The sequence below is a fragment of the Zingiber officinale genome, chromosome 8A, assembly GCF_018446385.1.
Source record: "Zingiber officinale cultivar Zhangliang chromosome 8A, Zo_v1.1, whole genome shotgun sequence".
Lineage (NCBI taxonomy): Eukaryota > Viridiplantae > Streptophyta > Magnoliopsida > Zingiberales > Zingiberaceae > Zingiber > Zingiber officinale.
This window is the reverse complement of record NC_056000.1, coordinates 84,260,541-84,400,589: the sequence shown is the minus strand read 5'-3', so window position 1 is coordinate 84,400,589 and position 140,049 is coordinate 84,260,541. Positions and strand designations below refer to the sequence as shown.

Here is a 140,049-nt window from a genome sequence, read left to right as displayed (position 1 = left end):
TCTTCTTGCATTGCTAGGGTCTAATCTGGGTCTGGTAGGGCTTCTTCTATAGTTTTGGGTTCAATTTTTGAAATCAGGGTTATTTGGCTCTGGTTCCTATAAGATGACTGATAAGCGAATCTGTCACATCCGCTAATCAAATTGTACAAATGTATTTCCACTGAACCCCTTAATTTCACAATAATGTTGTAGTAACGAGCCCAGAATCGAATCTCTCGAGGAACAAACGGTAGAATGTAATCTTAGGATCGTATTTTATTCCTATTTTTTGGGGTTTTTAATATAAAGATGGGGGTTTAAACTTGAATCTAAATCTAACAAAAGTGAAGCACAACAATAAAGAAATTAATCTAAAGCAAGAGTGAAACCTAACTATGTGTCAATAATCAAATCATAATGCATTGTCACCCTACATTATAATTAAACCATCAACACACTTAAACTAAATATGAAATAACGAAACGCAATTAAATCTGATCTAAAGCAAAATGTAAACCCTAACTTAAAACTCAAACACTAAACAATTAACCAAGCATCAAATAAAACTTAAACTAAGTTTTAACAAGGTAATGAAATACTAAATTACTTGCTAAAATCATAACAAACATCAAATGAATCTGTTCTAAGCTGTAAAAACAATAACAAAACGAAATAAACCCTAACTAATCCAACTCACAACCAATCTCACCAAACTTCACACTTAAGTCGTCACACAAGAGTGCCAAAGTTGAGACCACCCAACTCTGGACCTCAGTGGAGACTCTCTACAGCGTATCAGTTCCAGGATTGCTCAAGAACTCCGACGGACCACCCCCGACGAGCTAGAACAAGCCAAAACCCCAAGAATGGCCGAAATCTGAAAATCTGGTCTCTGGATCTGATGGAAAGCTGTGGAACGCGGATGGACGTCGGATGGAGCTCAGGAACACCGGAAGACCACCTCCAAATGTTTCTGATGAGAATCGGAGCTCAAATTTGGAGGACCACCGCCAAATCTGAGGTGAAACAGGGAGATGCCTCAAGCCAAATTCCACCGGAGAGAACACCCACCAATGGCTCCAGAAGATCGGGATGATGCCGCCGAGAAGCCCTCCACCGAGATTGAAGCTCGGGAGATTGAAAGGAGAAGGAAAGGTGGTCGGAATCCAAAAAAATCACCGCAGGACGAAGCTGCTGTGCGCTGTGGAGTCGAAGAAGAAGAAAGGGAACTATAGCTTCTGTTTTAAATCTGATCCAGATTTGAACGGACGGCTAGGAGCAATTTGGAGCTAAATCAATGGTGAAAGCTTGCCCAAAATCTGATCCGAAGGTACTGATCTTGATCTAGAGTCTGGATCTACCCTCCCTTAGGTCGGATCGGTCAGATCATCACTGGATGGCCCAGATCTGTCGATCTTCAATGAACGGCCCAGATTAATCCGGTTGGATCAATAGCTAGATGAACTCAGATCAGCATCAAAACTTCTGGATCTTCATCAATGGCTCATATCTGCTCCCCATTAGATTGGATCGGCCAAATCTTCAACGGATGGTTCAGATCTCTCCTATTCTTGATAAACGACCCATAATGCTTCAAAGCTTGATGTTCTCGTTTGAACTCCGATTCAAGCCTAATTTTAGTCCAAATAGATCCAAATCCAAGATCCTTTGATGCCTACAAAATAAGAATCAAATATTAGCATCAAATAATATGAAAATAAAATAATTTGTAATTAAGTCTAAAAATACACACAATACACAAAATGTGATGTAACCATGATTTAAACCTATGAAATTAATATCAAACCATTAATATATGAATCAAAATAATACAGTAAAATCATGGTTATCAATAACTTAGTTCTGACTCCTAAAGTTGGATCACCCAAAATTTGGTCAGATGGGTGATTTGTGCTTGTTCTTGTTGGTCTTATACCATTTGAGTTAGTGATTTGTTCTTCAGATTCAATAGGTTCAGGTTGAATTTCGTCATCTTCTCTGTTTATTGAGTTAGCATTTTCTATATTATCATTTTCATTTATTGTGTTGGGTAATTTATTTTCTTCATCAAATATTATATTTGTTGTTTCTTCTACTTTTAGGATATTTTTGTTATACATTCTATATGCCCTACTGGTTGTCGAATACTCTAAAAATATTTTTGGGGTTGTTTTTTATGTAAATTTTCCTAAGTAGTCTTTAGTGTTCAAAATGAAAACCTTACACCCAAATACCTTTAAATAGTTTAAGTTGGGAATTTTATTATAATAAATTTCATAGGGTGTTTTATTTTGAAATTTGTTAATTAAAATCCTATTTTGAATGTAACAGGCTGTATTAACTGCTTCAGCCCAGAATTGATTAGATAGTTTATATTCGTTTAACATGGTCCTAGCAGCTTCTTGTAGGGTTCTGTTTTTACGTTCTACTAGACCATTTTGTTGAAGGGTCCTAGGGCAGGTGTATTCATGTTTGTAGCCATTTATTTCACAAAATTCAGTAAAGTTGTGATTCTCAAATTCTTCCCCATGGTCGCTTCTGATTCTTTTTATTTGAGTGTCTTTTTCATTTTCTATTAATTTGCAAAATATTTTGTCACGCCCCCAAAGGAGTCTCTGCTAGACAAAAATCCGGCAGCATCTCCCCTGTACTGGTGACCATCTGAAGCATCACTACAAGCAAAATACATCAGCCACATGCGGCTGGAATATTTATATACACAACCACGCAGTTATAATAACAGCCCACACGGCTGGAATGAAACAATCACAACCACGCAGTTATATATATAACAGCCTACACGGCTGTACCAAAACACAGCGGAAAAACGAAGGAAAGCCCAATACAACACAATCAACACACTGCTAGCCGGCTAGGCTTTATACCACAACCACAACAACACAAATACAACAACCCCCCGAATACAACAAATACAAATAAAACATATACAAAACCAAAAACGACCTTCGGATGTGACGTAGGACCCGGCAGACAGGATACTCCGAGCGACACTCCAACCATCTACCTGAAAACATAAAGATATACATGCGGTGGTGAGTATAGGTAACTCAGCGGGTAGTAGACAAGATAGTGCATGGTCAATAACAAACATGGAGATCAAAAGTATACAGTCTCAGTAGGAAAACAAAGAACATGATCATACTATCATAACCAATGCATCTGAACATACCTGACGTAGTAACCCGACATAATCATAACTGACATACGAACCGCACAAACCACTACTGACATAATGGTAAATACATACCCAATCTGAAATCGACGCAAGATACCAAGATCAGTAACCTCACTGGATCTGCAACAGACACACCCGTGACACCTGTGCAATATAAATACGACTGCAAATACATGCAAAATAAATGACATGTATGCAGCATGACAACCATATGCAACAATCATATCGCAAACAAATGCAACATACCACAAACACATGCAACTAGTATCTACTAGGCATGTATGCAAATATATCTCCAAAGATGCACCGCGCATCAAAAGTCAATGTGCATGCATGCTCCATGGTCACCCCCGCCACCTCTCTAGACACCACGACCCCTGTATGGCCGAGAGGCTTGGGTCTGTGACAAACCGTACTAGCCTCCAGAACAAACACCGCTATAGGCGGCCGAAGCGGACGGTCAGCTAAGTAGTTATATAACCACCTAGCTAAGGGTCCCTGACCACTCACATCTCTAGCCCTCTGACACTGTACCCTCAAGACTCACTACTCCAGAGTGGTCGAGGCTGACAGAACACTGAGCAGCTGTGTAAGCGCGACAGGACTAGCTCCACCCCAAACTACCACTCTCCATCAGTGGCCGAATGGACGGCTATAAAAGACTGACAACCCTCTCAACTACAAGGGAGACGATAGTCGTCAGTATGACATGAATGATGAACATGATGATATACATATATAATCATGATACGGACACCGTCATCATCCATGCAACTCTAAATCCACCTAAGTGTCCCACAACATGAGTATAATCATCATGATATCTCCATATATCCCACCAAACATATGTATATAACCCCACCTGTATAGTCAACCAAAGATCTCCAATAACCTCAACAGACACACCTACACCACCCCACGTGTACAATCAACATGTATCCTCCAGTAAAAACACATCAAACACGGGTATAAACCACAGACATACAATCACCACAACTCCAATCATCACACCGGACAGAAGTATACCCGACATACGGATGGATAAGCCTCATATGAATACCGCCAATGAAGTAATCCCTACCATACATACTCTACATGTACACAAATACCACAGAGTATAGATAATCCAAAGTGTAGACTGTATAAGAATTAAATAGATCATCACAAGGGTCAAGCATCGGTATCAAGCAGGAAAGCAACAAACGAGCACGATATAAGATAAAGCATCCTAAACCATCTCATAAAACCATGCACTAAGCTCAATAAAATCTACACAGAGGCAAGGAAGAAATACCCGCCTTAATACGTAGATCGTGTCCGGAAATCCCACGTCGAGACGCTCGTCCCGAATCCAAGTCCTGCGATTACATAATATATTTAGCTACTCACATAATCAACAACAAACTAAACTCAAAACCTAATCCTACGTCGATTAAGTAACTCTGTTTAGTTTCTACCCAATGATCCGAACCAAAGTAGATGAGAGGTTCATCCTTAAACTCTACTCTTTCTAAATCCAACCATAATCCACAATCATCACTAATCAAATCTCCTCATGAATTAATCCAATTCAATTCACATAATTCATCATCAATCAAACACTAATCCAAACTCATCATAAATCCTTCTAAATCTACTAATCAATCCAATACAACTTAATTTAAATTCCTACAATCCATCCCTACCAATCCAAACCAATACAGCAATAAAATCACCTTAATTCTTAATCCACAATAATTCATCCCATCCACATCACAAATGATATCAACCCACAATAACCTATCAACTAAATCATTAAACCATGATCAACCGCAAAATCCAACAATCCTCAATCAACTCAATCATTTCCTAGTCTAATTCACATCCCAATTAATTCCTTAATCTAATTCATTACATAATGTAATCAATTTAGAGCACAACTTACCCAATTCCATTGCACTCCACTGTTAGCATGTGATCCGAGCAACCCACTATTGGAAGCCACAGGTGTGATGCTCACTGTTGCCCACATTTCCATCTCCTACTAACCTAACAACCAAATCACATAAATCCATCAATTACCCTATAACAAAATACAAGATCAACTCTTAACCTTACCTTAACTCCATGTCAACAACCCCTTCTCCAATGTTTCACTGCCCGACAACATTTCCTTGCAGTGAACGCCCACTGTTCTAGCAACAACACCTCAAATAGATCCCTACACTGAAACTCTATCTCTGATCAGCTAACCTCCCATATTTAATCCTCATCGGAGCAACACTGATCAGTCGCATAGTTAATCTCAACATCAAAGTATGAAATCAATCCATGTTAATCAATATTGAGCTTGACTTACCCGTATACCATATCCAAGATCTCTCCTAGATGGAATCAGGTTGTCGCTGCGGCAATGAGCTAGGGCAGAGGATAGGGCGACACCGGCACAAACAAAGGAGACAAGAGCACAAAGCATTTCATCAAACACCTGTCATGCATCACCTCAAACACTCCACCTCTTCACCGAGACTTCAATCACCGGAGAGGATCACAGCTTCGATGGAGAAAACAATCCCCAACAGAGTTGAGGTGGCTGGAACCAAAATACAATCTCAGCTTCTTAGAAGACCACCCAAATCAATCCAAGAAGAAGAACACCTACTCGAATCATAACCTAGGTAGATCTCTTACCTTCAAGATCCCGCTAGGGCACAACGCCACCAAAGGAAGAGGAGGAATCAAGGGAAGATTTGGCGCTGAGGCTTACGGGAAATCAAGGAATAACAAGATAGCTCACCCTTGATGCCCTGGCAATAGATCTACTCCGGCGATCGTCGGTGTCGGTTCGTCCCCGTGAAGAACAGAGAGATCAGAGCGAGAAGAAAAGCTTCGGCTGGATTTGAGCTTGAGGGTCGATGACTACAAAGGGAGATCGCCGGAGCTAGAGCCTCACTCTCATCGGCGTCGCTCGTCTGCGAGGGAGATCGGAGAAGGAAGGGAGGTCGGGGAAGGGAGGAGGGGAGGGATCGGCGTCGGGTTTGGGGAAACGGTGCTTGGGAAGGGAATTAAAGGAAAAGAAAATAATTTATAATTATAAACATTTCCTCACCCAAACGGGTATCCCAAACAGGCCTTATCTGTACCCGAAATTGATCCCCTCAAAACCCTTCTTACGAGCTCTGAAAAAATCCCAGAAAATTTCTAAAAATTCCGGAAAAATTCTATAAGGCTATTTCCCAAATAACCCTATCTATTTTAATTTTCCGATATCTTACATATTTTAAATGTTTCAAAGGTTTCATCTTTAGTTTTTAAAAATTTTACCCAAGTATATCTTGAGTAATCATCGATTATTACTAAGCAATATTGGTTTTTGCTTAGTGACTTGGCTCCATGCGAATCAAACAAGTCTAGGTGAAGGAGCTCAAGTATTGACGTTGTTCTATTTAAGTTGGTTAATTTATGGGTTGATTTGGTTTGTTTACCCTATTGACAAGCATTGCAAATTGAATTTTCAACAAATTTTAATTTGGGCAGACCTCTAACTAGACCATTTTGACTTATTTTTTAAATAAGTCTGGTGTGAGTGTGACACAGTCTCCTGTGCCACAACTCAGTTTCCTCTTGTTGTGTCAGGAGACACTTTGTTGAGAATGTTGGTAGGTTAATTGTGTATACATTATTTCTTCTAATGCCCTTAAGTACAATTTTAGGGTTATAAGCATTTTTAATTGTACACCCAGATTTGGTAAAGTTAACTAAGTACCCACTATCACATAATTGGCTAATGCTGAGTAAATTAAATTTAAAGTTTTCAACTAATAAGACTTTTCAAATAATAAAGTCTGAGTTGAGTTCGATGTTACCTCTTCCAATTACCTTAAGTTTACCGTCGTTGCCGAATGCAACTGAGCCTAAATTCTTTAACTTGAGCTTTGTGAACTTCAATCTGTCTCCAGTCATGTGTCTGGAGCAGCCACTATCCAACATCCACTGATCCAATTCCTACACATAAAGTATCTGAATTGGAATCATTTTGATGAAAAGATAGTTCGATTGAAGTTAGCTCCATTAAAGTGAGATGATTGGTTTAATCTAATTGGATTTAAGTAGGTGTTGGTTAAGTTAATTAAATTGGTTAAGGTAAATAAGCTCTTAAAATAATTTTCTAAATAAGTTTTTCTTTAAAAAAAAAGATTTTTTAAAATAAATTTTTAAAAGAATTTTTTAAATATGTTTTTAAAAGATTTTTTAAATAAGTTTTTTAAAAGATTTTTTAAATAAGTTTTATTTAATTAATTAAATTAAATTAAATTAAATTAATTTGATTTGATTTAATTTAATTTGATTTTAATTTAATTTTAATTTGATTTTAATTTAATTTGATTTTAATTTAATTTAATTTAGTTTAGTTTGATTTGATTTAATTTAATTTAATGTAATTTAATTTAATTTGATTTAATTTAATTTGATTTGATTTAATTTAATTTAATTTGATTTGATTTTAATTTAATTTAATTTAGTCTGATTTGATTTAATTTAATTTAATTTAATTTGATTTAATTTAATTTGATTTAATTTAATTTGATTTGAGTTTTGTCTTTTGTAATCTCACCCGATCTAGATTTTTCAATCAGAGGATCCTACAATTTACTGAGATGAATTAAGTTCAATTATAGGGTTTGATTTAATTTTGTGTTAGATTCAGGTTTAGCTTTGAGCTCAGCAAAGAGATATTATTTGGATAAACCTCTGGGCTATGGTGAGTCACTTGGATATCATTAAAGTAACCATGCCTTCAAAGTTTTCCAAATAGTCCTATCCACTGAATTTAGTATAAAATCTTGGTCTAACTGGTTATGATCCATAAAGGGTAGCTTCGGTCAGTTCCACTTAGCCAAATGCACCAGGTCGAAGCCATATCTTCCTAGACATGCATAGACTAAGCTTCCCTAATGTACTATCATCCTATACTTCACCAGTACCGTGAGTCAAGTTAAACTTAACCTTTTTTATTCTAGTCCTAATTACCCTGCTGGGTAGGTTGTGTTAGGTTACCCTGTCGGGTAAGTTCCTTTTGGATGTGCCAGCTATTCTGGAGCCTCCATTATTGATTTTCCTTTAATTATGTTCCTTTAAGATACTTTTTATAACTTTAATTTAACTAATTATTTAAAATAATTTAATTTGATTGTTTGTTTATTAAGATAATTTTAAAATAATTTAAGTAATTATTTATTTAATTTATTTATTTGTTAAGATAATTTTTCTTTTTGCTCCCCCTGGATCATAGCCTCGATAAGGTCTATCAAGGTAATTGACTTGATCCTTGGGGACCCAATATTGACCAAGTCCAACTTGATTGACCAAGTTGGACTTAGGTACCCATGCTTGGACTACATTTTTATTTGATCTATTGACTAAGGTTAGATAAGATCGATATTTCCTTTTGGTCTTAAAACCTAATCCAGATTTGTTGTAAACGACTCTTTATGTTCCAAGAATTAGATCAAGATTCTTGGAGCCTAAAGAAAATCGTTCCAACATTTTCTTCAAATCCTTAACCTGAGTTTTCAGACTGGAGTTTTCTTCCTCAAGCTTTTGGATTTGAGTTGAGTTTCCAGTCTGAACTGGGTTAGGTAAGGATTCAAAGTTGGTCACTTCTTTGAGGGTTGTTACCTCCTTTAGAAGTGAGTTGATCCTAATGTTCGATTTTGCTAATTTTCACATTAAGTAATTTACTAAATTGTGTAAACGCGGGATACTTACAGTGGGGTCAGGCCCTTCGGAAACAGATACAGATCTGTGGCTTCTCTCGGACTCAGCTTCCGATTCGTCCTCGCTTATGGATTCTTGAATGTACTCCCGGGTTGTCATCGCGAGAAAACTCGTCTGTTCGAGTTCTTCGTCGTCGGACTCTTCCGAGGATGACTCGTCCCAGGTCGCCTTCAGAGCCTTCTTTTTCCGTTGCTGCTTCTTTGCGTCCTTTTGATTTGGGAAGTTGGCTTTGATGTGCCCCTTCTGATTGCAGTCGTAGCATGCCACTTCGAATTTTACTTTTGACTTTGGTTGAGCCTCCTTGGATTGAATTGCCTTCTTGAGATCCTTCTTGGTGAAGCCATTCTTTTTCTTGTAGAGTTTCCTTACTAGGTTGACGAGCTCAGTCGCAAGTTCATCTTCTTCATCGTCAGAGTTAGGTTCTTCTTCTGATTCTTGTTCGGTTCTGCGCCATGATCTCGGTTCATGCGTTTTGCTAGTACCTACAACGAGAGTTATACCCTTCTCGACCGGGCGTGCATTAGTCTGCTCATGCAATTCAAATTCAGAAAAAAGTTCATCTAATTTAATGGAAGATAAATCTTTAGAAACCTTGTAGGCATCTACCATGGATGCCCATAAGACATTTCTCGGGAAGGCGTTTAAAGCATACCTCAATATATCGCGGTTCTCCACTTTCTATCCGATCACGTGAAACCCGTTGAGTAGATCTTGAATCCGGGCGTGGAGTTGACTAGCCGTCTCATTTTCTTGCATTTTAATATTATATAATTTATTGAAAAGCAAATCTTGCTTACTCACCTTGGTTTCTGATGTACCCTCATGTAGCTCGATTAGCTTTTCCCATAGCTCCTTTGTACTTGAGAACGGTCATACTCTGTTGAGTTCCTCCTTTGTCAGACCACACTGGAGTATGCAGGTAGCCTTTGCATTTGCTTCTACTTTCTTTATCAGTGTTGCGTCCCAGTCCTCATATAGTAGTTGTTTGCCGGTGCTGTCAGTTGGTAGTTGGAGCCCGGTTTTGACAATCATCCAGACTTCAAAATGAGTCTGGAGATATGCCTCCATCCGGCCCTTCCAGTACCCGAAGTCGTCTCCGGTGAAGAGCGGTGGTCGAGCGGTGCTATAACCTTCTTGAAGTGCCATTTTAAAACCTGCGTACAAAGACAAAGAATTTGTTCCAAGACTGGGTCTTGGATTAGTAGTGCGGGATGTATAAAAAAAAAGACGAACTCGAGTGGTGTTGCACCAACTTCGAGAAAAAAATTTGATTGGAACGAGAAATAGATCGGAATATAGTAATTATACTAATTCCGGTCGACTCCGAAAAACTGAAAATACCAGAACAGATAAGTTAAATTTGGAATCAATGATGTTAAGTTCCGTCTACGATTCCTAATTTAACTTCTAAAGAACACAATAGGTTATTTAAGGAAAGGTTCAATACTTGTACAAAAAATTTTTGAACAGTGGAGCCGGTACGTTTTCCTAGGATTAACCAACACATCCACTCGTCAAGGTAGTGTAATTGGCATCCTCTTAATATCGCCGCGTGAGGATTAGATGCAGTTGTCTGTACGGCTGGATTATCGAGCTACAAATAACGGGGAAGAATATGAGGCTCTAATAGCTGGCCTATAGGTATCTCGGCATGTGGGAGCCACAAGAGTCCTCATTCATTCGGATTCTCAGCTAGCAGCTCAATAGCTATCAGGAACATTCGAGATAAATAACTCCCGATTCAGGTTATATGTCGAAGCTTTCGAGAAACTAAAGTTAAGTTTCTAAGAAGTGATTATACAGAAGATCCCTCGATCAGACAACCAGTATCTTGACAAGCTGACTAAGTTAGCAAGTTCTTTATCTCCAATCGTCATAAATAAGCCGATCGAGCAGGTCTTGGTGGCACACATCACAGGACTATTGGAATGACCTTCCCAAGCGACTAGAGGGCGTCGTTGATAGAGTTCCTCCGATCAAGCATCACATCAACTGATACAAAGGAAGTTAGGTTGTTAAAAAGGAGGGCCTCCTAGTTCACATTAATTAGAGATCATTTATATAAGAGATCTTTTTCAAGGTCGCTGCTTAAGTTCATCGAATCGGATGACATTGAGTACATCCTATAAGTTTATCAAGGCTCCTGCGGCAGTCATCCGGACGCTAGATCATTGGCTCATAAAATCTTATTAGCTAGATATTTCTGGCCCACGTTATAAGACGATGCCACTCGGATGGTGGCCACTTGCCTGTCATTCTAGAAATATCACAACATTCTGCATCAACCTACCAAAGAGATGGAAACATCTACTGTGTCCTGTCTATTCGACGAGTGGGGCATGGATACGTTGAACTATTTCCTTTAGCGACCAAGCAACAAAGATTTCTACTCGTGACAGTATATTATTTCTCAAAATGAGTGGAGGTCGAGCAACTAGCCAAGATAACCGAGCATATGGTTATCAAATTTATATAGCAAAACATATTGTGTCAGTTCAGCATCCCTCGCCGACTTGTCTCGAATAACGGAAGGTGGTTCTCAGGGCGGAAGCTCAATGATTGGTGTGAGGGCTATGGTATCACACATGCTTTCACTTTAGTGGCTTATTTGTAGAATAACGACCAAGCATAAGTCACCAATACAGAAATCATTAGAGGGCTCTGGGCTTGACTCGACCATGCTGGGGGCAGCTAGGTTGATGAACTTCTAAGCGTATTGTGGGCTTGCTTATCGCACCATACGTAGATAGGCGACCGACATAACCCCATTCCATCTGGTGTATGAGAGCGAGGCAGTAGTGTCGGTCAAAGTAGGAACAGAATCTGACTTAGTACAACTCTACGATGAAGGAAACGCTGATCAGAGACTCATAGAGCTCAACTTGGTGGATGAAGAACAAGATAAGGTCATCGTCTGACTCATGGCATATTGGCAGCGCATAAAGCAGAGCTACAATTGGAGGGTAATCCTGAGGTTACTCTAAGTCGACGGTCTAGTATGGAAAAGAGTGAAGTCAGTCGGCGATATCACCAAGCTAGAAGTCCTATGGGGAAGACCATATAAAGTTATTCAGAAGATCCGCTTGAGAGCTTACTATTTACAAGATGAAGATGGGAGAAAGCCTGAGCGGCCATGGAGCACAAGCTATCTCCAACCTTATAGAACTAGGTGAGAGGTGAGTGTTTAAATTCAGATACACTTGTAAAGATGTCTATTTTATAAGTGCAGGGAAATAATGAATGAAAAACTCAAGTGTCCCAAACTCTTGTGTCAATCGGCCAAGATAAAAGTCGAGTGGAGACTATAAACTTTTGTGATTCATCACCAGAAAGTCGAGTGGCAACTATAAAACCTTAAGCCTAAAAGATAACATCCAAGTGACGACTATAAACCCAGGTAAAGCAAATATTAGCAGTCGATCGGTGACTATAAACTCGAGGTTAGAAAGAAAACAACAGCCGAGCGGCGGCTATAAACCCGAGATTTTATGTCAAATAAAGTCGAGCGGCGGTTATAAACTCTAGGTTGACAATTAAATAACAGTCGAGCAAAGATTATAAATCCTGGTTCAACAGTCGAGTGACGACTATAAATTCTTGTGAAATAAAAAATCGAAAAGTTGAGCGGTGACTATAAATCCTGGTAGAGTTAATATCAAGAGTCGAGCGGTGACTGATCCGGCGGTAAAAATGGGGGACCCACAGAGGGGGTCCCGTCCGAGCGGAGCCAGAGATTACCCAGCCAAAGGTTTGGGTTTCCGACGCCAAAGCAGAACCGGAGCCGAGTGGCGCCGAGTGGCCGAGCGGAGGTGTCCGCTCGGCCGGAATCGTGGCGAGGGAATAGTGGTTAGCCGAGCGGCCTATTCGCTCGGCTCGGGATATGATATGTCAGCAAAGGCATGATGATTAGACTGTACGCAAGATGACACTATTAAAGGCCCCACCATCACGTCACGGAAAGGTTGATACAGTAGTGGTATGGCCTTATGGATGCCCTTCTGACAGGCCCACACCTGGGCATGGTCGAAAGCAGGTGATTGCTTCGATTGGTGTGCTCAGGCTCCTTCGAGAGGTCTATATAAGGCCTCCACTTCTTCAACCGAAGGTACGCTAGTCTTCATCCCGCAGCCACTTTCTTCATCTATTCCCTCGCCTGACTTGATCGTCGGAGGGCCGTCGCCGGGACACCCCCCTGGCTCGGTTTTGTTGCAGGTTCGCCGGAGCACTAAAGGATCCAGCAGGGAGCGCCACATCCCCAGCGTTCGTTGACCACTGGTTCGGACAGGATCAATTTGGCGCCGTCTGTGGGAACGTACCTGCATCCGAGCAGAGGCAATGGACCAGGCTGGAAGACTACATACCGTGGTACTCTCACAAGAAGAGTTGGACGCTATAGTCGAGGCGAGGGCAACCAAGATAGTGGCGCAGCAAAAGGAGAAAGCACAAGCTGAGCGAGCGCAACAGCAAACAACCTCGGCTTCAGCAGGCCGGGCGGCGCAAGCAGACCGCCCGGAATATGTTTCAACAGGAGGGTTCCCTCAGGCACTCTTCCGTACTCCCCCAGAAATCGCGCCCGCTCACGGGGAGTAAGGATCTTTATCTGATGAGCCTCCCGCTCGGGATCATAGGAAGGGCAAAGCCCCCCGAGCGAACGCACCGCCCGAGTAGGTTCACCGACAGTTCTCTGAAGCCATACATCGGGATCCGTTACCAAAATACTATAAACCACTGCCGATCGGAGCTTACAATGGGACGACCGACCCCGACGATCATTTGGGGAAGTTCGACAGCATCGCCACCTTGCATCAGTACTCCGATGGCGTAAAGTGCCGGGTATTTCTCACCACTCTATCGGAATCTGCACATAGGTGGTTTCGGAGGTTGCCGGACGGCTCTATCACTAGTTTCCAGGAGTTCCGAACGGCATTTCTTCATCACTTGCCTCCCCTTCATTGCCCCTTTTTTTTTTTTGGTCTGTTAGGTGCTTATCCGTAGAGTCAGTTAAGCTCCACGTGTTCCCCACTAGGCGACCGATCAGGTTAATCAGTTGACTTGTTTTCCTCGAAATCGTTTAGCGCTTGGCTATGCTGTTTGCATTCAGTGAATGCGAAGTATTGGCAAACTGATGGCCGATCGGACTTAATCAATTTAACACTTGCGAACGCTCGTTATTTGGCGTCCTTAGTTTCGTCCAGTAAGCTCACAGTCGCGGGTTCGACTCTCGATCTTTAACGACGGAGCTCGTCGGCGCGGATATTTATAGCCGGTCGGCGCGGCTCTCGATCTTTAATGACGGACTCGTCGGCGCGGATATTTATAGCTGGTCGGCGCGGCTCTCGATCTTTAACGACGGAGCTCGTCGGCGCGGATATTTATAGTCGGTCGGCGCGGCTCTAGATCTTTAATGACGGGCTCGTCGGCGCGGATATTTATAGCCGGTCGGCGCGGCTCTCGATCTTTAACGACGGAGCTCGTCGGCGCGGATATTTATAGCCGGTCGGCGCCGCTCTCGATCTTTAACGACGGAGCTCGTCGGCGCGGATATTTATAGCCGGTCGGCGCGGCTCTCGATCTTTAACGACGGAGCTCGTCGGCGCGGATATTTATAGCCGGTCGGCGCGACTCTCGATCTTTAACGACGGAGCTCGTCGGCGCGGATATTTATAGCCGGTCGGCGCGGCTCTCGATCTTTAACGACGGAGCTCGTCGGCGCGGATATTTATAGCCGGTCGGCGCGGCTCTCGATCTTTAACGACGGAGCTCGTCGGTGCGAATATTTATAGCCGGTCGGCGCGGCTCTCGATCTTTAACGACGGAGCTCGTCGGTGCGAATATTTATAGCCGGTCGGCGCGGCTCTCGATCTTTAACGACGGAGCTCGTCGGCGCGGATATTTATAGCCGGTCGGCGCGGCTCTCGATCTTTAACGACGGAGCTCGTCGGCGCGGATATTTATAGCCGGTCGGCGCGGCTCTCGATCTTTAACGATGGAGCTCGTCGGCGCGGATATTTATAGCCGGTCGGCGCGGCTCTCGATCTTTAACAACGGTGCTCGTCGGCGCGGATATTTATAGCCGGTCGGCGCGGCTCTCGATCTTTAACGACGGAGCCTTGGAGCGGCCTATTCGCTCGGCTCGGGATATGATATGTCAACAAAGGCATGATGATTAGACTGTACGCAAGATGACACTATTAAAGGCCCCACCATCACGTCACGGAAAGGTTGATACAGTAGTGGTATGGCCTTATGGATGCCCTTCTGACAGGCCCACACCTGGGCATGGTCGAAAGCAGGTGATTGCTTCGATTGGTGTGCCCAGGCTCCTTCGAGAGGTCTATATAAGGCCTCCACTTCTTCAACCGAAGGTACGCTAGTCTTCATCTCGCAGTCACTTTCTTCATCTATTCCCTCGCCTGACTTGATCGTCGGAGGGCCGTCGCCGGGACACCCCCCCCCCGGCTCGGTTTTGTTGCAGGTTCGCCGGAGCACTCGAGGATCCAACAGGGAGCGCCACATCCCCAGCGTTCGTTGACCACTGGTTCGGACAGGATCAGTGACTATAAACCCTGGTACAACAGTCGAGCGACGGCTATATGTTGGGACCCTTGGTGGCCGGCTAGAGGGAGGTGAATAGCCCTGCAAAGACAAATGAAAAACCTTCCTCGAGCTTTTATAACTTTAACAAAATTAACACTTGCATAAAAATTAAGACATTAAAAAGAAGAGGCATACGAATTTACTTGGTTACAACCAAGGAGGTTGTTAATCTAAGGAAGTGGAAAGCACACTAATTTCTCCTTCAGGCGGAGAAGCTTCTTTACAGCAGTTGAAGCACTAAAAATATGAAGCTGGACAAAATAAATTATTTACAAGTGTTCTATTTAGGCATTTGGGACTAAGGCTATATTTATAGCCCTAGTCGAGGTGCTTGTAAGGGTTCTAGGCGCCTAGAGGGGAATAAAACTTTATCCCCATCGCAATGGATCGCGTTTGACGTGATGCGGATAAACATCATGGTCTAGGCGCCTAGAAGGGTTTTGGGCACCCAGAGTCCGGTGAGTCCGAGCGCCCGAACCAAGAAAGTCAACATCCTGCTGACTTTTAGTCCCGATCTTCCTCTTCGGTTCCGCTCGCTTCGGTGATCTCAGCCATCCGGAATAGAGCTCACCCGAACCCAATTTCTGTCCTTCGAGCAATCTTCCGCTCCGGCTTCTCGTCCCTGGGAAACGTCGCGCAACTCCTTCTCGTCCGCCTGCATACTCTTCCGTAGCATCTCGTCCCTCAGACACACCGAGCCTGTTAGCTCTCTCCCATGTCATTCTTCTCACTAGCTGCATCTTTCCCTCGACTTCTTATGCTCCTAAGTTCCTGCACACTTAGACACAGGGTTAAAAATCAACAGAACCTAACCTGACTTGGTTGATCATATCAAAACTACCTTAAGATATTAACAATCTCCCCCTTTTTGATGTAATCAAACCCAAGTTAGGATAAACCATAAAAAAATAGCATTTATAATTTTTATAAAAAATTACAAGTACAAAAATTAAGTGCAAAACTTAAAAAAATAAAATAAAATTATACTACCCTCCCCCTAGACTTAATCTTACTACTCCCCTTTTTTATCGCATTTAAAAGTGGGGTACGTTAAACATAGTACTTGGAAGGTCTAAAAAGTCTAAGGGAAAAAACAAAAAATATGAAAAGTTAAGTTTCAAAAAATTTAATTAAAAAAACTTTAGAATGGTTTTAAAAAAATTGTATTTTGATTACTAGTTCATAAAAATTTCAAAAGATTGTTTAGGTTAACCTTTTTTTTTAAAAAAAAAAAACTTAATCAATTTTTTATGATTATACCTTTAAATAAATTTTTCAGCAAAAATTTAAAGCATTAGTTGAATGCTTCATAGTAAGTCAATTAAATATTCAATTCAATAATTGGCTTCCAGACTGTGGTAAGACGTTAGACCTTCTTGGTTATTAGAGCATCAACCACTTCTAGACAAAGTCTCTTAAAGAATTTAAACATTTAACTTTCTTTCTGAAAGCCCTAAGAAAGTAATTAATCTAGATATAATTTTGGAATTTAAAATAAGTTCCTACCTACTGGATTATTCAAGAAATTCTTAGAAATGTATTTTTATGAAAATTTTCTAATTTAACCCTTATGATATTTAAAATACCAGTTTAAATTATTATATCTTCTAATATTTTGATTATTTGAGCATGCACAATTTTTCAAATATTCTATTTCTATTTTCAATTTGTCATTGTCTATTTTTAAATTATCAAACAAATCTAAGGGGCATGCTTTAGCTAATTGCTTTTTCAAGTCTATATTTTCTTTTTCTAATTTTACTAAATCCTTGGAAAGACTCTTAATAATTTAAATGACTTTTAAGGAGATAAGGCATGCACTTGACTTACCTCGCATTCTAATGCTCCCCTTTCATCGTAGCTTTCCTCTGATGATCCTCCCCCTTCATCGATGCTTATCTCTAAGCTAGTTTTACCTTCCTTTTGGTGGTCTGCCATTAGGGCTAGTCTGGCATAGGCTTCGATTTCAGATTCGGAGGACGACGATTCATCCCATATGGCTTTTAGATTATGTTTGGGTCGAGCTGACTTCTTGTTCTTTTTTCTTATTCTTGTTCTTCAATTTTGGGCAATCATCCTTGATGTGCCCTTCTTCGTTGCAGTTGTAGCATCGGACCTTTCTTTTGTTCCAATAATGCTTCTCGACTGCGATTTAAATTTATTAATTTTAATAAATTCATTAAACTTTCTTACTAGTAGTGTCGCTTCATCTTTGTCGATCGACGCTTCGAAGTCAAGATCTTCCTTCTTGTCTTTCAAGGCAAGATTGTTGTTCGACTTTTTGATTTCTTTAGAATATGCACATCGAGTTTCGTGAAGTTAAAAAAGTAGAAAATAAATTCTCTAGTGTACTTACCTCAAAATCCTTAGAGATGTAGTATGCATCTACTAAAGATGATCATTCTGATGTTCTCGGGAAGGCATTAAGCGGATACCGGATTGAATCTCGATTCGTTACCGATTCTCCGAGATTGTTGAGTTGAGTGATGAGTTCTTTGATTCATGCTTGGAGTTGCGCTACCTTTTCTCCATTGTTCATCCGCAGGTTTGTTAGCTCAATTAGGAGGATGTCTCGCCTTGCTAACTTTGCTTCCGAAGTGCCTTCGTGGAGTTTTAGAAACTTCTCCTAGAGCTCTTTGGCAAAGTCGTAGCTACCAATTCAATTGACTTCTTGGGGCGAAAGGACGCTTAGCAGATGGAACTCTGCTTTACCATTCGTTACGAAATCGTCTTGTTCTTTCTTCGTCCATAAGCACTCTTCCTTTCCAACTCCATGTTAGTCCGTAGGGGCTATAAAATCATACTTCATAATTAACAAAATCTCAAAATCCTTTTAAAAAATATCTCCATCCGGCGTTTCCATTATACAAAGTCTCCCGCGAATTTTGGTGGATGAATTATTGCACCAACCATCATCTCGTTGCTTTAGTCGGCGGTTAGTCCTTTTGAGGTGTCTTGGCTCTGATACCACTTGTTGAGACCCTTAGCGGCCAGCTAGAAAGAGGTGAATAGCCTTGCAAAGACAAATGAAAAACCTTCCTCGAGCTATTATAACTTTAACGAAATTAACACTTGCATAAAAGAAAAATTAAGACACTAAAAAAAAGAGGCACACGGATTTACTTGGTTACAATCGGAGAGGTTGTTAATCCAAGGAAGTGGAAAGTGCACTAATTTCTCCTTCAGATGGAGAAACCTCTTGACAACAGTTGAAATACTAAAAATATGAAGCTAGACAAAAGAAATTATTTACAAGCATTCTATTTAAGCTTCTGGGACCAGGGTTGTATTATAGCCTTAGTCGGGGCGTGTGGAAGGGTTCCAGGCGTCTTGAGGGGGATAAAACTTTATCCTCATTATAAAGGATCATGTTTGACGTGATCCAGATAAACATCATGGTACAGGCGCCCTGAAGGGTTCTGGGAGCCGTGACCAAGAAAGTCAACATCCTATTGACTTTCAGTCCCGGTCTTCCACTCCGGTTCCGCTTGCCTTAGTCCGGGTCTTCCGCTCTAGCTTCGCTCGTTTGGGTGATCTCAGTCATCCGGAATAGGGCTCACCCCAGCCCAACTTCCTACCTTCGAGCAATCTTTCGCTCCGGCTTCTCGTCCCTCGGAAACGTCGTGCGTATCCGCCCACGTACTCTTCTACAGCACCTCATCTCTCAGACGCACTGAGCCCGTCGGCTCTCTCCCGTGTCATCCTTCTCGCTAGCTGCGTCTTTCGCTTGACTTCCTGTGCTCCTAAGTTCCTGCACACTTAAACACAGGGTTAAAACCAACATGACCTAACCTGACTTGATTGATCACATCAAAACTACATTGGGGTACTAACACTATAAACCTGAGAGTCGACGACAACAACAGCCAAGCGCAGGCTATAAACTAGGAGTCGACAACAATAGCTAAGTGGCCACTATAAATCTGGGAGTCGACAACAACAATAGCAGAGTGGCGACTTTAAACCTAGGTCAACAAAATATAGTTGAGCGATAGCTCTAAACCTAGGTCAATAAAGTTTAGCCGAGTGGTGACCCTAAATCCGTGTGCAGTCGAGTGACGCCTATAAACTCTAGATCGGTGGAATGTAACATTGAGCAGCAACTATAAACCCTTGATCGATGGAACACAAGGTTGAGCGACAGCTCTAAATATATGCCAATAAGTGATAACCAAGCGGCAACTTTAATTCAGGGTGGAAATGACTTGGAGTATTCACCATATCCGAGTGACTGTTCTGAATCCTACGAGATCCAATCAGCTTGGGAAGTCACCCAAGACACTGTTCGTCCAATCAATCGAACTTACAGCCTCCTTCGACTATATTTGAAGGGAAGGCTTATGATGCAATGGTAAAGGGAGCCTACTAAGTATGAGTCAAAGACGGGAAGAGCAGCTGACATAGAGGTTAAAGTCAAGACGATCAAAGGCACGGAATCGCCAGGTCACCGAAGTTGTCCGAGCGAGCAACAACAAGCCAGGCGAGCCTAAAGGCTTCGTTCAGCCGGGAGGCTTGCCTGGGCAAATCACTCATTCGGCCTGGTCGACTATAGATAGGACATCAGAGGCTCAGCTGTGATGACCCTGCAAAGGCTAGTTCGACTGGACCGCATGACCGGTCACGCGAGGAACCACCTATTGAGCCGAGCGACTGTGGAGAAGAACAGTTGAGATTGATCGGGCGGGGAATCCCGACCGAGCGGCTCCCTCGCTCGGCCAAATAGTGGGGCCCCTTGCTTAGCTCATTCTATCCTTCTGGAAGTTGGTGTTACTTACAACAAGGCATGGTCAACAGGTAAATCATATGACAAAATCTTCCACTGTCATATCAGGAATTTATACACTCTGTTAAGAAATGACATCAGAGACACCTTTCTGACGTGTCTTTTTATAGGATAGTTGGGAAAACGTGCACATGGCTTGAGAAGCATGTACATCTGTTACTGGAGCACTATATAAAGAGGGGTCATACACTGACGAAGGTATACATTATCTGTGCTAGAGCTTTTATTGTTGCTACAATTATTTATTGTCTTTCCACTATTCTAGTAACTGACTTGAGTGTCGGAGGGCCAATGCGGGGACTCCTTCACTAACCCGACACTGACATCTTAATTTTGCTTATCGGAGAGGAGTCTTCGCAAGGTCAACCATTGAATTATATCCTCAATTAACTGTCTCTATTATTTTCGGACAGGATCAAATATATTATTTAATGTAAATCATAAACTTACCGTTAATATAATCACCATATCAAGTTCTTCGTTCTGGTTCCTTGTTGTAGTTCTAGATTTAGATTTTCTTTTGCTTTTTCGTTGGTTGAGCTTTGATAGGAAGAGATCGGCAATCACATTCTCTTCAGTTGAAGCAATCCAAAGAGTTAGTGAGTAGTCATTCTCCTTACAACACGTGATCTTGACTTCTCAATTCAAGAATTTTTTTAACGTGCGATCAAGATTAAAACTATCATAAATGTTAAATGGATTGTTAATTAGTTTTAACTCGAGGTGATTAATAGTTGAGAGCAACTCAAAATTTCTTATTTTTAATAATGATTAAATAGACACTATTTTGGTTTCTCTTATGATAATAAATAAAAAGCCTTGTCATAAGAGAATATTTATAAGGATAAGTATAATTTACATTTAAAAAATTTTAAATTAACAAAAGGAAACTATTTAAGAATATTATTTAATTTGAAATAAAAGTATTTTTAGATAAAAATAGGATACAAGTGTCATTTTAATTTAATTTAATTTTCCAAAATAGAGTGCGCTCTTGTGATAATAACAAAAATAAGAGGTGTTTTTTTATATTTATTTTGACCTTTTAATTTTTATACCAATAAGTTGGCTTTAAAGCAAGGATAATTTATAACATTTCTATTACTATTAAAATGTCTACTTTTATTCTTTAATAAAAAAAGAAAAGAAAAAGTGTGTCGATATTATAAACATTATCCTTAAAGAAATTAAAATAAAAACGACAAGTAGGTAGATCTCCAATTTTTTTAAAGGAAAATTGGCATGCAAACATTGCCTCATCAGTCCCGAGAACTGGTGGTGGTTTGAGACCAACTTTTCGGTCAGATTTTGAATAATTTTTTTTAGGGCTCGTTTTTTCAGGCCACAAAGCACGGCAAAGTGACATGGAATGGACCACGCAACAACTATAATTATAAGTTATTATTATTATTATTATTGAGATATTAATATTATGTCAATTAATTGTAAAGATAACTGATCCGTATAATTTTTTTTCAATAATTAAGGGAAACGTTCTAGCAGATAGTCCAATAATTTAATATTTTTAAATTAATCATCCATTAAAAAAATTTTCAAACTCGAATCTTAGATATTTAAGAAATTGATTATTATTAATAGTATTAGATGAAGAATCTTTGTTCATTCGTTTGTTGAATATATATTTGAGATATAATTTATACACATTTAAAAATAAATTAGAATACTTCCTATTAGAATTAAAATTCTGATTATATGAATTATTCTTCTGAGTACTTTACGCCTATCTCATATCCGCGCTCTTGTTTTTATGTTTTGCTATGTTGGCTTGACACGATTTGACTTGTGTTCAAACTTGTTTTTATGTTTTGCTATATTGGCTTGACACGATTTGACTTGTGTTCAAATGACTTAAGCTTCATAGAAAGTACAGATTTAAACTGGCTCATGGGCTAAGGCTCAAATTGGGCTATGTTAGCTATGTAGATTGGATAGATAGAACGAGTTAGACAGGCTAAATAGATTGCAAAATAAATAAATAAATAAATAATATAAAGTATTATAAAAACTCTATTTTAATAATAATAATAATAAATATTTATTTAATTAAATATATTATTAATTTCATGAATCAAATTTTAAAGAATATTGTCTTTCCATTTCAATTTTAGTTTTAGCCAATTTATTAAACCTAATGACTTTACCTCTTTGTCAATTTCATATCATTACACCAACATGGTAGCACGCACCCATGAGATAAAGTAGGATGATTTCTTGTTTTTATTCCATTTAAATTAAATATATAAAATAAATTATAAAATAGATCATCCTCATTCACATACATAATCTTGATTAGAAAGGATATAACGATCCTAATGAAGGCAAATAGCCAAAATAAACATAAAGAATAATTACCAAAGGACAATGTTGTTACAAATTAGAAGCATACAAATCCAAAAAGAATATGAAAAAAAAAAACATTCCTTAGAAAAAGGGAAACAATTTTTACTAGAAAGAAATACTGCACAACATATCCAGCTATTATTGTACAACAATGACTAGTTTAAAGGTCAAACTAGAGCTTTTTTGCTTCCTTCTTTAGCTTTTTTTTTTTTTTTTTTTGCTTCCTTTGCCTGCATCCTTCCTCCAGGATCTTCCTAGATCATGTTGCAAAAGGAGTTCTAGTGATTGGGGAAGTAGCTGGTTGGGACTGCTGAAATTGAGGGTGGAATTGAATAGCTTGGCAGGGTGGATGTTGATCGGGCAGTGCAAAGGATGGATTGTAAGTTAGTTGATGAGAGCTCCCGTTAGACATATCACAAGGGTTCGATATTTTGCCTGTTGCAAACTGAGCCGTTTTAGTTGAGTTCCTGCTTCAGCACTTCATTTAGGGAGCCAACATGCCTGATCTGAAACTGGTGTCCATTATGCTACATTGTTTTTGTCAGGAGGAAGAAGCACAAACCTAGGGAATTCTACTTTACTGGGAGTAAGTCGATAATAAAGTTCACTAAACAGGAGAAGTAAATAAGTAATTGACAAGGTCGAACTGTTGGTTGGAATAAAACTGTCTGAACCCCAATCTACTAAGAAGCTTGACTCTAGTTAAAGAAACATAAGCCTAAGAATTTCAATTTAGAATTTAGTTTATCAAGAAAGTCCAAATATACCTTGGAAGAAGCCTTATTTGTCTATTTAATCATCTTCCCAGAATACACAATTTTTGCTAAGAACTAAGAATTGGATGGAACAGACCATTTTTTTTTTTAATGCCTACCTGATTCATCAGTGATGCCTTTTAGAAGCGATGCAGCAGACAAGTTCATTATGCTACAAGATGCAAGTCTTAGATCATTTCCTGGTTCGCAGGTTTTGTTCAGTGAATTGCAGACTGTGGCGATTTGAAATGAAATTAAATATATGAGAAAATGCACAAGCCATTAACCATGATAGAATAAGGTATTCATCATTGTTTTTTTTTTTGTCATTTGCCTTCAAACAAGTGTTGTTTGTACCAGATATAACTAAGTTCAAGACAAAACTTATGGTATTCTGGGAGAGTTAGTTGGTCAGATAGCTCATACTATCAAAAGCATAAAATATAAGATCACACACCTGAAACTGTGCCAGTGTAAAGAGAGTTGTAACTTCGATTTGGAGGGTTTGCAACTTTCTCTCAAGTTCAGTTATATAACAAGCCTTTCTTTCCTTCGAGTGAGCGGCAGACTGTCTATTAGCCAAAATTCTACATGCATCAAGTTTTAAACAATGACAAACAAATCCAAATGTAAGACTACCATATCGTTGACAATGTTTGGATCTAACCTTGAGCTTTGGTGTTTGCTAGTACAAGATTTGTTTGCTTCTTAGATATTGAGCACCACTGCACCAAAATTCATGTGTTTGAGAAGTAAAACTGAATAGGGTTTAAGGAATGCATATACTTCAAAAAAATGGATACTTTTTAATGAAATTCCTGTGCTTCATGACTAACTAATATATTTTCTACTGGAAAAAAAACTTGGACATATAGAATTAATAATGAAATCCTAGGCAAGGCATACTTATGTCTCAGATCTGAAGTGAGCTTTGGTGTTTGCTAGTATAAGATTTGTTTGCTTCTTAGATATTGAGCATCATTACACCAAAATTCATGCATTTGAGAAGTAAAACTGATTGGGGTTTAAGGAAATTCATGTGTTTTTCATGGCTAATTAGTTTGTGTTCTACTCGAAAACCAACTTAGAAATTCTGAATTATCAGTGAAATCTCAATCACCATAACTACTTGGCATGTGGTACGAGAAATTAAAGAAACTGACATTTAGAACCAAGAACCGAGCTCCCAAGAAGGCAAAGATGGCAACTTTCTTCTAACAAAAACGAGGTACCTTTTGGCTCGTTGGGGATCGGCGGCCGCAAGCTCCGGGAGTTGCTCGGAGGTCATGACGGCTTTCTTCCCCTCTATAGCCTCGCCGGACACTCCTTCAACGCATGTTTGGGGCTTGCCGCATCATCGACGGCCTCGTCAGGCCGAAGATCGAGGTCGTCGAGGATGCGGAATGCGAGCTCCGATCTGGACCGCAGTACGCCGGTGGTAGGAGCCTGGAGTGGGGCTTGGACGAGGGAACATGGGGCGTGTGGCCCGGCCAGCGGCGAGGATGGAGCAAAATTGGGGTTAGGTTTGGGCGACTGCAGCGGATCTGGCGGCCGTCCGTTGCTTCTCGAATCGTCGCCCTTGCTCGCCTTTTGCTGCGGTGAAGGGAAGAGAAAGGAGAGTGAGAGCAAGCAAGAATCACCGGAGGAGGAGGAGGAGGAGGATATGGCCATATGTTATTATTTATGTATGTTTTATATATTTTTAATTAAGGATAACCTGGAAATATATATATCTATAAATAGCAACTTGTTGAAAAATGAACACTGGAACGGAAACCGCCGCTCTCGGGCCATCATCGAAACGGCGGAGATGAAGGAGCCGCGGCCGCGCAATGAGGGTCGGGGATGGAGCATCACCGTCCGCGCCAAATCCAAGGGCCTGGATCTGCGTCTCAGCGCATCGAACCTTTTCCCCCACTGGAACGGCAGCGGTGGAGGCGGCGAAAGGATCTCCTTCTTCCTCCGCCTCCGCCGCCGATTCTTCCTCCAAGTCGAGTCCCAGAACCAGCGCCCTGCGCGCCGAGTCCCGGCCCTGCCAAATGCCTCCTCGGTGAAGCCGCTCGAGTTGGCGAAGAGGATCTTCCGGCGACCGAGATGGTTTTCCCGGAAGAAAGCGGCTCCCAAACCTGGAGCTTCCTCGGCCATTGCAAAGCAGCACCAGGTACTCAGCTCGACATTGTTTACCAATTTTAGCAGCTTGATCTTCGCTCAAAATGGGTTTTTGTTGACTAAATCTCTTGGTCGACCTACTGATCAAGCAGTGTAGAGCAGCATACGTAGAACCCTAATTACACAGTGATTCAGTTGCAGGATTTAGTTGCAGCAATGGCAGGAATCCTTTCCTTGATGAAGAAGAAGAAGAAGAATCGACTTGGCATTTCGATCCATGCTTTTGCTTCCTTGATCTTGTTAGTTATGCTTTTGCATTTCTTCGGAAGAAAATTTTCTTTTTAATTTTTTTAACGATCTTCTCTACTTTCTAAGTAGATTCGAAGCCAATTTTAGTTTTAAGATATTCATCTCATTTAAAATTTAAATTATAATTCTTTTATTATTCCTCTACTTTATCTTCTAAATACTGAAAAGAATTTTACCAAACAAAATTTTCTCATATTTGTCACAAAGATCAAATGATCGAAATCATATGAACTAAGCCTATTCAATTAGGAGTTACGATAGATCCAAAAAGATCAAACAACTTGAAATGGTTCGAGTAAAATTGATAGATTTTGTTAACTCATACTTGATATCTAGTGAAATCGTCCGACTCGAAACTCCTCTAGGGGTGAAGCTAAATAACGCTTACCAAAGACATTGAAGGGAGCTACAATTGTAAATTATGAATTTGAGGCGTGGAAATAATATCTTGTAATACAAAAGAAGTTTAGGCATATTGTATTGACGCAAGTTTTGTGCATCACCTTCTCCATTTGTCGTGGCACCACCATCGGTGTAGCTTGTCGCTCGTGCAAGTTGACATTGGATGTGCTACTTCTTGGTGGTGCTGTGAGGATTACAATATTAATGCAAGTAATCAAAGCCAGGTCCAAAACATCAGAGGGTTTTTTTTTTATTATTTTCATTATTATTAAATGAGCATTTTATGTAAGTACATCATATAAGTTTTGATGTGATCAATCAGGTTAAGTTAAATGATATTTTAATCCTTATGTCTAAGTGTTCAGGAATTTAGGAACACAATAAGTCGAGCGGAAGATGCTGCAGAGGAGAAGGATGATGCGGGAATCGAGTCAACGGGCTCGGTGCATCTGAGGGATGAGAAGCTGTGAAATAGTACACCAATGGAGTGAGGAGGCACATGATGCTTTCGAGAGACGAGAAGCTGAAACAGAAGACTGCTCAAGGAGAAAGCTATAGTTGGGTTCGGGGTGAGCACAATTCTAGAAGGTCGGAGGATCACCCAAGTGATCGAAGAAGAAGCCAACAACTAGCACATAGTTGACCAATCCAGGAGTCGGGTGCCTGAATCACCAAGGTGTCTGGCAAGCGCCTCATCGTAGTGTTGTTGCTGTGGATTTCCTTTGGGTCCATGTAAGTAATGGTTTGGGCGCCCATACATGATCCAGGGGCTTGGACATAGAAAAAATCGATCTCGAAGTCGTTGCATGAAGATAAAGTTTGTCTCGCTAAGGGTGCTCGAAGATGGTCCAAGCACCTGGAGATTCACATCAACAAACAACTAGTTTCAATCAGTTAGCTATAAATAAAGTCTTGGTCTTCTTCATTTAGAACAACACACTTGTATTTTATTTATGAATTCTATTAATTGTTTTTTGCTTTCAATGGCGGTGATGTGGATAACTGGATATGGCTTAGGGTAGAAGAGGAATTAGGGAAAAGAGGAGGGGTATTATGGTCATTTTACTGTAGCAAACCCTTTTTAGGGCACTGTTCACAAGAATGGAGAGGGGGCTTCGTTCGGGATTTGGAGCTCTCCTTCCTCCCTCCCGCTCATCTCCTTTCCTTCTCCTCAACGTCACCTCCTCCTCTCCTCTTTTTGGATTTTTCCATCGCCTCACACAAGGGGATGCTTCGTGGAGGAGGCCGCCGCCACCGCCAACAGGAAGAGGACCTTCCTCGTCCTCTGCTCCTCGGTGCCGCCGTCGCCGCCGATTGCCACCTTCACTCTTCTCCTTTTCCTCCTCACGACGTCGCCGCCCACGACTCCCCTTCTCTTCCCTGCGACGCAACCACTGACTCGCCGCCTCTCCATTTCCTTTCACCCTCTCGCCGGAGCCGAGCCACCCCTATTCTCGCTCTCGTGCATGCTGCCGTTGAGGCCTATCGTCGTCGGGACAAAACCCTCCCCTTTTTCCCGGTCCTTACGCAGCAGCCCCGCTAGCCGACAGTCATCGGGCACCGCGGCCTTGCTTGCCAGCGCCTCCTTCGACTCGTCACGCCTCCACGCGTTGTAGCCTCTTTAACCAGCAGCCCCCCGCGCGCCAACAGTCCACGTGTCGCCCGTCCTTACGTCGATTTCGTCCCAGCTCCGATTCCATATCGTTGTGTGCCGGTCTTCATGCCGTTATCTCGTTCCAGCTTTGTGTGTTGTGGTGTTTCAGCCTTTGTACCTTGGTTATTGTTGGGTGTCACTGATTTGACCGTATTCCGCTCCTGTTGTTATATCGGTCTGCGTGTCAGTGTCTTATCCTGGCCTGCGCACCGATGTCCTATCCTGATCTATGTGCCAATAGTGTATCCCGGCATGCGTGTCGATCTCATTTCCCGGTTTGTGTGTTGATTTCGTGTCCTGACCTGTGTGCCGGTGTCTTATCCCGACTTGCAGCTCGTCTTCTAACTTCATGCCGCGCCCGGTTCCGCGTCGTCAGATCCAGCTCTTCATCTTGATCGGGAGTCGTCTACTCTTCCGGATCGTGCCAACTCGAGCCGCGTCCCATCCGAGGGCGCCCCCTGGGCCAGGGTACGTTACCGTACTCACCTCTTATTTATTTCATATTTTCATTATTATATTATTGCCGGTTACTCATATATTCGTTGGATCTGCCTCGAGCCTCGGGGTACCAGGGACCGGGGGACCCGGTCGCTGGCTGTAGGGTAGCGTTGACCAGAGGATTTTTTTAAAGACTTGGTCAACACAGAAGCCATCTCAGCACACCCCCCTTCAGGACGTCGCGACTCGGTCAACATTCCATCCACCTCACCCGACGGTCCATCCGATTCAGATTCCGGACAGGATCAGACGGTAAGAGACTACTCTACATACGACGAAAGAAAAATCTTAATAAATTTTATTTGTTATTAACAACCATCCTAATTATAACCAAGTAAAATTCTATTCCTCTCTTATTTTTTTTATATATTATTTATTTTATTTAAACTATCAGTATGACTCTACTAAAAACGGTAGTAAAAAAAATGTTAAATTTCATTATAAAATAATTTACCTTCCACCTACCGACAGCACAGGACTAATAATTTATTCTTACAAAATATCAAAAACAAAGGGGTTCTATATCTCAAAACTTTTCTTTGTTCCAATATGCATAGTAATTTGACTTAAAAATTAATTGCTATTTAATAGTCATTATAATAATATCGAAATAAAAATATTTTTAAATGAAAAATAAGATAAAGTACTTTTGATATTCTTCAGAGAATTGAAATTCCAATTATAAATTAGAAGAAAATATACTATTAAATTAAGTAAAATATTACTATAAAATGAAATACTAACACACATTTAAAATAAAAATATCTATTTAAACTAAGCGAATATAATTACCATATAACTAAATAGTAACACTTCTAAATTAATAAAATGTTTATATATAAAAAGGAATTTGCACAATTGCCGTCCCGGTGGTGGTAGCCCACTTCCACGTCCAACCACCGCATTCTATTTGCTACTTGGATTATATGCAATGGAATCTCACATTGGAATCTCCCCGTCGTCAATTTGGACCGTTCGATTGTCGTTGAAATAGAATCCTTGCCGTCCATCACTACCCCGCTACCGACAAAAGACGTCTCGTCATCACTCCTCTTTCCCCACTATTTTTCTACTACCAACCCTCTTCGATCTCTTCGGAATCCTCCGTCCTCCTATCGCCATGGCCTCACTCACCGCCCCAGGGATCGTCTCCTTCTCCCTTCGCTGCCGTTCCAGGAATCATTGCTTCGGCGAGCAGTGTTCAATCCCGCGGGCGGCGGACGGTTCTGCGTCTGTCGCCGGATGCTCCTCGTGGGGTTTGAAAGCGGCGAACCTGGGGGTTCCCATGCTAGCGACTCGAGCGTCGTCTAACCTTTACTCCTCGGTCGAAGAGGGGAGTAGAGTGCTGGAGGAGGAAGAGGAGCCGGGGAGGCCTTTGAGGGTTGGGATCATCTGTGGTGGGCCGTCGGCGGAGCGTGGCATCTCGTTGAACTCCGCGAGGTCGGTTCTCGATCACATACAGGTTTGTTGGTTTCTCGATCATTGGGAAAAAAATGTTCTTTGTTTGGATACTTTTATTATGTCCGCATTGTGCTATCTGGGGTTGATTTTTTGCAGATGAGAGATTAGATAATAGAATTTTATGTTGCTCAACCATTTACCTAAAATTATTAAATCTAAGTCAATATAAGTTCACTTTTCTAAACTTACGAATTCCTTCATTAGCTCATAACTTTCCATGTGAGACTAATTTAAGGTGTCGCAATCTCCCCAGTAAGGATTGACGACCCCACCAAGATTCTGAGTCTAACTCATTGATCTTATGATCACATTCCTAAACAACGCCAGCTGAGGCCCAATGATGGATTCTATTTCCAATGGCGTAGTCAGGATCATCACTTGCCCTGGGCTAAATCTTAGTTCAATAGCTCCATCACTAACCCTGGACTAAATCTTAGTTCAATTGCTCCATCATTGATGTTCATATAGGACCTATTCCGATATTGACATAAAATAATATTGTCAAAAGTGATTGTTATAAAAAAAATTGGCTGGGCTAAATGGGCTGGAGCCTAGTGCAGCCCTGAAATAATATTGCAAGGAGTGATGGATACATGGAGATTATCTGGGCTGCACTGGGCTAGAGCCCAGTGTAGCCCAGCCTTGGCTACGCCCTTGTCTATTTCCAAACGTCTCATAATGTATAGGAGGATTAGGTGAATTCTGTTACCAAATGAGCATTTATATCATCTGTGGCGCCCAATGGCGGCTTCACCATTTTGTTGACTAGTATTTCCAAACACCTCACTATGCCTAAGATGAGGTCAGCTTTCATATCAATTGTCACAACTATCCAGGTGGAAGAATTGTCTTATTAACTTTTAGACTCAACAACTGGACTTACTTAAGTGAAAGTTAATTATAGGCCACTTATAAACTTATAATCATCCTTCATTAGCTCACAACTTCCAAGATGGGACTAATCTAGAATGTCACACCTCATCACAACCTCGAGGCTAGACATGCTAAAGTGCTGAGTTTTATGAGCATCCATCCCTAGACAGGTCCAAATGATCTCTCCACCTCCACACAAGAAATATTAAACTCTATGGAGGACATAAACAAAGATATGTGCTGATACTATTTGTTTACTAAGAGCTGATATTCTGAGTTTGAGAGTTAATAGACCCTTGTAAAGTAGGGGAAAGGTCTCCTAGAATCAAGTTGCTTAGATAAAATTAAGAAAAACAAAGAAAATAGTAGAGCTGATTAAATCTGTATGTTTGATTTCCATCTGTTAAAACAAGAAGTTACCTATAATATAAATAAGCACATGGATTTACATTTTTCTAGAATGGTTAGTTAATAGACGAGTTGGTTGAGCCATGAGTTTGCAACCAATGTTGGTGATTCTAGCCGTGCAGAAAAATCACTTAAATATGAGCAAAAATTTACTTAATTGCTAAATAAACATGTGTTTGTGCATAGACTATTTTCTTTGCTAATGCTTTGCTAACTGTCTTTTTTCTGTGCCAAAAATATGTATTGTTATTCATATGTGAATATCACATATTAAGTTCTTCAATTTCTTCTTGTGTGACTGACATTGTGTTCCTTCTCTGTATTATGTAACAGGGAGAAGATTTGCATGTCGTCTGCTATTATATCGATTGTAATCTCAATGCATATGCCATTTCACCTGCCCAGGTCAGTTTCCTGCATTATAAGTTTCATGATACTGGAGCCAACTATAATATTAATAACAAATTTTCTGTTCTATATTTTTGTTTGTTTGTAACTTGTGTCTAAATGGGCATTGGTCTAATGACTTTCGACTGATATATAATTGTTTGTTTGGATGGTGTTCACAACTTATCTCAATACATGACAAAAGTTGTGTTTGACTATTGTTTCAAGATTGCTATTATGTGGCGACTGTCATTTTGTTTTTAATATTGTTATGCTTCCTATTGTGGAGTACTGGAGTTTGCCTCTTCTGTGTCTATATATTGTATCAGATCATTAGCATTTATAGTAATCCTTTATCCAATGGGCTTGCAGTTATACTCAAATACTCCTGCAGACTTTGATTTCAAACTAGAGAGGTAAGCTTCCAGAATTCAGCTCAATGAATTGTAGTTCCTTTGTGATGACCTATTATCTGACAAAAAACATTTGCAGCCTTGCACAAGGTTTTCACTCTTTACACGCCTTTGTTGAGCATCTTGCGGTTTCTGTGGATATAGTTTTTCCTGTAATTCATGGACGTTTTGGTGAAGATGGGGGTATTCAGGTTAGTGTTATGGACAATAGTAATTCACACAAAAGACTGTCACATAACAGTATTCAAGATGCCATTAATCTTAGTCTATTCCGTCTGCACTTCCCATGAATATATTGACTATGAAATCATTCAGAACCAACAAATGTTTGATTGTGGAAACACCATAATGTTGTAACTTGCTTGATGCAAATATGTGTGGCTAATGTTCTGAAGCACAGTTTGATTTCACATCATGTGTGCATGTTCAGGAGCTGTTGGAGAAAGCTAATGTTCCATTTGTAGGCACAACTTCTCATGTATGCCGTCAGGCATTTGACAAGGTAAGCCATCTATACTGCTGTTGTGAATATGTATCATGATTGATTGTGATATTCACTCCCATCAACTAGTACCAGTTTTCTTGTCTACTTCTCTTTACTATGAAACCCTATCCATCATACAGATATTTAACATTACTATGCAATAACTGTAATGTTTCTGTTGTCATTGCTTCAAAATCCCTTTCCAATTTCACTAGTTCCCCTTCTCTTTCAGATTTCAATGCTTCTCCTTCTCTTTCCTATTATCTGCTTCCCCTTCTCGCCTTCTAATTGGATTGTGCTGATATTGCTTCCTATCTTACAAAATGTTTCTTTGCTGAAGTTATCAAGCTGTCCTTTCTGCTGCCTCAAGTTTTGGGCCTTTTAGCTTTGGTTTTTTCTTTTGATTCTTCTTTCTATAAACATTTATCATGCTGACAATTGCTGGATGCAGATAAGGTTTTATCATTCTTTCAAGCTCACTGAAGTTTTTCTAACAATATTTCTTATCAATTTCTTTATTGCTTTTGCAAATTATTTTGCAGTACAATGCATCCTTGGAGCTAAGTAGACAAGCATTTGTTACAGTACCCAGTTTTCTTGTTCAGGTTTGGCACCATTTCTGCATCTTTAAAGGCATTCTTTGGTTGAGTGGATGCTTTGGCTATCTAATTTTATCTGAAATTTGTGAACATACATGGAAGGAGTTATTGCCTTTTATTTTATTTTTTTTATGCCTCCAAGTTATGACTTACTCCCAATACTTTCTACCAAGATCTTTTTTCCTTTTATCTCCTTCTGCTCTAATTTTCTTTTATCGACATTTTGCATCTCTTTGCAATTTTATAAATTATGTTTTTTGTTAAGTGTCTATCTCTATTAAGAAAACTTGGGTGGACTTTGAGCAAACAGAAAATGAGGAAGTTAGGGTGCTCCAAACCAGCATAGATTAGATGATAACGTACTGATCATCTATGGAACTAGCATCATGTAAAAAACCGTCAAAGTAGCATTTCATTTCAAATCTGGATAACAAAGGTTGTTGCGGTTGGGACACTCCAGAGCTAGAAAATCTCTTGCTTGCTTCATAGATGTTGTTGCAGCGGATAAACTTGAAGCGACAAATTCCTCAATGCTAACACTAGGATTTACTTGGTATCCACCTCAAGAATAGGTAACTAATCCAAGGATCCACACCGAGCACACTCTCTACTATCAAAAACACTCCTTCTCGGAAACAATCCGGAGGTGGAGAAACCTCTTACAACTCACACAAGTGATACAACTCAAAACAAGAAGTAAATACACAAATATAAATGAAAAACCTTCTTGTTTGATCTCTTATTGCTTGTGAATGTCTCTTGTAAGTTTGGAAGTGCAGCAACACCTCAGCCCTAAGCTTCCAAGAACTGGCAGAGAAGATAGAGTGAAGAGTTAGCTTCGTTTGAACTCATCGTCGCCTTTATATCGACACTTTTAGGGCTTCCAATTGATTGCCACGTCAGATCCAGTTGATCCCAACCGTCCAAACCTCGCAATCTGCTCAATGGTCATATCCCAATCAATTGACCAATTGATTGGGGAGGCTTGGATCGATCAACCAGAGCACCTCTATGCTCTCGCAGATTTCCTCGAAATTGATTGACCAATCGATTCCGGTCGCCTCGCACCTTTGCGAGAAAATCTTCCCCAATCAATCGGTTGATCGATTGGAGTGTCCCAATCGACTGGTTGATCGATTGGAGTGTCCCAATCAATTGGGAAACCCTCTGTGTGTTTTTGTGATAGCCTCCCAATTGATCAACCGATCGATCAGGCTTGGGCCAATTGATCAACTGATCTATTGTCTAGCCCTATTTTGTCAAACACAAGTCTAGGGTTCCACTTCCAACATCCGGTCAACTAAGACCTATTGGAACTCATTGCTTAGCATCTGGTCAACCTTGGCATGTTGAGATTTCGTCACCAAGTGTCCAGTCAATCTTTTGACCCACTTAGACTTCTCTCCTTGTGCAAAGTGTCCAGTCAACCTTGATACACTTGGACTCATCGTCTCGTGCCAAGTGTTTGGTCCTCTATGACCCACTTGGACTTCCAAACACCAGGTGTCTAGTCAGCCTTAATCCACCTGGATTTCCATTGTTAGTCTTCACTCGTCAGGATTTCCCTTCTGCCTAGCTTCACTCACTAGGACTTTTCACCTGGCTTCACTCATCAGGATTTTCCAACTGCCTGGCTTCACTCACTTTCTATCACCTAGCTTTACTCACTAGGATTTTCTCAAACTGCCTGGCTTCACTCACTAGGACTTCCTCACCGGGACTTTACACGTGTCAAGTCAACCCACTTGGATTTTCATCTTCTGCCAACCTTCCCGTTGGACTTGCTCTCGCCTAACTTCCAGTTAGGACTTCCCAGTCAAATATTTGGTTATCCTTGACCTACTTGATTTCTGGTCAAACTTGACCATCAATTTCCATATATTGTCAAACATCAAAACTCAAATATCAAGATTCAAACTTGAGTCAACTCAAGACTCAATCTTAGTTAAACTGGTCAACCTTGACCTTGGGAAATTTCACTAACAATCTCTCCTTTTTTGATGTTTGACAATACGTTTAAATTAGGCTAATCTCATAATTTCAACTTTTTTTTCATGCCAAAGCATGAATGAGGATTTCCTACATTCTCCCCCTTTACATAAGGATTTCACAATCTCCCCCTGTGGACATGGAGAATTTCCTAACTTAAACATTACATTTTCCCCTTTTGGCACACATCAAAAACTCTTCTCCGTAAGAGTTATCTGATATTGTTCACAATCTTACTTGTTGTTCACAACATCACTATGAAAGTCTCATACCCTTCATTGTGTCCAATGCTCACCGTAAAGCATACTTCCATTATACAATGCTCATCCTAGAGCATTCGCAATAATTGAGAGGTTTACAACCTTCCATTTGTTTCATGAAAAGTAAATTCATGTCTTTAAGGAGTAGCCCCCCCTCAAAACACGCTCTAACCTTTTGTCATTGCACCAACAATGATTTGGAGTTCCTAAACCTTTAGGAAACCCAAAATTTGAAGTATTGAGGTTTAAGAATCAATATTGAATTCAAACCTCTGCCTAAACTGCAACTTAGTCTTCCTTAACCAATTCATTCTTGTTTTCATCATGAAAACTACCCTTAAATGTTCATAAATGAATTTCATAGGGTTAAGGATGGTTAACATGACTAAAAGTGGCTTAGTCGACTAAAATCAAATCATTGTAGCCCAAATCAGCTTTTCCAATCGATTGAAGTTGGAACTCAATCGATCGAAGCCACTCAATCGATCAACTGATCGATTCTGCGAGCTTCTGTTTGCGGGAAATGCACTTGAATCGATCAACTGATTGATCAAGGCAGGGTGATCGATTCCGCAAGCTACTGCTTGCGGAAAACCCCAGTTCAATCGATCAACTGATTGATCGAACATGCCCGGATCGATTGGGTTTATTAAATTTCTGATTTCAAAATTAGACCGAATTTTAGAAATTTCTAACTAATTCTACATTTATCAAAAATTCACTAAATTTTGTATAGGCATTAGTTATGCCATATATTATCAAGGAAAAATAATTTTCTATGAAAATACATCTCTTTTTCAAAGATTGACACAAACTTGGAAACTCTTAAAAACTTCAATGTTTTGCTCTAGTTTGTGTCTAATTAGACAATGATGATTCCATCAAAAGATAGTCTTCACCAAGATTTTTCAAGAGTATTTTGAAATGATTTTCAAAATCAATTTCCAATCATGTTCTTTGGGCTAAATGCACATGACTTGTACATTAGCTTTCCTAATGATTGGATAACATATAAATTATGTGTTTTAATGAATTTAAAACTCAAAAACATGCACTAATTCAATATCTTAAGTTTTGTTCATCCTCCCAGCATCTCACTTGTATCTAATGTGCACTAAAACACATACAAGTCACCTTATAGTTCTTGTGAGATGTAGATTTTGGTTTTGCCCTAAATTAAGGGATCATATCTAGGCATTTTAAAATTGATCATCCACCTAGGATGTCACTTGTTGATTAATGTTATTGTCCTTAATTACAAGGAATTAAAATAATGCATGATGATTTATGACATACATCAAAATGAATAAGTTTAAAAAGAAAACATACTATAGTTACATAATGTATGTATGGTATGACATGATATTTTTGTTTTTCATAACAATTATGAATGCAAATTTATGATGTCATGGCATATGATGAGCAAACAATCATGGCAATTTAGCATAAATAATATAGCTAGATTATCTATCTAAGTATCTCTATTCTTAAACCAATTGCTAAACTTAAATAATAGACATAAGTTGCCCCTTTCTTCTCAAGAAATGTCAAAATCTCAACTTGGCATTTCTTTTTTCCTTTAATCGAATTGTGTCAATTTAATTAGGTCCAAATCTTTAAATTTTGGCACATTTTACTCTTCCAACAAGAGTAACCAATTAGACCTTCTCATTTTTAAGGAGTACAAATACCTTGAAAATGTCCTCCAAGTGTCAACTTCTTTAAGGTTAGGTTAACTACCCTTTCAATTAAAGTTAACACTCTCTAGATCCATCTAGAGTATAGAGAACACACTCCTAGAAACCCAAAATCGATTGGTGTTCCTTGGGTGTTCTAGGTATTCACTAGGGATAACTTCCCTTGATAGCTTCCTAGACTTCTTAGAAGCCTTGGTCATGCTCGACTTTTCTAGGTCAACTCTAGGGAGAGTTTCCCTTTGACTTTCTTAGACTTCTTAGAAGCCTTAGTCATGTTGATCTTTTCAAGGTTAATTTTAAGGTGGCCTCCCTTGTAACCTTGACTTGACTCCTAGACCTAGGGTTAGTTCTATACTATATGGAACTCTATGGTATGAAGGCTCATTCTTCTTGGCTTTAGGTTTGTATCGCAAACCTCTATGGCCATTGAATGGCTCTTCCTTATCTATTCCTAGGTCTTGTCCATTTTGCCCTTTAAAGATATTCTCCATTCTTTTTATGTGTTTTCCAATTTATCAAGCCTTGACCTTTAGGCTTGGTTTTCTATTCTTAAATCCATTTTTCTAAATTTCCTCTGGCATTTCTATTTCTAGGCCTATATCTAAGATCCTTAGAATTATTGCCTAAATTATTATATACCTTCCTAACCTTAGGTGAGGTAGTCTTAGCATGATATGCCACATTTTTTCTTTAACCCTATCATGCCTCCTATTTTCATGATAAATTGCATTAAGATGATAAAGATTTGAACTAGCATGCTTTTTATCATGACTCAAAGGAATTGATTTAATAAATGATACCTTGGGTTTGCTCTTGAGAGCTCCTTCTTGAGTTGAGCTTACTCCTTTGTTCTTGGCCGGTGTCTTCCTCTTAGGACATTGATTTTGATAATGTCCTTTTTGATTGTAAGAGAAGCACCCAATGTGCTCCTTGCCTTTGCGAACCACGGAATCGACCTCCTTTAGCTTTTCTTTACCCTTAGGTGCTACTTGACCCTTCTTCTCGGTCAACTTAGGACACTTTTGTAGTGTCCTCTTTCCCTACACTCAAAACATATAATGTAATTTTTATTATTACAATTTGAAATTTTTATACCTTCACATGTAGGGATGATACTTAATCCTTCATTTGATTTTACTTGACTTATGGAGGTGACATCATCTTCCTTTCCATTTGACCCGGAAGTAGAAGCCTTTTCTTGCTCCGGTGTCAATGAATGATGCTCCCCCTCAATCCTAGAGGTGGAGGTGATACGAACCCCATCAACAAATGTGATGGAACCCGAGAGAACGATGGATATAACCCCAAGAACTAGAAGATAAGAGTGTGAGTCTTGACCCGTAATCAAGAACCAAGCCTACGAAGGAAAAGGAAATGCCACACCAAGGGTGATAAGTTTCGATGGGTTGAACGCCACGTGAGTAAACTTGATAAGTTCAGAAGTCCTTTCAAGAACTAAGAGAGCACACAAATCTCACCAAATTTAAGTTACTTCATATGAAGATGTCCCTCCCTTATATAATGGGAGTGAACAAGGAAGAGTACAAATTAAATCCATGCATAATTAGAGTTCCAATATCCTATGCCTCATGAAAGCTATCTAGGAACCCAAAACAAAATAAATGCATGCATAATTAGAGTCCCAATATCCCATGCCTCATGAAAGCTATCTAGGAACCCAAAACAAAATAAATGCATGCACAATTAGAGTCCCAAGTCACATGCCTCATGTAAGTAACCTAAACTACTTAAGTCTTCATGCATAAACGAGTTTCCATGCTTATTAGCATTCTTCCGTTAAGCGCGACCGAGTCATGGATGGATACGCCCGATTATGTGGATTAAGTCGTGACTATCAGTTGAGATTATCTTGTTCTCTCCTTGAGTTCTTTGATTAGCTCATTTAGCGCTTCCTTGAAACTCTTTGCTCGAAGCCTTGTAATTGGGCCTTCCGGAAGTGACAAATGACCTCTCGTAGCTTCAGCCCTTGGGCATACATTATTCTCCTCTTCTTGAAAAAGATTTGTCCTCGAATCATCACCTGCATCAAACGGGGACAAATCAGCAACATTAAAAGTAGAATGTACACCATACTCACCTGGTAGTTCAAGTTTATAGGCATTATCATTGATGCACTCCAATACTTGAAATGAGTCATCCCCTCGAGGTAGAAGTTTAGAACAACATTTGTCCGGAAATCGCTCCTTTCGGAGGTGCAACCAAACCCATTCTCCCGATTCAAACACAATTTTCTTGCGCCCCTTGTTAGCTTGTTGCATGTATTGCTGGGTTCTTTTCTCAATATTCAGTCGTGCTTGCTCATGAATAATTCGGCCTTCTGCTTACCATCTAAGTTTATATGCTCACTTACAACCAAAGGAATCGAATCTAATGGTGACAAAGGATTGAAACCATAAACAATTTCAAATGGAGAAAATTGAGTCGCAGAATGTATGCTCCTATTGTAAGCAAATTCAACATGAGATAGACAATCTTCCCATATTCTCAAATTCTTGTTAATGACCGCACGGAGTAAAAAGGACAAAGTTCGATTGACCACTTCAGTTTGCCCATCAGTTTGGGGGTGACAAGTAGTAGAGAATAACAATTTAGTTCCTAATTTCCCCCACAAAGTTTTCCAAAAATAACTCAAAAACTTTGCATCTCTATCAAAGACAATGGTCCTAGGCATGTCATGTAACCTAATAATCTCTTTAAAGAACAATTCAGCTATATGCGATGCATCATCAGTTTTATGACATGGAATGAAATGCGCTATTTTGGAAAACCTATCCACCACAACAAAAATTGAATCTCTCCCCCTCTTGATCCAAGGTAATCCCAAAACAAAGTCCATTGAAATATCAGTCCAAGGTTCACTAGGTATAAGCAAAGTAGCATACAAGCCATGGAGTTTTAATTTAGACTTGGCTTGTTTGCAAGTGATGCACTTCTCACAAATTCTCTCCACGTCACGTTTCATACGAGGCCAAAAGAAATAATCCTGTAAAACCCCTAAAGTCTTAGTAACTCTAAAATGACGCATCAAGCCACCACCATGGGCTTTCATAGTAAACAATTCACGCAGCGAACACATAGGCACACATAATCTATTTTCACAAAATTAAAACCCATCATGCATATAGAACTTACCAAATGCAACCTTATCACATGCTTTGAACACATCAGAAAAATCAGCATTGTTAGTATATAAATCCTTGATATATTCAAATCCAAGTAATTTCGTATCTAAAGTTGAAAGTAAAGCATGCCTTCGAGATAATGCATCAGCAACCACTTTCTCTTATCCTTGCTTGTATTTAATTACATAAGGAAATGTCTCAATGAATTCCACCCATTTAGCATGGCATCGGTTCAACTTATGTTGGCTCTTCAAATGCTTTAGAGATTGATGATATGTGTGAATCACGAATTCTTTTGGCTATAGGTAATGTTGCCATGTCTCCAATGCTCTCACAAACGCATACATCTCCTTGTCATATGTGAGATAGTTGAGAGTGACTTCACTCAACTTCTCACTGAAGTAAGCAATGAGTCTCATCTCCTGCATAAGCACATCACCTATACTAACACCAGAAGCATCACATTCGATTTCAAAGGTTTTAGAAAAATTTGGTAGGATTAGTAAAGGTGCAGAACTTAGCTTTTGTTTCAAAGTGTTGAATGTCCTCTCTTGCTCCTCTCCCCACTTGAATGACTCACTTTTCTTGATGACTTTAGTAAGAGGAACTGCAATATTGCTAAAATCACGAACAAACCGTTTATAGAAGCTAGCCAAACCATGGAAACTCCTCACTTGGCTAATTGTTGTCGGTGTTGGCCACTCTTGGATTGCTTTCACCTTTTCCTCATCCATCTCAACGACTTTAGAACTAACAACAAAACCAAGAAACACAATCTCTGTACAAAAGGAGCATTTATTGAGGTTAGCAAAAAACTTCTCTTTCTTTTAACACACTTAAAACTGACTTTAAATGTGTCACATGCTCTTCTAAGTTTTTACTATAAATCAAAATATCATCAAAATACACAACTACAAATCTACCTAAGAAAGTACGCAAAACATAGTTCATCGAACACATAAAACTGCTAGGAGCATTAGTTAAACCAAAAGACATTACTAACTATTCATATAAGTTATGCTTAGTTTTAAAACCAGTTTTCCATTCATCACCTTCCTTTATCCTAATCTAATGATACCCACTCCTAAGATCAATATTTGTGAACACACAAGAACCATGCAATTCATCAAGTATATCATCAATCCTAAGAATTGGATGGCGATACTTTACCGTGTTATTGATGACTCGACAATCCACACACATCCTTCATGTTCCATCCTTTTTGGGAACTAGTAGCACAGGCACGGCGCAATGGCTCATGCTTTCTCGAACATACCCCTTCTCCAATACTTCATTAACTTGCCTCTGAAGTTCCTTTGCTTCCTCCGGATTGCTTCTATAGGCAGGTCGATTTGGAATGGATGCACCGGGTAAGAAGTCGATTTGTTACTCAATTCCTCTAATCGGAGGTAAATCATGCGGAACCTCTTCAGAAAAAATCATCTCGAATTCTTTAAGAGAGAAACAATAATACTAGGCAAAGAATCATTAAGGTCGTTAGTGCTCAAGAGTGTCTCCTTATACAAAAGGATAAGGGATGGCTGATTTGAAAACAAAGCTCGTTTGTTCTCACTTTTTTTTTTTTTTTTTGCATAAAAGCTATTTTTCTTTCTCTCTTCTTTTTTTTTTTCCTTTCCCACTCCTTTTCGCCCTTTTCCTCTCATTTTCTTTTCTCTCAATCTTTTTTTTCCTCAATTTCTTTTCTCTCAATTTTTTCCCCTCAATTTCTTTTCCTCTCTTCTTTTCATTTGCTTTTTATAATCTCAACCGGTCCTCCATAACTTGTCTTGGAGTTAATGGTATAAGAATAATAGGTTGCCCCTTTAGAGTAAAATTATTTATAAGGCCATTATGTGTTACCTTTCGATCAAATTGCCAAAGTCTCCCCAATAATAGATGACATGCATGCATAGGAACTACGTCACACAACAACTCATCTTCATATTTGCCAATGGAAATTGCTACCAAGACTTGCTTTGTTACCTTGATTTCACCACAATAGTTTAGCCACTGGAGTTGATAAGGACGCGAATGTTTCCGAGTAGGTAGTGACAATTTCTCCACCAAATCAATACTTGCCACATTGGTACAACTCCCCCCATCGATAATAACACTGCAAACCTTGTTATTGACAAAGCAATGAGTATAAAACAAGTTCTCCTTTTGATTATCTTCTTCTTCCTTAGCTTGTAGATTGAGTCTCCAACAACAGCATGTTGCTCATCATCACTGTCCTCCTTTTGTGGCACTTCTTCAACCATTTCATCCTCATCTTCTGACTCAAGTTCACCTTGGGTGTTTATTACCATCACCCTTTTGTTTACACATTGACTAGCTATATGACCATGTCCTTGACATTTAAAACACTTGATATCATGAGTTTTGGAAGAAAAGAACTCGCAATTACCTTGAGTAGCAGATGTTGTGGGTTTGGGCTTTTTGAAGGGTTTAAACTTTGGCTTATTTTGCAGTTGTTCTTCCTTTCTTGGAGTTGTCTGCCACATGTCGTTAGTAGTTATTGGTTGCCCCTTCCTAGCCAATCCTTTCCGCTTGAGTTGTTCTTCCACTTTTAGTGCTTGGTGAACCATGTCCGACAGCTCTACATAATGCTGCAATTCAACAATATCAGCAATTTCTATGTTTAAACCATGTAAAAATCTGGCCATGGTGGCTTCCCGATCTTCATCGACATTAGCTCACATCATGGACAACTTCATCTCCTTGAAATATTCATCCACACTTTTGGAGCCTTGAGATAACCTTTGAAGCCACTGATATAAGCTTCTATAATAATGGTTGGGTACAAACCTCCTTCTCATCAACACTTTCATCTCCTCTTAAATGGATACAGGTTGCTCTCTATTCCTTCTCTGAGTCATCACTACTTGATCCCACCAAATAATAACATAATTAGTGAATTCAATGGCAGCTAACTTCACCTTTTTAAGCTCTGAAAAATCATGACAGTCAAACATTTCCATCTTAGTTTCCCATTCAAGTAAGCTTCTGGGTCATTTCTCCCTTGGAAGGTTGGAATCTTCAGCTTAATCCCTCCTAAATCATTATTTCTTCTAGGCCCGTTTCTATCTCCTCAATATCCAATCCTGCCTCGGTTGTCATTTTGCTCATAAAAGTCTTCCACTAGCTCTTCATCTTCTTCGACATCAACCCCTTGAGCATGTCTTTGTTGTGGTATAGTAGAACGGTCTTGTTGATGTCTTCTTGGTGTCTCATCCTCCACTCGATCCAACCTCTTATAGATAGATTCTAATTCAGCCCTCATCATTCATTCGCTGCATTTCCCCATCAATGCTTGCAGTTGCAGGTTCGGAAGTCGCCTAACCCCCTCATTTGCTCCATCCTCCTGGTTGTTGGACATGTCTACAAAAAATAAAAGAAAACCTCACAAGCACTCAACTCACGTTTGGGTGGTAGACTCTCAATTGATGATATCTCTTAGTTCTTAATCAAACTCTAGAATAAATCGGAATATCACATAACAATTCAACACATACCACCGAAGCTTATGATGATAGAATTTTAAGAGAAAAATGAAAGAGTAGAAGTTTGAGAGTAAGGGAAACAAGAAATGGATTGTTGAAGATAATCACTTTGATTTGCACAAGCGGCTTCTTTTTTTTTTGGCTGAGTTTTCTTTCGTTTTTTTTTTTTGAAGAATAGTAAGTAAAGATAGATTTAGTACTTACCTTTGAACCGAAGCTCTGATACCAGATGATACGAACCCCACCAACAAATGTGATAGAACCCGAGACAACGATGGATAGAACCCCAAGAACTAAAAGACAAGAGTGTGAGTCTTGACCCGTAAACCAAGAATCGGCATGAACCAAGCCTACGAAGGAAAATGAAACGTCACACCAAGGGTGATGAGTTTCGATGGGTTGAACGCCACGAGAGTAAACTCGATAAGTTCAGAATCCTTTCAAGAACTAAGAAAGCACAGAAATCTCACCAAAACTAAGTTACTTCATATGAAGATGTCTCTCCCTTATATAATAGGAGTGAACAAGAAAGAGTACAAATTAAATGCATGCATAATTAGAGTCCCAATATCCCATGCCTCATGAAAGTTATCTAGGAACCCAAAATAAAATAAATGTATGCATAACTATAGTCCCAATATCCCATGCCTCGTGAAAGCTATCTAGGAACCCAAAATAAAATAAATGCATGCACAATTAGAGTCCCAAGTCACATGCCTCATGTAAGCAATCTAAAATACTTAAGTCTTCATGCATGAACGAGTTTCCATGCTTATTAGTGTTCTTCCATTAAGCGTGGCCGAGTCATGGATGGATACGCCCAATTATGTGGATTAGGCCATGACTAGGAGTTGTGATTATCTTGGTCTCTCCTTGCTCATAGTCAACCCAATGTTCTTTGATTAACCCATTTAGCGCTTGCTTGAAACGCTTTGCCCAAAGTCTTGTAATTGGGCCTTCCGGAAGTGACAAACACTAGGTGTCCAGGCAACCTTGACCCATCTAGATTTTCACTGTCTGTCTTCACTCACCAGGACTTCCCTTTTGCTTAGCTTCATTCACTAGGGTTTTTCACCTACTTCACTCATCAGGATTTTTCACCTACTTAGCTTCATTCACTAGGGTTTTTCATCTGTCTTCACTCACCAAGACTTCCCTTCTGCTTAGCTTCACTCACTAGAGTTTTTCACCTGACTTCACTCACCAGAATTTTTTACCTGCCTAACTTCATTCACTAGGGCTTTTCATCTGCCTTCACTTACTAGGATTTTTCAACTGCTTGACTTTACTCACCAGGACTTTCCATCACCGAGCTTCACTCACTAGGATGTTCCCAAACTGCTAGACTTCATTCACCAGGACTTCCTCATTGTCGGGACTTTCCACACCGAGTGTTAAGTTAACACCGATCCACTTGAATTTTCATCTTTTACCAACCTTCTCGTTGGACTTACTCTCGCCTAACCTCCAGTTAGAACTTCCCAGTCAAGTATTCGGTCATTCTACCTACTTAACTTCCGGTCAAACTTGACCATCAATCTCCATATATTGTCAAATATCAAAACTCAAACTTGAGGGGAGCCTTGGCGCAACGGTAAAGTTGTTACTTTGTGACCAAAAGGTCATGCGTTCGAATCCTGGAAACAGCCTCTTGTAAAAAGCAGGGTAAGGCTGCGCACAATGAATCCTTCTCCGGGACTCCTCATAGCGAGAGCTTCGTGCACCGGACTGCTCTTTTATCAAAACTTAAACATCAAGACTCAAGCTTGAGCTAGCTCAAGCTTAGTCAAATTGGTCAACCTTGACCTAAGGAAATTGCACCAACAGTTATAACTTATTCTCATAATGAATGAAGATTATCACTATGCACATTTAGGGATTCTATATCAATGTTCTATAGAATTCATATTTAGAAGTTTGTCCTAAATAAATTATTCAGTTAAATTGCTCCTGTACATCTCTAAACTTTTATTTATGATTCTCTAACTACATTTTGATTGGTAAATGCAGTTCCAAGGTTCTAGCCTGTTTCTATTTCTGATAGACTCCGTGATAGGTTACTTCAATGGAATGGATTCTCTTAATATGTTTTCTTTTTTCATATGCAAATTTAGGCAACTCAACCAAATAGGGATGAAATGGAACAATGGTTTGAAAGAAATTTTTTGGACCGGGAAAAAGGAAAAGTTGTGGTAAGCCAATGATTTTTTTGTACAAGAATGTACAGACATGTAATACAAGTTTTCTATGCACCATGTGTTTTAGGTGAAGCCCACTCTTGCTGGATCAAGCATAGGTGTTGTTGTTGCTTATGGTATTGATGATGCCATTGAAAAGGCAGTTAACATAATAAAAGAGGTAATTTGTTTCTGATTCTCTGTTGCAGTAAATATATGATATGAAGAACATGTATTTCCTTCCTTAACCTGAGTTTATCTGTGGCAGGGCATTGATGATAAAGTCCTTGTTGAAGTTTTTCTTGAAGGAGGGATTGAATTTACAGCAATTGTCATTGATGTTGGAATGGATAATGATGTCAAGCCAATTGTTTTACTTCCAACTGAAGTAAGTCAACGCCCTTGCTTTTCTTAGATAAAACTTTTTGGTTATTATGTTTATTTAAGATACGTGGAAATCTGAATGACAGTGATATTTTTCTCTCAAGAGTATGTAAAATTTTTTATTGTCAATTATAACATCCAGAATATTGAGTATTATTTGACAGATATTGGGAGATGTTACTACTGTCATGAAATGTTTGTTCCTGACAAGTTAAATCCTGTAATGAAGAGTTGCACATTTTTTTATTGAGATGCATCCACATCGAGATCCATTGTCAAATCTACTTGTCTAACTAGGAAAGCTAAACATATAAATTCCTTAACTTATCCATGTACTTACCTTAATAAGGTTTCACATGCTTGCATGTGAAACCTTACTCTAAGTCTAACGTGCTTTATCAGTCCCCTCAGATTCTTAAGTGGCATCTTGTACCTTTTTTCCATTAAAACTTGGGTGACACCATTTGCTGAATTAGAGATATTTAGAAATTAGATTGGGTATTGCCAAAAGGAATAGGTCAACTAACAATGGTATGTGTATTGTTGTTATTGAATGTGAGGTGGATCTTCAAATTTTGGCCAAACCTGATGCTTCTGAAGATGTCATCTTTAATTACAGGAGGAAGTATCTTCCAACACAGCAAGTAAGTTTGCAGCATTTTTTTTTAATCTTTTCTTAATGTTAATGTTGTTTTGTAATCTCTTTGTACATTGTTGCCTTTTGGCTGAATGGTTTGATTTACACTGAATTGAATTCATTCTAAATTTTTTGTAAGATTACTTATGAGGTTGTCTCTTGTGCAGGTTGCTTATTACACCCCTCCACGGTTTCCAATCCATGTAATTGAATGCATAAGGCAAGGGGCATCGATGCTCTTTCAATCTTTTGGTCTCCGTGACTTTGCCAGAATTGATGGTTGGTTTTTGCCCAATCATGTTAATTTGATTCCAACTCTGGGAAAGGATATTAAGTTTGGACTAACTGAATCTGGTACCATCCTTTTCACTGATATTAACTTGGTATGTGAGAATATTTTGATAACTGAGCTCACAAGGCTTGTTTCATTTTGCTACTTGCTATGGCAGTGATAGTTGTTCATTGAATTCAGGTAAGTGGCATGGAGCAAACTAGCTTCCTATTTCAGCAAGCCTCAAAGGTATATACTATCTTGCCTCCTGTAAATACAAGAACCAGATATCTGTAATCTGACAAAACTTTAAAATATGCCTAGAAGACTATACGCTGGAAATGAAATATGTTATCAAAATGGCCCTAAAGAAGTACACATAAAAACCTCAAACTAGAGATTATGGTGACTGCAGAATTGTATTCTTACCACTAGAGTTGAGTCAGTTGACATAATATGGATTATAATTTATAACAGCAAAATAGAAAAATTAAGAAAGGAATGATAGAATCTTTTCACTCTTTCATGGTTCCAAGAGTCAGTCAGTCAATGGTAAGCACAATCAAGACATCTGGTTCTGGCACTGATATTATGTTGGCATGGGTAAACAAATGTCACTGTGTCACCTATGTCAGTGTCATTCTGGTGGTACCGATAGAGACATGCCTTGGCTTGACTAGTATCATCTGAAATTGGCCGATTTAGGACTCTCTTCTGACATCCTTCAATTTTGTATGTTGAGCATAGGGAAGAGATCAAATACTATAAAAAAAGGGAAGGTGAAATTGAGATATATCAATATCTTATACTTCTTTCAATTCCACTTCCAACTCCACTTCCAACTCCTAGTGGTTCTGAGATATATTTAACTAATTTCAGTATCAAATGTTTTCGAAGTATTATTCAATTTAGTTCTTGAAAAATTATGAGGTTAATCTCACTAAAATATTACATGGACTAGTGCACTCATCCAATGCACAACATTCATTTTAGCATTTTTTTTTTGAAAATTTATTAATTTTGATATTAGTAAATTAGAATTATTAATCTTCATAATTATTATATTTTTATAATTTATTGCTCTAAAATTTTAATTTAATTGAGTGTGTAATTGTTATAGGCTATATTTAAATGTAACCAAGGTAAGTAGGATAAGACTATATAATGAAAACTTATTTGAGTTGATCTTCGAATGCTTGAAAGTGTGCCTAATGTTAGCACAACGTGGTACTGAAACTATACCATTCCAAAGGGACCAACACTCTAGTATTGAACAGTATTTAAACTTTGCACTTCTGTTCATATGCAGACTTCTGGAGTTAAATTCAATATTATTTAACCATGGGTTTCGTAGGTCTATCTTCCAATGACCATTTTTTAACTTATATAGGTTGGGTTCTCTCATTCAAATATTCTTCAGACTGTTATTCAGCATGCTTGTTCGCGATTTCCTTCTCTCAAATCTTGCAGCAGTGTATGGAACACTTTAGCTAGAAGGTTGCATTCTGCTCGTTTGCGCAACATTCCTTCCAAGTCCCAGGGTCGTCGGAAGGTTTTTGTTCTTTTTGGAGGAGAAACCTCAGAGCGTCAAGTATCGCTGATGAGTGGAACAAATGTTTGGCTCAACTTGCAAGGTTATGATGATGTAAATTCCTAACTTACTGCTACTTGACACCTGTTGACCTATTGAATTATCTTTTGTTCAGTATTTTAGTAAACTAATTGTTCCTATGAGTGCCATGGATCACAATTTTTACCGTACTATAACAGATTGTATTTTACTTGGACTACCTATGTGGTATCCAGATAGATGTATCTACTCACTTAATTGCCTCCATCATTCTAGTCCCTTTGACTAAATATATTTCCTGCGTGGATGCCCATTTTCTGTATCCTATGCTATGTTTGGTTCATGGATGCATTTAGGTACCTATTTCCAGAGAATTTATTTTAGAGAATGGATTGTCAATTTACCAACTCTTGTGTATTTAGATAAAAACATGTACATAGATGGTAATATAGCCAGGGCTATGTACTGGGGGAGATAAGAAAGAGCATTCAGTCCTTCAAGAAGGCAGATAATTGTTAGCGTGACAGCCGTGACTTGGTGCTTAGGTTTTATAGGGAAAGAAATGGTTACATAATTTTGTTCTTGGATATAGCATAAGCATTTATCATTTTCCCCCTGCTATGTCAAGTCTCATTATTGAGCTAGCATGATACTTTTCTTTTTGGTCAGCTTGATGTGATTCCTTGCCTGCTAGCACCTGCGCGAGTTTATGCATCTGCCCAGCATGGGGATGTAAATCAACACGAGAACTATCGAACTGTTTGGACTTTGCCGTAAGCTTCTTTTCTTTTAGCTCATCTCCTGTGTTCTTCACCTTGCTCTGATAACTTTTCTTATAATTTGCTTCTTTTCAAATATATATATATTCTAATTAAATAAAACCTATGTTCTTGAACAGTTATTCTCTCGTCCTACGCCATACCACAGAAGAAGTTTTGGCAGCATGCATTGAAGCCATTGAACCTGATAGGGCTTCATTGACTTCTCATTTACGCAACAATGCTACAAGTGAACTAGCCGAAGCACTTAGTAAACATGACTGGTTTACGGGTTTTGACATCACTGAAGAACTTCCTACAAATTATACACTGGAAAACTGGATCCAGCATGCTAAGGAAGCTCAGGCAATAGTTTTTATTGCAGGTCTGATCTGAACCATGCATATGCAGTAATACTAATTCTAGATAAATAAGTATCGCTATATGACATGGTGGATACGTGATTCATTAATGCATTTATAAACAGTTTAGATTTCTTTGGTAGTGTTTACTATACTTGAAAAGCTTACAAGGACAATTGACTTTGCACATTTAGATACTACAGTAGTGATACTTTTTTTGTTGGTTTATCAAAGATGGCTTTGGATAATCTTATATGATTAGCAATAATAAAATGAATACACAATATTCCATCAAATTGCATTGATGAGGATAGTTTTCTGTCTATTATTTTTAAATTTGACAACTGAGATTTGTCAGGTTGCAATTTTCAATTCATCACAAATAATTCCTATTGGTGTTCGATCATTTTAATTACAACTTTCCTGCAAAAGAATTACTAAATTTGAGTTTTTGGGGTGAATATTTTCTTAGCTTATCTTTATTCTATGAAATTGTTGGTACAAAAAGAGGGCTACCTTAACTCTCGAAACTGAATCTTATCGTTGGCAATTCATATTTATAATGCTATCAAATATCAAGTTTCCTTGATGTATTTACAGTAGCCATATAAAATAACTTGATAGACCATTGAATTTTAATTTTGGAATTTTGAACACCTAGTTAAACACAAAAACCACTGAAAGTATAATGATTGAAACATCTTCTATCAATTTGTTCTTAATTAAGTTTCCATCTCAACATGAATTTCTGTTCAAAAATGCTTGAACAAAGTCATTTTGAAGAATAGAAACTTGTCCATTTTTTTTCAGTCGTCATGAGGCATATTTTATTCCTTTCCCCCTTGACATTACTGGTGGCAAGCTATGCCCGAGTATCAACTTGGCTACACCCGTCTTGACATTACCCTGGTTAGACGAGTTAAATTGTTAATAATCATTGACTAATACTCGTGATTATGCTATCCAGATTTGCTATTGTAACCATAAACTCCTCTTTCTTTGTCCCATTCCCATGTGTGAAGCATTTAGTTTACTAATCTAAAAGATCTTCAAGAACCCAATTGTTTTTAATCTTTCTCAAGTATCTTTTCTCTGTCTCTATTTTCTATCAAGTACTACTGTTTCATTTAACTTGAAATTCCAAGTGTTAATCTTATTAACAAACATGGGATTAAGATTCGTGGCTTTTTTTGTTGTTTAAATTGATTTTTTATCTTTAGCCTTTGACCATAACCAGCTTTTCTGAACAGTGCATGGTGGAATTGGTGAAGATGGCACTCTCCAATCTTTGTTAGAGTCTGCAGGAGTTCCCTATACTGGTATTAAATTTCTGTCAGTTCTTATGCTGTACCATTATTCTTGGCATTTAGCTGGGCTTTTAAATTGTGCAGGCCCTGGACCATCTGCTTCTAAAGTTTGTATGGATAAAGTGCAAACATCTGTTTCTCTTAGTCATGTATGATACTGTCTAATTTTGTGGCACGCATTTTCTTTTAGTTTAAAAAACTTTTTTTCCCTCAGTTCTGAACTTCAATTTTGTTGCTAACAATATTTTGACAGTGATTTCATATTATCTTAAGGCTCTGAAATCTGGAATTGCTGACACAATCAACAAAACCTGTTAGATTTTGCTAACAACGGAACTTCTAGCTTGGCAAGTGATATTACTCCAAAAATTCAACTGGGGCTTAATAAAGGAAAATATCCTTGTATCTAAACTTATAGCTTTTCAATAAAGATACAGAAAGTTCCAAAGTTCTTAAGTGTTAATCTTTCATTGTGCCATTACTTTTGTCATTTAATCAATCAATTCTTGACTTGTTAGGCAACAGAAAATTCAGTTTGTCTAGTTATACTAATTTAATGAGAGTTGATAAAGGAAGTCATCCTTATCCTCAACCTTATATCAAATTAATATAGACAGGTTGATGTAGCACAAATGGAGATTGAGGGTTGGGTGGTTTGGGGAGTAAAAATCTGGAATGAAGTGGTAAAGAGATTGTAGAAACTTAGATATCATACCTAAGGGTTCCTAGGCATCACACCATAGGGAGATTGTATAAAGAAATGTAGAAACTTAGGTATCATACCTAAGGGTTCCTAGGCATCACACCATAAGGAGATTGTATCACACAACCAAAGAGAACTCTCAAAACTTTGGTATCTATTCCATATTCCAGCATTACAGCAGTACTCATATTTATACTAGGACTCACAAAGGACTTAAGCAACATAAATGCTAGTAGACGAACTCGTTGAAAACACAAAGGATTCATAAAGACACATAGGAAACATAAAAGATTTATAAATATGCTACAATTTTCCAAGCATGAGAAAATAAAGCACATTGGAATTATTGGACATTTAATGCTAGCTTTTGACTTCAACCCTTTGGAATTGATGAACTTTATATCATTTCCCAAGTATGTTTATAATCTTCCAAGACATGCGAAATTAATAGTGGAGTTTTAGAATCTTTATTTTTTCTTTTATAGACTTTTAATGGAGATTGTCACTTGTCTCCATCAACTCTCCCGAGGTGTGAAAAGCTCATCCTTGGCGAGTTAAAAGCATGGAATCTTTCATAAAGGTCTCTATTCAGCTATTGAAATTCATAATCAGTAATCCATGTGTATTCAGAAAGGGGTCATGTCTTCCATTTGATGGCAAACGAGCATTATGTGCATTACTTGCCACAACATATTCATATCCAGAATATAAAGTAAAATCCTCAATGTTGAAGATATTGCCAGATTGGGTAGTTGTGAACTTGGTACAAAATCAGTAGCATGTTGAATTTTACGCATTGGTGTCACATTCTTCTGAAGCCACGTAAGAAAAGTCATTTAATAACATAGTGATTTCCGGAGGAAATAAGGAAACTTCGGGAGCATATATAGAACTTTCTTTACTCCGCTGCTGAAAATTCCAGGTCAGAATGTGAAGAGATTTTCCACTATTGGTAGCATTCTTTGCCTTCTCTTGTATTTCTTTATTTCTTTGGTTTCAATAATACTTTCTTGTCGTTGAACATGAAAGTGTATGTGTTCTCCTTGCCATAATGATGCACATCTCGATCATATAGCCAAGGTCTCCCAGGAAGTATATGAGTTACTTTCATTGGAATAATATTGCTCCTCCAAATAGAGTCACAAACCTCAATCTAGTGTTAAACCTTGCAAGAGTCTATCTAGGATCTTCAACAATTTGGCTCCTGATCTTTAACTCATCAAATTTCTGCATATACTCAGCTAAAGATAAATGATTCTGCTTTAAATTAATAAGTTGATCACATAATTGTCATAGTAATTTGTCAGCAAATACTTCTTTCGTAGTTTAGCTTTCATCTCCTCCCATGAGTTGATTGATGGTTGCCCTAATCTCCTCATGTTTGCTTCAACACAACTCCACCATATTTTTGCTAAACCCACGAGCTTCATTCGAGCAAACCTTACTCTTCAATCATTTAACATGTCGTACCAATCAAAATATTCTTCTATTGCTGCAAGCCAATCAACAAATAAAGTGAGGTTCACTTTTCCTTCGAAATCTAACTCCTCAGTTTGAACCTTCTTTGTGATATCTCCAACAACATCTTGGTAATTATTTTTTGCTTTAAGACATCCTCTAGCCCACTCAAAAAAAGATTGTTGTTATTGAGGTGTTGGAAATCCTTCTTGAATCAAGTTGTTGTTTGTCTGAGATGTTTCTCCTTGCTCTCCTTGGACTAGGTCACCTTTAGATTGAGAAATCATGACTTCAACACCATTTAAATGAATTTGCATGCCATCAAGTTGTTCCATCATGCAAACAAGTATCTCATCACGTCAGTCAATTTTCCTCTAAAGCTCCTCCCGGAACTTGTTGACATATTAACTTAAGCTTTGATACCAAATATGATGTAAGCACAAACGGAAATTGAGGGTTGGGTGGTTTGGAAAGTAGAAATCTGGAATGAAGTGGTAAAGAAATTGTAGAAACTTAGGTATCACACCTAAGGGTTCCTAGCCATCACACCATAGGGAGATTGTATGAAAAATTGTAGAAACTTAGGTATCACACATAAGGGTTCATAGGCATCGCACTGTAGGGAGATTGTATCACACAACCAAAGAGAACTCTCAAAACTTTGATATCTATTCCATATTCCAGCATTACAGGAGTTCATATATTTATACTAGGACTCACAAAGGACTCAAGTTACATAAATGCTAGTAGATGGACTCATTGAAAACACAAAGAACTCATAATGACACATAGAAAAAATAAAAAGACTCATAAATATGCTACAATTTTCCAAGCATGAGAAAATAAATCACCTTGGAATTATTGGACATTTAATGCTAGCTTTTGACTTTTGACTTTTGACTTCAACCCTTTGGAATTGATGAACTTTATATCATTTCCCAAGTAGGTTTCTAATCTTCCAAGACATGTCAAATTAAAAACAGCTTATAAGCTCGTACATCTTATAAGTTGTTTTAGAAGCTTATAAGTTGTTAGGTCTTATTTTAAAAATAAGCTGTTAAAGTGTTTGGGTGAACTTATTACAATCAACTTAAAGATATTGATGTGTTTGGTATTATAAGATCTTTTTATTATAAAATTACCAAAAAGGGTATAATACTATGAATAGAGGGTTTTGGGTTTTTTTATTAATAGAGGGTTTTGGGCGAATTTCTGTACTGGGGAGAGAAAATTGGAAAGAGGCGTTGACGGAGAAGATGACACAATGCTGGAAGAGAAATCGGTGGAGATAGAAAGATATTAGGTTTATAAAAATTTATGGAGGATAAGATGAGGATTTATGAAATTATATAAGGATATTTTAGAGAAGAAAATTATTAAAATAAGATCTTTTTTTAAAAAGTTGGGTGTTCCATACTTTTTTAAAAACAGCTTATAAGCTCTAAAACATCTTATTTTAATAGATTATAAGCTGTTTGAAAAAAAAATTTACCAAACAAATTTAAAGAGCTTATAAGCTCCAAAACAGCTTATAAACTGTTTTAGAGAGCTTATAAGCTCAGCCAAACACCCTCTTAGAATCTTTATTTCTGCTTTTATAGATGGAGTTTGTCACTTGTCTCTATCACACAATAAATTCCAAATTTCACAGGTAAATAATCTTTCATCATGCCATTACTTTACACATTACAGAATATATCTTCTGTTTTCCTCATCTACAAGTGGAGAAAGCCTTATGTTGAGCTTTTCAACTAGAAAGACTGAGTGCTCAAGTTGAACTGAATGAACATCTTTACGAATCTCATCATATGATAAAAAAAATAAAACAATTCCTGTCATACATGAAGTTAATACACTTTTCCCTGTACTTTCCAGTTTGAAGTAGTTGGGAAACTACATGATCTGGTGATAGACAAAAGCAATCTTGTAAAGGAGATTGGAACATTAAGGAGGCCATCAACAATTTCTCATTGATGCCTCAGTACAATGAGAAATATGCTATTTGGCCTTCATATGAAACATCATCAAACCTTATAAATTATAACTTCAAAACTTGATAACCCATGCTTTGCATACAATAAATAAGTAAACAAGCTTAATCACACTGATTACATCTTGATTTGAATAGCAACGTAGAAGTATTAAATGATGCTCAAAATCAATGTTTCAAGTCATTCAAAGGAAAAGTTGTCATTATCACACTTGGTGCATCATTTTCCAGCATTTTTTCCTGCCAAATGAACAGAAAATGGCTGTCAAACTCTATATTGTCTGACTTCTAAACCTTATGTATGGAAAAGTTGTCATATCACACCTGGCGGATCATTTTTCCAGCATTTTTTCCTGTCAAAATGAAAAGAAATTGGCTGTCAAACTCTACATTTTCTGGCTTCTAAACCTTATGTATATTTTTGAAATCATCTTCCGTTATAGTTTGGTATCAATGCACAACTTTAGCTTCATTGTGAGGCTGATATCTCATCATTTTTTTTTTGTAATATACAGTTGACAAATTTGGGAGTTCTTACCATACCCAAAGATGTTAGGAGCACAGAGGAATTATTAAATTCTAATTTAACTGATACCTGGCAAGATCTGACAGTTAAACTTCAATCAGAATCATTATGCATCAAACCAACTCGTGATGGATGCTCAACTGGAGTTGCTAGATTACGGTATATATCTTACAGGACTGTCTCTTAAAAGTTTGGTGGTGATCTATTAACTTCACAATCGCTTCTGCTTTTTGATGATCAAATAATATTTTGCAGCTCCAGAGAAGATCTTAAAGTCTATATAAATGCATTGCAAAAGTCCCTGCCACGGCTTCCAGCTAATAGTCTGTCAAAGGTCGATAATAACTACCATAATTTCTTTCCCCTATCTTTTATGGTCTTTGTACCAGAATTCCTTATATATCTATTTTTGGCCCTGAGAATTATGATTTTATTCCTGATCCTGCAATGTACATTCACTAGGTACATGGCATCATTTATTTTGGTTTTTCTACTACTAAGTATCCTCTCCTAGATTATTCACTATTGTGATAATTTCATATTCTATCTGTTTATTTCAACTTGCCTCAAATAGTTGGGACTAACACAACTGTTTTTTTTTCCAGTTTATTTTGATAAAAATGGAAACTACTTCAAACTTATTTGTCATGCCCCATATTTGTAACTAAACTAATTTTTCTTTGCCAAACATATACAGCTGCATGCTATAAACTGGCGATACCATATTCAGACACTATAAGCTATAAGGGATATCGAGCATTTGTTTTTGTAGAGATAAAATTTTAGTATGTAAACTTCCAAACCTCTACAGTATTTGAACAATGAAAATTTAGCATTTAAAAAAAAAAGGTAGATCCGCTACCTTAGCGGCCCCCCTAGTGCCGGCCCCACGGATATGGAGGGAGGTTCATGCAGGTACACAGGCCATAGGCGCATGGCGGGGTAAACCCCAGGTCGTCAGTTCTTGAGAATCGACCCCTGGCCATTACGCCAGAGATACCATGCGTCCACCGTCTGCGCTACGCCTTGGGGGCAAAATTTAGCATTTCAAAGGAAGTATGGAATATCTCACAAAAGTTATATGCTGTCTTGTTGGTACTCAACAGTTTCATAGTTTTAACTTTTTTCACCTCTTCTGGAACAATGAAAGCATGTCTACAAGCCATACTTAATTGTTCCACTTCTTTAGTTGAGAAACATATTTTATGTTGCCAGTATCATGTGATATAACCGTATTTATCTGTTCCCAATTCTTCATTAATAAACATCTTGTAGATTGGTAATGCCAACTGATAACTATTTTTGACTCCCTATGCAATCAAATTGTGATGTCTAAAAAATTCTAATGTTTTCTCTTTTAGGGGCATGGTGTAATTGAAATGCCAAACCCTCCTCCTCAATCATTAGTTTTTGAGCCTTTTATTGAAACAGATGAAATAATTGTTTCATCAAAATCAGTGGATAATAATGCTCGCCACCTAATATGGGAAGAACGTACTGGATGGATCGAAGTGACAGTGGGTGTTATGGGTACACGTGGTGAAATGCACTCTCTTAGTCCAAGTATTACTGTCAAAGAAACTGGTGACATTTTATCTCTTGAAGAGAAATTTCAAGGTACTGTTTCTCATTTGGTGATATTTTGACCCTGAAGATAAATATGATTTTTACTTGAATTTGTTGTTATTTCTGTCAGACTAATAATCATCAGGTTGTTAGTAATTGTATCATGTTCTCCTGCATAAAAATTGACAATCATAAGGGATGTGTATTTCAAGTTGACAACAACAAAATCTCCGTAGTCCCATCTGTTTGGAGTCAGTTATGTGCATCTAATCTCATCGTCAAGCACTATGTAATGCAATATGGTCAGTAAATCAGGTCTTTCGATCACTTTCAAAAGGAAAGTTACCTTTTGGTGATCCTCTACTCACATCTTTAACTTTAATTGAAGCTAGAGGTCTTATTGTACATGTTCATACCATTTTAACCTGTCTTCTTATTTGATCATTTATTAGGGTTAGACCCCATGAGTAAAGATATTTTACTTTGTTTCTCATAGGAATCATGAAATTCCATCCCAGTACTCTCATCTTGACTAACTTTGGTAAAGTAAGCATTTCTGACAAATCAATTTCGTGCAGTCTAGTTACGGTAGGGATGTTGGACATGGATTGCATTCTTAAACATGTTTTCATTAACTTTTCTTAGTTTCTACTTTCTACAGCTACATTTGTGATCCATCTATAGAATGGATACTATGTTGCAATTGTGGTCCATCTTGGTTGGCTGGATAGTAATGAGGGAGCATTCAGGTAGAGGCTCATTCAGATAACTTTTGGTTGGAATCAATCAACTCGACTCTTATTCAGATAAGATAATGTTATCGCTCAACGAGCTTATTTGCCAACGATTTATTTTTAGTCGAACTCCATCATGATTCAATTGTCTCCACCATGATTCAATTGTCTCAACTATGATGAGTCGGTTGATACCTATGCAATCAATTCAACTAGCTGATATACAATCTTATCTTGTCTAACAGTCACATGAGTCAACTCAGGCAATCGACTAAGTATCCCGGTCGATTGAAACAAACATCTGGAACAAACATAAGTGAAGTGGATATCTGATTTTACTTAAATTACACCTCATAAGCCGTCACAATCCTTCGAGATCAAGCTTATGCTTAGACTACAACTTAGAATTCATGTTCCCTCATCAAAGGCTCTGAATCAAGCTTGTCTAACTTGAAATCATAAACCAAAATTAGAAGTCAACACAATTTCTTACAGTTCAGAGTCTTTTGGTTGTGTCAGTTTTATGTCATCCAAGAGTCCATCTCCCGCTAGGTCCTTCAATCCCTTGGATGCACCAAGCCCACAACTTGCTTTATATGTCATTCTTCACTTCACCTATGAAGTTCATCTCTAGCTACTTCTGTCAAAATTATCTTAACAATTCTAATCTCCTCGTTCTGTGGTCCCTTGCATGTCCCGTTTCACCCATTTCCACTCCAGTGGACCTCTTGAGCCTTGAGCCGCGCTTAGTCAACATCACAACTCACAAGTTCAACGAACTTCATATGCATGTTACTTTCATGTGCATGTTACAAAGCCCCAGCAAACTCACGCACAAATGAGTAACATAGGCAAATACCTAACTTAAAATCTTTTGCTAAACATATCAAAACATGCTAGTCAAACATGACACTTTAAGACATGATTTTCATATATGCTATTTGCAAATAATATGCAATAAATTTAAATCAAACTTTCCAATTTTCTATTTTCAGGTATCATAAAGAAACATAAAATTTTAAGTCAATTAAAACTAAATCTAGACATAACATATAATTTTAACAATGAGAAAAGAAGGGGAATATTTTAGACAAATTGATAGGAGACTCGTGCAAGAGCTTTAGATTTCTTAGATCTATTATCGAACAAGGAGATATTTATCTTTAATGAGTTAAAGAGTAGACAACTAAAATGGAGGACTTTGAGTCTTTTGTGATTTCTTTGGTGCGCATTTAAAATTTTACGGTCTTAGTAATTTAAGTCAAACAAAGCGTAAGGGTTCTCTCTTGGCTTGAAAGGCATCACCATTTCTACAAGATCATTTATTTATATTTGGTCCTCAGCATATACTTTAATTTGTTGGGTTATAAAGTGGTCAAATAGTGTACATCTCAAACATGCTATTCTAGAATATGCACCAGGCGTATGATTTTTGTCAACAATGGACTGTTAGACTATGCATTTATTTTGCAGGTGGTACTGGCATCAATTTGACACCACCTCCAGCAACAATAATCAGGTCAATCTGAAACTCTTGTTTTTAGTTGCTTATAATTTTTTTTTCCAAACATTGACACGGTTTAGCACAATTGATAATAAAACATGAAAGTTCTAGCCCCTTTGATTAACAATTTAGATCTATATGATAATTGAGAAATCAGATGAAAAGAAATAAAATGGTTTATGGAGCATGGTTCTAAGTCTCCATCCCCTGTTGATATCCGATTGGATTCTGATCAGTCAAGGTTTTCTGACCCAGTCGTACTGTCAGGCACAAACTTTTTTTTTTCTAAAGATGATAAAAATAAAATAATATATTGGAAATTACATGTGCTGCCCAAATTAAGTGGTATTATTCAAAACTATTTTAGATTGGTTCTTTTTTTAGTATATATTCGACGACCATATGAAGTGGTATTAATGGAGGTCTAAAACTGACACCGAAAGTTAAAATGAGTTTTTGTTAGGTGGACATTACTTGGAATCTTCTATGATCTAACCAAAACTAAAAATAAAATAAACCAAAACCTCCTTTTACTATCAACCTGGCAGATTCTCAAGTAAAAGCACCCAACCTTTAACTTCCTTTTACTATCAGCCAACCAGATTTTTAAGTGAAAGCATCCAACCTTTAACTTCCTTTTACCATCAGCCAACCAGATTTTTAAGTGAAAGCATCCAACCTTTAACTTCTTCTTAGAACCTTGTGAGCGACAATAGCAGCTAAGAACCAGCTTATACCATTTAGTTGATTAGGTGCCACATATCAAAAACCCAAATAGTTGAGGCACTTGTCCTTCTTTTTAGTTGTATCAAGCATCTGCAGTTCCATAAGATCTAAATGAGAGAAAATATATTAAAATGGTACGAAAATGTTGAAATACAACTAATAAGTTCTGTAATTATTGGATGCATGAGGATAGAGACACTAAAGAGAACTTTAGTTTACACAATTAAAATTAAAAGTGATTTAAAAAAGATCTTAATATCACTAGCTATACCTACTTAGCAATAAACTCATGCATTTTCTATATAATGAGACAAAATGTTGTTGAGGGTCTTCTTACCTTCAATGTTTGGTCAATTTTAACAGTGAAGAAGCCTTGGAAGCATGTAAACGGCGAGTTGAAATAATAGCAAATACTCTATATTTGGAAGGATTTTCACGCATTGATGCCTTTGTTAATGTACACACTGGGGAGGTAAATCTTCTGGTTTTTACACCAATCTATTTGCTTCAAAGATCATCACTTGGACTGTGATACACCATACCATTTACCCCACCAAAAGTAAATGGAACACTATTATGCTCTTTTTCATTCTTTTTGGGTTTACGCATGCATGTTTGTCGTTCCAATGCCTACCTAATCATTCTATTGGCAGGTCATGGTGATAGAGGTGAATACCGTGCCAGGGATGACTCCATCTACTGTCCTGATTCATCAGGTAACTTATCGAATCATTGCAAATGTTGCATTACCGTTTGGCAATTGGCATTGATCTTCTTTTTGTTCTATTCTCAGGCACTGAATGAACAACCACCTATCCATCCTCGAGAATTTTTTCGCACCGTTCTTAACTTTGCTCTTGAGAGATCCAACTAAATCCCTCCACGCCGAAATGTGTTTCAGCAGTGTTTTCAAATTTCTCAATTTGTCATGCTCGTTACAGGTCAATCTCTGGGTGTCAGTGTTGTATTTTGGAATCATGATGCAATTGCTGTGTTGTTTCCTATGGAATGTGTAAAATGTGTTATGTTAGGGGTTGATTTGTAAAAAACCAACAATAAACAATATGGTGAAGGGAAGTAATTGTAGTAGTTCATTTCCTTTTCTAACTATTTTGACAGTCATACTTTACCAATTTTGAGAAAATAATATTATCACTTGAATTCTTAAGAAAAAAAGGAGTATATTTTTCATATATATAATAGAGTTTAGGGTTTAAGGGTTTAGGTATCCGTTAGGATTTTTTTAATGTTATGTATATATATTAATGGTTTTTTGGTAAAGACTCTAATTTTTAGATAACTCTATATATATATATATATATATATATTGTATGTAGTGTGGTAAAATTATTATTATTTGTATAATCCTTAATGATTATTTTAAAATGTTATTACAAAGTCATCTTATAGAATTATTTTTTTTTATTAGAATTCCAAATCAATATAAATTTTCTTAGTTTTTCATAACTAATTAAATTTTGATAAACTGGAGAAAAGGACATTTTTTATGGTAAAAAAATATAAATCACGGATTTTTTTCCAAATAAAAAACATTTTTATTAAAATATCTTTGATCTTCAGAATAAGTCGTTTATATTTATTATTAATTTTCAGTTAAAATAAATCGTAAGATATCTGTTAATTTTTATATGTCTATATAAAAGAAAATTATGTAACAGCAAAAAATCCAATTAATTAGTCACCGGCGAGCTACTTGAGACGTCGCCTCCCCGCTTCTCTCCTGACTTCGCCGCTCAACTTCAACGCCAGACCGTCGGCGATCAGGTGACTCGGACTGATTTCGCTGAGGGCCATTCAGCAGGGAACGTTACTTCCGGCGCTACACGAAACTAGCGCCGCCTTAAAGAAAGAACCCTAAACCATTAAAATCCGGAGATATTACTTCGGCCCCTTTACCCTGTGATGGCGCGGAGGGAAGAGAAGCGACGGTGCACAGAAGAACCTTGCATTGAGGATGTGCGCTGCCCTCGGCGGATGTATGATCTTATGGCATAGTTTCAGTTCATCGAAAAATTTGTTTTTTTTTGCTCCGTCCTGGGTGGTCTTAACTGTTTCTTTTGATATGCGCAGAAAGCGTATTAGGTTTAGCGCGTTCTCTGGCGAGGGGATAAGGAATTCAGCGGGTTTGAGGACTGTTCAGAATGGGTTACTTAATCTTCGCATGGTATCCTTTTTCTCCTGGAAAGCATGTTGTTTGGTCTTTTTAGTTCTACAGTGTACTTTATGCGGAGTGCACTACAATGTACATTGTTAAGCATGTTGAATTGCTAGATCATTCTGATTTTGTAGCGTGCCCCAAACGATGCTGGAGTTTGTGCTACATACCATGGCCGTTTTCTTTTAATTTTCTTTTTCATTTCCATATTCTCTTTTCATGGAAGAGGTAAATTGAAAGAGAAAATTCATGAAGCAAATGCATCCTGAGACATTTTCCTGAGATAATGAAGTGTGTTGTGTACTAGTGGCACAACTATTTCTCACATGTCTGATTTTTTGTTATATTTTTGTTCACCTATTGAGGAAAAATTCCGGGAGACATATTTAAGATGATATGTACATATACTTAAATAACTAATAAATATTATAGTTAGACGATATGAAACTATAGTAAATATGCACATCAAACAAGGAAGAGAGATAAAAAACTTAGTTAGCAATAATAAAATAAAATAAAATTTATTTAAATATAGATGATGATAGGGGATACGATCTAATAGCATAGAAAGATCCATATAGCAGACTCTATATTGTGGGATAAGACTTGATTGTTGTTGTACTTCTCTTTACCAGTATGAATATTAAGCCAATTGCAATGTTGGTAAGATTCTAACTCAACTAAGAAGCTAATGTAGCTTGATGAGTGAGACATGTTGATTATTCTATTCTTTCGAACCTTAGTTTTAGAAGAACACGTTGCACATTGGTGATCTTGAGATGGTGTAATCTGGTGTGGTTATGTTCATTGTCTTACTGATATTTTTATTTTTGTTGATGTGCACTCTAGTTAGAATTCCATATCTTTTTTAAAGAATGTTGTTGAAGCTATGTCATGTTGCTTCACAGGTTCAAAATAACTTGTGCACTCAAAAGAATCCGGAGACATTAGTTGCTTCCACTCAGGCTTCATTTCTGATTACGCAGAAAGATACCTTCTATGATCGAGCTGCATTCTCTCTAATGTGCTGCTACATGGGTGATGCTATGGATCATGTTGATTTGCCTGTACCAGCCATTATGAAGGCAATATTCTTGCTTAAGCCCTAGTTTAGGATACAACAAGTACTTGTTGGAAACATAGGGCTTTCTCATTCAAACTTCAGTTGTTTCCTCTACTTCTCCCCTTCTCGTTCAAACATAGGCATTACTTGTTCCAAATTGATTGCTTTGGCCTAGCTTTTCCAATTAAGTTTACTAATATGCTGGTGTTTTGTTAACATATTTCTTTGTTCTTTGCAGCCTGTTGAACTATGGACTGGGAAGCAACTTTTCAGTGTTCTTGTGCGTCCTAATGCACACACAGAGGCATTTGTTAACCTTATAGTCAAAGAGAAAATATATACAAAATATGAGACCATGTGTCCCAGCGATGGATATGTATATTTTCGTAACAGTGAGCTTATAAGTGGGCAAGTAGGGAAGGCAACTCTAGGTGAGTAACTGTAAACTTCCTATTTTAAGGAGAAATTATTTATTGTTCTCTTTTATGGTTGACAAGGATCCAGTTCCTAGTTTAACTTACCTAACACTTTTGTGTTTTCTAGAATCCTGTAAGAAGCCCGTCAAAGAAACCATCTAATTCTTCTTTCTCATGTTATATGAACCTACTTCCACGATAATAAGATAGTTTTACTACTGTAATTTGTCATCAATTCTAGTTCTTGCTAGGATTATATTATCGATACAGTTTTCATTAGTGGATATTTGTTATTAAAGAAGTAGCTACCTTGGCTGCTTTACAAAGTTTATGTATTATGATTGCACTGTCATCCAGCTTCTATATGACAAAACTTATGTTCTTTTTTCAAGGCAATGACAACAAGGATGGCCTATTCTCTGTTCTCCTAAGAGATTATAATTCTCATGCTGCTGCAAGTTGTAAGAATCGATTGGCTAAGTTAAGGTAATATATTCTCTTCCCTCGTGTCATTCAAGTTATAGGCACTCTTTTCCCATCTAACTACGATTTTTGGGGGATAATGATGTAATAGAAAAAATGGAATCATTGGAATAAAATCAACTCGCATCTTCTGTAAACTAATATTCTTATTATCCCATTTAGTTTCTCACAACCTCACAATTGTAATCGGCTTCAATGCTATTATATAACTCATATTAACATTATATAATTCCATAAATAACTAATAATGGTATTATGTCAAATTAAGCTGCATCAATCTTCTCTCTGAGGAAATGAGTTTCATTCTGAACATATTTAGTTTTGTCATGTCATACTATACCGTATGCAATACTTCTGACTGATTCCTTATCGAAATCGAACTTCATAATTTCCTTTATTATTTTGAGATGCATTACACCCCAGATGGCTTTGATATTTTGTTTTACTCATTTTGTTCGACTATCTATATTGCTGTGTTCAGTGCCAGGTGGCTATGGAACCATGGATTTTCAGTTGGCATTGATGATGTTCATCAAGTGATGTATCAAATCTGAGAACGACAAAATGTCTATGACAATGAAAATGTTGCATTATTGTTTGGCAATTGGCACTGATCTTCTCTTTTGGTTCTATTCTCAGCCACCGGCAGAGCAACCATCTGTCTGTCCTTTCTAACTTTACTCATAGGAGATGTAACTAACCCCGCATGCGGATATGTGTTCCAACAGTGTTGTCGAATTTCTCAATGTATATTTGTGATGGTTGTTTGAGGTCAATCTCTCAGTGTCGACATTGTATTTATTGTTTGGTAGAGCATTTACTTGCTATTTTGGGATTAGGATGCGGCTGTTTTGTCGTCGAATGGGTAAAATGTGTTACGTTTAGAGGTATTTGTCAGTAACCTACAATAAGCAATATGGTTACGGAAGTAATTGTAGTTGTGCATTCCTTTAGGAAAAACTTTTACCTTAAATAGATCATTTAGTGGTTTTTTAATGTTATGTATATTTTGATGGTTCAGATGTTTAAACGTAGAAAATCAATGAGCGTCCCAGATTATACAGGTCAGGCATTAAAAAAAGTAAAAACAAAAGGGAATTCCATTAGATGTTTCTATCTCAAAAATATCCTTTATTTTAGTATTGTTATGGTGGCTATCTTATCGTGGCTACAATGGGTACAAGCTACTCTATAGTTGTTATATGATTGTAGTTAGATTTTAAAATCTTGAAACTTTTATATATATATATATAAAAGAAATGTATATATACAAAAGAAATACAGGTCAGTTGTTTCTATAGTTGTTATATATACAAAAGAAATGTATTAGGTGTTGTGTGAGTTCAAATTCTCTATCATGAACTCCGATGTTTTCTTTGTCCCACTCGTTGATTGGACACGTCAGCTCACATCTCAAGGATGTCATGCGCATCATAAGGATGCCACACACATTTCAAGAATGTCATGCCTATTCGATCAATGACGGGGCATAGGGACACGGGAGTTTGGGACAGAGGATTCAAACTCGTGTTGTAGGATTTAGCAGCTATATAATATTTCTGCAAAATGTCATACACTATTTTCGAGTGACCCACACAGCTAGTTGTACAATCATCTGTAGAAATGTAAATTAGGGGAACTTTGAACGGTTCAATTACATGAGGGATTTCAATAACCTACAATCATTTCTCTCAAGAATCTACCTCTAAAGTTGTTAGCATGAAATAGAAATATGCAAAACTCACAGTAATGCTCGGAAAAGAATATCAGAGAAGATATTAAAGAATAATTTACCATCAGAAGAACGATCACGAACAAATTAGAAAGTTCTTCAAGATTCACAAATCAAAATCCACAGAGGCATGTTCTTCTTCGCCGATTACTTGCTCACCACCTCTCCTTTTAATTCCTTGGATGCCTCTTATATAAAGGCAAGCGACTATAATGTCGCTCATAAAGGAGGAAAATAAAGGGTTGCTCATAAAGGAGGAAGATGAAGGAAAAGAGGCACCCTTTTATCTTCGTAACTCTTACATCTTCCATTCATCCAAGTCAATCCATAAAGGTCAACTAGTCACAAAGACCATATAAATCATATAGACTATATTATAATCAAGTCATAAAAAACCAGAGCAAAACACTAATTAATCATAAAGATCAAATTAGAACATTTAATTCATACTTTAAGACAAATAATTCATGCGACAACAAGTACACTGAGCAATTATTGGTAAGAAGATTGTTATACCTTACATAGCTGCTCTATAGAACGAATTAGGATATTCAGGTTGTCACCTATGCACTCGTGATTTGATCACCAGCTATGCGAATTTGTAGGAATTTTCCCTCCAAATGGGACGTGCAACCAAAGGATGCTGGACTTCTTAGCTGTCTACCGCGAGCGCTTCTCAATTTATCTTGGTGGTCAATGGAAAAATTCTGTGGGACCGGACTAATCAACACAAGGCTAGTCAATGAGGTTAGCTGGGTTTATCATTTTCTATAGAATGAATTAGAGACATCAATAACTTACTTTTACCCCATATTAAATTATTTATATCAATATAAACATCTCTAATCCCTCATAACGATAATTATGTTGGGAGCATGTTTAATATTCAATATTCACAATCAATTTTATACATAACAAAAATGGGTCAATCAGTGAATAACATCAAAAGATGTAAATCTATTTAATATTCCTTTCTAGCTAGAATCTATTCATTTTAATCAGTTGTTTTCCTAGTTATGCTCCATAGACTGAATCATCAATAGTCATATGATAAATACTAAAGTTGTAGTCATTGATTAAAACTTCAAGTAAACATCTAAATAGTCCATTAAGGTAAAATTGAGATTAACTTATATTCTCAAGGGTCTCACATAGTAAAGAAGCAGGGATTCATTCTCCTACTATTTTTATTGTCGCAATAGCACATGTGATATGTATCACATACTACGATGTTATTCTCTTTACTAAAAAAAGAGTATATTTTTCTTAAATTTAACATTGTACAAATTTTGATCTAGACATACTTAATGTCAAATCCTGAATTCAACTCATGAATTCAAATATGGCTTCCAATAGGTTTAGTAAATAGTGAGTTCATTTACTTTGATCATTATTAACACATAAATGATCTCATCTTGCCAAAATTATTAAGGCGACTTTAACTTATGAGTATGTATCTATTTATAGCTACATAAGTTATCTTATAAGTAACGGTATTATCTCTATTTATACTTAACAAACAGAACAATTATCCATGTGAGTTGACCAATCTCAACTGCCAATATGTTTATCGAGACTTTATTCAAATATAACAAAAACATATACATTGAATAGATCATGACATTTTCATATATCTAATTATCTTTACAATACGTTGTATTCTTTGAAGTCCCAAAAACTTCACGTGTTCTTGAAATGACTCTTTAGTTAATGGCTTAGTAAAAAGATTTGCAAGCATATTACGTGTAGAGATGTACTCAAGAACTATCTTTTTCTTGTAAATAATATCTCTTACAAAATTATACTTAATTTCTATATGCTTATCTTTGCTATGATATTTGGGATCTTTAGAAAAAGTTATAACAGCTTGACTGTCACAGTACATTATAACAGGACTCCCACTATTCTTAACAATTTTCAGATACTTCAGGAATCTTCTTAATTAGACAGTCTCTTGCACAGCCGTTGCACAAGCCACATACTCAGCTTCCATTGTCGACAATGTTACACAAGTTTGTTTCTTGATATTCTATGAGATGACGTCACCATTTAGCAAGAAGGTATAATCATATGTAGATTTTCTGTCACTAATGGCCCTCGCCCAATCTACATTTATATAGTCACTCAGGCTCATATTTGATCATGGAAATAGAGATAATAATCCGCTGTCCCTTTGAGATATATTAATATTCTCTTCACTACTTCTAGTGTCTTGATCTTGAGTTTGATTGAAAATGACTAACTAAGCCAACAACATAGCTTATATCAAGATGAGTACACAACATAGTTTACATTAAACTACCAATAGTACTAACATATGATTTTTTTTCTTCATTTCGACTATTTCTTTAGGAGTCTTGTGATACATACTTTTGCTCAAAATAATATCTTTCACTGTAGGTGTTTGTTCAATGTTATAATCTGACATATTGAAGTGATGTAATATCGTAGTGATATAAGCCCCTTGAAATAAACCCAAAAGTCTTTTTGATCGATGTCTAATGATCTTCACTTCTAATATGTACTCAGTTTCTCCTATATCTATTATGTCAAATTGTGATGAAAGTCATGATTTAACTTCTATCATACACTTTATGTTACTTTTAACTATTAGCATATTATCAACATATAATGATAAGAAGATAAACTTTCTTTTTCATTTCTTAGATAAACACAATGATTCTCATTGATCATTTCAAAATCATAAGATAAAATGATTTAAATAAATCTTATGTTTCATTATCTTGACGTTTACTTTAACTCATATATAGGCTTTTTAAATCTATATACTTTATTCTCTTGGCTTTCAGCAATGTAACCTTCTAGTTGTGTCATATAAATTTCCTCATCAAGATTACCAATAAGAAAAGTTGTATTTACATTCATCTGATGCAATTCCATGTCAAATTGTGTTACTATAGCTAAAATGGCACGTATTAATACAAACTTAACAATTGGGGAGAATGTCACTTCAAAATCAATACTCTCCATTTGGGTATATCCTTTTACAACTAATCGAGAAGATTAACTAAATTCTAAACTTTTTTATATACTCCATTTCTTCATCCATTGTAATTTTCTATTCTTCTCTAACTAAGAATCTCAAAGCTTCCTCAACCATTCGAGGTTCCTCATCGTCAACTGGGAGAATCACCAATGCCTTATTCTTAATGTTAAACATTCTTTCAGAAATAATCTGATGACTACTTCTTTGTAGGTTAAATGGTTGAGAAATTGACTCATTCATCTACAAATCACTCTCACTAGGTTGACTAGATTCAGGCATCTCTCGTGATACCTGATTTGTTGATAAAGGAACATTATCCTCCTCTATTGCAAATAAAGGAATCATTTTATCAACTGCACCTCGTGTTGGGTACTTAATTTCAAGAAAAGTAACATCTTTTGACTCTATTTCAGAGATGATTTCATCTAATCACTCATTAATGAAGCAATACTCCTTAAAAGTTTTAGAATATCTTATAAAGATACACTTTTACCTCTGAATCTTAATTTTTTATATTTGTGAGTCTTATTATAAATGTAGGCAGTTGACCCTCAATATTTCAGATTACTCAAATATTATTTCTATCAATTCAATGTTCATATAAAGTAGTTGGAATAGATTTAGAAGATAATCGGTTAACTATATAGGTTGCAACTAATAATGTATCTCCCCAATAGGAAATAGACAAATTAGCCTAAGCCATCATAGACCTAACTATATTTAGAAGAATTCGATTTCTTCTTTCAGCGACCCCGTTTTACTATAGAGTTCCAAGGATAGTGAGCTGTCTAATAATCCATTTATCATTACATATTGTCTTCAATTGATCAGACAAATATTCACCTCCATGGTTAGTGCATAGGTTTTGACCTTATTTTCCAATTGATTCTCAACTTCGTTCAAGTAACGATTGAAGCAATCTAGTGTTTTAGATTTGTGAGAAATCGAATATAAATGACCAAATCATGTGAAGTCATCAATAAATGTAATAAAATATGAACTTTTATTTCTAGCTTTCACATTCATTGGACTATAAAATCTGAATGAATTAATCGCAATGGTGATTAAACTTTAATAGTTTTACCAAATGGTTTCCTAGTTATTTTTCAAGCAAGACAATGCTCACATATAAACAAGTTAATCTTAGTATGAGTACCTAAAAGGTTCTTTTTAACCAATCTATTTATTCGTTCTTGTCCTATATTCTAGTCTAGCATGCCAAATTTCATCATTAATATCAACATCAATAGTAAGAGCAATGTTTAAAAAACAATCATCATTTCCATAATTATTATTTGGTTATATATAAAAAATCATGAAACCATTTGTTATATAATCATTTCCAACTAACACAGAGCTAATGCGAAGTTCTACACAACGACTATACAAGTTTACACAATAACCTAAATCAAGAAGACTAGTAATGGAAACCAGATTCTATCGAATCTCAAGAGCATATGGGACATCATATAAAAACAAGGTTCATCAACTCCTTTGACTTCGTAAGTGTCAACTCCTTTGACTTCAATTCTTCTATTGTTTCCCATATATATCCATTTGTTGCTAGCTGTTACCCGACTGTACTCCACGTATGTAGGTCAATCACGAGCTACATGGTTTGTTGCTCTTGAATCTATAATCCGCAAAGGATAAGAATTAGCTAACAACACTAAACTAACAACATAATGCTCATGAAAAGAAGTTAAATCCTGAGCAAAGTGGCCTTTCTTGCCACAATTATAACAAGTCAGTTTGCTTTTATGTTTCTTTCCATACTTCTTTTCTTTAAAATTCTTCTTGATTGAGACTTGCCCAGCAACAACACTAGCTTCTTTTCCTTTTCCCTTTCCTCTTTGAACCATCTTTTCTTATTATTGGAACCAAAATCTTCAGCTACAAAAGTTTGTCCAGTAATCCTTGTGGATTCTATTCTCTCTGCCTCAAGTTCAACATGACGTGAGACATCAGTAAAAGTCTTAATGCTTTCACTATGTGTCAGATTCTATTTCATTGTGTCTCAAGAATCGGGAAGGAAACGGATTACTGTTTGAACATGTTGTTCATTAGTTAACTTATGACCAGCAGTCTTTAGCTCTTGAATCATATTCACCATTTTCCTCAGATATTGGGTCATGGTGACATTCAGGCTCTTTTTGCAACTGTCAAACTTAATTGTCAACTGACGAAGTTTATTGAAACTTACTCCATTGTACTTTTCTCTAAGGGTTACCCAGACAATATGAGCCGATGGTAATGACTCATATTCAAATATCAAGTTATTTACCATTGAACTAATCAATATTCTGTTAGCAGTGGAGTCATTCCTTTTTCATGCCCTATGGCACTAAGGCCACATCTGTGTTGTGTTGTAGAATCATTAGTCGATTCTTCCATGAACTGATTTACAGTCTCTAGAACTTTTTGTTCCTAAAAAACGTATTGTATTTTGATGTGCCAGATTTTGTAGTTATCTCCATATAATTTCTCTCCCTTATTAAGTTCAGCTATGATGTTCTTAGTTGTCATAATTTATAAATAAACATATTATTTAGTTATTCAGTGTAATTTATATGTATACAATTAGCAATTGACTCAATGTAATTTGAGTTGGTTTACAAACTCAAGTGATACTACATTTCCACTCATCATTTGTATAATCCAATCTAATCAACATTGATTAATTCCATCACATACATCCTATCAAATAAACTAATCATAATCAAGTTAGTTAACACATAACTTAGTTGTTTTTCATCAAATATAGCACTATTCATATAAAACAATAATTTCCACTACATTATTTTCATAAAAAATAATTGAGCTAACATCGTTCGTGCATAACGATAGTAACAAAACACTAATACTATATATAAGCTAGCACCGTTCCTGCTAGAAAAAATACTAGTATAGTGGCAATACTATTCTATTCATCTCGGACTTAATAAAGGCAAGATCAACCTCAGAATTATTCATCAGATCCTTATTTAGATCCATTGGATCCTCCACACACTCTTCCAGATCTGTCACACACTCTTCCATATCCTCTTCTTAATCCTCCTTAGATTCTTCAGGACTCATTTATAGATTCTCCTCAAATTCTTTGAGATCTATTTCTAGATCCTCCTTAGATTATTCGAGATCCTCCTCTGGATTCTCTTTTGATTCATCAGAGTCCCATGCTAAATAAAGTAAATCTCTATGCATCTCTAAATATGATATGCACCCTTCAGAACGATCCCATAGTTGATGTGTTATATCACTAAGATGTCTAGGACTAGAAACCCTTCTTTCTTGAGTTTTTAGAGCAACCGATCAACCCAATCAATAAGTCATCTAACTCCGTGAATCCAGTCATAATCAAGCGCCTTAATTCTTCTCCCAAAGCTCATGTTGTCGTATATTACGACTATTCATCGTGTATATTGTCCATGGTATCTAGAATTGAAAATAATAATGTCAATATAAAATTGACAAACTAGTAACAAAACTAGTCAAATTCAATTCTCACATATGTATGGAAAAATATACAAAATACATAAGCAAATAAAAAAATATATTTTCTTTGAGGAGTTCCAATTGACTAACACACTGGATTAGTTGAAAAATCTTATCCTTAGCATTAGCTTAGTAGTCTCTTGTCCTCATTAGAACTGATATAATTGGGGCATTCAGTTGATTTTGTTTAATTTAAGCGCATTTAATTAAACCATCCTTCTTAATCTGGTTAAATTAACTAATGGTTTGAACCAATCAGGGTTCAGCTTAGACCAACCCAATTTGACATAGTCTAGTTCAAATGAAGTAGACCTGTTCGAATTGAATCAATTTGTTATAATCATACAAATCCAAACAAAAATATGCATAATTAATTAAAAAATTAAAACACAAAGTTTAATTTTTTCAATTAATTTTACCATGCAAAAAAAAAAACTTTCAATTCATTCTTTTTCACGCGTTTCATCTTACGCATTTTTTTTAATCAAACTTTTTCTCAAAAATTTTTGACGGAGGAACAATAAATAACTACTGTCTTCTCTACCATGACTTATCCACTGTGATAAACACGATTTGATAACCTCTGTTGTTGATCACCGATTATCGAGCATTTTCCGATGTCGAACATCAATCGATAATGGCCCGATGCGGTTGCAACGATAGAGAAAACAGAGTTTCCCCTTTTTGTTGTCGAGCAAAAGCCTCGGTCATTACAATCGCCGACGTACAACAAAGACGCCAGCGAGGGGAGATGAGATCCTCTGCCCCCAGATTCTTGTGTCCCCATGTCCCTTTGCTGATCAGACGGTCATGACATCCTCATGATTTGCACTACATCTTTGAGATGTGATCTATTCCATCCGAACGACAAAGGGGCATGGGGACACAAGAATCTAGGGACAGAGGATCTCATCTCTAGTGAGGGGGTCTTTTTTTCTTCTTGAGCATTATAGATTTGATACTATTGTTGTTTATAAAGTATGAAATACAAAAATACAAAATCTATAAAATCATAGTAACGCTCGGAGAAAATATCGAAGAATAACTTGTCGTCAGAAGAATAATCATGAACGAATCAAAAAGCTCTTCAAGATTCACAAACCAAATCTTACATAGATATGTTCTTCTTTGTCGATTGCTTGTTCACCGCCTCTTCTTTCAATTCCTTGGACACCTCTTATATAAAGATAAGCATCAATAATGTTGCTCATAAAGGAGGAAGATAAATGGTCGTTCATAAAGGAGGAAGATGAAGGAAAAGAGACACCTTTTTATCTTCAAAACTCCTACAATAGTGATCAATTCGGCTATACTATGGGAGTTTAGCAACTGCATAATAGGTTTTACACGTTATAGTAGTTAATCGTAATTATTATAATAACGCTAGAAATAAGAAATAATATTGTAATAATTATTCAGTAGTAATTTTTATACGATGTAATAGTTACGAGGATAAAATATATGATGAGGTTTCCTTTTGATTTTTTTAAAAAAATAAAAATACCGAGGCTTGTAACTTGAGATGCTCTGTTGATTTTTACCCAACATTATTATGAAGTTTTTTTTTGTTTGTTTTTTTTTTTTTGTCAAAACTCTAATAACTTATTTTAATATTTTGTTCAAAACATTATTACGAAGTTTGACAAACAAACACATAAAATACTAAAATATTAATAGTAAAAAATATATATGTAAAATATCTTGTTTTATGTTTAAGAAGTCCGTTTGATTAAGGCTAAATAAATCCTAATGAGTTATCCATTTTAGAGTGCGTGGAGTTAAGGACTGACCTAGAAATTTTATTTAGGACACAATTCTTATAAAATCATAAAATATAATTTATATCAACTACAAAGACCAGAATAAAAGTTAAAACATTATTATTATTGATTCAAATGTGACTTACAATTAACTTTTGCAATCTTTATTTTTTAATAATAATTCATGATACAATCATTCAATAATCAATACTCTAAAACAATTGAAAATATTTAAAATCCTTATTATCAAATAAATAAAAACTCAAAAGTATCAAATTAACCATTAACTTATAAAGAACCATAAACAAATATGATAAATGTTTCTAAAATATCAAAATCGAAAGGCAAAAACAGAAGAAGAAAGTAAGGGAAAATGTGTATTTTATAAGCCAAACTAAAGGAGGAGATGAATTTTTTTTTTTTTTTTAGGAAAGAGGCTGTCAGTTGTGAAAAGCATTGAAAATAAGCTTTTGTAATTTGTTGGCTGTATAAAATAAATTTATTTTATTAAATATATATTAATCATTTTATGTTTAAAAAAATAGAAGGCATTGACCCCTATATGAGTCCGGCCATGTGTGGGCCATCTTGAAGTTCTAGTAAGATGACGATTTATTTTATTTTTTGCAACTGGATACTAAAATCAAAAGTCAAGATATATTTAGTACTTTTAATTTTTAATTTTGTTACTACTGAGAATTTTTATATAGTATCATTCATAATTTATCTTTTCCACTGAGTTTTATAATTAAAATTTACTAGAAATTCTAAATAATTAGAGAATTTATTATTATTATTTTATAATTAGTTAAATTTTTATCAAAATAGGGAAATGTAAAATGGAGTAAGAACATTTTGTGGTAAAAATTTGAAATACGGATTTCATTTTTGATTTAAATTATTTTTTTATAAAATAATTTTGAATTTATTTAAAAATTATTCCATTTAAAGATTATTTTTTTACATAACACTTTTTATATGTATTTTAAAATATATGTTCACCTTAAAGCATCTCCAATACCAGCTTTGTCAAATGTTTGTAAAGTTTAAAAACCTCAAAAAAAAAAAAAAAAAAAAAAAAAAAAAAAAAAACTTTTATAATTGTGCCGGTGAGGTTTAGAGTTTTTAGTTCGGAGCCAATAATTAATAAGAGCATCCATATCGTTGGAGCTCTTGGAGAGTTCCTTATTGTCATATCGCGCCACATTAAAAGTAAAAAACTCCATATATCTTACACTTTTAATTATATATATTTCTTATCTCTCCTTCTTATTTACATTTTATTTAATTATCTTCTTTATAAAATTTAAATTCATAAATTACTAACATGAAATAACATTAATAATTTTAAAAAATACATAAATATTACAGTATATATATCTCAATTAATAAATTATTTTTTCGCTGATTACAATCGTAATGTGCTCAAATATACTCAACCAAGTCGGCTTGAAGTTGATAATGTAGTTGATTATCATGTAGCTCGTAATTTCTCCGAATGTATTCTTGGAATTCTTGGGTGGAGCCTTGAAATATTTTATGATGGTGGATCTCCTTCATCATCCGACCAATTGACTACTACATCTCTCTCATTCTCAATAATCACGTTATGCAAAATAATACAGGTATACATAATATCTTTCAAATTATCCTTGTGCCAAAATCGTCCTAAACCTTTTATCATTGCCCATCACGATTGGAGCACCCCAAATGCCCACTCGACATCCTTTCTCACGGCCCCTATCGTTCCTTAAATATTTTTCTCTTGGGATCTTGGGGACATGGAAACCTCTCTCGATGAAAGTAGCTAATTTTTGATAGATTCTATCGGTCAGGTAGTATCCTTTTATATATTGTATATTGTTAGCTGTAAAATTAATCTCAGGTGCATTCCTTTGTAAGATGTTATTGAATGAAGGTGATTTGTTAAACACGTCATTACATGACCTTACAATCCAAAAAAAAAAAAGGCTTGTCATATCCAAAGTCCGAAGATATGATGGTTTCAAGTATAATTGTTGGGATGTCATGATCTCCCCAAGTAAACATGCCTTTCTAAGTGATAGAGCAATTTTTCCATTACTAATGCATACAATCAAAATTATCCAACATGCCAGGGAAGTCACGTCTCTGCTCATATATTTTAAGCAAGTGTTGAATATTAACAACATTAGGTCTTTTTAAATATTAGACCCCAAACACTTTAATTATACATCGACATAAGTTGAATAAACATTGGATGACAATTGTTTCAGTAATATGTAAGTACTCATCATAATGATCAACAATGACTCCATACGCCAATTGACGGATAATCGTTGTGCATTTCTAAAGTGACGACAAACCTTTTTTCCTCGTTGTATCGACCTTCTATTAAAAATATTTTGAATGATTTTTCACGACATCGAATATATAAAGGAATAACTCTTTTTGCATTTGGGATCAACGTTGGAATATGTTATCAAGATTTACCGGATCATTAGATAAGTAATCATTTAATAGACGAGCATGTCCAACTTCACGATACCGATTCAAAAACTTTCTTCTCAGTGTTTTACTGAAAGAACTTTGAGCTCTTTAACATACCGTTTGTCACTGCTGGTACATATGAGCATTCTTTATTTATTTATATTCTTCGCATCTTCCGTCAATTTATTTCTCAAGAATTTACGACATAGATTGATCTGGATTTTTAGTCACTTGAAATAAATTAAGATATTTTCATGGTCGAAAGAAATAGAGAATTGAGTAATAAGAAGTAGAAAGCGAAGAAAATGATGAGATGAATGAAAAAAAATAAAATCAATCATATATTTATATATTTTTAAAAAAATTAAAAAATTAAATTTAACCGTTAAACCACTACTGCGCTATTTAATGACAGACAATATTTAGTTTTTTTAACAAATATTAAAAATATATTTTAATATAAAAAATAAAATAAGTTGAAGAAGCGAATCTATAACCACAAAACCATTTCTTCAATTAGAGGGAGTTTTTCAGTATCGCCAGCTCATAAAAATTCCTATGGTGGATGTTCTAATAAGATAATATTACATGTTTGACCTTTTCAAAATAATTTTAAAAATAAATTATTTTATGAAATATTTAATTATAATATTTATTTCATAAATTGATAGTAATAATTAAAGTGGTATTTTTTCTTTTAAATATAAATATATTCGAAATAAGTAAAAAAATTATAATTAAATTAAAATTCACAAGTTAATTAAATATTAAATTAAAATTATAAATATAATTAAATTAAAAATCATAAATTAATTAATTTAATAATTATAAATAGATTAAATTTAAGATTATAATTAATTAAAATATTAAATGAAAATTATATAGAGATATTAAATAAAAAAATAATAAATAAAAATATATGATTTATTAAAAGTTATATGAAGATTTTTTTTTAATCGAGGAGAGAATAGTAGGTTTTATACCGGGACGTTCCACGTTGCACTGATGGTAAAAACTCGAGAGCCCTTAAACCCTTGCAGTTCGCACGGGGAGCCCTGCCGACTCTCTCGCGTCCCCATTTTCTCGAAAGCCTCCGATTTCGCCGGACCTCATCTCCTCCGGTGATCGGCGCCCTCACCTCCACTCTCATCTCCCCTTGAACTCGCTTGACACCTTACTCTCTCCGGACTCCCAGCAATTCGACCATGCCGCGTTAATCTCTCTCTACTCCCAGCGACCTAAGACTTGGGACGTCGCCTCCCCTCCTCCTTCCGATTCCTATCGACTTCGACTTTGAACATCCAACTTCAACGCCGGCTATTAGGTGACTGGGATTGATTCGCTGAGAGCCGGTTGACGGTTGAGCCGCGGAAAGAATTAGTCCGATCATTCAGCAGGAACCGTTACTTCTGGCGCTACACGAAGCCGCCTCGAAGGAAAGAACCTAAACCATTTTAAAGCAAGCGCTTTTTTATTCCCACGTTTGTGTCTGCGCTGATAATCTATTAATCCAGAGAAATTGCTCCGGCCTTCTTAACTCTGCGATGTCGCGGAGGGAGGAGAAGCTACGGTGCACAAAAGAACTATACAATGAGGACATGGGGCCTCGGCGGATGTATGCTTTTAGGGCATAGTTTCAGTTCATGGAAAAGTTTGTTTTTTGCTCCGAATTGGGTTGTCTTAACTGTTTATTTTGATTTGCGCAGAAAGAGTATTAGGTTTAGTGTGTTATCTGGCGAGGAAATAAAGAATTCATCAGAAGTCCAGGTTTGGAATAATAGAATCTATGGTGCCGATTTGAGGCCTGTTCAGAATGGACTACTTGATCCTCGCATGGTATCCTTTTTCTCCGGGAAAGCATTTTGTTTGGTATTTTTAGTTCTACAGTGTGCTTTATGTGGAGTGCACTGCAATGTACATTGTTAATCATGTTGAATTGCTAAATCATTCTGATTTTGAGTATTACTTACTAAATGTAAAATGTAGGGTGCAGCAAACAAGGCTGGAGTTTGTACTACATGCCATGGCAATTTCTCTGAGTGTCCTGGACATTTTGGATATCTAAAGTTGACGCTTCCTGTTTTTAATGTTGGCTTTTTCAATTCTATACTGAATATTTTGAAGTGCATATGCAAGGTACTCCTTTTTATTTTTTTTAAAAAAATCAAGAACATAAGTATTTACAACTAACAAGAATATAGTTTTCATAATTGTTTTTTCATCCTTAATTGCATAAGCATATACATGTTTGTAATGTTTAGCTTGAATCTCGTGTCTGCATAATTAGGTCCTCAATTCTATCAATTTAAAGTTAATCATGTCCTAAATTCTATCAATTTAAAGTCAATCATGGTATTTTCAATTGAGGATCATGTATTTGATCTACTCTGCTCATAGGATTCTAAAGAATATATTGATAATAATATGGCTTGAATAAATTTAGTGCTCTTCTTAGTGGTTGATCTAGGCCATATTATTAGCAAAAGAATGTTGGCCTTGTAGACATTTTTTTATTAGTTGTTAAAAATGATTGTTTACTACTCACCGTTAGTGATCAAATCCAAATGCATTTTATACGTATTGAGCTGCTTAATTTTCATCCGAAGGATGTATTTGGTAGGTTGTTTAAACAAGCAAACAAATGATTTGGAGCCCTCATTCTAAATTTCATGGTGCTAGAATTATGACTTCAACACCATGTGAGAATCCTGTCTCAGCTCTTAGGATTCTGGACTTATCTTGCTACTTTAATCATGTTATCAGGCCTGTAGTCGAATTCTTCTTGTGGAGGATGATCGTAAGACCTATTTGAAAAAGATGAGGAATCCTAAAGCTGATGTAGCTATGAAAAATGCCCTTATGACGAAAATCAGAGACAGGTGCAAACTTTCTATTTGTCCATGGTGTGGAAGTAAAAATGGTTAGTAAAACTGTGCTGTTATTATTGTTTGTCTCATCTCTTCCCTTTTAAAATGAGCATCATTTTCAACTTTCATTTTTGGTAAAGTTTTATTATCCTAGTTTTCATACATTTTTATATTTGTTATTTTAGTATCTTCAAACAGAAATATGGTGAATTTGGTTCCATGTTCTTTTGTCGCAGAACCATATTATTTCCCCATCCCCTCCTTAGGTGCTAGTACATATTGCAAGTTTATCTCACTCTGATTAGAATGTTGCCCCTTCTTACAAACATTTTACCTACCCACGTTTACACATCATCTCAAGTTTATCCTCAATTGTTCTTAGCTTTTATCCTCTAACTTCAAATTGAAAAAACCAATATCTAATCTTACATTTAAAAAAAAATAAAAAATTAAATTTTGATTTCAATACTAATTTTGATCTCTAGTAGGAACAGAAGGGTATCAGTACTGATCAGTTTCTTGCACAAATATATCAATTTCATAGTCAACGTATAATATTACTCAATATAATACATATGCAGTTACATATATTGTAAAATCATAATTTATTTACATAATTATTGTTACACCTTGGGGATTGTTTACTAGGGCGAATGACTGAATAGAAAGATCCACTCACTCATCCTTCCATTCACCTATTTGCTTTGGAGGACGAATGAAAGCATGAATAACTCGAATAGAACAAAAAGACAACAATATCCTTTTTTAATCTTTATAACTCTCCTCTTCTACCTTCTCTCTTAAGGCCACTCTGTATTAAAACCATGGTTTAAAGCGCTGTGCCAAGACGATCGAAACGGGCGAAACATCTCGTTCTGCTCGGCGATCGACATTGGCACGACTCCGACACCAGACCCACAACGACTGCGACATGTTGAGCGACCCCATGACCGTAACGGAGGGGTCGCTCGACCATGTAACAACAGCGGAGGGGTCGCATAACCCTTCCGTTGTCGCCGCAGAGGCGCCACGCGACCTACGACCACTGCAAAGAGATTGCACGACCATCGCGGTCGCGCCAGAGGAGTCACGCGATCCTCGTGGCCATGGCTAAGGGGTCGCGCAACCCCGTGGCAGTGCTAAAGTCGCGTGCCAACTCCTAGCTATGATGGAGATAATCTAAAGATGCTTTATTAAACCCTAATAAAATTATCTAATTAATTTTATATATAATTTATTTTAATTTAAAAATTATAATAAAATTTGTATTTATTTATTTATTTATTTATCTATTTTCATGTCTTTTCCTTTTTTTAAAGATTATTTTTTATATTGTTTATTTTTTAAATATTTATGTTAAATATTTTATTTTTTAATTAATATATTTTATATTTAAAAAATACTGAAATTATATCGGCACGACATGATACGGTACCGAAATTGTATCGTTCCGGTCCAGGACCAAAACCTCTGCATGGGTCAAAATTTTAAACCTTGATTAAAACCTTTCCAATCCTCCCCCAATGTTGTGGCAACACAAAGGTGGAAGATCACCTAAAATAGAGGATCCAATCTCCGTAAAATGGAAGGATTACTGAAGAGAAGAGGGATGGGGTACAATGGTGATGATGCAGTAATTGATAGACACATTACGCTTGATAACATTTGAAATTTATACATCAATCTTGATATTTATGTTTGGAGTTGATACATGCATCATCCTTGATACACAAGTTTGAAATTAACACATACAGGGTGTTATCTTCGTGCTATTCTGAGATGCTTGTTTATTTATTTCTTATAATGTAGGTGTTGTTAAAAAAACAAAATCTTCATTAGCCATTGCTCATGATTTTTCAAGAACTATTGATGGAAGCAAAGATGAAGTTATTGCTGCAATGTCTCACATCAGTAGCAAATCTTTGCACATTGCACACCTTCTAAGTCCTATTATTGTACTCTCTCTTTTCAAAAAAATGCTTGATGAGGTAGATGCTTATTTTCAAGATGAAAAATTATGCTTTTTGCTGAAAATTGGTTGTCTAAATTTTCACCCTGTTCTGCAGGATTGTGAATTGCTTAATATGTCTGATAGACCTGAGAAATTTATTGTGACAAATATTGCTATACCACCTGTGAGCATCCGTCCTTCTGCTTTTGTGGATGCTGGTGCTTCAAGGTCTGCATGTGACCTGTTTTCCTTTTTATGTTGGATGCATTTTTACTGCAACTCTCTTACTTCTTTGTCATGCTGTTCGCCTTGTTATGATCATAACTGGAACTTTTTATGTGCATTTCAGCAACGAGGACAGTATTACTATCATTCTGAAAGGTATTATTAACACCAATTCTGTTCTTCGAGAGGATCTTGAAGGTGCTGTGCCTCCATTCAAATGTTTGGTGAGTGTTTGTCCACATTTTACTCTATTTTTATTTAATTCTTTGGTAGTTTAGTAGTTTGAGATCATGCAGAGTCAGTTGTCTCAGTTCAATTTTCTTTCTTTTATGTATGTATGAGATTTAGCCTAGTTCATGAGGCTTAGGTAAGTTGAATGAAGGCCAAGAGCATGTTCCAATTTAGGGGTGTCAAAAATGAACCCGACCCGACGACCCAACCCGAGTCGACCCGAAAAAAAATCAGGTTCGGGTTGGACATTTTCGGGTTCGGGTCAGGTTCGGGTTGGAGGGTTGGAGAGTAAAAAAGTTTCGGATTGGGTCGGGTCGGGTTCGGGTTGACCCAGGTTGACTTAAATATAGGGTTTTGTGGGTTTTTTTGGGGTTAAATCAAATTTTATTTTAAAAATTTAGATGTTTTTATGTATATTAATATCATGTTTGTATGATAATGATGGAGTATTGAGATAAAAGTGAAGAATTATAGGACAAATAGTCCAAAAAAGTCGTTTTGAATAGGATTTTCGGGTTATATGGGTCGGGTTCGGGTTGATCGGGTTGGTCAGGTTGGTCGGGTTCGGGTTCGGGTTCGGGTTGAGGTGTTTTGGGTTGAACTCGGGTTCGGGTCGGGTTCGGGTTGGGTTAAAAAAAAAAAAACTCAACCCGACCCGACCCACCCGAATTGACACCCTTATTCCAATTTCATTGGAAGTTTTCTCACCAACCTTATTTTGTCCTCCAAAGTTATTGCTTCTCTTTGTATTAAATATATCTTATTATGGAAGGTGAGAATCTAGATTGATAACAACAACTTAATTCTTATCAATTTATATTCAAGATTTTTTTTTCTTTTTCTTTTTGACCAATATAGATGAGCCCAAGATTACTATTTTAAGAGTGATGAAATATACAGGTTTTACTTAAAAATAAATGAAAAGAGTTGTGAGAAATCAGACAATTTGCTAATGAAACTTTAGTCACTTTAAAAGGACCAAATTAGTTTGGTAAAGAAAATTCAATAGAATTGAAATCAAAATAACTTCTCTCATCCTGAGTAATGCAAGAGCTCACAACAATTTAGTGTGCTGGAGGCAGAGAATAGACAGACCAACTCCAAGGATCAATGCCCTACATGCTTTAATATTCATCTATGCGTATGAAAACAGGTTGTTCCTATTTCTTTGTGAAGTTCACACAAAAGGAAAATGTTTAGGCTGTACATTATGCATATCCAAATTTGCTCAAGTTAAGTCAATAACAGGGAGGAGCCAATATAAGATAGGTTCCTCATTGTAGAGTTTGTATTTCGACTCAAAATTGCAACTTCAACAATGAACTGAAGTTGCATTTGTTAGGTACAATGAGGTTAATGACATTGTCTTAGCATAATTGTATTCTTCTATTTATCGGTTATTTTAGTATTGGAATGACCATTCCACATGAATAATTGATTTTATTCCATAATATTATAGCAATGAGCATTCCACCTGTAACAGTTTGTGTTTTGTGACTATGTGACTCTGTTGGCCTAGCTGCTAGGTGGGTCTAATGAGCTGATCCAGTCATTTGAGCTGCTTGGGTTTGGCAACTTGTGCGAACTGATTGGCAGTCAATCTCACATTGTCAATTGCTCCCACTTGTGATTGATTAGGCTGGGCAATTTGGGCCAAGTTGAGTGTACCTTACTATGTGAGTGGATCATTCAGCCTAGACTGTGTTGGCCAAGGCAAGATGTGTTAGACATGCCAATTGGTCAAGTTGACATAGTTAGTAGGTCTGACCATGTTTATTCACTTATCTCACAAGGTCATTTGCAGTTCAACTTGCTTTCTTGGCCTAGTTCATAGTTATTTAAGGCGTGAGGTGTCTAAAAGAGCATAAGTGCCGTGGGGCCTGAGGTGCAATACACAAGGTGAGGCGCATGCCTTACCAAAGTAAGGCGCTTTGGATATATATATATATATAGGGAATTTCTACTAAAATATTTCACTAACAAAACTATAGTGGATCCACTAGTAAATAAATACGTTATACACATAATTAAAAAAGGACAACCCGGTGCACGAAGCTCCCGCCATGCGGGGTCCCGGGGAAGGATTCATTGTACGCAGCCTTACCTTGCGCCTTTTTGCAAGAGGCTGTTTTCAGGATTCGAACCCGTGACCTTTTGGTCACATGGCAACAACTTTACTGTTGCGCCTAAACCCTAAATCTTAAATCCTACACATAATTCAAATTAAAAAAAATTTCAGTTATCTAAACCATTAAAATCTTGATCATCTTTCTCAATCATATCATTATCATCATCACCGGATGTTTCAGATTTGTATAGTTCAATCTTCATCGATGTTGTAAGACCAAGCACCTTAAGTAAGCCTGGTGCCTCTCACAAGGCACACGCTAAGGCGACGAGGCGCAAGAGGCTCGCTTGGCTACTCCTTGCGCCAAGGCGCAGTGAGGCGAGCACTTTTAATAACTATGACCTAGTTAGCTGGAATTAGGTAGGGTGACCAGTTGGTTGGGTGTATTGGCTTGATTGTGCATGCCAAGATGATTGAGCATCTCTGATCAAGCTGTTCAACTATATGGACTAGGTTTATTGAAACTTATTTGTATCTTTTTCACCATATACAATTCATCCTTGAATCATTTAATTTTTATTCAATTAGTGACCAAACATAAGAATTATTATTTTTATTCCAATTGCCATTGTATTCCACTCCATTCTCATTCCAATTCCATTGCACCAAACTTGCCATACATTCCATGATCAGTGAGGGGCTTGTGAACCATGGAAGAAATGTCAGCATTTCAAATTCATCTAGAACAATGATACTAATTTTCAAATGCTTGCATGACTCTCAGGCTACGTAGCGTGGATACTTTGATTTTTTTTTTGAAGTATTGGATATGGATATGATACAAGTATGATACGTCGATACGCGTGTTGGATACGATAAAATTGGTATCGTTGAATTTTTGTTGGTTTGACCTGTCGGATACGCCTTGGACATGAGAGGGATACACCTTGGACATGGGAGGGATACGTTTTTCCGATACGTTTGGGTGGAATTGCAAAAAATTAAAAGTTTAAGGGGTCAAATCGAAAGAAATTGAACTTTGGGGGACTAATTAAGAAATAGCTAAAAACTAATTGGACTTAATAGCCCATTAGCCCTAGGCCTATGTCTGTGTTGACAGAAAAATTCATCGGCTTTCTTCCTCTCATCATCGCACGACTTCATCTCTATCTCCATCAGAAACTGGTCGGTAGCCGCCACACCGCCGCCCAAGCTCGTCGGTCACCGCCGCTGTGCCGCCCAAGCTCCAAAGCCCACAGGTATGTTATCACCATTTATTCTTCCTATTTTTCTTTTTGAAATTGCCAATAGTGAAAGAGATAGGAAGGAAGAAGAGTGTTGCTTGGACTTTTCCTCCGCAACTTTTGTCCAACTAACAATATTATTGTTTCTTGATTAGGTAATGTGGTGGATGATTCTTGTTTGCAGAGGAAAAAGATGGGGTTGGATTTTTAAAGATGAGTTATCCATGGTGCTTCTGTACCAACCCTTCAAAATTTAGCTTTAAAATTACTTGGGCAACCTCCTTCTTCTTCTTGTTGTGAGAGAAATTTGAGCATCTACAATTTCATACACTCATTGAAGAGGAGCAAGATAACACCACAAAAAATTGAAGATTTGGTGTTATGTTTACTACAATCTTGTCTTTTATCTAGGAGGAGCCCACATAATAGCGAAGGAGAAAGTAAGATGTGGGATGTTGGAGCGGATGCATTTGATTCCATGGACATGGAGGGTGCTGCTCCTGTCCTTGAAATTGCAAATTTGTCTTGAACCTGAATTGGAGGCAGTCTTATTTACTGATGAAGGCAGTGTTGGTGATGAGACCGATATGGATGACTTGTCATGATTTAGTGATGAATCTGATGATTGATTAGGTTTTTTATTGGCAATGGATACTATGAATGATGATTATGACTTTCTATCTCTACAATTTTTAATTTTTAATACTATATATATATATATATATATATATATCGTGTCATATTTTCAAAATTTGCCTTATCACTGCATCTGTATTATATTTGATACAATACCCGTACATGTATCTATGCAACATAGCTCTCAGACTATTCTCTATGAGAGAATGCCTTGTTCATAAGCTCAAATCAAGGACAAGGACAACTGTCTTATCTCTAGCATATAAAACATCATGTTATGCACTAGTTTTATTTTTCAATAACTGAATGCACTCAATCAATTGGTTCATATAAAAGGCTAATGGAAAAGGTTATACCCCAACTCCTTCGCTGTATCCATATCCACTATTAGAAAAATCTAGAAAGTGAAAGCTAGCTACCATTTGGTTGCCTAGAAACCCATCCATTTTTTTAATAATCTTGGACTTTACCAATTTCCAAAGCCAGACCTTTACTAATTTAAAATAAGATTTATAGCGAGCAACATTTTGATCTGTTGGTTCATATAAAAGGCCAATGGAAAAAGTTATAGCTCCTCCCAACTCCTTTGCCGTATCCATATCCACTATTTGAAAAATCTGTAAGTAAAAGCTACACCATTTGGTGGCTTAGAAAACCATCCTTTTATTTAATAATCTATAACTTTACCGATTTCCAAACCCAAACCTTTAGTATTTAAACTAATATTTATAGCAAGCTGCCTCAGCAAAGGCATTTTTGAATTAAGAAGATAGTGGAAAATGATGTTATAGGAGTTGTTGATTATTATTTCATCCATAGTTTAAAATCTTGTGTCGTTTTGCTCGATATGGGTGAAACATTTTGTTCCGACCACGGCACCGGTGTGCCCCAAGGCCCCTACGGACGCTTCGCGTGGGCTTGTAGTCACTGGCGGTGCAGAATTTGTGGGGGTCGGGGGCAAAAGGTTTTAACTTAGGTTTAATTAAATAACATGTTAATAATTTTAATAAACTCTTAGTTATAATTGAGATAATTTAGATAGGCTTAATTTAGATTAAATTTTTTATTTTTAGTTAATATATTTTATATTTAATAATTATCTAAATTATGTAGGCATGCCACGATATAGTACCGAAATTGTAGTTCCGGTTCGGGACCGAAACCTCGGCATCCCTAGGATCATGACACACTTGTGTTAGAAGTTTTCACTATTTGTTCCTGTATTGGTCATCAATTTAATAGAAATATTTCTGCTCAAGGACACCAATTTTCTTGATACTTTCACATGTTTTACTCATTTTTTATGCATGCTAAACAGAATATGTTCCATCATTTGAGATTTATGTAGAGTAAAACCTTGTTCAATTATTTGATCTTCAATCTACAAGTTTTCCAATTCATTAGTTTCTTTCTTTCAATCTATGGTAACAATATATTTTCATTTTTCTTCTAATGAAAATTTCTTTCTGCTTAGAGAGATTCCACACCTTTGATTCTATGGTTATACTGGTCTTGTCTTGTTACTCTTGGTTGAATCCTTTCTTTCTTTCTTTCATTCAGGAGTTGTGGGATGCCCTTCAAAATCAAGTTGTCGAATATGTTAACAGTGAAGCCCCTTCAGTTTTAAATTCAAAAAATCGTGGTCTTGTTCAGAGGCTTAAAGGAAAGCAAGGGCGTTTTCGTGGTAACTTGTCTGGAAAACGTACTGAATTTACTGGAAGAACTGTCATTTCTCCAGATCCAAATTTGAAAATTACTGAGGTAAGCTTTTTAAGTTTTTGAGATCTTTACTGATCCAAAATGTTTTAGTATAGTTGCCTTTCTCACATCAATCAATTGCTCTGATTGTATTTTAGGTTGCAATTCCTATGCTTATGGCAAAGAAATTAACTTTTCCAGAACGGGTTTCTGCTCATAACATAGAAAAGTTGAGACAACGAATAGGCAATGGACCTGACAAATACCCAGGGGCAAATTTTATTTTACTACCAGATGGAACCAGACAGTAAGTTGTTAGTTATTGGATTGCCCTAAAATAAGTTGAGTAAGATTATTGACTACAACTTATTCAAGAATAACTATCATGCAGGCATTTACGATATGTGGACAAGAAAACTGCAGCTAGTGAACTAAAATATGGTTTTATAGTGGAAAGGCATTTGGAAGATGGAGATGTTATTCTTTTTAACCGGCAACCAAGTCTGCATAGGATGTCAATTATGTGCCACAGGGTATGCACATATATCGACAATTCATCTCCATTAGTACTACATATTATGCCAATGATATGTGTTTGGAGTGCTGTTTCATTTTTTCCCTGTCTTTCTATGAATGCAGGCAAGGGTAATGCCTTGGAGAACGTTGAGATTTAATGAATCTGTTTGCAACCCTTACAATGCTGATTTTGATGGCGATGAGATGAATTTACATGTTCCTCAAACAGAAGAAGCACGCACTGAAGCTCTTATGCTTATGGGGGTATTTTGGTTTCAGTCACTCTGTTGTAGCTAAATATATATTTTTTTTAACTCAGAATTTCATTTGTGCCTTTTTTTTGTTGATCTAGGGCCGAGGATTAGGCATTGTAATGTCTTTTTTTATTTTTTTATTTTTTATTTTACATTTTACCATCACTGTAAAATTTAATGCATTTGTTGGCATATGAGGCTGCATTTGTATCGAAATTTTTTTCTAGGCTTTCATTTTTCTTTTCTCAACAAAAAGGAAACTTGTTTATGAAAAATATGGTTACTACTTACTATACAATATCCAAGAGTATAGGTGCACAAGTAAACTGTTTCTGGGAGTGATTTATCATCCTTTTCAAGGGAGAAAGTATTATTCATTACTTTGAAAAGTTGAAAAAGGTGATGACAAACTTGTTCATTTAATTTTATTTTTCATTTCCACAATCTCTTTTTATGGAAAAGGTAAATTGAAAAAGGAAATTCATGAAGCAGATGCATCCTAAGATATTTTCCTGTGATAATGAAACAGCTTGTGTACTAGTGGCACAATTATTTCTCACTGAAAAATTGTCACACGTCTGTTTTTTTTTTTTCACCTGTATGAATATTAAGCCAATTGCAATGCTGGTTAGATTCTAACTCAGCTAAGCAGCTAATGTTGATTGAAGGTAGCTTGATGAGTGTGACATGTCAATTATTCTATTCTTTCTAACCTTAGTTTTAGAAGAACATGCTGCACATTGCTGACATTGAGATGGCGTAACCTTGTGTTGTTATGCTCATTGCCTTACTGATATTTTTATTTTTGTTAATGTGCACTCTAGTTAGAAATCCATTTGTCTGCTATTACAATATTATACTCGTTTTATCTTTTTTAAAGAATGTTGTTGAAGCTTTATCATGCTGCTTCACAGGTGCAAAATAATTTGTGCACTCCAAAGAATGGGGAGATATTAGTTGCTTCCACCCAGGATTTCCTGACATCATCATATCTGATTACACGGAAAGATACCTTCTATGATCGAGCTACATTCTCTCTAATGTGCTCCTACATTGGTGATGCTATGGAGTCTGTTGATTTGCCTACACCAGCCATTATGAAGGTCTTGCTTAAGCTGTAGTTTTGGATGCAACAACTACTTCACTACGACTGTCACTTGATTTCATTTACTACTTCAGTTGGAAAACATAGGGCTTTCTCATTTTAGCATCAGCCTTTTCCCCTCTTCAACTATCTTACTGCAATCCTTTTATGAGTTGTTTTGGACGTTTACTTTTCTAAGTTGATTGCTTTGCCCTAGCTTGTCCAATTAATTTTATTAATATGTGGGTACCATTTTAATATATTTCTCCATTCTTTGCAGCCTGTTGAACTATGGACTGGGAAGCAACTTTTCAATGTTCTTGTGCGTCCTAATGCACACACAAAGGTGTTTGTTAATCTTATAGTCAAAGAGAAAATATATAAAAAATATGAGACCATGTGTCCCAGCGATGGATATGTATATTTTCGTAACAGTGAGCTTATAAGTGGGCAACTAGGGAAGGTTACTCTAGGTGAGCAACTTTAAACTAACTCTTTTAAGGAGAAATGATATGTGCTACTCTTTTATGGTTGACAAGGATCCAGTTCTTAGTTTGTCTTATCTTGCACTTTTGTGTTTTCAAGAATCCTGTAAGAAGCCATCGTAGTGTCTAGATTAAACCCTGATGCATTGTGCGGTTAGGTCTGCAAAAGGGTTTGCCAGTTGGCATGAAGCAAGAGTCAATTCAAGTTCTTTCAGGATTATATTACGGATACAATTTTCATCAGTTGAATATTTGTTAATAAAGAAATAGTTACCTTGGCTGCTTTACAAAGTTTATATATTATGATTTAACTGTCTTCCGACTTCCATATGACAAAATTTAAGTTCTTTTTTGAAGGAAATGGTAACAAGGATGGCTTATTCTCTGTTCTCCTAAGAGACTATAATTCTCATGCTGCTGCAAGTTGTATGAATCGATTGGCTAAGTTAAGGTAATATATTTTTTCCCCTTGTGTCATTCAAGTCATGCACTCTTTTTTCATCTAACTATGATTTTTGTGGGATAATGATGGAATCATGAGGAGAAAATTAACTCGCATCTTCTGTAAACTAATATTCTTATATTGTATCTAGTTTCTCACAGTCTCACAAGATCGAAATTAGGGTTTTTCTTTCAAGATGTATGAGCTTTCCCATGATGACCGGTCATGATGATCGGTCATGGCCGGTCCCAAGCCCGGATAAAGGAGGAGGGTTGCGTTAGGTTGCCAGCCAGCGTCAAACTATGACAAATATTTCATGAATGAATCTATTAAATTATTGTGCTAATACTAGGTTGTTCCCCGGAAGGAACGCGTTGCAGGGTCCGACTGTAACGTCTCGGCAAGGACCGCTACATCTCCAGAACTCGGGTGTAGTGATAAATATGCAAGAGTTCGCGTTACAGGGTCCGACTGTAACGTCTCAACAAGGACCGCTACATCTTCATGAGAACTTGGGTGTAGTGTTAAATAGGCAAGAGTTCTCACACCATAGATTAGATAAGAACAAATATGATAGGAAAACTAATAATCTAAGATTTGGAACATGGAACATAGGAACTCTCACTGGTAAATCAATGGAGGTAGTAGATATGATGATTAGGAGAAAAATTAATATTTTATGTGTACAAGAGACAAAATGGACAGGTGAGAAGGCAAAGATGATAGAGAACTCGGGTTTTAAGTTATGGTACACAGGAAAGAGTAAAACAAGAAATGGAGTGAGTATTATTGTAGATAGTTCGTTAAAGGATGAAGTTGTAGGAGTAGTTAGAAAAGGAGATCGAATTATAACCATTAAAATAATAGTGGCGAACGAAATTATTAGCATAATTAGTTTATATGCACCACAAGTAGGATTAGATGAAGTTATCAAATTAAAGTTTTGGGACAACTTAGATGAAGTATTATAAAATATTCCACCAAACGAAAGGATTAAGAGGAGATCTAAATCGATATGTCGGAGTAAAAATGAGGAATATGAGAGATAGATGGGGGGTTATGGGTTGGAATAGAAGAGATTTTGCGATAGATATGACCTTATATTAGCTAATACGCTTTTTAAGAAAAGAGAAGAACATTTAGTCACATTCAAAAGCGAAAATATAGATCGTAAATCGACTTTCTTATGGTTAGGAAAAGGATAGAAAGATTTGTAAAGATTGCAAGTCATCCCTGAGAAAGCTTAACTACCCAACATAGGGTAGTAGTGTTGGATATACGCCTAAACATAGTATCAATAGAAGAAAATATATATAATTCCTAGAATTAAGTGGTGGAAGTTAAAGGATGGGAAACAACATATATTTAAAGAGAAGGTAAGAGAACAAGGTGAAATATACGATAACTCTAATACAACATGGGATAAGATGGTATCAAAGTTGAAAATAGTAGCTAAGAGTGTCCTTGGTGAGTAAGGGACAGGCACCACTAAGTAAAGAATCTTGGTGGTGGAATGAGAAAGTACAAGAGAAAGTGAAGGAAAACGAATAGCTTATAAGGAATTATATATTTGTAAGAACGAGGAAAATTTAAAAAATATACAATAGCCAAGAAAGAAGCTAAGAAAGTAGTGAATGAAGCAAAGAATGAATCTTTTGAACGGTTATATCAAAAATTGGATTAAAAAAGAGGAAAGAGACATCTATAGAATAACTAAAGTGAGAGAAAGAAAGACAAGAGATATTATTCAAATAAAATGTATTATAGATTAATGTAATAGGTTACTAATAAACGATAGAAATAGAAGTGTATTTTCATCAACTTTTTAATGAAGGTTTCAGAGACCAACTTAACTTAGGTAATTTAATTAGGTCAAATGAATATCGAAATTTTAATTTTTATCGTAGAATTCAAACTTTAGAAGTAAAACAAGCTTTAAATGAGATGCACAATGGAAAAACTGCTGGATTCCGATAAAGGTATGAAAGTGCCTAGGGAAACCAGGTATTGAATGACTTACAAAATTATTTAACATGATATTCAAAACGAAAAAAATGCGATCAACGGAGGATAAATACTCAGTTCCTTTATATTAGAATAAGGGAGACGTATAAAATTGTGCAAACTATAGGGGTATTAAACTAATGAGTCATACTATGAAACTTTGGGAAAAAGTAATAGAAAAAAGATTAAGGAAGGAGACCATAGTGATCGAAAATCAATTTGAGTTCATGCCTGGAAGGTCGACAATAGAAGTTATACATCTCCTTAGACAATTAATTGAAAAATATCGGGAGCAAAAACAAGATCTACACATGATATTCATTGACTTAGAAAAAGCTTATGATAGAGTCCAAGAGAAATTATATGGAGAATTTTATAAAAGAGAGGTGTTAGCGTAACATATATTGAACTAATTAAGGATATGTATGAGGATATAACGAGCAAAGTAAAGACTTCAGGCGGAGTAACTGAAGTATTTCCAATAAAGATAGGGTTACATCAAGGATCAGCCCTAAGTCTCTATCTTTTTACACTAATTATGGACGAACTCACTGCACACATTCAAGACACAGTACCGTGGTGCATGTTGTGTGCAGATGATATTATTTTGGTAGATGAGACACGTGAAGGAGTAAATGCTAAGCTAGAATCTTGGAGGAAAACACTAGAAGGGAAAGGTTTTAAGCTTAGTAGATTAAAGACAGAATATATGGAATTTAAGTTTAGCAATATTAGAAGTAATGAAACAATTATTAAGATAGGAGAGGACGAGTTGCCCGGAATCGAGAGATTTAAATATTTAGGATCATTTTTACAAAATGATGGAGGGATTGAGAGAGATGTCTTACATAGAATACAAGCAGGATGGGTGAAATGGAGGGGAGCGTCGAGTGTTTTATGTGACCGTAAAGTACCTCTTAAACTTAAAGGTAAGTTCTATAAAACCGCAGTTAGACCTACTATGTTAAATGTTAGGCTATGACTCGAGCACATGAGCAGAAGATGAGAGTTGCAGAGATGAGGATGTTAAGGTGGATGTGTGGACATACGAGGATGGACAAAATAAGAAATGAGAGCATTAGAGAGAAAGTAGGAGTTGCATCTATTGAGGAAAAACTCAGAGAGACACGTTTAAGATGGTACGGACATGTACTTAGACGACCAATAAATGCTCCAGTTAGACGATGTGAAACTATGATAAACATGCATATAAAACGAGGAAGAGGAAGACCAAAAAAGACTTGGTTAGCAACAATAAAACAAGATAAAATTTATTTAAATATAGATGATGATATAATAGGAGATAGAGCTCAATGGCGTAAAAGGATTCATACAGCCGACCCCACCTAGTGGGAAAAGGCTTGGTTGTTGTTGTTGTTGTTGTATGTATGAGCTTTCCACAAAGTTCTTTTGTGACTGAGATGACTCGAAATACCTTCTTCTATGGACTGCCTTGGAAAAACTTTGCACAATTTATGAACATCTTTTACAAGCGAAGGATCATCTTTAAGTTCTACAATGACTTATTACAACTCCACTAGGACGCCAATGACTTGCAACCATCTACTCAGGACTGCCAACTTGTAATACAGCTTTGTTATGATTTTCTCAGCTGAGTGTTTCTTGAACTGATGAACAACTCTGGAAGAGCTGCAGTCTCGAACAACTTCCATCTACTAGGGAAGGAATGAAATCACTTAATAGTTCCTCTAAGTATGTAGATGTCACCTCTTCTTTTTCTTCTTCTCCTCCTTCCGTCACCGGTGCTAAATTTTGGCACTCTTTTAAATATCCATTGAAAGATACATTTGTCAAATCAAATTGTGGGGAAAAAAGATTGGAACAATATTCATTTAATTCATGTGAGGAAGAGTCTCTTAATAGTCTACCTCATTGGTGTCTGTAGGTGACCTTTTGCTACATATCTCTCATTATATCTTACACCTTTCAAGTGAACCATCTATTTTATAGTTTTAGCTATGAACTATTTTACACCTAACTAATACAATATCTTTACGTTTTGTATAATGACCAGATTTTTGTTCTTTTCCATTGCATTCATTCCCTCTATCATTGATGGTGTGAATCTCCCTTTTGAAAAGATATTTAGACAACTGTTCAATGTTTCCTTTCTTCCTTTGGTGATCAAAGATTTCGAGGTTTGCAACAATTTACTTACCCTGGCTGTTAATCTGTCTCTTAAATCCTCCAAATTCATTTTACTTTATTATTTATGTGTAACTGACTATTATCAATATTAAATTGTTGCAATCATAGTTATGCTTTATGCAACTCTAATTTCATTATAATATATGCAAACACTGATATGCCCCAGATGGCTTTGATATCTTATTTTACTAATTTTGTTCAACTATCTATATTGGTGTATCCAGTGCCAGGTTCATAGGGAACCATGGATTTTCAATTGGCATTGATGATGTCCAGCCAGGAGATGATCTCAATCAGCAAAAGAAGAAAAAAATTGATGATGGATATAGAGAATGCTATGACCTTATTTCTTTATACAGCAAAGGAAAACTTACTCTGCATCCTGGTTGCAATGCAGCTCAGACTTTGGAACTTAAGATAACAGAAGTATTGAACGAAATTCGAACTACTGCTGGAAATGTAAGTGAACTGTTATTTATTAATCACTCTTTTATTTCTTATTCCTTTGCAGGACATTTAGCATTTTGTATTTATTTGTTTGTTATTCTCAGGTCTTTTTCCTTGTAATATGTTATCTATGAACTAAAGAAGATCAATGTGGTTTTTTAAGTTCAACATATATTGCTGTGTTTTCAAATTACTATTGTAGTTAATTTAGAGAAATTTCTTACTGTATCTAAGTCTACCTCCATTAGTTTTCGGCTTTAGAAGCTTTTTGAATATATAACATGCACGCTAGTTTCTTACTTATCCTTTGACTTCAGGTTTGTATGAATGAACTCCACTGGAGAAACAGTCCCTTGATTATGTCACAGTGTGGTTCTAAAGGTTCCCCAATCAATATCAGCCAGATGGTAGCATGTGTTGGTCAACAATCAGTTGGAGGTCGTCGTGCTCCAGATGGATTTATACATCGCACTCTTCCACACTTCACTATTAATTCAAAGACTCCTTCTGTAAGTTTACTGATAATATTCTTATTCTCTGAACCATGTCTCTGAAATCTGTGTACATTTTTTTTTTGTATTATAGGCTAAAGGCTTTGTTGCTAATTCATTTTACACTGGCTTGACGGCTACGGAATTCTTCTTCCATACGATGGGTGGACGAGAAGGTCTTGTGGACACAGCAGTATGGATCACTCCCAATGACATTTACATTTTTTATTTCTAGAAGTTGTTCTAAGTGTTCAATATTTTTCATTGCATTTTTACACTTGTTTAGTTTGAGTATCAGTAGTGCTGTGCATCTTTTAATACACTAGGAATTTTCATGCAAAACATAGGCAAACCCTGGATAAATTAACAATTCAGCACTTCAATTTTCATGTGAGAAGAACCATCCTTTTCCACTTTTTGGAAATTTACAATCAAGGTTGTCAAATTATGATGTGTATCATGAATCTTTTTTTGGTGAAGTTTCAGATCATGCATTATAAGTTAAATCATGTTAACCAAATTACAAAATTATTATGTCATAAATATATATGATTTGTACCCTAATTGTTAAAAATCATTGTCACAAAAATTATTAACCCAGTTAAAAAAAATTCCTACCTTAATTGGAATAATTATTGGGTCATAAAATATATAAAAATAATGTTATTATTCTTATTTAATAGCATAGTATGATTCGTTACTTCTCATGGCATCGACTTCATTCTCACTGTCAATTGCGAATCTTGGTTTCGACAAGACCAAGGCTTAAAATCTCAAGCTGTGTCAAAGTTTCGGTTTTTGATTGGAATGATGTTTCAATATTGTGCCGATGTTTTAATGCATGATGCAGGTAATGTATTGGAGTTGTAGAATAAAAGAGATGAAGTATAAGAAGGAGATATTGTTGTGTCGAGTATGGTTTTAAATCTTGTACCATGCTAGGTGATACAGTTGAAACATATTATTTTGATAAATTACTAAAACTCGATACCGCTCAGTATAGGCAATGTCTCCCTTCTTTGCTTTATCTTCTTCCTCCAACCTCTAATCTGTCAGTAGCACCATCCACTGGAGCATCGGCATGATACTGGAACAGTAGCTTTCGGATCAAAGATCAAAACTATGGCACGATTTGAGATTTTGGACTTCGGTGCCGAGTGGTATTGAGCTTTGATGATGTATTGGAACGATACATTGTGACCGATTCACCAAGCTTGGTACAAGATTTCAAACCATGGACAAGACTATTCTTCCAGTCAATCATTGTTGAGTGTAGACTTATCCCTTGCCTTTGATCTAAGTCTCTGTGCAATGAAGTTTTCATATGTTGTCATCGAGATGCATTAGGTATTCCTAGGATGACTTGGGTATGTCTGTATTGATGTCCTAATTCTTCTGTTTGGAGATCTTTAATGACAATAGAATATTACTTCTCTTTCTGTCTTTCTTTCACAAGGAAATGAATTTGATAAATTTCTAGCTTACTCCATCAAACATAGAACGCCAGAACAATGAAATCTCATTTTGTATCTGCTTTTGAATTTCTACTGTTTCACACAGATTTTTTTTACAAATACTAGTTTCTTTACTTTTATCACACATTTAATTATCTGTTGCATAATAGGTAAAAACAGCAGAAACTGGGTACATGTCCCGGAGATTGATGAAAGGCTTGGAAGATCTCTCCATTTATTACGATCAGACAGTGCGCAATGCTAGTGGAGGTGTAGTACAGTTTCTTTATGGAGGTGATGGCATGGATCCAGCAAAGATGGAAGGCAAAGACGGCATTCCCTTAAATATGGATCAATTATTTATGAAGATTATGGTTAGTAGTTCAGCATTTGAATGCAGTTTTTTTTGCCCCGGTTTTTTTTAATACAAACATCTGCAGAACCGATTGTTATCTTCTGAATTACAGGCAACTTGTCCTCCTAGAGAAAAAAACATGTTATCTCCAACCGAAATTTCAAATTTTGTGGACGACAGATTGGCAAAGCACGATATGTCACCTGAGGGTGGTTGCTCTGATTGCTTCAAAAGATCGTTGTCTGATTTTGTCCATAAGCGTGTCACTGCTTGGGAATACACAAGGAAAGCGCTTCAACTCAATGAAGCGGTTGTAGGGGAGAAATGTTCCGGTGCATTGGAAAATGTTGCTGCTAATATATCAGGAATTTCTCCTAGACAGCTGGAGGTTTGATTGTTTCTAGATGATCTTGAAGATTTAAACAAAGTTTTTTTTTACTTTTTTCCCCCTATTTATTAATAAATAATTTCATGTTTGCCTTTAAAACTTACAGGGAATCATATAAATGACTCAAAACATTCGGTTAAGAGTATTAGAGTCAGTAGGATTATTAACTACTAGGTTTATCTTTTATCATGTCCCATATATACTGGCGTAATTGTTATCTCATATCGAATGCTACATAATATTCCCTATCTTCAAACTTTAACATGTTTGGAATCCTTTTATTATTTGCTACAGGTTTTTCTAGAGACATGTATATCACGCTATCATTCAAAAAGAGTTGAAGCCGGAGCATCAATCGGTGCGATTGGAGCCCAAAGCATTGGAGAGCCAGGGACCCAAATGACATTAAAAACTTTTCACTTTGCTGGAGTTGCCAGCATGAGTATCCTTTAATGATATTATGTTAAAACTGTTGATCGGTTTATGTCTAATATGCATGCCCAATTTTCATTTTTGTCCTTTCAATATTTAGTTCATATTCTTGATTTGTATGTTAACTCATATGAGACCCTTTCTCCCTTTGTAGATGCAACTCTCTCACTTTCTGTTTAATATTCACATTACTCATTCCTTTCACATCAACATCGACATATCATATAGAAGTTATTTCTTGACTGAGCATCAGATGTCACACTTGGCGTTCCACGTATCAAGGAAATAATAAATGCATCCAAAAACATAAGCACACCGATCATTACTGCTGTGCTTGAAAATGAAGAAAATGTCTTTTCCGCACGCATCGTGAAAAGCAAAATAGAGAAAACAACCTTAGGGGAGGTATTTTTCTTACTATGTACTTTGGTTAAAGTGAAGACGAGATCTAGGAAAAACTCATTCCATCTTTCTTTTATGGAAGAATTTTATAGATACTGATCCTATTGTTATCATAAAGGTTGCTACAGCGATCAAGGTTGTGCTGAAACCAGGTCAACAATGTATATCAATAAAACTTGACATGGACCTAATTGAAGCATTACATATGGGAATCTCTGCTGAATCTGTGCGTCATTCCATCCTCAGTCATCCAAAAATAAAACTAAAAGAACAGGTCAAGTATTCTCATTGTTTTTTGAAAATTATTGGCTCTTCATTCTCAGTCTTTGTCATTCTATTTTTTCGCAACAGCATGTACACAGTGTAGGGCATGACAGGTTGAAAATATTTCCCCCAGAAGTCGATAGAATAAAGTTCCAGTCTGCACTACACAATTTAAAATCCATGCTTCCCAAGGTTGTCGTGAAGGTAAATAGCATAAGCCGTTTTTATTGTCATTTGAAGTTTCATTTAGTTCGATAGACTTCTTTATGGAAGTTTTATGAATCTTTTAATTGCTTGCCGTAAAGTTAAGGTACAAGGCATTGCATTTCTTTCTCAGGGCTTTCCATCTGTCGATCGAGCAATTATCCGTGAAGTGAAAAATGTACACAGCCTGGTGGTTGAAGGGTCAGTATGCACACTTCTATTCTCTTATCAATTGTTTGTATATTGCAATTCAAATTAAAGACTTGGTTAGCAACAATTGAAATGATAAAATTCATTTAAATATATATGACGATATAGTAGAGGATCGAGCCCAATGGTATAGGAGAATCTATATAACCAACCTCATTTAGTAGAATAAATGTTTTATTGTTGTTGTCGTCGTATTGTAATTCAAATTGAAAAATTCACCAAAACATGCAAGCCTCTTTTACAATGGTCAATCCTTGATAAAACAAATACGATGAAAATATCTAGTTGTTTATCTTACGGGTTCTAATATCTCTTGTTGTATGTGTTGGTGTTCAGGACGAACCTTTTAGGAGTCATGGGTACTCTGGGAATTGATGGAAGAAAAACGACGAGTAACCATGTTATGGAAGTTGTGCGGACGCTTGGAATTGAAGCATCGAGGACGAGCATCATCAATGAAATTAAATTTACCATGAACAGTCACGGCATGAGTATCGATCTTCGCCACATGATGCTTCTGGCAGATCTTATGACATACAAGGTAACAAATCTGATAGAATCTTCCTGTTCAATGCATGAGTATTGATTTTTTCATAACAGGGTGAAGTTCTCGGGATTACGAGATTTGGCATTTCGAAGATGAAAGAAAGTGTGTTGATGCTTGCATCGTTTGAGAAAACCGCTGAGCACTTGTTCAATGCTTCCTATGCTGGCCGGGACGATCAAATAGAAGGCGTGAGCGAGTGTATCATAATGGGCATCCCCATGCAGCTCGGTACCGGAATACTTAGAGTTAGACAAAGGTACATCACTTCAATATGACCTAGGCATCATCAGTTGTGTCATTTTGTCATACTTGCAATATGCTTTAGTTACTCGTGGAAACCTTGCTCTAACGAGACGATGACATTCTCATGGCAGAGTTGACAATCTTCCTGAATTGAAGTATGCACCTGATCCAATTTTAAGCTGAGAGTTTTAGTCAAGCGGCATTCGAGTTCATCCATGCACTACTAAAGATATGTCAACCATTGTCGTTTTGATTCGAATGAAAACACAACAGTTAAATGTACATTATTTTTCATAGCTGGGATATCGAAATTTTGTATACTTCTTTTTGACTCGATAAGAATGCATTATATCTATTTACCGGATTAATATCTTATTGAACTTGTAAGAATGCTCAATTTCACTCATCTCGGTTCGTCTACAACTATTTGAAACTTCAATATGAATTGTCCACATCTAATCTAGATCCATTCTTGCATTCTAAACTTGCTAAAAGATCTCCCATGGCATTCGATCACTATACAATTTGCCTAAAATTAGGTTTCATTTCATTTGTAATTTGGAGTATTTCTCAAGGAACACAATACTGAAAGCAAAGAAACTCAACAAACTAAACAATGAGGAGAGTCGAAGGAAGAGGCTCACACATTTTGGCCTTAATTGGCTTCATGGTTGCCACTATTTGCAATATTAATTAAATTTTAAAATAGAGAATTTTTAATAATGCAAATATTTTTTTTTGCCTTATATATATATATATATATTTTGTCGTCATCATCCTCATCGCTTCCAGCACATGCCTGTGGGAGGGCCACCCATGAGGGTACTACTGTAGGTTTCAGGCTGAAGGACTGCAAAGGGAAATCCACAATATGGTTGTAATTCTAAGAACAAGAAAATTTGACTAGCTCATAGAGTTTATCTTCAAACTTCATGGTCTCAATGTCTTAGAAAATAAAATTTTCGCAGGATAAATTGAGTTTAGAATTAGTTGTATTATCAATGTGAACCTTATTCTTTTTCTGCTCCAGAAAAGTTCCGAGTAAAGAATGATGGAAAAAGCATATGTTGCATAGAGAGGATCCTTATTATTTTGTACCTTGCTTTTATCATGAGATGCAATAGACTCAATCAGGGGGTCATTCGGCCTAATGATTGCTGAGTGAGCCCTCCTTGTTGGGTTCTCACTTTCTGAAGTCAGTGTAGTCAAATCATGAAAGATGGATGATGCCTCTTCTTCCAAAGAAAGAGATACATGTCCAGATCTCTTACGCCTTTCCATTGGCAATGGTGAGACTGGTGGAAGCTTTGCGTTAGTAGTTTCATGAACTTGGTTGAGCTTCTCATCTTCCTTGGCTGATGCTAACAAGAATGGGGTAGGAACTCTATCAAAATTTACGACACCATTCTGGGGCCTCTCATCAACACTTGGAATCACCTCCAACAAGGTTGACGGGTATGTCAAATCACTTGATGATATAGAAATGTCTTTATCATACACATGCTTGTCCTCTTCAAGTGATGGCATTAAAGCTTCGTCCATTGTTTTTCTACTAGAATTTAAGGTATCATGTATTTCACTTTCTTCAACAGTTGTTGGCACATAGATTCCTCTCGACACTTGAGAAGATTCTTTCTCAAAAACTAGTAATGCAGGAGGTGCTTCCTGTGAATTGAATGCATCATCGTGCAATTCAGTTTCAGCAGCTGAGGTTCTTCCAGAAGGTTCAAGATCTTCACCATTAGTATCTAGCAATATCAAGTTTTGAAATGCATCTAAAAACATATTATCCCAAGTTCATCGAGATATGATCCATAAGTTGTAATGCATATGGTCCTAAATCCATGGAAATTTATCCTTAATGAAATAATGAGTAAAATCACAAGAAAAAGAAAATACAAACACTTAGCATTCAACTTATCAAGCTGAAAATATACTTCCTGTTGCCGAAATCACCACTACAGGAGAAAGCTGTGACCAATTTGTTGGACAAACAATCTCTCGGAGATTTTAGGAAATTAGTCGAATTTAAATACATAAAATTAAATTCAACTTATCTGTTGAAATGACCTGAGCTGATAATCTCAGACTGTCGGCGGGGGTTGGTTCTTACCAAGTGCAAATCGCACAGTGCCGAGCTGGCGAGCGTCAGAGAGACAGGCCGAGCAAGTGTTCAGCTGAGCGGACTGAGTGAGCGGCCGGGCGAGTGAGCGTACAGTCGAGCGGACCGAGAGCCCGAGCGAGTGAGTAGTTGGATGAGCATGCAGTCGAGCGAACGAAAAGGCCGAGTGAATGAGCGGTCGAGCGAGCATGCGACCGAGCGGGCAGAACAACCGAGCGATCGAGCGAGTGTTTGGTAGGCTGGGTAGAAAAACCGAGCGGCCGGGTGAGCAAGCGGCCAGACGAGAGAAGCATGCAAGTGGTCGATCGAGCATGTCAAGTTATCTATCTAAGATCATTTCATAACATGATTGCATACAGATTGCTGTAATGTACTACAGAGTGTTTGACAAACCCTCGCAGCATGTCAAGTTGAAATCCAGACAGTTTAATGAATCAATTGTCCACACTTTGAGAAATTACATGGAGAATTGTTGGATATTGGGGCCTAAATGGACCAATACGATTTTGAGGAGGAAAAATCGGAAGCCATCAATTGTTAAAAGTCGTAATTGACTTCAAAATTGAAATCTACGTTTCGCGTAGATAGATTTAGACTATTAATTTGCTCAAAACCGATTAAAGGTGAATGAGAAATTAATGTTCAAAGTCGGCCCAAAATAACGTTGGTTATTCATTAAGGAAATGTAAGGGAGAATAGTCCCACATCGGAAATTTCCGATGTGCATTCCTTACTTATTAATGATGTTGAGTTATTGGAGTTAACTCAGAAAAGTACCAGGTACTCTCTGCTCAGGGGCGAGCAGGTGCTCGCACCTGTGAGCCCGCCACCCGCCACGTGCGCACGTGCGCAATGGGCGCTTTGTAGGCGCACTTTGCACTTCGCACCGGATCAATGGATCTAGATCCGATGGCTGATAGATCTGAGGGTCACAACTCTTAGATCTGATGGATGAGATTAAAGAGGCTATGTGAAGGGTTATAACTCTTCAGTCCGGACGGCCCAGATTAATCCACCCAGAGGTCACACCCCTCCCTAAAGCCTCTTCCTTCTGTATAAATAGAACCCTCCAGATTGGAATCAAATCACTCAACTTAATCTTCTCTTCCTCAAGTATTCACTCACTCATCTTGTGCATTCAAGAGTCCAAGAAGCCTACGAGAAGGTTCGCTGGTCTCGGAAGTCGGAGTGCTACGATTCCGAGACGATTGTCGTCGTTGTATCTTGGGAACGAATTGCAACAATCCGTTAAGCACCGTAGCGGAGCAATATCGTTTACGGAGATAGTGTCGAACACTAGCCTCGACGATCAGTTTGCATACTCCGAAATTTACCGGAACCAACAGTCGTAAACGATATTCCGTACAAACTGATATGGCTACCAACGACGTTCCAACCGCTGTTCCGACGGCCGTTCCGACGGCCGTTCCGACATCCATTCCGCACGGAGAAAAGCCGGAGAAATTCACCGGAGCCGACTTCAAAAGATGGCAGCAGAAGATGCTGTTCTACTTAACAACGCTAAACCTTGTACGGTTTTTGCGTGAAGACCCGCCAGTCGCTACGGACGGTAGCAAGGCTGCTTGCGATACGTGGACGCACGGAGATTTTCTGTGTCGCAACTACATTCTCAACGCCTTGGACAACACGTTGTATAACGTGTATTGTTCATTGGAGACAGCGAAATCTTTGTGGGAATCGCTTGAGAAGAAATACAAGACCGAAAATGCCGGACTGAAGAAATTCATCGTCGGCCGGTTTCTGGATTTCAAGATGGTGGACTCAAAGAGCGTCTCATCTCAAGTCCAAGATATGCAATTAATACTGCATGATCTGGACGCCGAAGGAATGAAGCTGAACGAGTCATTCGCAGTTGCTGCGGTAATTGAGAAGCTCCCTCCGTCATGGAAGGATTTCAAGAATTACCTAAAGCACAAGCAAAAGGAGATAGGGCTGCAAGACCTGATCCTGAGGCTACGAATAGAGGAGGATAATCGAAAGTTATCCGACTGCAGAGGAACCAAGCGGACTATAGACGATATGTCCAACCTGGTCGAGCCGAACGCTAAAAAGCCGAAACAGTTCAAGAAGAAGGCACAAGCGAAGAAGTTCAAGGGATCCTGCTACAACTGTGGAAAGGCAGGACACCTGTCCAAGGACTGCAGACGCCCGAAGAAGCCAACCAAGGGGCCAAAGGATGCTGCGAACCACGTCGCAACCTCTCTTGAGGACTTGGATCTCACTGCGGTTGTATTTGAAGCCAACTTGGTGGATACCAACCCGAAGCAGTGGTTCATTGATACTGGAGCAACTCGTCATATCTGTTCCGATAAGGCGATGTTCTCCAAGTATACTCCGATAAATGGCAGGAAGCTCTATATGGGTAATTCCACGACGTCGCCAATTGTCGGACTCGGAAAAGTTGTTCTGAAGATGACGTCCGGAAAGGAGCTAACACTCATTGATGTACTCCATGTTCCCGACATCAGTAAGAACCTAGTTTCTGGAGCGGCACTAGTTAAGGCCGGATTTAGGCTAGTGTTCCAGTCAGACAACTTTGTACTTACGAAGAATAATATCTTCGTAGGAAAGGGGTACCTAGAAAAGGGTCTATTCAAAATGGTTGTAATGCCTGTACTCCGAAATATTGATGGTAATAAAATAAATGCTTCCAGCTATGTTGTTGAGTGTTTTAATTTGTGGCATGATCGACTCGGACATGTGCATAATAATACTCTTAAACGTCTCGTCAAATTAAATTTATTACCAAACGTCAATGTTGATGGAACACACAAATGTGAAGTGTGCGTGGAAGCAAAATGACGAAACTACCTTTTCATTCGGTGGAAAGGTCAACGACTCCTCTAGAGTTAATACATAGTGATCTATGCGACTTGAAATTTGTGCAAACTAGAGGAGGTAAAAAGTATTTTATTACTTTTATCGATGACTGCACAAAGTTCTGTTATGTCTTTCTTTTAAGAAGTAAAGACGAAGCCCTAGAGGCATTTAGAACTTATAAAACAGAAGTTGAAAATCAACTTGACAAACGAATTAAAATAATTCGTAGCGATAGAGGTGGAGAATATGGTGCACCGTTTAATGAATTTTGTTCAGAATCTGGCATTATTCATCAAACAACGGCACCTTACTCACCTCAATCGAACGGTGTTGCCGAACGTAAAAATCGGACACTAAAAGAGATGATGAATGCCTTGTTGATAAATTCAGGCTTACCTCAAAACTTGTGGGGGGAAGCAATATTATCGGCAAATCACATTCTCAACAAAATCCCTCATAAGAAAAGTGATAAAACTCCTTATGAACTATGGAAAGGCCGCGAGCCATCGTACAAATACCGAAAGTGTGGGGTGCTTGGCAAAGGTCGAAGTACCTAAACCAAAGCAAGTAAAGATCGGACCTAAAACGTTCGATGCGGTATTTGTCGGATATGCCCATAATAGTAGTGCATATCGTTTCCTAGTTCACAAATCAGACATTCCTGATATTCATGTGGGAACAACCATAGAATCTCGGAATGCAATATTCTTTGAAAACGTATTCCCAAATAAGAAGGGAAATGTTGAAAATGATAACAACGGAAGTTCAAACGAGAATGTCGTTACCGAACTTAGCTGTTATAAAAGAACTATTGACGATCAAAACAAAGAGCCACGTCGTAGCAAACGGGCTAGAGTTGAGAAATCGTTCGGGCCAGACTACATGACTTTCATGTCAGAAATGGAACCAAGAACATTAAGTGAGGCTCTCTCTAGTCCCGATGCTCCAATGTGGAAAGAAGCTGTCAATAGTGAGATTGAGTCTATCATGAATAATCATACTTGGGAATTAGTAGACCTTCCTTCTGGTAATAAACCATTAGGTTGTAAGTGGATACTAAAACGCAAGTATAAAGCTGATGGATCAATTGACAAGTATAAGGCCAGACTTGTAGCCAAAGGGTACAAGCAAGAGGAAGGCCTTAATTACTTCGACACCTACTCACCGGTGACAAGGATTACGTCCATACGAGTGCTAATAGCCATTGCAGCACTGTATGACCTTGAAATACATCAAATGGATGTTAAGACTGCGTTCTTAAATGGTGAGTTGGAAGAAGAAATTTATATGGAGCAACCCGAAGGGTTCATAGCTCCAAGAAATGAGAAAAAGGTGTGTCGACTTGTTAAGTCGTTATACGGACTTAAGCAAGCGCCTAAACAATGGCACGAAAAATTTGACAAAGTAATGCTGTCAAACGAATTCAGAATAAATGAATGTGACAAATGCATTTATGTCAAAGATACACCCAAAGGCTATATAATCGTCTGTCTGTACGTAGACGACATGCTAATAATGGGCAGTAATCATGATGTAATCATGACTACAAAGAAAATGTTGACCAAAAATTTCGATATGAAAGATATGGGTCAAGCAGATGTTATATTGGGAATTAAAATTCTCAGAACATCAGAGGGGATAGTTCTAACACAATCCCATTATGTAGAATCAGTATTGAAAAGATTCAATGCGTACGATCTTTCTACAGTAAAACACCTATGGATCTAAGTCAACACTTAGCGAAAAACCATGGTGAGACCATATCACAGTTGGAATACTCTCGGATAATAGGCAGTTTGATGTATCTTACAAACTGCACACGTCCGGATATTGCCTGTACGGTCAACAAGCTGAGTCGTTTCACCAGTAATCCAAACGACGCCCATTGGAAGGCATTGATGCGAGTTCTTAGATATTTGAAATATACTATGAACTATGGATTACATTATGGAAAATATCCCGCTGTGTTGGAGGGATATTGTGATGCTAATTGGATATCAGATACAAAAGACTCCAAATCCATTAGTGGATATGTATTCACGATCGGTGGGGGAGCAGTATCTTGGAAATCCACTAAGCAGACGTGCATTGCTCGGTCAACTATGGAATCCGAGTTTATAGCACTAGACAAAGCAGCTGAGGAAGCTGAATGGCTGCGGAACTTCTTGGAAGATATTCCGAGCTGGGAAAAACCTGTACCTGCCGTACTGATCCACTGTGATAGTCAATCGGCGATTGGAAGGGCACAGAGTAGTATGTATAATGGGAAGTCAAGACATATACGTCGTAGACATAATACCATTAGGCAGTTGATCTCGAATGGAGTGATTGCAATCGACTATGTTAAGTCCAAAGATAATTTGGCAGATCCTCTTACGAAAGGGTTGAGTCGAGATCAAGTATACTGCTCATCAAGAGGAATGAGATTAAAAATCTACAACTGAAAACGATCAAGTGGAAAACCCAACCTTGTTGACTGGAGATCCCAAGATCTTGGTTCAATGGAACAACAAAGTTTCGAAGTTGTGGTTCAGACAGGAGATAGTTTATCTCTATCCCAATCCTAGGATGAATTTGTCTTGTCCTACCTCATGTAGTGAGGTTAAGCTTATGCTTTTAGTGACTTCTATACCTTATAAGGTGGAGTATGGTAGGATACTCTTGATAGAAGTGTCACCTATGTGAGTGTGAAGACAGGCCGCTTCAATGAAACACTCATGAATCCAAGATGGTGTCCATGGCCAAAACGGAACCAACCATGAGAACCTAAAGTAGGTGAGATAGGTCTCTGTGTGGGTGTTATTGTCTTAGTATACACAAACAGCTGAGCAGTTCAAGACATCACGTTCACTGCGCAGCCTAGTATACTCGATAGCATTCCACTACGGAAGGTTCAAAGCCACAAGCTACCTCTCCCGATGCAGTGACTTATCGATTGGACTCTTGTAAAGTGTCAGCATGCATACACGCATTACATTAATTTCCATTCATGTGGGGGATTGTTGGATATTGGGGCCTAAATGGACCAATACGATTTTGAGGAGGAAAAATCGGAAGCCATCAATTGTTGAAAGTCGTAATTGACTTCAAAATTGAAATCTACGTTTCGCGTAGATAGATTTAGACTATTAATTTGCTCAAAACCGATTAAGGGTGAATGAGAAATTAATGTTCAAAGTCGGCCCAAAATAACGTTGGTTATTCATTAAGGAAATGCAAGGGAGAATAGTCCCACATCGGAAATTTCCGATGTGCATTCCTTACTTATTAATGATGTTGAGTTATTGGAGTTAACTCAGAAAAGTACCAGGCACTCTCTGCTCAGGGGCGAGCAGGTGCTCGCACCTGTGAGCTCGCCACCCGCCACGTGCGCACGTGCGCAATGGGCGCTTTGGGCGCTTTGTAGGCGCACTTTGCATTGTCGCGAGGAGCTTAAATTTATGCTCCAGGTGACATTGCAGTGCCTACATGGCACTCGGGTGACGTGTCAGGCTAGTACCTGACATGGCAGTGCCTTGTGGCATCCTCGTGGGCAAAGGGAGATGACTGGACAGTTGGTTGGGCGAACGGATGGCAGCCGTTGATCAACGTTGATCAAAGAAGTATGGTGGATCGCTTGTGATGCGATCTAGAGCGTTGGATCACAATGAGTCACGATCTGACGGCTTGGGATGAGACATGATCTGAAGCATCGGATCAATGGATCCAGATCCGATGGCTGATAGATCTGAGGGTCACAACTCTTAGATCTGATAGATGAGATTAAAGGGGCTATGTGAAGGGTTATAACTCTTCAGTCCGGACGGCCCAGATTAATCCACCCAGAGGTCACACCCCTCCCTAAAGCCTCTTCCTTCTGTATAAATAGAACCCTCCAGATTGGAATCAAATCACTCAACTTAATCTTCTCTTCCTCAAGTATTCACTCACTCATCTTGTGCATTCAAGAGTCCAAGAAGCCTACGAGAAGGTTCGCTGGTCTCGGAAGTCGGAGTGCTACGATTCCGAGACGATTGTCGTCGTTGTATCTTGGGAACGAATTGCAACAATCCGTTAAGCACCGTAGCGGAGCAATATCGTTTACGGAGATAGTGTCGAACACTAGCCTCGACGATCAGTTTGCATACTCCGGAATTTACCGGAACCAACAAGAATGGCATGACTTTGCATTCGATGGAGGAGAAACATTTTCCCAAAAACACTGCAAGCCAGTCCACCATGATAAAAACAGGTGACTCTGAAGCGGATGAAACCATAGCCGATGCATCTTCCAACAAAGACGGGCTCCACATCAGCTCCTAACAAGCAGGAAACTGCAACAGTAAGCAAAATTGAAATGAGGGACTTAAATGAGGAAAATGCAATAACTATAAAGAATGCAAACAAAACCGAAGGTTATTACTCAAATCATCAATCTGTTAACAAAGTAGGCCAAAATGGAACTTTAGGAGATGACAAAGGTCGACCAGAACACAGTCCTGATTGCTATATTTCTGATGCAATTTCTAGCGAATCAGGCAATTTCATGGATGCACATACTGCCATGGAATCAGAAATAGAGACAGATGATGAGGAACAGATTAGATCAGCTTTTCTTGGTATCCAATCTGAAGAATCAGATTTTGATACTGATGAGGAGGAAGAGGAATTGAAAACTCAATATTCTGAGCAATATTTACATGAAACCTCTACTTTGTCACCAGGTTTCTGCACAATATTTAGGAAAGGAACTGAAAATTCATACTTCTCAGATACTTTAGGTCACTTGGCTGTACAGTTGTTAGAGGAGAATAAGGATGACTCTTGTGTTCCTCCAAACTCGGATGCAAGGCCAAGCAAAAACAGTGGCATCGCTTCAATTGCACCTGCTTTCGCAGCAAATGGACAAGTATCTTGTAGTTCTACCAAAGACTCAATGGCAATTCCATCAGGTTCTATAGATATCAACTGGATACCTTCATCTTCTGAGAAAATTAGTGTTCAAGACACTCTGTGAGCTAGTCAAATTTTCTTGTTCTTAGAATTACAACCATATTGTGGATTTCCCTTTGCAGTCCTTCAGCCTGAAACCTACAGTAGTACCCTCAATGAAGTTTAAGGGTGGCCCTCCCACAATCCTCAAGGTCATAGCCATTTTGAACGAAACCACCATGAATCTGCTGTCATTTTTTCACCATCATATAGCCTCTGCTCAACTACACCTTCCACAGGCATGTGCTGGAAGCGACGAGGATGACGACGGCAATAATGATAGCTTGAGTGATTCCTGATAACCATGTACTTCCAAGAAAACAACTTAATTCTGATCTTCTTTTGAAACTTGCAATCTGTTCTTGCTCCCCCTGGATCAATGACAACAGCATCAAGATGTATCTGTTGTATGTGAAAGAAGAGCAATATAGCAAAAGATGGTACGAAGATGAGGATGAAAACTGAAGAAAGTTTCATGTTGTTGCAACTACTTTTAGCTCTGGAGATTTACATTTCACAGTAGGGCTCCAATAATATTTTCATATATTCCTTTTGTGCCTTTTTGGTTAAATTACAGCATTCATTGTATATGTTTTCAATTTCTTTATGATATTGAAGGGAAATGTAATTGTATTAAATGTTTAATTTTGTAAAAGAGTAGTGAAATCTCTCTATCATCGTTTGTTAGATCTTGCATAAGGATTATAATCGCCAGCTGTCAAGATTTGATTTGGTGATTGAACAGCCGCAAAGGGATCTTAAGTAGACAATTTTGTGATCATTAACGGTCAAGATTTAATCTTAAATGAATCGGACGCTTAGAAAGTTCTCATAGGCTTTATGATGGTGCCCTTTAAGATGGAGTGTCGTGAACCGGCGTTGGAATAAGCTACCGATCACCGGATATCGAAGTGTCGGGAAAATATCTAGTTCCTCGCCCTCCGCCGCCTCTCGGTCGGTCTGTCTCTCTCTCTTTCCGGCCGCGATTTTTATGGGCAAACGCCTGCCGTCGCCGCTGGCTCTAGAGATGTACGCTCGCGTCGCGGCCGAGAGGATCCGGAGAGCTAAGTGCGTTAAGCCGTATTTCGAATCTCTCGCTTCGAGCAAAGAGGGGGCCGCCGGCGCCGTTGGTGCCACTGCACCTTCTAGAGGTATCCGAAGAGGGATGGATGAGCGGAAGAGGCAGGAGGACCGCTTACCTCTGGAGGAAGTAGTGGCGGACTGCACGCGTCGGTGGTTCCTAGACGCGCTCAAGGAGGCCAGGGCCGGGGATACTGTGATGCAGGTTCTCGTCGGCCAGATGTACCGCAGCGGGTACGGAGTCCTGAAGAATGAACAAAAGGTGATGGCTTTCTTTTCACGATCTGCCTGATCTTATCATTTCCGTGTCTGGATTGAGAGATTGGAGGAAAGGGTTGAAGGGGTTTCGCTTCTCCTATTAAACCTTGTCCCTCCATTCTCTGCACTTTTTCTTTCCTTCATTGGAACAAGCATAGTCTGTAGTCAGTTGTCTTTAGTTTTTAGGATCTTGTTGAGCTATCCAAATCACTATTTAGAGAATTAACTTCTAGTTGCTTTCTTGAGTCCTTGTATTCAGGAAGATTTGTGCTAAAAAGAATTACATCTTGTGGAAGTTCCTTTGTTATGTTGGAAGATAAATTAGGAATGTACTGTTCTCATATCCTTCATCAAGCAAATTCTTTGAAGATGTTAATTCTAAGCATATGTTCTTCACCATATTTGAATAAATAAAACTTTCTGCTATGGGGAATTGTTATAGTTGAGTTCATGAACTTATTCGAATGTCAACCAGTGATTTGAAAGTTTGGTTTTCGGCAATTTACCAAAGGGTGCATGTAGCTTTCTGAATTTATCAAAAAACGTACGCTACTTTGATATTTACTAAAGAACGCACCTTTTTAAGTGCATTTTCCATTTTATCCTTCTGACAAATTTGACTTTTTACTTTTCTATGTTGTTTCTCACTCTCTCATCTATTCCTCTCTTCTATGCATGTAACCAATCTTAGTTTTCCTCTCCTCTCTTCTCTTTCTTCTCTTTTTATTTTTCATACGTGCATGCATAACATAGGCTTGATATACAAATCATATCAGGCCCACGATGTTTAGAGTTTAGTTGATTTTTTGATAACATTTTAATACATATTGGAAAAGTCAAAATAATCAATAAATAACATATTTGAACTCATTGTAACTCTAGAAATCGATCCATTATTTATTTCAGTTTCTACAGAGGTATAAAATTATAATAATGATGAATCGACAAAACTCCTCATGCGTGGCTTAACATGGAGGGTTTTTTGCTGATTTTTTTATTATATTTTAACACCTTATAGATGTCAAAATAAACAATAGATAGCATATTTGAACTCCTTGTAACATCAGAAAATCACAAGAACTGAAATGGGCGCAATCGGAGTTCTCTAGGTCCATCAGTGGGTTTTGACTAAAATTCACTTATGGACCTAGAGAGCTCCGATTGCGCCCATTTCAGTTCCTGTGGATTTCTGATGTTGCAAGGAGTTCAAATATATTATCCATTGTTTATTTTGACTTCCAGAAAGTGTTAAAATATAATTAGAAAAAATCAATAAAAATCCCATACGTTGGGCCTGATATGATTCATATTAGGCCCAATGTTTGAGAATTTTGGTCAAAACTCACTGATGGACCTAGAGACCTCTGATTGCGCTCATTTTAGTTCAAGTTGATTTCTGATGTTGCAAGGAGTTCAAATATGCTATTCATTGTTTATTTTGATATCTATAAGGTGTTAAAATATACAAAAAAAGAATCAACAAAAATCTTTAAATATTGGGTCTGATATGAATCGTATCAGCTTGAGTACTGATATTCCCCCCATACCTAGCTTGTAGAGGTAAAAGGACACCAGAACTGAGTGAAAGTTTCAGGAGAGTACCTCAAGTTTCCAGGAGGAGGAACTTAGTTTAAACAAGGTGCCCTTCACTACATTGATGTCATCCAAGAGGTTGAGTACTGGATTTAAGTGATGGTGACTTAACAGTTTGTTCAATTTAAGCATTTGCTCGTTCCTTCTACCTGTATGTGCTTGAGGAATTTTCATTCTTGATTGGACCAAACTAGTGGCACACAGTGTTGGAGCAATCATAGACACATCCATTATAAAATGAAGAGTTCCTAAAACAGTTGAGCATTCCTAATAGAGTGAAACCCACATTGGGTCTGATATGAAACCATATCAGACCCACATTGGGCCTGATATGGAATCATATCAGGTCTAACGTGGAGACACATTCTAAAAGTCAAAATAAATAATGGATAGCATATTTGAACTCCTTGCAACATCAGAAATCCGCAGAAACTGAAATGGGTGTAATCGGAGCTCTCTAGATCCATTAGTGAGTTTTGACCGAAACTCACTGCTAGAGATCTCAGATTACACCCATTTCAGTTTTTATGGATTTCTGAGATTACAAGAAATTCAAATATGCTATTCATTATTTATTTTGGCTTATCAGATGTATTAAAATGTAATAAGGAAGAACCGGTAAAAATCTCCAAGTTGGGCCTGATATGATTCAAAGTAAGTGGGCATCAACAAAACAACAAAACTATGCAAATAAACCAAAATTATTTATGCATAAAAAGCTATAAAATATCTATAAAGAAACCTTGTTAGAGAAATCCGATCTCTCAATATGGTAAGCTCGCATGAAGGTTCATCTGGCTCCAAAAGTTTTAAATACTCCAATACAGTTGTCAAAAGCCCTTGGTTAGCTAGTAATTCAGCATAATTCTCAAAAATCCTCAAATAAGTATAATAGAATTTCCCATTAATAGCATTGTACATTCATTCTCTCCACGTTGGGCCTGAAGTTGAAATCAAGAATGAAAATTCCTCAAGCACATACACGTAGAAGGAACAAGCAAATGCTTAAATTGAACAAATTGTTAAGTCACAATCACTGTACTCAACCTCTTGGATGACATCAATGTAATGAAGGGCACCTTGTTTAAACTAAGTTCCTCCCCCTGGAAACTTGAGGTACTCTCCTGAAACTTTCACCCAATTCTGGTGTCCTTTTACCTCTGTAAGCTGGGTATGGGGGGAATATCAATACTCAAGCTGATACGATTCATATCAGGCCCAATGTTTGAGAATTTTGTTGATTTTTTTATAATTATATTTTAACATCTTCTGGAAGTCAAAATAAATAATGGATAGCATATTTGAACTCCTTGCAACATCAGAAATCCACAGGAACTGAAATGGGCGCAATCAGAGCTCTCTAAGTCCATCAGTGGATTTTGATCAAAACCCACCGATGGACCTAGAGAGCTCCGATTGCGCTCATTTCAGTTCCTGTGGATTTCTGATATTACAAGGAGTTCAAATATGCTATCTATTGTTTATTTTGACATCTATAAGGTGTTAAAATGTATTAAAAAATCAGCAAAAAAACCTCTATGTTAGGCCTACGCATGAGGAGTTTTGTCGATTCATCATTATTATAATTTTATACCTCTGTAGAAGCTGAAATAAATAATGGATCGATTTCTGGGGTTATAAAGAGTTCAAATATGTTATTTATTGATTATTTTGACTTCTCAAAATGTATTAAAATGCTATCAAAATATCAACTAAACTCTAAACGTCGTGAGCCTGATATATTTGTATATCAGGCCTATATTGTGCATGGACGTATGAAAAATAAAAAGAGAAGAAAGAGAAGAGAGGAGAGGAAAAATAAGATTAGTTATATGCATAGGAGAGAGGAATAGAAGAGAGAGTGAGAAACAAGAGAAAAGTAAAAAGTCAGATTTGTCAGAAGGATAAAATGAGAAATGCACTTAAAAAAGTGCGTTATTTAGTAAATATCAAAGTAGCGTGCATTTTTTTGGTAAATTCAGAAAGCTGCATGCGTCCTTTGGTAAATTGCCATTTGGTTTTAAGAAACACTGATCTCAACTCCATGTGTGTCATACAACCATCTAAATTTAGCTCTCCTTTATGCTTTCAGTACTACTTTCATGAACTAATATTTATTTTGCATGACATATCTAAGCAATGTGTTTTTGTTGTATAATTGCTACAATCTTGTGCACATTTTTTTTTGTCATTTTGGGTTTTATGCCAAAAAATTATGTAAAAGTCTAGTCATCTCACAACACGGGTAAAATACAAACAATAAATGGATCATTTATTAATTTTTAACCTAATTCACCACTTTATAGTTAATAACTATATGGCATATGATCTTTAATTTATATTCTTATGTAAGAATTAAATAGTCAACCCCACCTAGTGGGATAAGATTGGGTTGCTATTGTTGTAATGAAGAATTAAACACTCAAGCAGTTCGGGCTGGTGTTTTTTTTTTTTTTCAGGTTTTATATAAAATCACTATCTGGAAAACCCAAATCTTCACCACCCGTAATAGGTGTTGAGGTGATTGTGTTGTGTGTACCTTGCTTCTCCACCATGAGTTCAAAAGGTTACAAAAAGTTTAACCATTGTTGCTACACTTGATCGATATCTAACTTATCATCCTTGTAAGTTGTCCGAGCATAAATTGTTTCTTCCCAGTAAAATAAGTGGTTTCTTTGGCCTAAAATTCCTGGTAGGAACAAGCGACTAGTAAGCTTTTGAGACTTTGACTACAAGTTCATAAAAATGTTAGTTTTTTGTTGTTGCATGGCTGATGAATAACGTTATCAGCTAGTGCATTGAAAGGAACTAAGATTTGTAGCTGTGAGTTGCACAAGTTCAAATGGAACTTTTGTATCTGAAGAACTAGCCAAAGGTGCGATACTAATTTTCTCTCATTTAATGGTAGAAGGTGTGTTTTGTTCGATAATAGTTGCTCATCAGGTTTGAGAAAGCTGATATCATGTGCGTATGGCTTATTCTTACATCATTCTGGAAGAAACGATTCTTCCGGGAGACATTATCAAGTTAAACATAAAATGTTCCTTTGCAGGCAAATGCTTGGTTTACAAGAGCATCAAAATACAGAACCTCAGTTTGGAAGGTTAGCCACAAACTACCAGGTGAGTGTTTAAACTGAGGGGATCTAACTCGTTTATTAACGATGTCTTTATTGGCCTTTGGCTCATGCTGTCATTTTACCTTTTAGGTTATAACGCCAGTGACTCAGATTCTGACGGGAGGATTAACATTAAATCATGACTGGATGGCCTGAATTAGAATGATTGTAAAAGTGAGTTACACTCTTTATCATAATTCTTTCAAACATCAAGTTAAGAGCTTTATCTGCATGAAAATAACAATCAAACTTCTCTATGTTTTGTCATCTCGTGAAAAGTAGATTAGAAGTAATGTGCATGACGACTTGATTATTACAATAGAGCTTTACCTGCTCAGTAGGATTACGGTCTAATTTAGTAATCAATCATTTGAGCTAGATAAACTCCTATGCAGCTAGAGCTACAGCACTCTTTCAGGAGGTTCCTCTGGTTATGTCCATATTATTCATGCTATATGTGTGTGCCCTTTCATTCACTAATGGAGCTTTAAATTTGTTAATTGCCATCAGAAGATGTCTTAATAGTAAATACCCATTAGCAATCGATAGTAGAGCATGTCTTACCTTAGATCATATAGAGCTGCTTAGATAGCCCATCGAACCTTACAAAATCCCGAGTCCGGATAAAGGTGAAGTACTATGGCGACAAGGAAGTATAAGAGCATCCACATCAATTACCCTAAATTAAACTTTTACCTTAAATTTTATATTTTACATTAAAAAAATATCCGCATCAGCTATCCTATCCATTCCCTAAATATACATTTTATGAACAGTAATTCTTTAAATTTAGAGAATGGATTCCATTCCCTAAACATTAAAATACTATTTCTCTCTCCTCCCACTAATAATAAAAAAATTCTCTTTCCTCCATCTCTCTCCTCATCTAATAATAAAAAATATGAAGGAAAGAGAAAAAAATAATTAAAAAATAAATATATGATAAATTATAGGGAAGTTGATGTATTATGTAGTGAAAAATGGATATCTAAATTTAATAAAGTAGTTATTTTACCCTAAATTATAGATTTTGGATGAGGATTCTGATGTGGATGCTCTAAGGAATGTACCGAGAAAGTGGAGGAACGATGCACACTTGGGATCGTTAAACTATGCTAATCTCTTGACCTTTCAGAGGAAGAGCACTGATCTCCACAGAAGTATCCCAAGATAAACAGAGGTCCCAATTACCATTTTGTATCGATCAACTAATTTTGGTGTATTATTAGTAAAACCCTAATCTCTCTACAAATCAAATGTGAATAGCATTTTGTTTTGGTTAATTTTTTTTCTTTTGAACAATGGCATACGTACAAGAAATCTGTTGAACCTGTTCTGATTTCTTGCAACTTTATGCAGAATCAGCACAACTCCAGCAGTATTTACTGATAACCTGTTTGCATCTTTTGTTCATTTTTAAGGTTTGTATGATGTTCATCATTGTTATGAATAAATTGTGTTCCAAGTTTTGGGAGAAGTTTGACAGTGGTGTATAATCATTTCAAATCTTTAAAATTTATATATGAATTTGTTTTCCATGTATTATGCATTGTAAGAAGATGCAATGTGCTAGGCTGATCTCTTAGATCAGGCCCAATTCAGGTTGAGTCGCACCTAGGCCCTTAGCCTTTAGCATTTAGAAAATTACAAAAAAAATAGAAGCATGTTTAAAGTTTATTACATTTAATCATCCCACCATTTAACTCAAGGCATCACAATTTGATTTTTAAGCTTAAGTTTAAGATTTTTTAAATTCTTTAACAATTCAATAAAAGCAAAGCTTTTCTGCTACATACCCAAAAAAACCATCCTTTCAGAGTTTATGCTCTAAATCGCAGACAAAACAGTCAACACATTCACTAAAACCTTATCAGCAAAATGAGAACATTTTCAAAGGAAATGGCACAATCAAAGTGTTTTCCAATGAAGAAAACCAACGCAGACAAACTACCCATAAAAGTAATTTAAGCAATCTCAGTGATCGGATATTCGAACACCACCTCTTTGCCACAAAGTTTCCGGTAGACACTGGAGAAAGTTTCCAGTTTATATTCGGTGTTATTCCTCTCCTTAGGATCCAAGAAAATCTGAAGAAAGAAAAAGGAGATTATTTTATGAAGTAACTGGAATAGGAGATGTAGTTAATGGTAATGAATGGGACATGTTGACACCTTGATGACTTTGGAGCCATCCATCCGATATCTGATGCGCTTTCCTACGATTTCAGCAGGGTACACTACATCTTCCAAGATTGCATCGTGGACGGCAGTAAGGGTGCGGGAGCGGGGGCGCACGACTGCTGAACCTTTCTTTGGTGGCCTCAATATCCTCCGTGTAGCAATAAGAATCACATCCTATCAGACAGAAGGAAAGACAATCAAGAATTGGCGGTAACATATCCAAGAATAAGAGCAAAGCATGCAGTTAAAAAATTCATGAGACGTTCTGTTGTGATATTATCGATATCAAGAAGAAAATTTCAACTGAAAATTTCAGAACCTTACTATATCACTCAGTGTCCTATCAGTCTAGCAAACACCATCATCAGAAAAGGGGAAAAAAAGTAAAGCAAAGCAAAAGGCATTGCTATGAGATGGTCTCAGAAATTATAAATAGCACCAATTGAATTGGTTTGTAGACATCAAACTGACAATAGTCATGGTGCGATATTGCTACAGTTATAGTCAAATTGGCTTCAATTAACAGATTTAAGCTAACCATAAACAATGAATTACGTGAGACCAACTGAAATAAAAGTACCTTCCCACTGAACTTCTTTTCCAGTTCTCTAACTAGTCTCACATGAATCTTTTTGTAGGCTTTCCGAAGTCTGTGTGGAATGTGGATAACAACAGCTTTCCTGTTGCCAGCTATATCGATTTGTCTGCACCGAAACCATGACAGTTATAAACAATAAGCACATCTCCAAATTCACAAATCGATGTCGGAAAGACCAACACCATTGGCTAAACAAACTCACGCTGCTGAATTGATGTAAAGATCCTTCAAGTCACTCTTCAACTCCTGGTTCCCATTCTCCAAATCAAAAAATGCCTGTGATGCACAAGAATGATTCACTATGGATCTCAACATAAATGCGAAAAGAACACAAAATGAACAATCAAGACAACTAGCCTGAGCTACAGTGTCTTCAAATTCGGTAGGTTCAGCACCCTTCTCCTTTAGAATCTTCTTCCTTGCAGTAAACATTTTTCCTAATACTAATTCTTAGCTCTGATCTGTGAGTAACACAATAGAAAATTTAACTCTCAGTATTTAGTCTACTGCTAAATTCTCATTCATATAACAAAGCATATGTAGGATAAAATACCCAAAAACTAAAATAAAAAAATGTATTTTTGACGAACGCAATCAGCAAAGAACAAAATGAAATTGCCATAGACAGATGATGAACCATGCAAGATGCAGATTTCTACGCTTGGTTTAGGACTGTTAGATGCAAAGGAGTAACCTTTAGGACTAAAATAATATTTCAGAAACGAGATCCTACAACCAAACACTAAATTACCGAAAACTATGATGATGAAGAATAGAGCATAAACTAGATTATGAAGAAGAATAACCAGATCGATCCTAGGCGAACATATGATTTGGATTAGTAACAGAAGCCTAGCGGTAGAATACTCAATGCTGGATCAAAAATAAACAAATAAAAATACACAAAAACAAATAAAAAAATCGGAGGCAACGACAATTAAACAATGAAGGTGGTATAGACTTGGATTGAAACATAGAATCAGAATTGCGATCGAGCGAGATTTACCTTGCCAACGAAGACGAGGAGGAGGAGAAAGAGAGCGAGAACGCCGCCGCAAGTGGCAACCGGACTAGGGTTTTGCTTCGGGAGGAGTCACGCGCCTTTTAATAAGACGCATCTTTACGTGTTTCTCTTGATGGAAGAATCTAAACCGTTCGATCTCAAAAATATTTTTTTTTTCAAAAGTAAAAAAAATTAGAAACATATCTAGATGAAAAACAGAAAAATGTTTTCTAAGTATATCTTTTTTCTCATTTGAATATATATTTATTCTTTTATTTTTTTTATCATCATAAAAACTCTTTCATATTAAAATACCAAAAGGACATCAGTTTTTTTTTTTTTGCATAAGCAAAAAATATTATAATAATTTTTTTTAACAATATAACCATTTCATTCTAATTAACTATTTTCAATGAAAATTACTTTAATATTAATTAAAATTATTTCAATTAAAAAAAGTCTTTATGGAACTGTATCAATATCCAAGTCGAAGTGATCCATCTTATCCTATAAAAAAAGTTTCATTATTTTTTTTTTCATACTTGTATTCTTAGATATGATCATATTCTAATGGTGTAGTTATAGGTCAAACATAAATAGACAGTGATGGTTATATTTGAGAAGTATTTTAAAATAATTGTCTTATAATTTATATTTATTTATTGGATAAATAAAATTTCATTAATTAAATATATGTTCTCTATGTGTATAATTTGATCTTTGTTCCCAGGCTATAACGCCGCTGTAAGACATCTAGATTGTTACCCAAATACTTATGGTTTGATCCTTACCTATGATGTATTTACAAGAATTTTTTCTCCAAATAGAGGGCGCAACCAAAGGATGTTGGACTTCTGGGCTGGTTGCCGCGTGCGCTTCGCGATTTACCCTAGTGGCTAGTGGAAAACTTCCATGGGGCTGGACCGGTCACTCCAGAGATAGTCAATGAGACTAACTGGGATAATCATTTTTTTTTTAATGATTTGATCTTAAACTCATTTACTAAATGTCCGTAATACAATTCATAGCATGAGAGAACTTAAGATTGGATCACAACTTATGAGCATTTTTTCTTGTGTAATTATGAATGTATTGAAATAATCCCTAGTCGATGAATTGATGAGTTCGAACATCATCGATTTTGTGAGACTGACACAGGTTATATTCCTCAGTTTAACCAAGTAGTTGTTCATCACTGACTGAAGATATTGAGATGTTGAGAGTTAAACATAAATGCTAGTCATGGTAATTAGTTCATTGAAGTTGTCTGCTATGAGACTTTATATGGTTCTCTACATATATAGATATGTCAATGAAGTTCTCATTGTAGTTTGAGTGCAAGTTTCCTTTGACTTAATGTCATGCCCCAGAGGAGTCCCTACCAGATAAAAATCCGACAGCATCTCCCCTATATGATGATAATCTGAATCATACATACATCCACAAGAATACATTAGCCCACACAGCTGGAATATACACTATATATATATATATATATTAAACAACCCACTCGGCTGTACTAAAAACACACAGTAGAAAAACAAAACGAAAGAAAGCCCATACAAACTAAAACAACAAAGACTGCTAGCCGGCTATGTTTATACAACATAACAAAACAATACCCAATACAACGTAGCAACACTCCAGAACTAAAACCGGAACATACAATGCTAAATCCACGAAGTACATAAACCGGATAAAACATAAATGAAATCGGAAACAATCTTCGGATGTGACGTAGGATCGACAGACAGGGTACTCTAAGCGACACGACATATCTATGTACTAACCTGAAAACAAGAAGAAAAATAAGGGGTAATGAGTAAAACATACTCAGCGGGTATCGAGCAGACATGCATAGTAGAATATAACTACCAGTAATAATCATACAGTACAGTCTCCTGAACAATAAAAGGTAATGCAAAACTAAACAACAGAAGAACTATACTCACCAGGGTTTCTTATCCTGACATAAGGGTGTGAACCTCATCAACAGATGTAGGGTCATCAGACTAAATATATAATATCTCTTGTATGCATGTCAATCATATGCATCCACCAAAATGTAACATCTAAAATGTAGCAATCACAAACAATAAATGTAATCCATGTATATGATGCAAATGACACGGTCAACCCTAACGCCAGTCAGCCACCTCACATGCGATGGTGAGGCCAAGTGGGTAGGGTTATGACAAATGTGCACTCTGCCATCACTACTCCTGAGTGACTGAGTGGACAGGATGCTATCAGAGTACACCTATCTTCCTACCCCAAACATAGTAGGGGAGCCTAAGCTCTCATCTCCTTGTGTCATAGTCAAGAGGAGGGATCTCTGTCCGCTACCAAGCTGCAGTCACACTACCCATGAGCGGACCAACGGAGCCCTGACAGAGCAAACTGCACACACCCTGCCTAATATACCACTAACCCATGAGTGGTTGTGTGTGCAGATTATGTAACTGGTGATATGCTCAACAACAATGGAGCCGACAATCGCTCAGCATGTAATCATGCAAAATGGTGCATGACACTAAAGCATGTAACTCCTGAAAATACTAGTCTCCTCATAATATGTACAAAAAGGAAATTGAGCCCATAACAATGATCTAGGTACACATGCCAGATAGTAAACCTAGGTACATATGCCAAGTAATAAACCTAGGTACACATGCCAAGTAATAAACCTAGGTTCACATGCTAAGTAATAAACCTAGGTTCACATGCCAAGTAATAACACTAGGTACATATGCCAAGTATATCTAGTAACTAGACTTGTATTCGGTAATGCATTGTATGTCACTACGTAAGTATACAATGCAAGAATCAAGAGGACATAAGCAATAATGTAGAACATACAATAATAAGGGCATACTAGGATATCAAGTAGTGACATACCAAGACATATATGAATATAATCATTACTACTAGATATAACCTATTACGCATATCAAAATGACAATATCAAAAGAGATAAATCAAAGGTACCCACCTTTATACGTAGATCGTGTCAAACTAATCCCATGTCGAGACGCTCGCCTCGAATCAAAGTCCTGCCATCACATAATATATTTAGCTAATACATATGTAACAAATAGCTAAATAAAATCCCCAACCTAATTAGGGGAAACCCTAATCGAAATAATTAACCTAATTCATTAATCCAATTAGGTTTAACTCAATCCACAATTCCTTCACTTCAATCCTACTCATGAGTTAATCAATTTAATCATGGTCATCTTCTAAGATCAATACACACTTAATTCATCCACAACAATTCAATGATCCTAACATCAACCATGCATCCATTAAAATCAATCAACTAGCAAATAACCATCATGAATCAAACCAAACTCACCCAAGCTGTATATTTCGTCGTTAATTTGTTGATGGAGCACCCGTTGTCGGAAACTGTGATCGGAGCTAGATAAAACTGATGATCTCTAAATCAAGCATCCTAGATAAAAAATCAACACATCCACATCTAAGCATTAACCCTAAATCCAAATCCACAAACGTTAAACAAGAGCCCTACCTTCCATTGATCTCTAGGTTCTGTTCGTATCACTAACACCTGCAAGTATTCCAGCCAGAACAAGGATTTTGTCGGAGCTACATTGATTAGTCAACAACCAATCATCATATCACAAACAGAAGATGAGATTGAATCATAACTTACCCTTGTTCTAGATCAGTGAAGAGGAAAAGATCGTGGACCCCTCTGATGCAAGATTCGCAACTCTTCCTGACTCCACGAGAAAAGGGAAAAGGTTGGCCTAATCCCTTTATTGATGCTCCTTCTCCCGATGACGACGACACTGATCAACAACATCGACAAATGAGGACGTTGCAGTGACGTGAGAGGAAGAAATACTCAGCACCCGAAAACTAGGGCACGACGATGGAAAATCTATGCAGGCATAGCAACGACGTCAGGATCGAGAGGGCGGTGGATCGATGAATAGAGCTAGGGCACAGAATATGTGAGATCGGGAGAAGGCTCAGGTTCTCCCTCTTTTGGTCGAGGATCTGCCTGCGCAAGAGGTAGTGATCCGGGGAGAAGGATGGCTGAAAGGGCGCAGGCGATCAATAGAGAAGAAGGAAGGCTCGATGGTTGCACAACGTTGATGAAATCAAGCTGTCCATGGTGAAGACACAAGAAAACAGGGAGAAATCGGGGAAGGAGGACGATCGGGAGGTGCAACGGATGGAAGGAAATTAGGGCATGGGCGACGGTAAGGAGAAGAATCGGGGAAGAGGGCGGAGGTGGCTCTGCGTCGCGAGAGAGGAGGAGGCGGCGGAAAGGGATCGGGAGGAAGAATAAAGAGGAGAAGGAAAATAAAAAGAAATTAACTTAGGTTTTGATATATACCATAGGTTAATTAAATTTATCAACTCCCACTTTAATTGGGATACCCAAATAGGCTTTTCCCAAGCCTATAAATGCATCCCCGCAAAATACATTATATGAGCTCCGATAAATTCTCAAAAAATTTCTAAAAATTCCTAAAAATTCTAATAATATTATTTCTCAAATAACTTTATTATTTAATTATTATTTAGGTATCATATTTTACACTTAAGGTATTCAAGTCACCTTGGTTATGGAGATTTATACTTTGACATCTTAAGCAAATATCTCCGTAGAGGTGTGGACCTAGGATGCTTGGGTATAAGTTGAAGTATCCAAAGGTGTTTGGATAGCCCATAGAGGATTCATTGCTCCTTGTGAGGAGATGTATACCCTATGCTTGTAAGGATTATTACTTAAAGTCTTTGGCCAAAACATCACATGTTAAAAGTACTGTACTCTTGGACACACGTATGAGTAATTTGAATCCGTAAGATAAGGAAGTATTACTTGGGTTAGGTGTGACATAGTTAGCCTAGTGGGGACTGACACACATACCATGTCCTGAACTAAGTGGGTATAAAATGAGTGAAAGGAACGAGACACGACTCACATACCATGTCCTGAATAAAGCATCACATGTTAAAAGTGTTGGAACCCCAAGGTGTTTCGATGTGATCAAACAAGTTAAGTTAGGTCCTACGTTGTCTAACCCCTGTGTCTAAGTGTGCAGGAGTTTAGGAACACAGGAAGTCGAGCGGAAGATGCGACTAACGAGAAGGACGGCACGGGGAGAGAGCCGACGGGCTCGGTGCGTCCGAGGGACAAGGTGTCCGTGGAAGAGTACATTGGTGGACGAGAAGAACATGCGCGGCGTTCGAGGGACGAGAAACCGGGAAGGAAGGCTGCTCGAGGAGAAGGCCGGAACTTGGGTTCAGGTGAGCCCTATTCCGGATGGCCGAGATCACCCAAGCTAGCGGAGCCGGAGCGAACAAGATCCGGACCGAGACGAGCTGAACCGGAGACGAAAAAGTCAATCTCTGTTGACTTTAGGGCTCAGGGCGCCCGGAACCATTCCGGGCGCTCGGACCTAGATTTTGACTAGGATCGCGTCAAACGTGATCTGATCGTTGGGGGATAAAATTTTATCCCCCCAGGGCGCCCGGAACCCATTCGGGACACCCCGACCAGTGCTATAAATATAGCACTGATCTGCACAGTCAAATCAACGAACTCCAGTAATTCATTTCTAACGCTTGTATGCTTTACCAAGTAAATCTTGTGCCTCGTCTTTTTAATGTTTTATTTATCTGCTTCGTTTATTTTACAAGTGTTAGCTTAAAGAGTTCGAGGAAGGGTTGTTCGTTTGTTTTGATTTTACAGGATATCCAACAACCCCCCTTCCAGCCGGCCGCAACGATCCTACAAGTGGTATCAGAGCTAGGCGCTTCAGGAGGACTAACCGCCGATCGAAGCAACGAGATGGCCGGACCAAGCATCGTTCCACCAAAATTTGAGGGGGACTTCACAGACTGGAAGCGACGTATGAAGGTATTCCTAAGAACTGATTTCGAAATTCGGTTTATTATGAAGTATGATTTTGTAGCTTCGATGAATCAAGATGAAGAAGAAAAAGAAGAAAACCATTGGACAAAGAAGGAGCAGAATGAGTCTGTAGCGAATAACCGTGCGGAATATCACCTGTTGAGCGTGTTGCCGCCTCAAGAGGTCAACCGCATCGGAAGCTATTCATCTGCTAAAGAACTCTGGGAGAAGTTTCTAGAACTCCACGAAGGCACGTCCGAAGCGAAGCTCGCTAGAAGAGACATCCTCCGGAACAAGCTGATGAACATACGTCTGGGAAAAGGTGAGAAGGTAGCCAATTTACACGCGAAGGTAAAATAACTAATTACTGGTCTCGAGAACCTCGGAGAAACGGTTACAAATCGGGACATAATACGCTACGCACTCAACGCATTTCCCAGAACTTCAGAATGGACATCAATCGTCGACGCCTACTATATTTCGAAAGACCAAGAGGTAAGTAGTTTAGAAGAACTATTCTCCACTCTTGAATTGCATGAAACCAGGTGTGCAGGAACAAAGGAATCAAGCCAGATGATTGCACTAAATGCAACCAAAAGGGATGAACCCGAGTCAGACTCAGAGGATGATCAGGAAGCATACATGGTAAGAAACTTTAAAAAGTTTTTTAGATCTAATAAATTTAAAGAAATGCAGAGTAAAAAGAATCCAAGAAATAGAAGAAGGATGCGTTGCTACCAGTGTCAAAAGGAAGGACACCTAAAAGAAGATTGCCCAGAACTAAAGAAGGACAAAGGAAAGATTCCCAAGAAGCACAAGAACCTAAAAGCTACTTGGGATGACACTTCTTCATCTGAGTCCGAGATTCAAGAATATGCCGGGATAGCACTGATGACAATCTACGAAGGATAAAGTACATCAGAACCCAGCATCGATGAAGGGGGAGTAACCTCAGATGAAAGTAGCAAAGCAGGGGGAGATTCAGGCTTCAAGTCTGATATGGTAAGTGAAGTATGTCTCTTACCCCCTGATCAACTTTACTTTGGTATTAAGGCAATGGAAAAATTCATGTATAAATTAGAAAATAAAAATACCAAATTAGAAAATGAAATTTTAGAAGTAAAAAGAATTTTGGCAAAATCATGTCTTATAGAGGATTTTGAAAAATTAAAAATTGAAAATGAAAAACTAAAAGAAGAAATAGAAAGATTGAAAAAATCTAATGGTTCAAATATTTATACTTTTAGAAATTATAGAGGTTTAAATTGATATTATATATTTCATCAAAGTCAAATTAGAAATATATCAAAAGTCTATGTACCTAGAAAATACTTGGTTAATCTTGTAGGTATGAACCTCTATTGGGTTCCGAAAACATGTTTAACTTAAATTTTAAATTAAACTTAGCATCTTTCAGTAAGAAAGTTAAAAAGATAGTTTCTTTATGAGACTTTGTCTAAGAAAGTGGTTGTTGCTCCAATAACCAAGAAGGCCTAGTGCCTCGCCACGACCTGGAAGCCAAAATACTGAAATCAAATGTTTAATTAACTTTCTGGAAAAAGTATTAAAGTAAGAATTGAATAATGCTTAAAAGTTGTTAAACATTTGTTTTTTTTTGAAATTTTGTTTAAACTTAGAAAATGTTTGTTAAAAATATTGCCTTAGAATTTTTTTTTACTTATGGAATTTTATTTTAAGGAAATGTTGAAATAAGTTTCAAACTTAAATTTTAAGAAATTTTTGTTAACACTTATGACTGTTTTTTTCTGAAAAATGTTTTACTTAAATTTTTCTCGAAAGAAAAATTCTGAAGAGTGTCTTTACTTAGACATTTTGCTTAAACTTTTTTACACTTAAGATTTTTTAAGAATTTACCTTAGACTTGTTTATAACCCCAATTGTTATGTGATCAAAGGGGAAGAAGTATGTTAAGTCTAGGGGGAGGTAATATAATTTTTCAATTGAAAAATATTTGGACTTATTTGAATATTAACTGTTTTTATTGCATATGTTTTACCCTAACTTAACTTGGGTTGCTCACATTAAAAAGGGGGAGATTGTTGGAACCCCAAGGTGTTTTGATGTGATCAAACAAGTTAAGTTAGGTCTTATGTTGTCTAACCCTTGTGTCTAAGTGTGCAGGAGCTTAGGAATACAGAAAGTCGAGCGGAAGACGCGGCTAACGAGAAGGACGACACGGGGAGAGAGCCGACGAGCTCAGTGCGTCCGAGGGACAAGGTGTCCGCGGAAGAGTACACCGGTGGAAGAGAAGAATGTGTGCGGCGTTCGAGGGATGAGAAACTGGGAAGGAAGGCTGCTCGAGGAGAAGGCCGGAACTTGGGTTCGGGTGAGCCCTATTCCGGATGGCCGAGATCACCCAAGCTAGCGGAGTCGGAGCGAACAAGACCCAGACCGAGACGAGCTGAACCGGAGACGAAAAAGTCAGCCTCTGTTAACTTTAGGGCTCAGGGCGCCCGGAACCCTTCCGGGCGCCCGGACCTAGATTTTGACCAGGATCGCGTCAAACGTGATCTGGTCGTTGAGGGATAAAATTTTATCCCCCCAGGGCGCTCGGAACCCATTTGGGGCGCCCCGACCAGTGCTATAAATATAGCACTGAGCTGCACAGTCAAATCAACGAACTCCAGTAATTCATTTCTAACGCTTGTATGCTTTAGGGTTGTATTTAAGCTTCTATTTTCTGCACTTCAACATTGTAAGATGCTTCTCTGCCTGAAGGAGTATTCTAGTGCGCTTCATCCTTTCCTTGGATTAACAACCACATCGGTTGTAACCAAGTAAATCTTGTGCCTCGTCTTTTTAATGTTTTATTTATCTGCTTCATTTATTTTACAAGTGATAGCTTAAAGAGTTCGAGGAAGGGTTGTTCGTTTGTTTTGATTTTACAGGATATCCAACAACCCCCCTTCCAGCTGGCCGCAACGGTCCTACAAAAAGTATTGTACTCTTGGATACATGTACGAGTAATTTGAATCCGTAAGATAAGGAAGTGTTACTTGGGCTAGATGTGATATATTCAGCCTAGTGGGGACTGACACACATACCATGTCCTGAACTAAGTGAGTATAAAATGAATAAAAGGAACGAGACACGACTCACTATAACTACTGAAGGGTTCATAAGTGGTTCTGGAATCAACTATGATTTTTTGATCAATTAGGGATTATGACGTACTATAAGGTGCCACTCATGATCCTTCCATAATTAATAGTTAATTATGGATGACCAACATAACTAGAAACCTATAAGGTCACATGCACTACGATTTTATCATAGAGACTTAAAATGAGTTTGAGAATTAGATTCTCAAATTGATACCTTTATTGTTCTCTTTCCTATGAGGACAGTCTGCCTTCCAATGTCTAGACTGCTTGCAAATGAAGCACTTGCCCTTCGGCTTCTTCACTCCTACTTTTAGTCCAGTACCTAGAGATCGATTCACTTTCTTTGCCAAGCCAACTTGTTTCTTCTTCTTCTTCTTCTTGCCTTTCGACTTAGAAGTAGAAACATTTTCAGCAAAGTGGATTTGAGAACTATGACGAAATAACCCTTCTGCTGCCTGAAGTTCTGTCAGTAGTTCTGCCAATGAATAAATCCTTTTATTCATATTGTAGTTCAGGCGGAACTGCTCAAAAATTTTGGGTAGCGTTTGGTGAATAATATCGACCTGGGTTTCCCCATCGATTTCAGCTCCAAGGATTTGTATCTCATTCAAGTAAGTCATCATTTTGAGGATATATCCCTTATGGGTGTCCCCTCTGATATGGTGGCTGTCATTAAGTTTCTCATAGTCTCTTGCCTAGCAGCCCGATTCTTGTGTCCGAAGAGTTCCTTGAGATTGTGCATCATGTTATAGGCAGTAGACATGGACTGATGCTGATGTTGCAGCACATTTGATATAGAAGCCAAAATGTAACACCGCGCCATCTCATCTGCCTTGACTCATTTCTTATGATACTCAATCTCCTCTTCACTAGAATCACTATTAGGCTCATTAGGGCAGACCTCTGACAGTACAAACTTATAGCCTTTAGCAGTCAGAACAATGTCCAGATTTCTTTTTCAATTTATGTAATTTAGACCAGTAAGTTTGTTCTCTTTCAGAATAATAACAAGTGGGTTGAAAGTCATCCTAAGAATCACAAAATAAGTTTTGGTCAAAACTTAAGAATTTAGAATAATATTGATTCCTCAAACAATATCATTTAAATTCACCAACACCTCAAAACATTGTGAATTTTATATGCCACGATAGTGTGGACGTATACAAATTCAAACATTTGTAAGAGAAGGTTTTACCCATTAATTTTATTCTTGTCAACCTAACTTTATGATAAATAAAATTAATTGTTGGTATTCTTTTGGTCACACAAATAATAGTAGTGACTCCGATGGGGAGGATACTATTAAATGCGCTTAAGTATATACCATTGCTTGATACTTAGTCTATTAAATAGGATTGTGCCCCTTCAGATGGAGAAGATCACACACTCCTAAATAATTTCCTATAATCATCCATAAAGGAAGTTTGGTCTAGTGATCCGCAAACAAACTCATCTGATGTAGAGGATACACTCAGAGCCAACGCACAAGTTTGTTTGCATCACTTACAAACCAGTAATGGAGACCGTGGAATTTATTTATAAATCCCTCTCCCACTTAGTTATTTAAGATGAAGATTTAACATGCACACACACACATCACAGCAAATAAAATCAATAAATATGGAAAAATAATTTTCTAACTATTATGGCCTTTTCCATCACTGTCCTCCGTGTGTTGCCAGCCCTAGCAGTCGTCAAAACTAGCCGCCAGCCCTAGGGCTCATGTCGTCGCGTCCATCGAGCTTCCTTTTCTACTGCGCCTCTGGTCCTCAAATAGCACCACGCATTGCAAGGATATAATCCGAGACAAACATAAAATTTTACATATATCGATCCTTTATTCCACAAAGGAATGTACATAAAATCTAGATTGAACAAAATGTAAAATCCTAAAACTAATACAACTCCAACTGTATTTAATAAATACAATTATGCACACATATAAAATGCCCTCGACATGTCCGAGGGTCCAATCACACACAATCACAATAGGCCATAATAGTTGGAGCCTGCAACCACAGAGTTAATCTATTTGCACATCCTACTATTATCCTGCCTAAAATATGTATGACATGTGTAACAACCCAAATTTCCTCATTACAAGTCTTAATAGTGCTTAAAAATATTTAGAAATACTTTAGAAATATTCTAGAGATTTTTAAGAATTTTTAGAGTATTTTTATGCAATTTTTGGAGTTCGTTTGGTATTTTTACCAAAAGAAAGAAGTTTCAAAAAAATAAAGAGGTTCGAACCCGCGACCTCCGACCTGATCCGAGACTTAAGCGAAGCGTGATGACCAAGAACCCAGCAGGGCCGTGCTGATTAAAGAAGGAGCGTAAATAATTTAAGTAGTAGATGATAACAGAATACTCGAGTTATAAAGGGAGAACTTAGGGATTATTTTCCAAAACCTAAACTTCTCCTCTCCTCTTCTCTCTCGCGTGCGACGGTTGTTTGGGAGAAAAACGAAGAGGGAGTTAGGGCATCATCTCCGACGGTCGGCAAAGGACAAATTCCGTTAGCTCTTCACGGAATAGAGATCCTCTCGTCGAGGAGAATCCGTAGGCACGAAGAAGAGCCTGGAATTTGCAAATCTCCGAAACCCTAGAAGCTTCTTCTCTCGGGTTTGAATCCAAGAATCGATGTAAGTGCTACTCACCTGCGGTAAGGGTAGTTTTGAGCTTTGATTTAGTGTTTTCTTTTGGGTTCTTGGAATATGTTGTAAAGATTTGTTGATTATGAAGCTTGCTGCCGTGAGTTTTATAAAGAAGATGAAAAGGGGTTTCAATGGATTTAGCATGTAGTTTAGACTCCTCAGTTCTTATAATTAGCATATCATATTTGGATTTTGTTATTGTGGTTACCTCAAATGACACAGTCAGCTCATATGGAGCCTTGCAAGTTCGGTTATGCTTCGGTTTTCCTTGCCGTGGTACAGGGCATGCAGAATAATGGTGTTTTGGTTTGTTTTTCCCTTGCTGTGACATTGGGCATGCAGAATAGTTGCATTTTGGTCCCTTTTAGTTTTCTTGCCATGGCATTGAATAGGAGGATTAGTTGTGGTTTTTGGTTGTTTTCTTCCTTGCTGCCATGTGTGGGAACTACTATCTAAATGAGTATGCAGTAAGGTTGTTTTGTGCCTATTAGGCCATTTTGGAGATTAGAACAGTCCCATTCCTCTTGTGTTTTCACGGGTAAGAACATCCCCTGTTGTCATTAATCCTTAAACCAGCAGAATTTTGTTAGCATAGCATACAGAAATTTTGTTTGCATAGTATGCAGAATTTTGTTAGCATAGTATGCAGAATTTTGATTAGCATAGTATGTAGAATTTTGTTAGCATAGTATGCAGAATTTTGATTAGCATAGTATACCGATTTTTGTTAAGTTTGTATGCAGATTTTTGTTAAGCTCGTATGCAGATTTTTGTTAAGTTTGTATGTAGATTTCTGTTAAGCTTGTATGCAGATTTTTGTTAAGCTTGTATGTAGTTTTGTACGAGGCATTATTTTATTAGAAGTATTAACAGGAACAAGTATTTTACTTGAAGAGGCTAGTACCCGACTTCCGAGGTTGTCGTTAAACAAATCCAGGTGACCGTTTCTGAGGTCTCGGCCCTGGTAAGACCAAGGTCTTTACCCTCGTAGAACTGGTGGCTCACTACCCCCGTTTCTATTAGGGAGCGCGCAATGGTACTAAGCCTGGGCCCAAGAGATTATTATTTTGAAGTATAAAAATATAAGTTTTGAACAAGTGAAATAAGTTTCACACAAGTTTAAGGATCAACAAGTTTAGTTTTCTTTTATGCTAGCATGTTGTTTAAATTTTCATAATGTTGTTAGATGAGCATGAGCATCTTTACATGTTTAGCATTTCAGTATGTTTATTTCCTTTGCTATTAGATGAGCATGTGTAGTATTTCTCTTAAAGTATTCAGTTTTTAGATTTCTTCCTATTCACATGCATATTCGAGTTTTGTGAGTTAGATAGCGCTTACTAAGCATTTTTGCTTATAGTTGCATTTCCTCTTACTGCAGATAAAGGAAAGGAAAAACTATAGTGAAGGAAGGCGACAAGGAGGTGTAGATGGATGTGTGATGTTTGGACTATGGAAGCCTCAGGACTTAGTTTAAAATTTATTAAGATTTTGTATTCAGAATGTTGAAACTATTCTTTCATGTTGTTAGATTTACTCATTGGATATTTTATGTTTAGAACTCTTTCTTTAAATTGCTGAGCACATTAGTTCCAATAATTGAGTTATTTATGTTTTCCGCTGTTACATATCGTTTGCTTTCATTTTTGGGAGTTTTAAGTATTGATATTTGCATGCGAGCAATATTAGTCAAGTATAGTTAGTAGTCCAGTAGCGCTCCACCCTCACAACTAGTAGGGAGGAGGGTGGGGTCGTTACAACTGTTGGTTGCTACTCGGAAAACCTAATGGTTCCACTGTACAAAAATTTTGTACAAAGGTCTGAACCTTTTCCTAGCTACCATGTGTTCTTTTAAATTAAACTTGGATCGCCTGCGGAACTTAACACGTTTGATCCAAAGTTTAATCTATTTGTTCTTTTAGGTTTAGACTTGGATCTCCTGCGGAACTTAACACTTTCGATCCAAATCACCTAGGTTATTAATTCTATTAAATATTAATTTCCAAAATTGACTTCCAGTTCTGACGTGGCGAGGCACATGACCTTCTTGGATATGGGAGTAACCACCACCGACTAGACAAAGCCTTTTTAGGAAAGCTAATATTTAATTTCCTTAAATAACTTTAGGTCAACCGAAAAGAACAATCAAATCACAAGGAAAAAGAAAAAAAAAACATAACATCAAAAATAAATTCGAAATACTAGAATCGCATGCCTCTTGTATTTGGTATTATTTCCAAAAATAACTAGTATGATGCGGAAAGGAAAAATACTAGTTATACATTTTAGAAAGACCTCTTGATCTTCTACCGTATTCCTCTTCTAACCTCGGACGTTGTGTGGGCAACGATCTTCCAAGATGAGGACCACCTAGCACCTTCTTCTTCCTCCTTCAAGTTTCGGCCAAGCACCAAAATCCAAGGATGAAGAACTTTTTCCACCAACTAAGCTCCAAGGGATGCAAGCTTTCTCTCCTTCTTTTTCTTCTTCTTCTCCAAGTAGTATCCGGGCACCACAAGAGCTCCAAGCAAAGAAGGGTTTCAGCCACCACAAAGAGGAAGAGAGGGAGAGAGGATGACTGGCCACAACACCAAGGAAAAAGAGGGAGAGAATAATAGAGGTTGTGTCTTATGAAGGCACCCCAACCCCCTCTTTTATATTCCGTAGCTTTGGTAAATAAGGAAATTTAATTACAATAAAATTTCCTTAATTTTCCTTGACATCAATTAATTAAGAAAAATTAAATAAAATTTCCTAATCAATTATGTAATGGCCGGCCACATCAACAAGAGCAAACAAGACAATTTTAATCAACGATTAAAATTCCTTATTTGTCTTCGGAAATTTTAAAAAATAAAATTTCCCTTTAAAATCCCTTCATGGTTGATAAAAAGAAATTCTTATAATTTTAATTTTTCAACATGTGAATAATTTACAAAGAGAAAAAATAAAATATCTTTCCAATCTACAAATAAGGAAAGAGATTTAATCTCTTTCTTTAATCTTTTGTAGATCCTTTTAAAAGAGATATTTTAATTTTAAATCTCTCCAATAAATTATATCTTTCACATAAGAAAATTTTAAAATTAAAATTCTTTTAAATTTAATGAGGGCCGACCACCTAAGCTTGGGTTCAAGCTAGGGCCGACCACCCATGAACCAAGGCTTGGCCGACCCTAGCTTGAACCACAAGCTAGCTTGGCCAGCCCCTACATCATGGGTACGAAGGTGGGTATAGGTGGGTATAGTACTCTATAAATAAAAGGCTACGATAGGGACCGAGAGGAGGAATTGGTTTTGGTCTCCCGATAAAATTAAGCATCCCGTGTTCGCCCCGAACACACAACTTAATTTTATCAATAATAATTCATTCCACTAGAGAACTATTATTGAACTACCGCACCAATCCCAAATTACATTTTTGGGCTCCTTCTTATTATGAGTGTGTTAGTCTCCCTGTGTTTAAGATGTCGAATGTCCACTAATTAAGTGAGTTACTGACAACTCATTTAATTAATATCTTAATCCAAGAATAGTACCACTCAACCATATCATCATGTCAGACTGAGTTCACCTGCAGGGTTTAACATGACAATCCTTATGAGCTCATCTTGGGGACATTATCAACCTAGATTTCTAGGACACAGTTTCCTTCTATAATCAACAACACACACTATAAGTGATATCATTTCCCAACTTATCGGGCTTATTGATTTATCGAACTAAATCTCACCCATTGATAAATTAAAGAAATAAATATCAAATATATGTGCTTGTTATTATATTAGGATTAGGAGCACACACTTCCATAATAATTGAGATCTTTGTTCCTCTATAAAGTCAGTATAAAAGAAACGACCTCTAATGGTCCTGCTCAATACACTCTAAGTGTACTAGTGTAATTATATAGTCAAGATAAACTAATTCCTAATTACACTACGACCTTCCAATGGTTTGTTCTTTTCCATTTTGGTCGTGAGCTACTATTTATAATTTATAAGGTACTGATAACATCATCTTCTGTATGTGACACCACATATATTATCTACAATATAAATTAATTGAACAACTACAACTAATTGTAGACAATTTGACCAAATGTGATTCTTTATAAATGTTTACAAAAGCTTAGACTTTCAATATACACTCTAACAATCTCCCACTTATACTAATGACTAAGCTGCCATATCTTCTACCATACATCTGATTCCCATTCCCTCCACATGTCGATCGAAAGCTTTTGCTGGAAGGGCCTTAGTGAAAGGATCTGCCAGGTTATCCACTGATGCAATCTTGGCAATGACAACTTCTCCTCGCTTCACGATATCTCGTATCAGGTGGTACTTGCGCTTTATATGTTTACTTGCCTTATGGGCTTGTGGTTCCTTCGAGTTTGCAACTGCACCGCTATTATCACAATAAATTGTGATGATTTTGGGCAAACCAGGAATCACATTTAAGTCCATTAAAAAGTTCCTGAGCCATACTGCTTCTTTAGCTGCCTCAGAGGCTGCTACATACTCAGCTTCCATGGTTGAGTCCGAAACACATTTCTGCTTAACACTCCTCCATGCAATGGCTCCACCTCCCAAAGTAAACACATAGCCTGATGTAGACTTACTGTTGTTCCTATCTGATTGGAAATCTGAATCCGTGTAACCCACAGGGAGCAAATCGTCTGCTTGGTAAACTAGCATATAATCTCTAGTCCTTCTTAGGTACTTTAATATATGCTTTACTGCAGTCCAATGTCATTGTCCAGGGTCACTCTGATATCTGCTAACCATGCCCACGGTAAAACAGATATCAGGTCTCGTACATAGCATTGCATACATTAGGCTTCCTACAGCCGAAGCATAAGGAACTGCTTTCATGTCCTCTATTTCCTTTGATGTCTTCGGAGACATCTCTTTAGATAGAGCTACTCCATGCCTAAAAGGTAAGAAACCTTTCTTGGAATCCTGCATGCTAAAACGAGCAATGATTGTATCTATATATGAAGCTTGGGACAGACACAACATTCTTTTCTTGCGATCCCTTATAACTTTGCTCCCAAGAATGTGTGCACAATCTCCTAAGTCCTTCATATCAAATTGTTTGGACAACCATACCCTTACATCTGATAATACCTTGACATTGTTGCAAATTAACAAAATATCATCTATGTATAGTACAAGAAATACCACCACGTTTCCGTTACAATTCTTGTATACACAAGACTCATCCGGACACTGAATAAATCCATATGACTGGATTACTTCATTAAACCGGATGTTCCAAGATCTTGAAGCTTGCTTCAGTCCATAAATGGACCGATTGAGCTTGCACACTAGATGCTCTTTACCTTTTTCAATGAACCCTTCTGGTTGCTTCATATGGATGTTCTCTTCAAGACTTCTATTAAGGAAAGCTGTCTTGACATCCATTTGCCAAATCTCATAATCCATATGAGCAGTAATGGATAAGAGTATCCGGATTGACTTAAGCATGGCTACCGGTGAAAAGGTCTCCTCATAATCGATTCCCTCTTTCTGAGTGTACCCTTTCGCAACAAGCCTAGCTTTGAAGGTTTCTACCTTCCCGTCTGTCCCTCTTTTCCTTTTGTAGATCCACTTGCATCCAACGGCTTTTACACCATCAAGTGGTTCTACAAGCTCCCAGACCTTATTAGAGTATATAGACTCTATTTCAGAATTCATTGCCTTTTGCCAAGATGCTGCATCTATATCTTGGAGTGCTTCGTCATATGTTCGGGGATCAGGTTCATGTTTACCCGGGATCAAGTCCGAAGACTCTCCCAAAAACATAAATCTATTAGGCTGCCTAACAACCCTCCCACTACGACGAGGCACAGTCTGTGGTTGTGTATCATGTGTGACACGTGTTGCAGTCTCTTGTGGTACTTCATCTTGTACTGCTGGTACTGAAGTAGACGTGTCCTCTCTAAGTTCTTCTAAAACAACTTTGCTACTGGGCTTGTGATCCATTATATAGTCTTCTTCTAAAAACTGGGCATTGGTGCTAACAATGACCTTCTGGTCTTTAGGACTATAAAATAAATCACCTTTCGTTCCTCTGTGATACCCTACAAACACACGAACTTCTGTACAAGATTCTAACTTATCAGCATCTGGTTTCAGCACATGTGCTGGACTACCCCAAATCCGAATATGTCTTAGACTGGGCTTTCGCCCATTCCACAATTCTGTGGGAGTAGTAGAAACTGATTTAGAAGGTACTAAGTTCAGAATGTACACTGCTGTTTCCAGAGCGTATCCCCAAAATGAATTTGGTAATTCTGAATAACTCATCATCGATCTAACCATTTCCATAAGAGTCCTATTCCTTCGTTCCGCCACACCATTCTGTTGGGGTGTACCAGGTGCGGACAGTTGGGATTGAATCCCGGCCTCTGATAAGTAATTCCTAAACTCTCCTAAGAGGTATTCGCCACCACGATTAAACCATAGTGTCTTTATACTTTTACCTAGTCGTTTCTCCATATCAGCCTTGTACTCTTTGAACTTATCAAAGCACTCGGACTTGCGGCGCATTAGGTAAATGTATCCGTATCTTGAATAATCGTCTATAAAAGAGACAAAATGTTCAAAACCACCTCTTGCCTGGACAGACATAGGACCACACAAATCAGAATGAACCAATTCTAACACTTCTTTGGCTCTATACCCCTTGGCCTTAAAAGGCCTCTTGGTCATTTTACCTTCCAAGTAAGATTCACAAGTCAGAAAATTTTCCAACTCTAATGAACCCAAAAGTCCATCGGCTATAAGCCTCTGAATCCTACTTAAGTTAATATGACCAAGCCTTAGATGCCAAAGATATGCTTGGTTCATTTCCGAAGGTTCTTTTCTCTTATTTGAGTTAGAAGATGAGTTATAAATTTTCATGTTTTGCTTTGTGGGAGAAATTAGATTTAAAGTATACAAATTGCCAACTAATGCACCAGAACAGATAATCACTTTATTTCTCTTAATAACTACATCGTTACTAAAGGAAACTGAATATCCATCCAAAAATAGTTTAGAAACTGAAATTAAATTATTTCTAAAACTGGGTACATAAAGACAATTTCTTAAAACCAAATTTCTATTTCTATTAAAAGATAAGTAGACATCTCCCACTGCAACAGCCGCCACCTTAGTAGCATTGCCCATATAGACTGTAATCTCTCCTTCAGTTAGTCGTCGGGTTTCCTGGAACCCCTGCAAGGAATTGCAGACATGATCAGTGACTCCTATATGTACACACCAAGTGCTGGTAGATAACACCGCTAAACATGTTTCAACAACTAGAGCATGAGATATACCTTTGTTGTTCTGATTTCTACGAGGACAGTCCGCCTTCCAATGCCCTGACTGCTTGCAGATGAAGCACTTTCCCTTCGGCTTCTTCATTCCAGCTTTAGGTCCTGTACTCTGAGATTTATTCACTTTCTTTGCTGAACCAACTTGTTTCTTCTTCTTCTTCTTTCCTTTCGGTTTAGAAGTAGAACCATTTTCAGCATAGTGAATATGATAATTGTGACGAAACAATCCTTCTGCTGCCTGAAGTTCTGTCAGTAGTTCCGCCAATGAATATACCCTTTTGTTCATATTGTAATTCAGGCAGAATTGCTCAAAACTTCTAGGTAGTGTTTGGAGGATCATATCGATCTGGGTTTCCCCATCAATTTCTCCTCCAAGGATCTGTATTTCGTTCAGATAAGCCATCATCTTTAGGATATGATCCCTCACAGGAGTACCCTCTTGCATGGTGGCTGTCATTATCTTTCTCATGGCTTCTTGTCTAGAAGCCCGATCCTGATGACCAAAGAGTTCCTTGAGATTGTTCATAATATCATAAGCTGTTGGTAAATCTTGATGCTGATGTTGTAATACATTTGACATTGAAGCCAAAATGTAACACCGCGCCATCTCATCTGCCTTTACCCATTTCTTATGATATTCAATCTCCTCTTGGGTAGATTCACCAGTGGGTGCATCAGGACAAGGCTCAATCAGTACAAACTTATAGCTTTCAGCAATAAGAACAATGTCCAGGTTCCTTTTCCAATCTATGTAGTTAGGACCAGTAAGTCTATTCTGTTGTAGTATGATGGACAGTGGGTTGAAAGTCATCCTAAGAATCACAAATAACTTTTGGTCAGAACTCTAAATTTAGAATAATTGATTCCTCAAACAATACTATTTTAAATTAACCAACACCTCAAAACACCGTGAATTTTGTATGCCACGATAGTGTGGACGTATACAAATTCAACATTTGTAAAAGGAGGGTTTTAACCCATTAATTTTATTATCTTGTCAACCTAACTTTTTGACAAATAAAATTAATAGTTGGTATCCTTTGGTTACATAAATAATAGCAGTGACTCCGATGGGAGG

General features: G+C 37.3%; 6 protein-coding genes and 2 long non-coding RNA genes across 15 annotated transcripts; 5 read left to right on the top strand and 3 right to left on the bottom strand.

Annotated features, from left to right (window-relative positions):
• Positions 1 to 4,472: 4,472 nt before the first annotated feature.
• LOC122011943 lies at positions 4,473 to 6,309 on the bottom strand. The gene is made up of 5 exons (XR_006120066.1): positions 5,846 to 6,309; positions 5,514 to 5,747; positions 5,273 to 5,437; positions 5,100 to 5,203; positions 4,473 to 4,533 (listed from the first exon to the last, which is right to left on the bottom strand). It is a non-coding gene; the product is annotated as an uncharacterized LOC122011943 (long non-coding RNA).
• A 16,356-nt stretch (positions 6,310 to 22,665) lies between these two features.
• Positions 22,666 to 24,800, bottom strand: LOC122009771. 2 transcript variants are annotated; one of them, XR_006119652.1, is made up of 4 exons: positions 24,661 to 24,800; positions 24,096 to 24,153; positions 23,886 to 24,015; positions 22,666 to 23,661 (listed from the first exon to the last, which is right to left on the bottom strand). It is a non-coding gene; the product is annotated as an uncharacterized LOC122009771 (long non-coding RNA). The 2 variants fall into 2 exon arrangements; XR_006119651.1 differs by having other exon boundaries at positions 22,666 to 24,015.
• A 24-nt stretch (positions 24,801 to 24,824) lies between these two features.
• Positions 24,825 to 27,174, top strand: LOC122009770. Of its 4 annotated transcripts, none has more exons than XM_042566053.1 (3): positions 24,825 to 25,589; positions 25,739 to 25,836; positions 26,607 to 27,174. In XM_042566053.1, the coding sequence occupies exons 1-3, from the start codon at positions 24,825 to 24,827 to the stop codon at positions 26,716 to 26,718; spliced, it is 975 nt and encodes a 324-aa protein (XP_042421987.1). In that variant the 3' UTR covers positions 26,719 to 27,174. The 4 variants fall into 4 exon arrangements, with proteins under 4 accessions (XP_042421987.1, XP_042421988.1, XP_042421986.1 ...); XM_042566054.1 differs by having other exon boundaries at positions 25,733 to 25,836; positions 26,614 to 27,174; XM_042566052.1 differs by having other exon boundaries at positions 25,733 to 25,836.
• Positions 27,175 to 29,474: 2,300 nt separating this feature from the next.
• On the top strand, positions 29,475 to 61,400 carry LOC122009769. Of its 2 annotated transcripts, XM_042566050.1 has the most exons (24): positions 29,475 to 29,862; positions 31,476 to 31,547; positions 31,902 to 31,945; positions 32,022 to 32,133; positions 32,373 to 32,444; positions 32,969 to 33,031; positions 45,732 to 45,809; positions 45,883 to 45,975; positions 46,063 to 46,182; positions 46,739 to 46,822; positions 46,983 to 47,198; positions 47,288 to 47,335; positions 48,477 to 48,731; positions 49,326 to 49,429; positions 49,555 to 49,799; positions 51,027 to 51,095; positions 51,168 to 51,232; positions 55,750 to 55,919; positions 56,016 to 56,094; positions 57,122 to 57,377; positions 59,534 to 59,579; positions 60,654 to 60,762; positions 60,944 to 61,006; positions 61,084 to 61,400. In XM_042566050.1, exons 1-24 carry the CDS (start codon positions 29,521 to 29,523, stop codon positions 61,162 to 61,164), a joined length of 2,886 nt encoding a protein of 961 aa, XP_042421984.1. In that variant the 5' UTR covers positions 29,475 to 29,520; the 3' UTR covers positions 61,165 to 61,400. The 2 variants fall into 2 exon arrangements, with proteins under 2 accessions (XP_042421984.1, XP_042421985.1); XM_042566051.1 differs by lacking the exon at positions 46,739 to 46,822.
• Positions 61,401 to 61,988: 588 nt separating this feature from the next.
• On the top strand, positions 61,989 to 65,342 carry LOC122009768 (DNA-directed RNA polymerase III subunit 1-like). Its single transcript, XM_042566049.1, has 6 exons — positions 61,989 to 62,287; positions 62,382 to 62,475; positions 63,375 to 63,551; positions 63,768 to 63,960; positions 64,338 to 64,431; positions 64,910 to 65,342. The coding sequence occupies exons 1-6, from the start codon at positions 62,214 to 62,216 to the stop codon at positions 64,980 to 64,982; spliced, it is 705 nt and encodes a 234-aa protein (XP_042421983.1). The 5' UTR covers positions 61,989 to 62,213; the 3' UTR covers positions 64,983 to 65,342.
• A 12,558-nt stretch (positions 65,343 to 77,900) lies between these two features.
• On the top strand, positions 77,901 to 100,570 carry LOC122009767 (DNA-directed RNA polymerase III subunit 1-like). 2 transcript variants are annotated; one of them, XM_042566046.1, is made up of 27 exons: positions 77,901 to 78,506; positions 78,598 to 78,727; positions 78,878 to 79,027; positions 79,655 to 79,811; positions 81,568 to 81,746; positions 81,825 to 81,937; positions 82,059 to 82,158; positions 87,674 to 87,874; positions 87,970 to 88,118; positions 88,203 to 88,344; positions 88,451 to 88,591; positions 89,496 to 89,684; positions 89,946 to 90,138; positions 90,508 to 90,601; positions 94,990 to 95,224; positions 95,530 to 95,721; positions 95,798 to 95,896; positions 97,328 to 97,531; positions 97,625 to 97,900; positions 98,195 to 98,342; positions 98,586 to 98,737; positions 98,853 to 99,008; positions 99,086 to 99,202; positions 99,336 to 99,403; positions 99,749 to 99,953; positions 100,013 to 100,215; positions 100,334 to 100,570. In XM_042566046.1, the coding sequence occupies exons 1-27, from the start codon at positions 78,436 to 78,438 to the stop codon at positions 100,383 to 100,385; spliced, it is 4,116 nt and encodes a 1,371-aa protein (XP_042421980.1). In that variant the 5' UTR covers positions 77,901 to 78,435; the 3' UTR covers positions 100,386 to 100,570. The 2 variants fall into 2 exon arrangements, with proteins under 2 accessions (XP_042421980.1, XP_042421981.1); XM_042566047.1 differs by lacking the exons at positions 77,901 to 78,506; positions 78,598 to 78,727; positions 78,878 to 79,027; positions 81,568 to 81,746 and having other exon boundaries at positions 79,675 to 79,811.
• A 10,437-nt stretch (positions 100,571 to 111,007) lies between these two features.
• On the top strand, positions 111,008 to 117,723 carry LOC122009766. Its single transcript, XM_042566045.1, has 4 exons — positions 111,008 to 111,478; positions 116,120 to 116,189; positions 116,276 to 116,359; positions 117,545 to 117,723. Exons 1-3 carry the CDS (start codon positions 111,128 to 111,130, stop codon positions 116,326 to 116,328), a joined length of 474 nt encoding a protein of 157 aa, XP_042421979.1. The 5' UTR covers positions 111,008 to 111,127; the 3' UTR covers positions 116,329 to 116,359; positions 117,545 to 117,723.
• Positions 117,724 to 117,922: 199 nt separating this feature from the next.
• Positions 117,923 to 120,092, bottom strand: LOC122009765 (40S ribosomal protein S7-like). 2 transcript variants are annotated; one of them, XM_042566044.1, is made up of 6 exons: positions 119,970 to 120,092; positions 119,321 to 119,424; positions 119,166 to 119,239; positions 118,946 to 119,069; positions 118,357 to 118,539; positions 117,923 to 118,272 (listed from the first exon to the last, which is right to left on the bottom strand). In XM_042566044.1, the coding sequence occupies exons 2-6, from the start codon at positions 119,393 to 119,395 to the stop codon at positions 118,150 to 118,152; spliced, it is 579 nt and encodes a 192-aa protein (XP_042421978.1). In that variant the 5' UTR covers positions 119,396 to 119,424; positions 119,970 to 120,092; the 3' UTR covers positions 117,923 to 118,149. The 2 variants fall into 2 exon arrangements, with proteins under 2 accessions (XP_042421978.1, XP_042421977.1); XM_042566043.1 differs by having other exon boundaries at positions 119,166 to 119,424.
• Positions 120,093 to 140,049: the final 19,957 nt, after the last annotated feature.

Bases quoted from the DNA above. Each gene is read 5' to 3' on its own strand.
- LOC122009770 (XM_042566052.1), top strand. From the start codon at position 24,825: ATGCGGAATGCGAGCTCCGATCTGGACCGCAGTACGCCGGTGGTAGGA. The intron at 25,590-25,732 runs GTACTCAGCTCG...ACAGTGATTCAG, and splicing joins CCATTGCAAAGCAGCACCAG to TTGCAGGATTTAGTTGCAGC. The intron at 25,837-26,606 runs GTTAGTTATGCT...CTTATGTCTAAG, and splicing joins GCTTTTGCTTCCTTGATCTT to TGTTCAGGAATTTAGGAACA.
- LOC122009769 (XM_042566050.1), top strand. From the start codon at position 29,521: ATGGCCTCACTCACCGCCCCAGGGATCGTCTCCTTCTCCCTTCGCTGC. The intron at 29,863-31,475 runs GTTTGTTGGTTT...ATTATGTAACAG, and splicing joins CGGTTCTCGATCACATACAG to GGAGAAGATTTGCATGTCGT. The intron at 46,183-46,738 runs GTAAGTCAACGC...ATTGAATGTGAG, and splicing joins TTGTTTTACTTCCAACTGAA to GTGGATCTTCAAATTTTGGC.
- LOC122009768 (XM_042566049.1), top strand. From the start codon at position 62,214: ATGGCGCGGAGGGAAGAGAAGCGACGGTGCACAGAAGAACCTTGCATT. The intron at 62,288-62,381 runs GTATGATCTTAT...TGATATGCGCAG, and splicing joins GTGCGCTGCCCTCGGCGGAT to AAAGCGTATTAGGTTTAGCG. The intron at 63,552-63,767 runs GCAATATTCTTG...TGTTCTTTGCAG, and splicing joins CTGTACCAGCCATTATGAAG to CCTGTTGAACTATGGACTGG.
- LOC122009767 (XM_042566046.1), top strand. From the start codon at position 78,436: ATGTCGCGGAGGGAGGAGAAGCTACGGTGCACAAAAGAACTATACAAT. The intron at 88,345-88,450 runs GTATGCACATAT...CTATGAATGCAG, and splicing joins TGTCAATTATGTGCCACAGG to GCAAGGGTAATGCCTTGGAG. The intron at 88,592-89,495 runs GTATTTTGGTTT...GCTGCTTCACAG, and splicing joins AAGCTCTTATGCTTATGGGG to GTGCAAAATAATTTGTGCAC.
- LOC122009766 (XM_042566045.1), top strand. From the start codon at position 111,128: ATGGGCAAACGCCTGCCGTCGCCGCTGGCTCTAGAGATGTACGCTCGC. The intron at 111,479-116,119 runs GTGATGGCTTTC...GTTCCTTTGCAG, and splicing joins TCCTGAAGAATGAACAAAAG to GCAAATGCTTGGTTTACAAG. The intron at 116,190-116,275 runs GTGAGTGTTTAA...TTTACCTTTTAG, and splicing joins GGTTAGCCACAAACTACCAG to GTTATAACGCCAGTGACTCA.
- LOC122009765 (XM_042566043.1), bottom strand. From the start codon at position 119,395: ATGTTTACTGCAAGGAAGAAGATTCTAAAGGAGAAGGGTGCTGAACCT. The intron at 119,070-119,165 runs GTGAGTTTGTTT...GTTTCGGTGCAG, and splicing joins CTTTACATCAATTCAGCAGC to ACAAATCGATATAGCTGGCA. The intron at 118,540-118,945 runs GTACTTTTATTT...TCTGTCTGATAG, and splicing joins AAAAGAAGTTCAGTGGGAAG to GATGTGATTCTTATTGCTAC.